General features: G+C 38.0%; 1 protein-coding gene across 2 annotated transcripts; it reads right to left on the bottom strand.

The window, feature by feature from the left end:
* Window positions 1–13046: 13046 nt before the first annotated feature.
* RANBP3L (RAN binding protein 3 like) lies at window positions 13047–84828 on the bottom strand. 2 transcript variants are annotated; one of them, XM_020995926.2, is made up of 16 exons: window positions 84484–84828; window positions 84172–84388; window positions 61618–61676; window positions 60974–61010; window positions 60368–60439; window positions 59813–59887; window positions 53030–53101; window positions 52301–52446; window positions 49892–49995; window positions 48492–48576; window positions 46551–46653; window positions 45976–46100; window positions 44633–44753; window positions 31314–31456; window positions 23700–23889; window positions 13047–20470 (listed from the first exon to the last, which is right to left on the bottom strand). In XM_020995926.2, the coding sequence occupies exons 2-16, from the start codon at window positions 84302–84304 to the stop codon at window positions 20427–20429; spliced, it is 1509 nt and encodes a 502-aa protein (XP_020851585.1). In that variant the 5' UTR covers window positions 84305–84388; window positions 84484–84828; the 3' UTR covers window positions 13047–20426. The 2 variants fall into 2 exon arrangements, with proteins under 2 accessions (XP_020851585.1, XP_020851589.1); XM_020995930.2 differs by lacking the exon at window positions 59813–59887.
* Window positions 84829–134226: the final 49398 nt, after the last annotated feature.

Below are 134226 nucleotides of genomic sequence, written 5' to 3'. Positions count from 1 at the left end.
TAGTACAATGAAAAGAGCAATGACTTCGGAGGCAGAGGGCCTAGGTTCAAATTCTGGTTCTGCTATTTATTGCCAGTGAGCCTTGGGCAAGGCATATAACCTCTCTGGGTGTGAGTCCACCTGTTGTTAAGGAGGAGTGAAAAGCAGACTTCCTCAGGCTAGAGCACACCCCAGGCAGTGCTGAGGCGGCACACTGGCGTCTTCCCGGAAAATGAGGCTCAATGCCTAAAGGCTTATTGCTTTGGGATGATGCAGAAAATCCTGGGGATCCCTTGATCCTCTACTCAGTGTGTGCTAAAGGGAGGAGGGGAACGAGAAGATACTGCTTCAAAGCCACTTACTTACTAGACCAATAAGCCAGGAGTGACCCACTCAGTGGACTTTAAAGGTAGTGACTGTACTTTGGCTCTCTCTCTATCCTGCCCATGTCAACCTACTTCAGTATTTGGAAGGATTTGAGTTGAATCTTATATTTTAAAAATCTTACTCAACTTATTCACCCTTCCCGCTATTCCTCAAGGATTAAGAAAGGGCCATTTCAAATAATCATCTTTGTGCAAGCCGTAGGATCCCTTCCAGCTCATCTGATTTCATGAACTCACAGATATAAGACATACACCCTCATAGGTAGATACAACTAAGACTGTTTGGAGGAGTCCCCTTGGGGATTAGATGTTACAAGCTTAGTGTAAAGTACCGACTGGTAGGGAGTTTAAAAGTCCTGTCTAAAGGACAAGTTTCAGATTAGCTGGACCCAGCCTTGAAAGAAATACATATTCCAAAGTGATTGGTCTGAAATAATGGATTGAAATAAAGCATAGTTTGAAGAGACAGAATTGTTACATTAATAATTAAGAAAAATTTACTGGTTCTAAATGGAATGATTAGATTAGCTAAAGTTTGAGTTGGAAGGGACCTCAAAAGTCATCTAGTTTAACCTGTACCTGAGCCAGAATACAAGAAGGGATCATTCAGCTTTTGCTTGAAGATTACAATGGTGTGTGAATAATTTGGACTGAAGTAAAGTAATTACTTCATTAGCTTCTACAGTAACCTTTAGAACTGTTAATATTAAAATTTTTTAATATATCCTTTTACTTTAGTCATTTGCTTTACATTATTTGACATTGGCTTCACAAGATTTTGACATATTAAGTTTTCATTATGAAACTACCCATCACATCCAATATCAAGTATACCTTTGACAAACTGTCCATTTTTCCAAGGTTATATGGGTTTTCAATATGGCTTAATTCAGGCAAGTTCTTAGGCCATTGAATAAAGCATATTTATTTCCATTCCTTGAATATATTTCTTAGGCTTTTGTGACGTCTCATAGTTGAAGACAAATTCCACATCTACATTTGAACATTTCTGCAATTCATGAATAATTCTGCTTCTCAGTCTATCAAGATTTTTTCTGAGGTCACATTTACTTAATAGAGTCAAAACTTCCGGCCCACAACACATTGTGAGTGAGGAGGAAGAGGATGTAGATCTTTTATAGTCTAATGAAGACATCTAGATATTACAAGCTTACCTGGACTTCTTTTGACTATGGTTTTGGTATAGCCTTCAGTTTTAAAAAGTGACTTTCATCAATGGAGTTGCATGAGTAAAAATTACCATTTTCCAGTCTTTAGTACTCTAACTTTTGTGGGGGTTTTGCCCATGCCAAGGCGTTTTTTTTCCCTTTCATCACAACAGTTAGCAGCTATTTTTAATTGTTCCTCTCGCTGTTCTTCCAACTTCAGGGTGCATATGTCGTATGAGAGAGGAATCAGCAATCCCTCTTCCTTAACCCCTCCTCCAGCTGCCAAGCCTTCTGAATATCTTTTTAAATTTTTTTTTCTTGAGGATTAATTGTTTTTAATAGCACCAATTTGTGAGCTCTTTTTCATTTTTGACTCAACTTTCCTTTGAGCGTCAGTGTGACTGATCTTGATTCCTTGTGGGTTCAAATGATACTTGAAACTCTTGATTTCCCCACACTGACAATTACTGAAGCATCATCTTTAAACACTAAAACTTTTGTGCATTTCCATGCAGTAATATGCTTCCTTTGATACCCTAGAATTAAAAACAACAAATGGGAGCAAGACTACATGTGCATGGAACAAAATCTAGCACTCAACTAAAGATGTGAAAATCAAGTCATTTTGATTTCATTTGGTCTATTTTAGACATTCTGAATCAGTCTAGTGTAAGAAGTGGATATATGCAAACATTGCTGTTAAAAAATTAAACCATATTGTTTCCCCAAATATTTTGCAAACAATTGTACCAACACAGCCCATGGCACTTTTTAATGACTCTAATTGTTAGTAGGTTTTTCCTGTCATTAAACCTAAATTTTCCTCATTATTCTTAGTTCTGTGCTCTGAGGCCAACAAGAACCAGGATGACTCCTATACCAGGGGACAACCCTTCAAATACTCAAAGGTGGTTGTCATATCCTTCCTAAATCTCTTCTCCAGATTAAGCATCTCTAGTTCTTTTGGCTGATAATTGTATTGTATAACCTCAAGGCTTTTTATCATCCTGATCGTACTCTTTGGACGTTCCCCAGCTTAGCAATATCATATACAAATCCTTAGACCTTTTTCAGAATTGCTTCTAAGCCCAAATCTCCTCCATTTTGTATTTGTGAAGTACAAAACTTTACATTTATCTCTATCTTCTTAGTTTGGGCCTAGTGTTCTCATCTGATTTTTCATCTACTTGCTATCATTCCTAGGGGCAGCTAAGGGGAATAGTGCATAGAGTGCAGGGCCTGGAATTAGGAAGATTCATCTTCCTGAGGTCAAATCTGGCCTTAAACACTTAGCTGTGTGACCCTGGGCTAGTCACTTAACCCTCTTTACCTCAGTTCCTCATCTGTAAAATGAGCTGGAGAAGGAAATGGCAAAACATTATCTTTGCCAAGAAAACCCCAAATGGGGTTACAAAGTATGAGACATGACTGAAAACAACTGAACACCATCTTTCCCAGCTCTATGCCATCTGCAAATTTGAAAACCCTGCTGTGTATGCCTTTATCATAGTCATTGATAAAAATGTCAGCCATAATAGGGTCAAACCCAGATCCCTATGACACTGTAGTAGAAAGCATTAATGACTATTCTTTGGGTCTTACCATTCAACCAAGAATATCATGAAAGATTTTGTCAGATGTAATCCTGATATACAGGTAAAATATCATCTGCTGCATTTCCCTAATCTAAAGAGTTTAACAATCTTATATAAATGAATAAAAGGTTAGGTTGGCACAAACTCAATGAAGCCAACATCCATGACATTCTCAATGTCAAACTAAAGGGAAATTCCCCTTTGCCACATAAATTCCTTTGTATATCTTTTATATTTATTTTGTGTATATTTTATGTGCTGTTTTCCTCCTTTCCCCACCCCCACCCCCAAATAGAATGTGACATCTTTGACTACTAGGACTGTTATGGTTTTTTATCTCTATATTCCAGGCACCAGGCACAGTGCCTGGCACATAACTGGCACTCAACAAATAACTGTTAAATGAAAGCATAAATCCCAGCTTTGCCATTTCTAGTTTTGTGACTTTAGGCGAGTCATTTAAACTCTCTGAGCCTCGTTTTCTTCATCTGTAAAATTAGGGGGCTGAGCTAGATGGCTTCTAAGATCCCTTCCAGCTTGAAATCTGTGATCCAATAATTTCTTTGTGTATACCTCATGCTTAGTCTTAATTCTGTTTCTTGAATATGCCACAATTTATTTAACTATCTCCCTGTTGTTGGACATTAGTTTATTTCCAGGTTGTTGTGGTTTTACAGAGTTTTGTTTTCTTTATAATTACATAATGCTATGATGAAAATCTTTGCACAAATAATGCTTTCTAATAACACATTCTGGGTTGATTACCAACAGTGAAATTATTGGGTCCAGAATAATAACAAACAAACAGGCTATGGCTACTAGGTAATACGGAGAATTGCAATAGGCTTAGAAACTGAGCTAAAACAATACAAGGGTCTTCTGTGTGTCGAAGTGGAAATTGGTGGTGACAAAGCATTGTAGGGGATGGGGAAGGGCTGTGTTATAATGAAATCCCAGATCCTCTGGGTCAGGACAGTGAGTCAGGAATGTGAAGAAGCTCTCAAAATGTACCCAAGCCATTTGTGTTATGCTGTAGCTTATGACATAAAGGTTACATACTAGACTCCACAGATTCAATGATTGCTTATATAGACAATATATAAGAAAAAAAACAGTAACAAAATTAGGGAATTCTCAGTACCTAAATGATCATTCTATAATTGGCTTGCGATGTTATTCAGGGACCTGTAAAATGACTATGGACACAGTAACAAAATCTATTTTGTCCTCTAATATCTCTTGCAGGATAGACTGGATTATAATATTATACTGACTTTCTCTTAATTTCTATGATTCAATTTCTGAAATGATGTTAGGTCTCTCTGTACTTACATTAATCAAATAGAATATTCTTTTTTCTTGAGCAGTGTTGGAACATACTTTTACTTTGGTTCTTCTCTTTTTGAACTCTATGTGGAACATCACCCTTCTGTTGTGACCTTACCTCAGTTATATTTCAATTAAATTTATTTCACTTCATTTATAATTTATCAAGTTTTATTGACATCACAGTGGAATAGATAATTTGCGCATCATGCGACTTTCCCATCTCTTTCAATCCCATTTCTTTGATGATGTGCTTCATACTTCTCCGTGGTTTGTGAAATAGGTTGCAGGCCGCTCATGTACTGTGGGTCTCTTTACTATTTTTTTCATAATCATCAGCTTAGAGGAAGTTCCTTAGTATGTTAGCTGTAGCCCCTCTGCTGAACTTATAGGGGAACATAGGCAGCAGCTGAACAAGGGAGAGAGGCATAGATGGGTGATGATATGCATTGGTGTAGGGAGCATAGTGATAGGTCCACAAGAGTACTGGAATAAAGTTATAATTTAGTTCCTTATTAGCTTCAACTTTAGAGGATCTCAAAATTCAGGAAATATATTTTCTTTGGATCCTGAAATTCTCCCTACATATTGACTACATATTTAACATATAGTAATATAGAACCCCAGTTGCAATAGCAATGACAAAAATGACAGCTTACAAGGGGATTTGTTCTATGAAGTTTGGGATTCAAAGGGCTGCACTTGAGCACCTAGAGGGCCACATGTGACCTCGAGGCACTGGTTCCCCACCCCTGGTGTAGCCTCTGTAGTAGAACAATGATGATGCATATCAGAATTTGCCACAGAATCAAATATCCTGTAAGACTAAAGATGAACTCACTTTGCCCCAATTTCATGCCCACCAAGCAAGCTTTTTTTCTTTTTTCTTTTTTTCTTTTAATTAATTTACTCTGATTTATCAGCAATCACTTCCATAAGCTTTTGAGTTTTAAATTTTCCTCCCTCTCCCTCCCCACCTCCTTCCCCAAGATGGCCCACAATCTGATATAGGCTATACATATACATTCCTATCAAACATATTTTTTCGCATTAGTGATGTTATAAGTAAGAATTAGAACCAATAGGAGGAACCACCAGAAAGAGGAAACAAAACTCAACAGAAGAAAAAAAAATATCAAATTTTTCCATCAAATGCTTCCATCTGCATTCAAACTCCATAGTTCTTTCTTTGGATGTGGATAGCCTTTGGAGGCCTTTGGAGATGTCTTAGATCCTTGTATTGCTGAGAAGGGTTAACTTTATCAGTATTAGTCATCACACAACGTGGCTGTTATCATGTACAACGTTCTCCTGGTTCTGCTCACTTCACTCGGCATCAGACCATACAAGTTTTTCCAGGTTTTTCTAAAGCTGCCTGTTAATCATTTCTTATAGCACAATAGCATTCCATTACATTCATATGCCATAAACTTGTTCAGCCATTCCCCAATTCATGGGCATCCTCTCAGTTTCCAATTCTTTGCCACCACAAAAAGAGCTGCTATGAATATTTTTGTACATGTGGGTCTGAGCTGGTGCTTGGGTGCTTATGCTTGCGTATTTATCTTTGGGTGCTTGTACTTGGACCCCAATTTCTCCCTAGCCTCAGAAACACTGTCCCTGACAGTTTCTCCCCAGCCCAAGGACCCTGTGCTTAGCAATTACTCATGAGTGGGCCCCAGCAAGACCGTTATCTCTTTCCCTGGTGCAGTTACAAACAGCACCTGAAGGATTTATTAGTTTAAACTGGCTTTGCACTGGGTCATAAAGACATTCTTACCCACTACTATACTATCCTACCGCCCTACCTCGTTATCTCCATCCTGGGCTCCTCATTAACTGTGTTCTAGACTTAAGACATATGTATACTCCCTACATCTATCTTGTCAAACAAGACATTGATTGGTGGCAGACTGGACAACTCTGTTACCCTGAACTCTGGTTGACTTAGTGACATAGCAGGCCTAAAACCACACCTTCATGTGGCCCCCCTTGTGGGCTTTTCCTAATGAACTCTGGGTAAAACGCCTGTGCAGTAGGTACAAGAAGTGCATGTTCCTTTAAGAACTGACCACTCCTTAACCACTCCCTAATCCCACCCTGAATCCCCTAGTTAGCATATTTAGCCCATGTTTTATTGTATTTTATCCTATATAAACTTTAACTGTACCTCTCTAAGGTTTCAGGAATCCTTAAGAATCCTTGCCCGCTGAAAAGCGTAACAATAAACTTTGCCACCTTGACTTAAAGAATGCTGGAGTCTGTGAGTTCATTCCAGATGACCCATATACTTCAGTCTTTGAGGGGTCACAACCTGTCAACCTCTCAGACCGCAACAGGTCCTTTTCCCATTTGTATGATCTCTTTGGGATATAGACCTAGAAGTGCTATTGCTGGGTCAAAGGGTATACACATTTTTATAGCCCTTTGGGCATAGTTCCAAATTGCTCTCCAAAATGGTTGGATCATTTCACAACTCTACCAACAATTAAGCAAGCTTTTTGTTACTAATTCTGTTTCCCCAGTACCTACAGTTGGGAAGAAGTTGTTTGTCCTTCATTTTTTCAAAGAAAGCCAGTGACATAATGGGTGATATCTTGACTTGTGTGTGAATTGGATTTAAGTGAGTTGTCAGCCTCACTCTCTCTTCCAAAGCCGTCAAAGTTCAGTAGCAGAACAAAAGTCAAGACCACTGGCAATGGCCCAGGATGTAGGGGATGACCTTGAAGAAGTTACCTTGGATAAGAAACACTAGCTCAGTCACTAAAAAGGAATATCACCTATTAAAAATTAAGGTAGTCTTTTGATTTCCAAGCCAGGCTCTTATGCATAAGTCCCCCAGAGGTAGTTCACTCTGGGATGAAGTAATGAAACTGAAGTCCTTAGGTTGCAAAATGGAACCTTCATTTAAAGTGCAGAATTTATCAAGTTTTGCCATTTTATAAGGCCTTACTTACCTAAGCAACCAGCTACCTGACCTCTCTCTTACATACTACTTTACTGTCAGCCCTTAGCCCTAAAGACTGAATAGCATTTGGGAAAGATTTGCATCCTATTCCCTTTTCTGTTCGTTCTACCCCAAATGGGAAAAAGAATTGAAGAGCTGTCCATCTTTTGCTATGCAAACAGTAGCTGTTTTTAATGCCTCAATTATCTTTCTTAGTAGCCATCCCAGAATCCTTTTTTATTATTGTAAGCTTAACAGGCCCCATCAAATACTAACAAAGCTATTGCACAATGCTTTGCAAATATTGTAACTGATTGAGGGGAAAAAACCAATTCCTGCTTCACATTAATATGGTTCTAAGTATAACAATCTTAGAGATGCAGGTTATCTATTTAGTTGGTTACACTCAATCACATTTTCATTGTCAATTGCCTTCTTGTCACCATCATCAAGAATATTCCCAACTCATGTGTCCTCACCATTCAGGCATCCTGTGCTTAGATTTGGATTTTAATTCCAGATTAAGTAAAGCATAATTAGAAAGGTAAATGTGTTGGAGAGGGGAAAGTGCTGTTATGTCACATATATGAAGGTCAAAATAGGTGATGTTTTGGAGTGGGTGAGCTAGTAATCCAAAGCTCATGCACTAACCAAAGTCTTCTTTATCCCCAGCCCCTCACTCATAGTCTTACAGTTTTTTATTATACAGCTCTGAACAAGTTTGCTTATTTGTCTCACAGCTCACAGCAAGCCAGAAACAACCCACTAGAAGAGGAGGGAGGAGTAGGTCTATTAGAGGCAGGCACAATGACAGACAGAAAAGTGACACCTGACAGCTGATAGTTTGACATGGAGGGTGGAGGCAGGACAGTGTTAAAGCTGAGAGCTTTATTTCTCCATAGGACAATAATCTTGAGTCATCATGAAAAGGATGAGTTCTGTTCAGTATCCCCTATAATGCATTTTATAAAACTTTCCATTAAAAAGAAAAAGTTTGACATCTGAAAGAGTAAGATTCCACCTCTAATCCTATAATCCAGGTCGCTGGAAAATTCACTTTTATAAAACACTCCATTTCTTTTAAGGTGATTGCACAGTGCTTTGTATATAGGAAGTGCTCCAAAGTATTTGCTGAGTTTAATTTAGAGTGCCAGACAAGTGAAACATTACTGTAACACATCCCAGAAGTGGGTAATTTTCCATTGTTTGTTCTGCTTTGGTTGTTCCATTTTTGTGCTCCAGGCACCCTTTTCAGCCACCCAAAACTCTACAGAGCTTGCTTTGCCCTTACCTGTTCATCCTTCCGCCACTCTAGCCACACAGTAGGGCTGCCTGAAGCCCTAAGACAACTCCACCCAAGGCCAAACCCCTGTTCATGATAAACTAACTGAACTCCTTCCTCAATGATTAACCTACTTCCACCCCATCACACTCATCTTATCCTATTGATTCTGAACTCTGGGTTTCTATTGTTCAGTTTTCTCTATTCCCCACTGACTGTTACCTTATTCCTATACTCTTAACTTCCCACTCTAGAGTCACCCACCACTTCCACTGTACTCTCTGGAATGCCTGCTCCATAAGTAAAAACCCAGATTTTATCTTAAACCTTTCCCTTTCTCAATCACACCATCTTCTTGTACTCCCTACTGATGACACAGTTTCCCTGGATCCCCTTTCCAAAGCTGCTCACACTTTTACTAATATCTTGATTTGTTACTGGTCATAGTGGGATTAGAACCCAAAGGTGGGGTTATTCCTTGCTCTTCATTGCCACTTTTAGGCTCTCTTTCTACCACCACGACTCAGTAATCTCTTCTCCTTTGAGGATCATTCAATACATATCTCTCACCCAATCCAAATTCTGATAGCTGTTGTCCATAGACCTCTAAGACATCCTCCTTCCTTCCTCAATGAATACCTGGTTCATCATTCTCTGTGTCTGTCTGTTTCTCTGTCTCTGTCTCTCTCTCTCTGTCTCTCTCTCTCCCTTCCTACTTCTCTCTCTATACACATGTATGTACATACATATACACATACACATACATAAATATGTGTATATACATTATATGTGTGTATACTCTCTCAAACACTCTAAACTCCTAATTCTTCAACTTACTCTTTTCTCATTATCTACTCCTCTACCCCACAACAGTTGCACATAGAGATTTACCATGACCTGTAAGTGTCCTACATCTAAATCCATGAATTCTGAAATTCCTTTATCTGATCATGATTCTACCTTTACCTCTATCATAACTTGTCTGATCATAATTCTGCCTCTCTCTCTGACTTACAACTTCAAACCCTCTTCTTCATCATCACTATGCCTCTAAATCCTTTATCTCTCAGTTCTTTCACCCATTTCATGGCTACATTCTCTTCCCTTCTTTATCTTGACTCCTTGGTGAAATAGTTCAACTTTTCACTATCTTCTTGAGTTCTTTGTCCCTTTGTCCTATCAAGATTTAGACCTGCCAAACCCAGCGTCAGAATAGCCTTAGATTATTCTCGCAGTCCACTGTCTTTGCTTCTTATATACTTTTGAAAGAAGCTAGGGATCAGAAAATTGTGTCGACTGGATCCACCATAAATTTATTTTAGATGATATGAAAGGGGCCCTCAAAACTACAAGATAATCCTTTTACATGTCCCTAATTGCACTATCTTACTCACCAAAATTTCCAGATTTGGCTTTTCCAAATCTTTTCATCCTCCTCAAGCCTCCCATAAAGTTCACAACTTTATCATCCTAGATTCTGAGCTCTCACCCCATATGTCAAATCAGTTGTCACATCTGTAATCTCTACCTTTGTCATACATTTTATGTACATCCTCTTCTCTCTTTTGACACCAAAATGACCTTGGTGCAGACCCCCTCCTCCCACTTTCACAGCTAAGAGCCTTGCTTCATATTTCACTGAAAAAAAACTGAGGCCATTTGCCTCTTCTTTCCTGTTCCTCATGTCACATCCTTCAGAGATCTTTTGCCACTATCTCCTCCTTCACACCTGTATCACAGGAAGAGATGGCCTTTCTCCTTGCCAAGATAAACCCCTGTACATACATAATGGATTGCATTTCATCCCATGTTTTCCAGCAGAATACCCTCTCTATTATTTCTATTCTCAATCTTCAGTCCCTTGGCTTCTTCCCTATTACTCACAAATACAACCGTGTCTCCCCCATCCTCAAAAAATCCACCCATCCCAGCTAGCTATCATCATAAACTGTATCTCTCCCACCATTTTTGGTTAACTCTTCATCATCTATAATAGGTGCCTTAATTTCCTTTCCTTTCACTCTTTTACCTTTTTGCAGTCTGGCTTCTAACCTTATCACTCAACTAAAATTTCTTTCTCCAAAATTGGTAATGATCTTTTAATCATCAAATCTAATGGCCATTTCTCAGTTCTCATCTTATTAATCTCTCTGAAGCCCTGGACATTGTCACTAACCCTATTCTCTTTGAAACTTTGTTTTCTCTAGGTTTTTGTGACATTGTTCTCCACTGGTTCTTCTCCTACTTGTCTGACTACTCCTCCTCTATCTCTTTTGCTGACTCATCATCCACATTAACCAAGCTCACAACTTAATCATCCTCAACTTCTCACTGTCTCTTACCCCCTATATAAAATAAGTTGTCAAGTCCTGTAATCTCTACCTTTGCAATATTTCTTGTATACACTCTCTTCTTGCCTCTGACACTAAAACAACCTTGGTGCAGATCGTCATTATTTTATACCTGGATTGAGAGGATGGAAGTGCCTTTTACAATATTAGGGAAGTTTGAAAGAGGGGAGGATTTGGAGGAAAAAGTAATGAGCTCACTTTTGGACATGTTAAGTTTAAAATGTCAACAGGACATTCAGTTTCCTATGTCTAATAGGCATTTGGAGGTGGGATACTGAAGTAAGGAAAAGGAGTAGGGCTAGATAAAGAGATCTGAGAATCATCTACATAGAGATAATTGAATCCATGTGAGTTTGATGCAGTCTAAACACTGCCGCCACATCCAATATCTCAGCTTCCTCATCTGCCTCACTAGAAGAGCAGGCATGTCCATGAACTCATGCCTCATTAGAACAGTAGGTGTGTCAACCACATCCATCTAGTTTTAGACAAGATTACAACAGCCAGCCCGTCCATCAGTCTTAAACAGGACCATAATAGCAGAAAGCAGCACCAACAGGACATAGAGCAGGATGTTTGACCACTAAATCACAGCCTAAGTGGACACCTGCACAATAATAGCAAAGAACTGTCCTAAGGTGAACTTATGATGTAAAGAGGCTTATTATAATATCATTATCATACATTAATGCTCCCCAATGGGCTATTCTGTATGCATTCAGGGTAACTGTATATGCAATTCCACCAAGGCTAGGACCCCTCCCCATATCAATAAACCCCTTCTATATTTTAATATTCATATATTCTGTAATGATGTAGTTGCATCTTTTTCTCTAAAAAAAAATCCCTGTCTTGCTCTGCTAGGCTGCTGGTTCCTTCTTGGAGCCTAGCCTGCTTTCTGATAGGTGAAATTCTCGATAAATCCCTTTTCTTGGGTTGGAGATGGTCTGAGTCTGTGAATTCTTTTGAGATGACCCCACAACACACCAAGAAACCTCAACAAGTTCATGAGGTCTCCAAGTGAAGTAGTATAAAGGAAGAAAAGAAATGGGTCCAGGGCATAGCCATATGGGACATCCACAATTAGTGGCACAACCAGGATGAAGATCAGACAAAAGAGATTGAGAAAGGGATATTGAGGAGTGACTTGATCTCCATAAGTTAGACAAATCACTTCACCCTGCTGAGCTTTCATTTTCTTTAAAGGTTATTTACATAATAGTTTCCCATTTATTTCATTTTACTCTTGACTTTACCCCTCTATTAAGTCAAACTTAATCTGATATATTGGTGGAAATGGGGAGGCTTGTGTTGACCCACATGCATATGCACACACTCAAAACATCGATAGGGCTATTGTGAACAAAGAAATTATGGTGAAAAACTGGGCCAATTTGAGTTAACCTTGCCCCCAGGTGGATAAATCTGAGGCCCAGCTGTGGGACTCTGGCAAAGGGCTTTGAACCCCCATGCCTGCTGGCTTTTATTTTCCAGTGACTGTTTTTTGTTTTGTTTTGTTTTGTTTTAACTTTTTGTGGGATTGCTTCTACCTGGAGGTATTTTTATATGTTTTTTATTACAAAGATTGTTTATTTGAACCCCCAGGCACTGAGTGATCTATTACATTAAATATAGAACCGTGACTGGGACACGTGGTTAAAAATGAAACAAAACAAAATTTATCATAGATCTAAAATTTTTTTTAAAACTTGGGAGATTATCATTGGTGGTCCACCATTCATAAACTCAGGCAAGCTTAAATTTTGCTGATCTAATCCTCCACAAATAGAAGCCAGGAGCTGACTGACACTGAATAGATTTTGACCAAGTATCCAACTAATAGGACTCTCACCAATGTCTCACCCTCCCCTGATGCTTTCAGACCCATTGTAGCCTAAGAATGAGTAACTGCTTTCAAGGATACCAAGGATACCATGTTCCAGGATATACTTAAGCTTTTCAAGTTTGTGTTCTCAAAGTAAAATGTACATTTCTAACTTTCAAGGAATCATATTATTTTTTAAATTTATTTATCTTTAGTTTTCAATATTCACTTTTCCAAGATTTCAAGTTCTAAATTTTCCCCTCTCCTTCCTTTCCCCACTCCCCAAAACAGCATGCAATCTGATATAAGTTATACATGTACAATCATATTAAATGCATTTCCACATTAGTAATGTTGCAAAGAAGAATCAGAACCAAAAGGAAAAACTACAAAAAACAAAAAAAATTTTTAAAAAGAAGAAAATGGTATGTTTTGATCTGCACTCAGACTCCAATATTCTTTCTCTGGATGTGGATAGCATTTTCCATCATGAGTCTTTTGGAGTTGTTTTAGATCCTTGCATTGCTGAGAAGAGCTAAGTCTATCAAAGTTAATCATCCCCCAATGTGGCTGTTACTGTGTACAATGTTCTCCTGGTTCAGCTCACTTCACTCAGCATCAGTCCATGCAAGTCTTTCCAGGTTTTTCTGAAGTCCATCTGTTCATCATTTCTTATGGAACAATAGTATTGCATGACATTAATATACCACAACTTGTTCAGTCTTTCCCCAATTAATGGGCATCCCCTCAATTTCCAATTCTTCGCCACCACAAAAAGAGCTGCTATAAATATTTTTGTACATGTGGGTCCTTTTCCTGTTTTTGTGATCTCTTTGGAATACAGACTAGAAGTGGTATTGCTGGATCAAAGGGTATGTATGCAGTTTTATAGCCCTTTGGGCATAGTTCCAAATTGTTCTCCAGAATGGTTGGATCGGTTCACAACTCCACCAACAATGCATTAGTGTTCCAGTTTTCCCACATCTTCTCCAACATTTGTCATTTTTGAGGAATTATTCTAATGTTTGGACCAATACAGAAAATAACAATACAGGGCAGCTAAGTGGTACAATGGATAGAGTGCCAGGCCTGGAATAAGGGAGACTCATCTTCCTAAATTAAAATCTGGCCACTTACTAGATGTGACCCTGGGCAATTCACTTAGCCCTGTTTGCCTCAGTTTCCTCATCTATAAAATGAACTGGTGAAGGAAATGGCAAACCACTCCAGTATCTTTGTCAAGAAAACCCCACGTGGTAGCACAACTGAAACTGACTGAACAACAAAGAATATCCATGGCTCCCAGTGTTGATCCCAGGGACCATATTAATGTGAACTGGCAAGGTCTATGTTAATTATTTGATTGCCACCATTTCATAGCTTTGCATGATATGCTTTACCTTGGATTTCCACTTTTATGCCACATTAGTACTGGATTCCTTCCATGAGCTTTGGTTAAGATTTGATGTTCACCTACAAGGTAATGCTCCATCACCTGCTGTGATCGACTCATAATGCTTATGACACAAAAGGCTCTCATCAATCATTCTCTGAGTGTTCCACCCTGGGGTCATGGGTTCCATGTTAAGGCATTTCTTGGTTCATGAAGCCTCTAATAATACCCCTAACACTGCATGTATCTTAGGTTTAGGAGATACTGGGACCCCTGAGCAGATAAGAAATTACATTTTTTCCCTGTAGGTATCCTTTGCTCAATAAAACATTCAATTTGAACTATTAGCGAATCAGTCAGTAAGCATTTATTAAGTGTTTACTATGTGCTAGGCACGGTGCTTAGCAGGGGGGATACAATGAAAGGCAAAAAACCCAATCCTTGCTCTTGGGGAGCTTACATTCTAATAGAGAAAATAGATGAAGAACTAGGTACACCTAAAGTATTATAGAGTAGATAGAAGACAATCTTGTGGCATGTTCCTTGGCTTAATTCCAAACATAAGAGAACTTGCCTATTATTTCAATGGATAAACTGATGCTTTCAGACTAATGTATTATTCTCTCCACCCCCACATACCCATTTCTTTGCACACTTAACTTCCTTGGAAAACATCCTAATGCAATCATTGATAACTTCCTGTAATCTTACTATATTTACAATCCTCAAAGATGTCACTTGATATTAAATGATAAACATAGTAATAAAGATAATGGACTTGTGATCTAAATACCATATTTATGAAATAATGGGTTGAAAATATTGACTCGGTTTCACAGAAATAATTTTCACCTCCACCTTCAACATCCATACTCTGCATCACATCACAAAAGCTTTCTGTCATACACAGAGTACATCTGAAATGGTTAAAATTTTCATGCTTCTGCTGTTAACACCCACCAGAATTTGGAACACTTATGGTTTTATGCAATAAAAGTGCAAAGACATTATCTTGTAAGGAGTTTTTTAGGTCAGATTTTTTCCCTTCCACAATGACCCTTTTCTGTTCTAATGATGTTTCCATCCTAAAAAGTAAGTCTTACTCCTCTTTTTGTTGTATGCAGCAAAGATTCAAGAAAATAATGGAAGCAAAAGATGGATTCGATGGTATTCTGTTTTGGGACACATAGGAAGTTATTGTCTCATTTTTTCCTGGTGCTTCTTATAGTGAAGAAATGATTAGAGGGACAAAAATTAATATGCCAGAAAAATAAGATTATTATTTTAAAAAACAACACTTTCATTTCAAAAGTAATCAAAATGAAAGTGCCGCCAATATTACCTTAAAAGCATTTGTGCAAACCTGACACCTAAAATCCCACAGCTATAAAAAAATCATTCTTTTACTGCTCTGTCAATATGTTTCTCAGTTTATGGTTCTTACATTTTCTTGTATTTCTTTTCTTTTGTCTTCTACAACTCTCTTTCCCCACTTTTCTCTTTTCTTCTCTTTCTTCTTGTGTTCATTTCATTTCTAGCGGTTAGTGTTCCCCTCCCCTCATCACTGTGTATTATTGGTAGGTAGCCTGTATTTATCTATCAATATATCTGTTTTACTGCTCTAACCTCCAAGTCAAAAGGTAAACTCCTTTAGGTAGAGACTGTGTTACTGTTGTACTTGTATTCCTGGAATTTAGCATAGTGTTTGGCACATAGCAGGTGCTTAATAAATGCTTACTGATTGATTGTGAGTTCCTTAGAAACAAAGGACAGCCTTTCCTGTGATTCTCTCAAAATAAGCTTCATGGCCTCTTAGTGACTTAAAGAGTGACTCCATGATCAATTCAGTCATGCAGTCAGATAGGAATGAACATTGAATTTAGATTTAGAAGCCCTAAATTCAAATCCCTAATCTAAGATTTATTAGCAGACCATGGGCAAGATACCTCAACTCTCTGTGTTCCAGTTTCCTTAACTGTACAACAGATACTAGTAACTCTTCAGTTAGGATCACTAAGGGCAAATTCTACCTATGAATAATATTACAATGAGTCATCTTGGGGTTATGAATATAATACTTGGTTTGCTAACAATAGCTGTTTAATTAGCCACTTAAAATCTAAACTTCCTTTTCTCCTTCTGTGAAATGGCACCTATAAAATCTACCTCATCAGATTTTTGTGACTCCCAAGTAAGAAACTCTGAAAGTCTTAAGAACTCTGATCAATGCAATGACAAATCATGATTCCAGAGGACTGATGACCAAGCTTCTCAACTCCTAACCAAGAGGTGACAGATTCAAGTTGTAGAATGAAACGAAAATTTTGGGACATGGCCAATGTGGGAATTTTTTTTGTTTGACTATGCATATTTATTACAAGAGGTTTTTTTTAAATGGGACAGAGTAGGATGGAAAGAAAGTAAATATTAATTCAAAAATTAAATTAAATTAAAAACAAAAGGAAAACATATGCAAAAATACTTTGCAAATAGTAAAGTCCTATTTGTGTAAGGAGGTTTGTTAGGTGTTGAAGGGAACATAAACTTGAATTTTAAAAGAGCTCCTATTGTCTATAGTAGAGGAGACATGTACACCAAATAATTATAACCAAGGTAGACTATGGTAAATATATGAGGTAAAAACAAAATGCTACAAGAGATCAGAGGTGGGAGAAATTGTTTCTACCTAGGAAGACTCAGGACAAACTTTATGGGGGGTAAGGTTGCATTTAAATGATCAAAGGATCAGTAGGATTTCAACAGGAAAGCGGACAAAATGGCATTTCAGGAACATGGACCAGCATAAGATAGGACATAGCTATGGGAAAGCAAAACATAGGACTAAAAGAGTGGCAACTGTTGCAATTTGAAAGGTGGATATGAAGAGGTCTAGGGGTTTTGGGGTGCTGGGACCCCAAGATCGCAGTACCGGGCCCTGCCTGAAAGAATTCAACTCAAATCTTCTTCAGCCAGAGGAAAAGTTTATTGGTGGTAAAACATATAGGCCAGGTGACGCCAGTAAGGACGAGCAGGCATGAGAGGTTCTCAGCCTTTAGAGCGTGAGATTCTCAGCATCTGAATGAGGGCCAAGGTGGATCTTAAATACTAAAGTAACTTTGGGTGGCAAGAGAAGGGGGTTGGGTAAAGGGTGTAGGCAACAATTCTAATTGGGGAGGTCGGGAGAGATTGAATAGACAATGGGAATAGATAATGGAGGAACAGGAAGGCAGAAGTTTGAAAGGCATCTGCACAAAATCAAGGTGGGGCTAGGACTTTCAAAAGGAGATAAAGGAAGGCCTTTCTGGGGCCTATAGACAAGAGGGAGCCTAAGGCTTTTAGGGAGCATCTGAATAAGATTAAAAGGTAAAGCTAAGGCTTTCAAAGGGAGATGAGGGTCTGGGGCCTGTGAGTCAGATTCCCTTTGAGGCAAAGGGTGAAGATCTTGGCTTGGGCCCCCGCCCTTATCAGATATATAACAGAGAAGAATGGAAGATAAACCCAGGATAGAAAATAAGGCTAGAATGGACCACCCTAAATACCTATATCTAAGAATTATTGAAGTGTAGGAGAGAATAAAGACCTTTGAACCAGTAACTTGCTAAATCAGGCTACCATAGTTTCAGTAACTTCTAAAAATGCTTTGTTCCCAGAGAAAAACTGAAGAATTTGACTCATTAAATGCATGTAATGTAATACAAAGTCAGCCTATAGTTGGGATTCCTTTGATAGTTCGCTGTGTGAAAAATGATTTCTCTTGGTAATCTGTCTTGGAGACTCAGAGCACCACCCTGCCAGCCTTCTGCTTCAAAGTTCTTCAAAAGGACATCACTGATAATGAGATTGCATTGAATCTTCCTACCCTGGTGAAACCTGACCCAACCCTGAATTAATTTTATCCTACTCAGGCTTGGGTAGAAACAGATACTGCTGCCCAGATCAGCAGAGGCTGGGAGTGGTCTGGAATGATGACAGGTTGATATGAGCCCCTGTTGAAAGGGTATATAATGCTGTATCCCAAAATCCTTCTTGAGCCAGTGCTGAAATGGCCTCCTTAGGGGGGCCCAGTTTTGGACCGAACTCCCATGCAATGCATGTCAAGCCAGCTTGAGAGAAATTAACCTGTGGACACATCTACCCTAATTTTTTTTGTTTCTTTCTTAGATAATAAATTGGAGTTCTTGGGGTTCTTGGGGTTTGGGGTTCACAGGTACAACTTATGGATCCCTTCTCAGAATAATGGTTTAAATGTACAAAATAAATACATAGGATAAGGAAGCCAAAGATTAGTAAAAAGATATATGTATGTATGTGTGTGTGTGTGTGTGTGTGTGTGTGTGTGTGTGTGTGTGTGTGTGTGTATGTATTTTCCATCCAAGGTCACAGATCCCCAGAAACCTATACATGAGAGACCAAGGAACCCAGATTAAAATCCCCTGGCCTATATGATAATGTGACTATATTTAAAATACAAAAATAACACATCATCTATACAAGTAAGTGCCCTGCCACCCAAAGTAATGAATCTGCAACACTATACAACAATCATTACAATGCTACTTTGGCTCAAAACTTTTTTTAACTCTTGTTTTCAGAGCTATTCTTTTTATGTATTTTTAATAGTAGCAAAACTATCCTTTGAGAGTAGAGGTAATTTTTAGAAACTTCAAAAAGTTACCCAAATCAAATCTGATATTTAAACTGAGCAATTTAGTTTTACGTTTGTTGTTTTTGTTTGTGTTTTTTAAATTATAACTACAAAGTAATAAAACTGCTGTCTTGGTTAGCTCATAAATCAATTCCTTAGTTAATTCCAAAATAGTTAAAAACAAAACAAAAATCTTAGGCAAATAGTAGCATTACTGGGATAAATCCCAAGATGAGGACTTTGAAGGATAAGCCTCATTTGGATAAGTTCTTTTAGGTATTAAAATAAAAGTATTATAATTTTATGATTATACCTTAAATGATGCTAAGGCAAATAATTTAACTTTATTGAAATAACTTAGAGAATAACAACTGAAAAGCAGTTAACATTTTTGAGACTTTGATACTATTATGATATATATTTAAATATTTTTGTTTAAAAAGCTCATTGTTACTGTGAACACACAAGTTTAATATTTTATTAATTCATATATCTAAGTGGAAAATAAAGAGCAAGGTAAAAATTGTTTTATGACTTGGATGAGACTTACGATAGCATTTTTAAAGGAACAATCCTTGAAGTCTATGAAATATTTATTTCATGGATAGATAATTCTTCTGCTGCTCGATTGTCATCCATTTGTACTCCAGTGTACTGTGGGGAATTCCATAAATACTCTGAGCTTTGGAAACACTCATTTTTCCACTCTTAACCACCAAGATTGCTTCCTCCAGTATTTCACTGTTGTACTGTCTATATCTCCCTCTTTTCTTCTGAGGCTGCTTGGAGCCGGGGTCTCCTTCTTGATCCTACGTGGGATATGGCTGTCCAGAGGTAGACTGCTCAGCATCTGAGCCCCGAGAATCCAGTCCAGCATCCAGTATACTTCTTCTATTTTGTTTTCGAAGAATAGCCCTTAACTTTTTATTAAGCGCACTCTCCGTTTGTGAACCCATGACTAAAGAACCATAGCTATACTGGTCACCAGTGCGGGACTCCCATGAAAGGTCCATGCCTCGAACTTGTGGTATCTTTAAATCTACAGGAGATGAATGGCTCACGTTCTTTTTTCCATCTTGTTTAGTCCGAAGTGCCATTTTTTGAAAGACAGAATTTTCTGTAATATAAGGAAGGTCACTGATGGAGAAAAAAATGTTTGAATTAGACATTTATTAAATCTAATAATTCATAGCTTTAATTGTTCTATCCATCAATGTGATGAATAATTCTCATCAGTTATATTCTGAAATAACGCCTCTGGAAATGATGCGTTTGAAGCCTGTGAGATACTTCATAAATTCTGGTAATTTTTCTTCAGATTAGTCCAAATATAAAGCAGTAGGAATATGATTATTAAAATCCATAAGTGGGAAAGTTTGAAGCAGACCAAATTCTAATGCTCTTGAAAACTAATTTCCTTAAACCTTTTCAATGAATATATAGGATTTTCCTCACTAGAAGGTGAGTTGGGATGGTTGAGGATTTTCAATGGTCTTTCTGTAGCTGTAATCAGGACCAAAGGTAGCTGTCATGAGCAGGCAACTGGTGATCTGTGGTTCCATCTGGAAGGATCTGAAGTATAATTATAAAATATGTGGTTATTACAACATAAACAATATTTTCTTTTTTTTTTCCTTTTTTTTAGGCAATTGGGGTTAAGTGACTTGCCCAGAGTCACACAGCTATTAAGTGTGTGGTCAGAGGCCGAATTTGAACTCAGGTCCTCCTGACTTCAGAGCCGGTGCTCTATCCCCTGTGCCACCTAGCTGCCCCTAATGGAGCATTAGCGCAGTTGAATTTGAATCTAAAAAATGTTCACGGGTAAAAAAAAAAGTAACCTTTTTGCTTACAGATAATAAAAATAATTCCACATATGAAAGTATCTCAGAAGTAAAATGGTTGTAGAAAACTGGACCAAATTTCTTGAAAACAGGTAGTGACAGAATTTATTTTTTTTTTTGGTTGGTGAAGCAGAATCTGGACCTGTGATTTCACCATTATGAGGAACTCTATAATAAACCAAGTCAGTAATTCTTTGGTAATTTTTAGTTATGAAAAGCTGTCTAGGGTACTGAGATGTTAGGTGGCTTATCCAGGGTCACACAACAGCTATGCGCTAGAGACTGAAATCGAACCCAGGGTTTCTTGCTGTCTCTCATCCATCTCTCAGTCCACTATGCCACACTGTCTCTGGCTAGTGGCAGATTTTGTAAAAAGTGGATACAAAAACAGATTAAAATGAATAAGCTATCAATCTTAATTCCATAGAAAGATATATCTCAATTGCAGCAGCTAGATGGCACAATGGATAGAGTGCCAGGTATGGAGCCTGGAAGACTCATCTTCCTGAGTTCAATCCTGCCTCAGACACTTACTAGCTGTGTGACCCTGGGCAAGTTACTTAACCCTCTCTGCCTCAGTTTCCTCATCTGTAAAATGACCTGGAGAAGGAAATGGCAAACCACTCCAGTTTCTTTACCAAGAAAAACCCCAAATGGGGTCACGAAGAGTCAGACATGACTGAAAATGACAGAACAACAACATAGTAAGAGAAAACCTGAGAATGGAACTGTAAAATAAGCATCTGTATACAGGATGTTCCCAAAACCTTGGTACAGTTTAAAGCTACTAAAAAATGCCCAGTATAATACCTTATGGTAACCATTACATTTTTTTCAGTAGTTCATAAAATAGTCACTTTCTTCTTCACCAACCATGACTTGAAAAAGATGCTGAGAACATTAACAGTTTGTTTTAGAGAAAATAATTAATTACCAAAGAAATATTGGAGTTTGTTTCACCTATCTCAGGTTTTTCTTTTCTCATATTTTCTTTTACTATGTAGCTAGATTCATTATTGAGAAATATCATTTTTTTTGGAATTGATTGATAACTTATTAACCCTAACACACTTTTACACTACTTTTATACTACTTTTAAAAATTAATGTCTGTGTATGTGCCATTACCTCCCTACAACTACTCATTATAGAAAGGAATTTAATTCAAGCTGGGTTCGTTTTTTAAGCCACCATAGCTTAAAAGTGCACCAAGACTTTCGGGACACTGTATCATGCCTTCTGGAAATGTTGAACTAGGATATAAAATACCCTTTTTGTCAAGATGGGATGTTTACTGGATTTTTTTCTCTTTGTTTTTTACACAACTTTATCTAAATATATTTTGAACTTTCCTAACCTGAAAATTCCTTAAAATAGATCACTACTCTTGATATAAATTAAATTGTATGTAGATGTAAAATGAATTCAACAAATGTTTATTGAACTGAATTGAATTGAATGCAGTTTTCATAAACATATAAACAATTTGATGAGAAATATCACCCACTAGTTCTTTGGTTAAAACAAGTAAGTTATAGTCTGAGTTCATATACTTTTTTCTTTTGCCCCTAGGGTTTTTAAAATAATATTAATAGAAGGCATGGCACCCTAAAAGTATAATAAAGAGAAGATATAATTTCAACTTTACTTCTCAAAGTCATGCTGTCTGCACTCATGCTCTATGCTAAGTTCTTGAATTATATATAGTTAAAATAAAATTCTGATCCAAAATGACAGAATTGAAACCTGAACACTCATTAGTACATGTGGCAGGAGAGAGAGATGATAGGTAGATAGCCAGAGGGCTCTCCTGGCACTCTCACAATGAAGGAAGGAAGGGAGTAAATATTTTCAGCAGACTTTGGTACCTAGAGAAGAGCTACCTGGGATGGGCAGGCACGGATGGGTTTGCAGTCTGAATCACTGGAGGGAACTGTTGAATCAAGGAGATCACTATTTGAATATTTGAGAAGATAATTACACAATCCCTAAATAGCACCAAAGTTGGTTGTTACAAAAAATTGGATCTGTCTGAAGTGTTTACTATTAGAAATGCCAGAAAGTCCTCCTAACAGTTTCACCTATGGGATACTATTCTATAAATTGTTATTGAACTGTTCATTTCACCCTTCAAAGTGATAGCTATTGCTTTTAATTTCACACTCCTAAACTCAACACTTAAGAGTATTTATATTATTTCACCTAAAAGTCTATTAGTTATTTACTTATTTTCAGTATTGATATATTCTTCAGTCCCTAGAAATAAACAGGGCAGCTAGGTGGTACAGTGGACAGAGTGCTGGGCCAGGAGTCAGGAAGATTCCTCTTCCTGAGTTCAAATCTCAACTTAGATGCTTTCTAGCTGTGTGACCCTGGGCAAGTCACTTAACCCTGTTTGCTTCAGTTCCTCATTTGTAAAATGAACTGGAGAAGGAAACAGCAAACCACTCCAGTATCTTTGCCAAGAAAACTCCAAAAGGGGTCACAAAGAGTGTTTACTTTCATGATTGAAAAATAACTAAACAACAAGAAGAAATGAATAGTGATTTCTGCTTTTAAGTACAGGTGTTCCTCATTGTGATTGCATCTAGGTTTATGTACCACAAATCTTATAAACAAAGTTAGGTTGAGGTTTTTTTTTTTTAAGGAAACAAATAGGATTTTCATAGATACAGGCCAGTCTTAAATAGTGGCCCCATCCATTCCCTCTGCCATATATACACACATATACTGCGCTGTGTGTGTGTGTGTGTGTGTGTGTGTGTGTGTATGAAATAAGGTGGAAAAATAAAGAAATAAACTTTTGGCAATGTAAAGTTTAAAATGGAAAATTACCTGAAAATAGAAACTATAATCTATAATTCATGTATCAATAATATCTATGTCAAGATATGATTAGCCTTTGGAAAAATCCTAGCAGTTACTGTATTTTAGGGTACAGGGGAGTGAAAATCAACTGACCTGATCGATCTGTGGTGACTTTAAGCATATCATCATCTTCATCACAACTATCACAGCTTAATAATTGGATGACTGTTTCTGACTCAGTTTCAATTTCATTTACATCCAGTTCCTGTTTATAAAAGGTTCTTAGTGCAACAAGACGGTGATGTATTGCTGCGTAAAGACATCCAACATCTTTGGCACTTGCCTGCACAAAAAAAAAAAATGAAATTGTTAAGAAGGCTAGTACTTTTAAACATATCTCATATGTCTAAGAGTTCCTTTTTAAATAATTTTCCATCCTCCTTAATAATATGATTACTTGGCTTGGGTTCCCTGAAGGAAAAGTGCCTATGTAACATAAATCTAGTAGAGTATGCAGATAATAATCACATCCCCCGCTCCAAACGTTGAAAAACAACCCACATTGAATTAAATTCCATTCTATTGTAGTTGTAAGGAGGTAATGGCACATGCATATACAATAACATAGAGAAAGCAAAGTTGAGTGATTTTAAAGACATTTTATTTGAATTTAGAATTAGCTGTATAGAATTTAGTTTTATAGATGGCTGTAGGACTTTTTTCGTGGAGGAAAAGAAAGTTATTTCTTGACTGTATAAACACACTTACTGTCACTGTCAATTGCCACCATAAAGGTAAAAAGAATATTTTTTAAAAGGATGGGAAAGCAAACAAATTAATAAAAACATTTTAAAATAGAATATTTGTTAAATCAATTTTAAAACATAATCTTTTGGTGACTAATGAGAGTACTAGTTTCTAGGTCATGATGAGTTAGAGAAAAAATTTTCCAACGTCCTCACCCATTGGAGGGGAGCTGAGCTCTTCCACTTTGTCAGGAATCAACTAAAATTTTTCTTTGGCCATTTTAAAACATCTCAGATTCCAATACGCAGGGCATCAAATCAAGTTCAATAATTCCAATACTCTAACCACTTGATTGGAAAACAGATTACTCGGGGAGCAGGTCATGTAGACAAAGGGCATAGCAATGCTTCCTGTGTTTTCACAGGACTCTGCTTGGACATCCTAGAATCCCCTCAAAACACTGCCTTTTTCTAAAACAAAACCTGACTACTGGCATTCCCACAGATTTCTATGTCCTTTTCCATTACAGGAACAATACAGAAACACTATCCTGTATTGTTTTTAAATTAGTATGATAATCACTTTATATTTGTATAATATTTTATGGTTTTCAAAGCATTTTCCTATACGTTATTTCAGAGGAAATCAAGTTTGTTTTCCCCCATGGTGGGCCCGATGATCAGAAATTCATATGCGTAGACCATAATTTTTATATATTTAATAACATTAATAATTAATATGATATTAATAACACTGCATTAATAATTAATATTCATAATGATCAATAATCTATTAATACCTGTTAGTATGATACCAGATAGGAGGCAGTAATACAATGGCAACTGCAGGCATGTGGTTAGGCTCTGTGGTTCTACTCTCATGTTAATTAGCTATATTAAGCAAAATTTTGCTTTTTCCCTAAACATCTCAAACAGACTACTCTCTGGAATCAGGGTAGCATATGGCCATGGGCCAATTGACAAAAACCTAGGCATTATCTCATTCTATCATCATAATATGGGCATGGCAGATATTACACTCATTTTGAAGATGAGGAAACTATCAGATTACATACTAAATGGCAGAAATTGGACTAGAATCTAGATTTAAAAATGTATAATTCAATTCTTTTGCCACAGTTTGATACTGTATTTTTTTAATCTTTCTAAAGATCTTTTATTTCATCAGAGTTAGTAATCATTGATGTAAATCAGAACATCTCTAAGCCTTAGAAGCCTATCTTAATTAAATTTAATTAGATAAATATTTATGTTTCCTATTCTGTGGAATGAACCTGGATTAGGTACTATGGATATGAAGCTGTCAAAATGACATGACTGATTAGCATGCACACAAAAAATTATAATATGAATCAGAATATGATAGGTTCTTTGGAGAAGTCAAAGCAAAAGGGAAAAGAGATTAGGAATGGGTAAATTCTAGCTTGGAGAATCTGTGAAAGTTTCATACAAAAGAAGTGGCACCTCATGAGGATCTTAATAGAAGAGGATTCCAAAAGGCAGAGATACAGAACAGTTCCACTTATGAGCCTACCTGCATAAAGAAAGGATAGTATGAGATCAGGAAAGGGCTAAATGTTGGAGATGACTGGATTAGAGTGTACAAAGTTTAGTTTAAAACAAATCTGGAAAGATAGGTTGAAGCCAGATCTTAGAGGGCTCTGTATTCCATTATAAATTTTATTCTATGTTGCTTGTTTGTAATGCTAGACAATAAGAAGCTGTTGATGGTCATTGGGCAGGGTGGTGACATACTCTGACCTGACAACTGGGAAGATTACTTTGGCACTAATGTGAAGGATAGATTGGAGAGGACCGAACTAGAGGAAGGGAAACCATTTAGGAGATTTTCAAAATAGTGCAGGCAAAAGGTAATGGATATGAAATGTTACCTTTGACCCAGCTATATCATTTCTAGGTCTGTGTCCCAAAGAGATCAAAGAAAAGGGGGAAAGACCTATTTTGTACAAAAATATTTATAGTAGCTCTTTTTGTAATGGCAAAGAATTGGAAACTGAAGGCATGCCCATCAATTGGGGAATGGTTTAACAAATTGTGGTATATAATTGTGATGGAATATTATTGTGCTATAAGAAATGAAGAAGGGGATTATTTCAGAAAAACCTGGAAAGACTTATATGAACTAATGCAAAGTCAAGTGAACAGAACCAGGAGAATATTGCACACAGTAATAGTAATATTGTAAGAATGATCAGTTGTGAAAGATTTATTACTCTGATTAAGATAATGATCCAAGACAATTCAGGACTTATGATGAAAAATGCTATCTGCCTCCAGAGAAAGAAATTATGAACTCTAAGTGCAGACTGAAGCATACTTTTTTCTTTACTTAATTTTTCTTGTTTTTGTCAGTTTTTTCTTTTGCAGCATGACTAACAGGAAAATATATTTTGCATAACTTCACACATACAATCAATATCAAATTGCTTGCTTTCTCAAGGAGGGGAGAGGGGCACTTAATCAATGCACATTGTTTGACTTTCAAAGTTTTCAGTGCCATCAACAGAGAAAGACATTAGAAGAAGAACACTTCAGAGGGAGGAAAAGGTCAGTTTTGATAGTGTTGTGTTTGAAATGCTACAGGATAACCAGTTAGCAATGTCAGTTGTCAAATTTCTAACTTCACAGTATCTCTCTCATATGTCCTCTTCTCTCCATTTATCTACCACTTTAGCTCAGGTCCTCATCACCTGTTGTTTGTACTACTGCAATTACCTTCCAATTGATGTCTCTACCTCAGCTCTCTCCCCATTTTAAACCACTGTCGATACAGCTGCCAAAATGATTTTCCTGGAGCAAAGTCAAGATGGCAGAATTGAATGGAAGCATTTATGCCTAGTTTGCCCAGCACACTTCCTCCACAATGATCTAGAAAATGTGCCAGACCAAATTCTGATTGGGAAAGTTAAAAAAAAAGTTACAGTGAGTCATTTTTCCAGCCTAGGGTAGCTTGGGGAAACCAACAGAAAAGTTTGCAGTCATGGCCAATGGTGGCAGTAGTGGAGAGAATTCCAGTGCTTAAAGATAGAAATGGGGCTGAGACAGAGCACCAGAGCAGAAAGAGATTCCGGGGATCCCTGAACTAGGACTGGGCCAAAATGGGTTCCATGTGGTAGTTCTGTCACCTACTACCCAGTTCATTTACCCTCAAAGAAAAATTCAAGTTGAACACAAGCCCAAACAAGAATTTTAGAAGCATTTTTTAAATGATTTTAAAAAGAGCAAAAAAAAAATTTAAAACCAAATGAGAATTGTAGAGGAAAAATGGGAAAAGAAATGAGGGCTATGGAAGGAAGACATGAAAAAGGAATCAACAGCTTGGTAGAAAGAAGCACAAAACTTTACTTAAGAAAATAACTCTTTGAAAATTAGAATTGGCTAAGTGGAAAATAATGATTCCATGAGACATGAAAAAATAATAAACAAAAAGACTGAAAAAATGGAATAAAATGTGAAATATCTCATAGCAAAAACAACTGACCTGGAAAACAGATTGAGGAGAGATAATTTAAGAATCATCATATTACCTAAAAGCCATGAACAAAAAAAAAAACACAAAAGAGCCTAGATATTATATTTTAAAAACCTTGAAAGAAAACTTCCAAGATATCTTAGAACCAGAGAGCAAAGTAAAAATTGAAAGGATCCAGTAGTTATCATCTGAACAAACCCCAAAATGAAAACTTCCAGGAAAATCATGGCCAAATTCCAGAGCTCCCAGGTAAGGGAAAATACTGTAAGTAGCCAGAAGGAAAGAATTCAAGCACATGGAGCCACAGTAAGGATCATGGAAGATTTAGCAGCTACCACTATAATGGGACAGAATATTCTAGAAGGCAAGGGGTCTAGGAATTACAACCAAGAAAAACCTACCCACCAAAACTGAGTATAAACCTACAGAGGAAAACATGCACCTTGAATGAAATAAGAGAACTTTTTAGCATTATTAATGAAAAGACCAGAGCCGAGTAGAAAATTTTTCATTAGAACACGAGTCTCAAGAGAAGCATTAAAAATGAGTGATAAATCATAAGTGACTAGTGAAGGTCAAACTGTCCACATTCATTCTTATATGGGGAGATGATGCATGTAACTCTTTAAAACTTTATCATAAGAGGACAACATGGAACATGGAAGAAATTGTCTGTTGGATCTATGGATAGGGAAAGAGTTCATGACATGAACTCGATGCTCATGATGAAGAGTTCTATCTCTAAAGAGATAGAGAAGTTCACAGAAAGTAAAATGGATAATTTTGATTACATAAAATTAATGTTTTTGTACAAATAAGACCAATGCAGCTAAAATGAGAAGAAAAGCAGAAAAGTGGGGGTGGGGTGAAAGGGACAGAGAGGAATCTTTGCAGCAAGTTTCTTTTCTCATAACGGACTCCTTTCTTTCTTTCTTTCTTTCTTTCTTTCTTTCTTTCTTTCTTTCTTTCTTTCTTTCTTTCTTTCTTTCTTTCTTTCTTTCTTTCAGCCAATTGGGGTTAAGTGACCTGCCCAGGGTCCCACAGCTAGTTAATGTCAAGTGTCTGAGGCCACATTTGAACTCAGGTCTTCCTGACTCCAGGGCTGGTGCTCTATCCACTATGCCACCTAGCTGCCCTGATTATATATGGGTCTTCTCAGGAAGATTCATCTTCCTAAGTTCAAATCCAGCCTCAGACACTTACTAGCTGCGTCACCCTGGGCAAGTCACTTAACCCTGTTTGCCTCAGTTTCCTCATCTGTAAAATGAGCTGGAAAAGGAAATGGCAAACCACTCTGGTATCTTTGCTAAGAAAAATCCAAATGAAGTCATGAAGGTGTTGTGGAAGTGTAGGCAGCAAGTACAGACAAATTAAAACATATATTTGCAATGAAGAGTAAAGAGAATAACAGTTTGAGAGGCTAGAAGGCCAAAGGAAAGTTTTTGTAAGATTGATACAACTTGAGCATGTTAGAGGAAGAAGCCTCTAGAGGGGGAGAAATTGAAGGAACAGGAAAAAGAGGGGATGGTTGATAGAGCAAAATCACAAGGAATACAGGATGGCACAAAAATTAGGGTGTGTGTGTGTGTGTGTGTGTGTATGTGTGTGTGTGTGTGAGAGACTGAGAGAGAGAGAGAGAAAGAGAGAGAGAGAGAGAGAGAGAGAGAATGACAATGTTAACTATGGCAGAGCTGTTCCTTTGAGATTGAATGGAAGGAGGGGAGAAAGGATAAGGACATGAAGAGCAGTGGAGGAATGAAGGGGAAATGTTGATTCTCCTTCAATAAATATATAACATGGAAATGTGTTTTGCATTACTACATATGTGTAACATATGTTACATTGCTTGCCTTCTCAATGGGGGGAATTTGGAACTCAAAATTTTAAAAAAGAATATTAAAATTGTTTTTGCATGTAATTAGGGGGGAAATAAAATATTAATTTTTTAAAAATAAGTATGTAACAGTGATTTTTGGATGGACTCATAGTACCCTTAATTCTTTCAGTTAAGGTGTAAGTACACTGCTAAGGTATGAGTTAGAATCGACCTTAGAGCACTCACTTAGTGTAACTCCCATTTTCTTCAAATGCAGAAAATGAATCAGATATTAAATGATCTGACCAAAATGTGACACTGGTAACTTGGCATGGCCAGGTTTGGAATCCAAATCTCCTGACCTGGTCCTGACCTGGTCCAGATCCAAGTCCATGGTCCTCCTCACTATGCCAGTGATGCCAATAACAACAAATAAAACATTTGGGGGAAAAGTGGCCGAAACTAAAATATCAATAATGCTCTCCTACCAATACTAAATACTGAATAATATCAATAATATCAAAACCAATACTTAAAATGTATGTGAGAAGATCTTGATAGGTTTTCACGAGGCAAGATTTTGAACAAGTAGCCTGCTTTTTTTTTTCTTAAATTCGTGTGTTGTGTGTTGGCGGGAGGGGAGAGGATGTGTATTTAAGAAATTGAGATTGGTTCAGCTGCTGACTTCATTAGTCAAATAACTTGACAAGAATGTGAAAGATCTAAATATTAATTCCTCAATAGTTACCAATATCCTAGGCAAAGAGTGCTAGCAAATGATTGACAGCTGTAATATTATAATAAATTCCATGTCAGTGTTTGGACAGCACAGATCTATCGTGTATTTTAAAAATATAAAGAGTGATCTGAAATTTTAGTAATAGCTTTGGGGCTGGGGCTGGAGCAGAGATACCAGAACTATGATTTCACTGATACACAGGAATGAGTGTGAAAAGATTCCTTTTATCAAAGCAGGTGGGCACCTTATTCTGAATTTTAAAGTCTTAGAGTAGATTAAGGCTACTGAGTAGTCATGATGATCTCAGTGTCACACAATGGTCAAAAGCAGGTCTTGAACCCAGGTCTTCCTTCCTGACTCTAAAGCCAGTTTATTCTTTCACTCTGGCCATTTCTGCCCTACCATTTACTGCTGTTCTACCTTCCAAAGTGCACCTGGCAGAGATCATGCCTGACATAGGCTAAGCCACTTAACCCTGTAAGGTGAAGACTTTTCTTCACCCTTGCTATTTTTCCATCGCCCTCTGCCTTCCAACTTTTTGCTCTGAAAACTATAACAAAATCAACACAACCTTGAACAACCCCCTTGAACAACATGTCAATCCACTGCATTAATGTTCACCTCACCATTTTGGAGACTTTTCAGACCATAACTCCATACCTTGCCTCCACTTCCCTAAAATGGATTATTTCCCATTAGAATGTCAGCTCTTTGAATTCAAGGGCTAATTTTTGTACTTCTATATTCCCAGTGTTTAGCATATAGTGAACATGATAAATAACTGATTTCATTCATTCATTTATTCTCTCTCCTACGCTAATGCTATAATGCTGACTCTCATACAGTTACTGTAAAAAAAAAATCAAGTCACTTGCTCACTCCAGTGGGCTAGATATATACCATAAGATAATTACATTTCTTAAGACAAACAAAAAACCCTCAAATGTCTTACCTGAATTAAAAATATTTTGATGGACCAGTCATCTAAATCTGTGGCAGTGATGCGTAGATTTTTGAGACTTGCTCTTTGTATCTCCATTTGTGCCCAGAGTTTGCTGTTGAGGATCAGCCTTAGACTGCCTTGATTTCGCATAACTAAAACAGGAACGTGTATGTGTTAAGGGCTATAGAAAAAAATTAATCAATTTTCCTAGGATTTGCTATTATTTGAAGAATAGCAAGCTGAAAAAAGAATTTTTCTTTTCAGACTGTGTGCCCAATATAAATTTTTTGATTGGGATTAAAGCCTTGTTTTCAAATTAGATTAGGAGTTCATTTTATTGTAAGCTTAAAAAAAAGAATTCAATGCCACCAGCTTAATATAAAAGGGAAGGTAAGTACTGGAAGGGAGCCACAAAATTCATAAGATCTGCAGCAATGACAACAGTCTGAAGAATCCTGCCTTACTCTGGGAAGAACCATGGGCCTGCTAGTCTTTTTCTGTCCCCAAACCTTCTTAAAGACAAAAATCCCCCACCTTAGAACCAGTGGGCAAACCTTGGTTATAACGATTTACTTGCTTGGCCTCAATTCCATTCCCTATCTTTTTCTTTGTATGAGGCTGAACCATTCTTCTGTACTTGAGTCCCTGTGACCTCCTGCTTGTCTGCATCCTCTAGATAGCTCTAATCATGCTTTTCTCCATGTTTTCCTGAATGGCCCAGGCCTCTGGGTTTAATAATCTCTCTAGGCCTCTGCTTCACTGCACCTTGCATAGATCTCTTAAAATTGACCCTGGACCACCTACCTAATCCTTTTTTTTTTTTTTAGGCAATTGGGGTTAAGTGACTTGCCCAGGGCCACACAGCTAGTAAGTATCAAGTGTTTGGTCTGAGCCACATTTGAACTCATGTCCTCCTGACTTCAGGGCCGGTGTTCTATCCACTGTGCCACTTAGCTGCCCCCACTTGATTTTAAATGTTTGTTTGTCTGTTCTGTTTGGGCAAGTGTTCTGAATTATTTAGGTCAGGGGTGGGGAACCTGCCACCTTGAGAGTGGAGTTAAGAAAACCTGAGTTCAAGTTTGACCTCAGACACTTACTAGCCATGGAATGGTACCCTGAGCAAGTCACTTTACTTCTGTTTGCCTCAGTTTCCTCAACTGAGGAATGGGGATATTAACAGCATCTCCTTCACAGGATTGTTGTGAAATCAAATAAGATAACTTTTATAAAGCACTTAGCACAGTCCCTGGCACATAATAGGTGCTATACAAATGCTACTTCCATTTCATTTGCTTCTCACTAGAGCTAACTCACTGTATCACCGCCTGCTGTATGTTCAGGGGTAGTTTTATAATTATTATAATCATAACTAGGGATTCAAGTACCTGGGCGAAATCACTTTGGGGGAGAAGTTTAAGGTATGACCACTCCTGTGCTTGGCTGGGGAAGACTGCAGACAGAAGTCAGAGCTGTTGAGAAGATTCAGGACCTGTAAGGTCAGGGTGTTAGAAGGGGCAGAAGTTGGGGTGGAGAAAAAGATTACGAGAGTTGGAGTTACTGAAGAAGAAGGAGAGACGTTTCACAGATGATAACAACATAAATCCAAACAGGATAGAGTGAATTTTAGAAGTGGAGAGGAGGTGGTTGACGAGTAATGGTGGCTCAGGCAGGGTCTAAAATCCCAGTAGGAAGCAAGTGGTGTTACAGCTCCTCCTCCTGGCGTTTTCTGAAAGAGAGAGAGAGAGAGAAAGAGACAGACAGAGAGGCAGACAGAGAGAAACAGAGAGACAGAGAGACAGAGATGGAGAGACAGAGACAGACAGAGAGGCAGACACAGAGAGAGAGACAGAGACAGACAGAGACAGAGATAGAGAGAGGCAGACAGAGAGACAGAGAGAAAGAGAGACAGAGAGAGAGACAGAGTTGGAGAGAGAGGAAGATAAAGACAGACAGACAGAGACAGAGAGACAGAGAAAGACAGAGACAGAGAGAGGCAGAGAGAACGAGAGAGACAGAGAGAGGAAGACAGAGAGACAGAGAGAGACAGACAGAGACAGAGAGAAAAGCAGGAAGCTTTGAGATGGTGCCAATAGATGAGGTGTCTTAAGAAAAAAGCTGATTTCACTGAGCATCAGAATTTGGGAGGAAGGTGATAGAAAAAGATTTAGGGGGACGAAGAGTTGAATAACAACAGAGAAGAGTTTCAGAGGGGATAGTGGAAATGGAGGTACAGGAAAACAACACAAAAAGATTTCAGAGTTCTAATTAATGCACTGATCAATCATAACTTCAGAGGACTGACAGTGAAGTATGCCAAGAGGCTGTCTGACCCTTTCCATAGGGTAAGAAAGAAGAGTTGATATAGTCTTTCCAACAATAAAACATTTAAAATGAAAAATAAGGGAAGGAAAAATAGAGAAGGCTAGAACTCAAGAGGACTAGTCTTGAACTTATCATGAGAGGAAAAGGGGGCATCTAAAACATGCTGCCTTTGTTACTGCTGTACCTTCTCCTTCCAGGTGATCCTGGGTATCCTGTGTCACTCAGGACACACGTCTCCAAGCCAGGTAGCAAGTCAGGGGAGATCTACCGTAGGGGGGAGGTGAGTCCTAGGGAGAGGCAAAATGACAGTGGGATCCTAGTGAGGTGGGCTGACTGCTCTGTTGTAGGAGAGGACAAAGACCTGGATGTCCTGTGCCAGCTCTGGCTCTGGAAATTGGTGTGATGTCAAGAGTACAAAACTGGGATTAGATAGGCACAGAGCAATTTGTGAGGAAGGAGGAGGAGGATGGAGAAAAATAACAACAACCAGAACATGAAGAAACAGAAGAAGAATATGAGGAAGAAGAACAGTGACAACAACAAAAGAATAGTAGCAGGCAGAAGAGGAAAAGGAAGAAGTAGAAAGATAGAAGCTACATTTTTAATCATTTTCCTTTCCTTTTCTAAAATATTAGAACTTGAAGACTGCTAGATTTTTGAAAGCTTTGCTTTTAGGTTCTACTTTGAAAAAAAGGTCATAAAGTCACTGATCTAGAGCTGAAGGGGACTTCCGAGACCATTTGGTCCAACCCTTTATCTTCAGAGATGAAGACCAAGGCCCAGGGAGGTTAAGGGACTTGTCCCAGGTCACACAGGTAGTAAACATCAAAGGCGATGGCTTGAACCCAGGTGCTCTGATTCCTGAGCCAGTGTTCTTTCCATTGTACCACAGATAAAGTGATTTTTTTTTAGTCTAATAAATCTTATCCATCCCTTAACACTCAACATAAGTTTTACTTCATACGATCATGGATTTAGAGAGGGAAGGGAACTCAGAGGCTGTTCATTTTACAGCTAAGAAAGCTGAGGCAGAGAGGTCAAGTGAATTGCTTGACATCATTGCTTGACAGAGACTAATAAGTCTCTGAGGCAGGATTTGATTCCAGGTCTTTCTGGCTTGAAGGCACATCCCCTATGCCCTCATCTTACACTGTTGTTTAAAGTTATTTAATTCTGTTCCCTAATTGATAAATGGTCAAAGGATACAAACAAACAGTTTTCAGAAGAAAATATTCAACCTATTGATAACCATATTTAAAAATGCCTTAAGTCACTAACAATTAGAGAAATGTCAATTAAGACAACTTTGAGGTTCCATCTCATACCCATCAGATTGGCAAAGTTGACAAAAAAAGAGTGACAAATGCTGTGGGAAAACAGGTACATTAATGCACTGCTGGTTGAGTTGTGGACTAGGAAGCGAGTTGGAATTAAGCCCCCAAAAGCTATTAAATCATGCATACATACTCTTTGACCCAGTGATGTCAACATTAGGTCTATATGCCAAGCAGATCAAAGAAAGGGGAAAAGGATTCATATATACAACAATATTTATAATAACTCTTTTTGTGGTAGCACAGAAGTGGAAACTGAGGTGGTGTGCATTAATTGGTAAAGGGCTAAATGAGTTATGATATACATAAATGATAGATTGTGTTGTAAGAAATGATGAAAAGGGTTGGTTTCAAAGAAACCTTAAATGACTCATATAAACTGATGCAGAGTCAGGTAAACCAGAGCTATGACAATTTATACAACAATAACATAAAGCAATAATATAAATAACAGCAATAATATAAACACAAACAACTTTGAAAGATTAAGGAACTCTAATTAGCACAATGACTAATGACAATTTCATGATACTCAAGACTAAACACTTGCCTCTTGATAGAGAAGTGATTAATTCAGAGTACACACTCTCTCTCTCTCTCCCCCTCCCTCCCTCCATATGTATGTATGTATGTATGTAAACACACAAATATCTGGACATGGTCAATATAGGAAATTGTCTTGTACATTTTTGTAACAGAGGTATTGTTTTATCTTGCATTCTCAGCTGAGGGAAGAGGTGAGAGGAAGAGAATTTGGATCAGAAAATATTAATTTAAAAATAAAGCTATTTAACCATGCCTGTGTAGGTCCTGTTTCTTTTTCATAAATGTACCTGACAGTAAGTACTGTGACTTCTCTTTCTTTGCCTTTACAACACAAGGTGCTAAGCATGTATAAAGGACTGAAGGCCACTAAGTAAATATTTCTGAATGTGTGGCTATCACAAACAAACAAACAAACAAACAGTGACGTTTTGAATTCAGAATCAGTATTGTGAAATCTTATCTCTGGTTCCGCCTTAATTTGCAGCTATGTTAACCACCGTGGAATTTTGCTTCTCTTTTCTCTGTTCCCTCTTGTGCTGCTCTGGAATTACAGGAAGCAAAGGAATTCTAACAGTCGCCTTGAAGGATCCTTGCTCTGGAAAAACTGAGTCAACAAAACATGCCCTGGCAATATAAACAAAGCGGCTCAATGTAGCTGTAATTTCTCTGAAGGCTTCTGCCTGTGACCAAAATTGTAGTGTTTCGGATATGTTGTTGTTTCAGGGTCAAGCCTGAGGAGGTCATAGTAAGGGTCAAATTTCCCCTAGGAGTTCATTTATTCTTCAGCACAGTTGAACTGAATGTTGAGAACACGCTAGGGAAAATACTTAATTGCTGGCAGGAGGCTTCCCTCTCCACCCCAGCCTTAAAAAAAACAAAAAAACCCTGACAAACCAACTTATCTTTGCCTTTACGGTAAACTCCAAATGCAATGAAGTTGTACACAATTACATCTTCTTCCACAAATATTTTTCATGGTAGAATATGAACTTTTCCACAAAGGCCTATGCTGCTGCTTCTTGGTGCAGATATGATCCCTGGTTTTAGAAGTTTAAGCCATTGTGGCAGAAGCTCTGGCTGTTTCTCCAAAGGAAGCTATCCAGTAGCTCCCGGCAATGGCCCAGAAACTTTATGTGTTTGTAATCAAAGAGTTTACCTAGCTCAGTATGGAGAAGCTTATCACCAGAAAGCTATCCACTAGATGTCTAATATTTTGGCTCTGGTAAGCCATGAAACAGATATAGAACAGGATTCAGTCCACTGATGTCTCTTTCTCTTTTTGCCCTGAGAAGTCGAGGAAAATGGAGGGGGTGGGGTAGGGAGAGGATGCTAACTCTTCGACTATCTACAAATACTAACTTAATTCTTGGTCCTCTTTATATATTGATCTTCATTCAATGACCAATGAGCTGATACTTTTTGAAGGAACTAAATCACATTCACATTTATATTCTCAATATAAATGAAAGCAAAAGTAATAAATAAGACTTATGGATTCACATTGACATAGTTCTTACTCTCTCTGAATACCAGGACATCTGAAGGTCCAGCTCACTCTGCTGAACAGGTGCTTTCTTCCCTCTTCTTTTGCGGAGAATAGTTTGGGCTCAAAACATTGGTCAGACATCATACTGGTTAGGGCTCTCTCTTCTTTTCTCCACAAATGCTATTATGACTGTGTGGAAGGAGGGCCCCAGAACCTACAGCCTACACTCCCCACTTCCAGCTCACCCTCCCAGCTGCTCCAACTCCACAATGGCTGCCTGGCTGCCAGGAGCCTTGGGGATGACTACACCTTGAGGCCAACTTAGTGACTGGTGAGTCAGTACTTGGAACCTTGATATCATGAGAAAGCTCAGAAAGCTATCTCCTTTGTATTTTATCTTCTTCTATTAGAATGTAAGCTTCCTGAGAGTAGGAATTGGTTTGTTCTCTCTCTCTTTTTTTTAATCCCCAGGATTTAGAACAGTGCCTAGTACAAAGAAAGCATTTAATAAACATATTCACATTTCCTCCCTCCCTCCCTCTCTCCCTCTCCCTTCCTCTCCCTCTCCTCTCCCTGTCTCTCTCTCTCTCTCTCTCTCTCTCTCTCTCTCTCTCTCTCTCTCTCTCTCTCTCTCTCTCTCTCTCTCTCACTATCTATTACCATTTAAAGTTTAAACCAGGGGTACGGAACCTGCGGCCTCAAGGCCACATGTGGCCGTCTAGGTCCTCAAGTGCAGCCCTTTGACATAATCCAAACTTCACAGAACAAATCCCTTTAATATAAGGATTTGTTCTGTAAAACTTGGACTCACTCAAAAGGCTGCACCCAAGGACCTAGAAGGCCATGGGTTCCCCACCCCTGGTTTCAAGGATCAAAGTACCAATAGACTGTGCTTGCTTTTGCCAATCTAAATACCATTCATTCAATACTCCGAAGAATTCAAGTGAAAGTCACCTACTCTGAACCACCGAGTTTCACAGCAGCCATACCCTGATTCTCAATTTTATTTACAACTTCATAGGATCATAGATTTAAAGCTAGAAGGGACCTTCCATGCCTCACATGAATGTATTTGCAGTCACGCTGTTATATACGCTCTCACCCTCTGACACAACACCTGTAAATCTCAGCACCAAATCAATCATTCAGACAAACTGCTAATTTTGCCCATGTCCCATTCTGCCCACCCACACTCCGCTTTGTCACAAGCCCCCAGGGGTCAGATTTTGCACTACCATGATAAACACACCTAACTGACATCAATGAATTCTTGTTCTTTAAGCAGCAAGAGAAATTAATAGTGCTATCTAACAACTGTAGGCCTAGCTCTGTCTGCATTATAATTTGAATAGCCCTAGAGTCTAATAATAAAAAATGTGCAGTTAAATAAAACATCTTATAGGCTCTTCTCAAATAGGAAAATAAAGGACTTGGTAACACTGTCATGCCTATTATGTGCCCAGATGCATCAACAACTATTACTTCAAAGGCTATTTTGTCATCCATTTTGTAATGCTTTTAGTGGGTATAAGCAAAAAGGCCATAACAAAAGTATTTTCAGCTTAAATGCCATCATCAATGCCAAACAATATCACAAAAATAAAAATAGCCAACAAGAAGGAAATTATTTCTTACCACTATAGAAGTCATTTCAGAATCAGTATTCTACATATAGCAAAATAATCAACTAGAGAAATTGTCAAAATTAATATGAAATTAGATGAGAAGTTGATATTGTATGCAAAAAATGGGAGATGAACAAAAGAATCTGACTCTATAATCATTTCATAGAGATGTTTAACTGAAGCAAAACAGTTAACACTAAGAAGAGGCCAAAAGAACGCAGAAACCAGCTCAGACAGCAAACATTTAATCTGCTTGGTAAGCAGAGAAACATCGGAATATAAATTAATTTGCCAAACATTATAGAGGAAGACAAAACATGATTATAAGAGTTATCCCCTCATAGAATAGTGAAAAGCATTTGAGGGGAAAAATGAGCCAACAAGAAAATTTGAAGATGCAGTTAAACCAGATTGTCTGAAAGGCATTTGAGGCTGAAACTACAAGTAGATAACTAATAGGGAACAAATAGAATGATACATTAACAGGTAAATTGACAGTTTAAAAATTATCCTTTTAGCAAACCACTATGACAATAATGGAACCACCGTGTTTGGCCACTACCAACAGAGTATCTTTTCTGCACTGTTAGGAGGTGTCAGTGGCATTTAAATATAGAAAGATGGGGAAGAGGAGCTAAACTTTACAAAATTATGCAGAAAGAGTCCATGCTGGAGACATTATTCTAAAGGCATTAGTGACCAATTTTCAAGATATCTTAAAGAGGGGATGATTCTAAAAGAATGGGAAAAATTACGAACAGCATTTACACCCTCCGCCCCCAAAAAAGTGACTAAGAAGAGAGCAGAATTGGCAGATATCTTTCTTATATCTGTAAGAATCTTTGTGAGAATGATCTGTGGAAATACAGAGTATACCTGCTAGATAGGGAAAAGGAACAAGAAGGTTTTAACCAATTTTCTACAGCAGACCATGTCTTCATAGTCAAAACTGACTGAGAGCTATAGAGAACATATGATTCCAGTGTATCTATTCTTGGTTAATTTCAAGAAAGCGTGACTCAGAAAAAAATATAGCCAGTCTTAATGTAGCACATATCACACAATGAACCTCAGATGACTTTGGGCATCTAATTGCTCTGTACCAATATCAAAATGAGTCACGAAAAAGGGAGGTAAGTGCTCATCTAAAGTATTTACTGGAGTGAAAAAGGATAGAAGAGGGAATCTTCATGATGGCAAAGTTCTCCAAATGTTCCTATTTACTGATGATGTTGTATGAATTTGAATGAAGCCCTAGTATATGCTACACAAAGCCTCCTTGGTAAAAATCTATAATTATTGAAGACATTGTTCTAAATAATCAACTAACAACACTAGAAAAATCAGAGCACATGAAAAATGTGTAATGCCAAGATTGTGAAATGTAGCTGGATGTGATCTCCTTTATTAGGATGTAAGCTCCTTGAGGGCAAGGACCATGTTTTTGTCTTTCTTTGTTTCCCCAGTGCTTGGCACATAGTAAATGCTTAACATATGCTTACTGTTTGCCTAACTGACCGGATGGGCAGCCCACTGAACTAGTCCGGTGGTCCATATGTAGTGGACAAGAGCTAGAGATGGATAATGTTCTGGGCCCAGAACTAGAGGAAATTAAGCTGAACTGCATTTGGGAAATTGTGCCATCTTTTCAATAATTCTAAGTTGCTGATTGCTACAGGAGTCCATATTTTCTTTTTTAACACCAATGTTTTCCTGGTGATGACCCATTGTTCCTAATCATGGATCACCAGGGCGTCAGGAAGACAAAAACTATAAAATATTCCAAAGGGCAAATGAAAGCTGTGTAATGGGCTAAAGTACATTACCTATAATGACTTGAACCAGTGTTAGTAAGGACATAGATACTGGAGGTTGGTAACGTAGGGTCCTTGGTAATCCCAGGATGAATGCTAAACTGACCCTAAAGAAACACTGAAGCAATTAGAGGAAAACTTCTAGAACACTGGGTGAATGCCTCTCAGAGAATAAAGGACAAGATCACACAGGACAGAAATAGCTAGAGGGAAAAATCACAAGTTCATCAAGTCAGTCAAGTAAGGAACACTAAGTATCATGTGGCAACTGTTACTGTTGTTCTTCAGTTGTGTCCCACTCTCTGTGACCCCTTTTGGGGTTTTCTTGGCAAAGATACTAGAGTGGTTCACTATTTCCCTCTCCAGCTTATTTTACAGGTGAGAAAACTGAGGTAAACAGGGTTAAGTGACTTGCCCAGGGTCACGCAGCTAATGAGCGTCTGAGGCCAGATTTGAACTCAGGAAGATGAGTCGTTCTGACTTCATGCCCGGCACTCTATCCACAGTGCCGCCTTGCTGCCTCTATCAAGTGGCAGCCATGCCTTTAAATATTCCACAGCTATCAATGTACTCACTAACTCTCCTACTGTTTTTTGAAGAAATAAAAATGCCCTATCATTCATTGTCATTGTTTCCATTTTATAGAAGTGATTGAGACAAAGGCTAAACAAATTTGCCCTACACTAGTTTCAGTATCTTGTTACTCTTAATTAGCTCTACAGTGCCTGAGCTACCCCCTTAAGACAATGAATTTATTCTATTTCTCTTTGGGGATAAGTTGATACAGTAATGCAAACTTGCAAAGAATGCTCTGTGTCCCCTGTGGCAGTTTATAAGAAAGGGGAAGTGACATCTTTCTTCTGCTTGGGCAGGTCCAAGCCAGGCACAAGTTGAAATTTAGTGCCCAAATAAAAGAAAGCCCAAAATAGCGAATAGCTAGAGTACTGATGGAGGAAGATGGCAGTGAATGTGGCTTTAGGCAGCTGCTTATCAATGCTCCCTCTGCAAAGAAACCCAGAAGTGTGTGAGCACAGCCAACATGCCTTAGAAATATTGAGGGAACATTTTTAAATTATCCTAGTCTGAAGCATTTGGACTAATCTGAAAGAGAAACCCTTAACAATCTTTCTTTAACCATCAGTTCTGAAACAATGCTCTACTCCTTTCTTTCCAAAACAGCTACAGGAAGGACTCCTTCCCTGAAGTCATTAGGGCAGTGATGAGATGGAGACAAGGCCTAGAGATCCTTGAATAGTTTACCAAAAGGAATTAGAATAATGACGCACCTAAAGGCAGCACTAGGGCAACTAGGTGGCACCATAGTGCATACAGTGCCGGGCCTGGAGTCTGGAAAACAGAGTTCAAATCTGGCACTTCCTAGCTGTGTGACCCTGGGAAAATCACTTCACCCTATTTGTCTCAGTTTCCTCAGCTGTAAAATGAGCTGGAGAAGGAAATGGCAAATAACTCCAGTATCTTTGCCAAGAAAACCCCAAATGGTGTCAGGAAGAGTCAGACATGACAAAAATGATTGAAGCTGAACTGAAGGGCAATATTTTTCCTCATTTCACAAAGGAGTTGGAGTCCTGACCAGAAGTGAAAGGACCTTTGATTATTACAGATAACCTATTATTAGTTAGATGGGGGTTGGGGGTGGGGTATGAGCCCTTGAGGCAAAAGGTCAAAGAATAATTTGGTGATTTTATGAGGAAGATTCTCCTGGGACTTCTGAAAAAATTAAGTGAATATTGTTCTGTTGAATGTTAGACCTAAACTGTGTAACATGTTTTGTCATATTGTGAAATGTGCTTTGTTCAAGATTCCTATAAATGTTATTTCAAGATGCCCTGTCTCAGAGACATGTCAGAAAGTAGGAAAGGATTCTGTCAGTTTAGAGTGACATTTCTCTCTGCGGCAGGACAATGATTGAATTTAAATTAATAAAAAATGTTTAAATAATCAAATTATAAAAACTATAGTCATATTATTATTATTTTTTGGGTTAGGCATTGGGGTTAAGTGACTTGCCTAACATCACACAGCTAGTTAGTGTTATATGTCTGAGGTCAGATTTGAACTCAGGTCCTCCTGAATCCAGGGCCGGTGCTCTATCCACTGTGCCACCTAGCTGCCCCTATAGTCATATTATTAAAGCAGTAATATTATGATAGTTAAAAATATTAATTATAACAAAAAGATTTGTGCTTGAAGCGCAGAGCATGCTATTAATTTTTTTCTTCTACAAAAGTGAGAGTGAAGATTGAAAATTGTAGTTTCCTCTCAACATTAAAGAAAGGGTGTGTGTGTGTGTGTGTGTGTGTGTGTGTGTGTGTGTGTGTGTTGTGTGTGTGTCAACGAAGTCCCAGTAGAGAGCTACAGGCATAGCTAACTTTAAGTAAGCATACACATCTACATTTCAATCAAACATTTATTGAGTACAATCTGACCCTGAAGTACCTTTCCAGGCTTGCCATGGGTAATTTTCCTCCGTAGACTCTACAATTCAGCTAAACAGGCCTTTTTGCTATTCCTAATATAAGACATCTCTGTGTCCTTGCACTGACTGTCCTACATCAATCAATCAACATTTATTAAGCACCTTTAACGTGCTAGGCACTGTGCCAAGCGCTAGTGATGCAAAAAGAGGTAAAGGAAATCCCTGTTCTTAAGAAGCATATATTCTAATGTGTGTGGGGGAGAAGACCTCAGCAAACACACACACACACACACACACACACACACACACACACACGCAGAGACACACACACACCCACCCACCAGCAAGTTATATACTGGATGAACAGATATAATTAACAGAGGGAAGGCATTAGAATTAAGAGGGGTTAGGGAAAGCTTCCAGTAAAACAAAGTATCTTAATTGGAAGCTAGGAAGGTCAATAGGTTTGGTGAACGAGGGATTTCACTCCAGGCATGGGAGATGGCCAGACAGAAAGCTTAGAGCTGAGAGATGGAGCACTTTGTGCATGGAACAACCAGGAGGCCAGAGTCACTGGATAGAAGAATATGCAGTGAGGAACAAGGTGTAAGGAGACTGGAAAGGTGGTAGTACTGGCCAGAGGAGGCAGGAGCTAGGTTATAAAGGGCTTTGAATGTCAAACAAAGCATTCCTATAGGCAATAGGGAGCCATTGGAGGTGTGTGTGTGTGTGTGTGTGTGTGTGTGTGTGTGTGTGTGTGTGTGTATACACGCATGCTTGCTCTCTCGAGCTTGTTGGCATGGTGGGACTAATGCTTTAGGAAAATCACTTTAGTATCTGGAGGATAGATTGGAGCAGGGAGAGATTATATACCTGAAATGCTTTCCTCACCCCTTCACTAGCTTGCTGACTCCTGGCCCCCAATTCATAGAAGCCATAGTTTTCTTTAAAACGTAAGTGAAGTTCAGCCATCAACACAAAACCTTTGCTGATCCCCAAAACTACTAGTATCCTCCCATCCCAAATTACCATGTGTTTATTTTGTATGTACTTAAATAGATACACATCATATTTCCTATAAAAGAATGAAGACTCCTTGTGATCACGGACTGTTTCATTTTCTCTTTGTATCTCTGACACTAAGTACAATGCCAGACACATAGTTAGCAGTTAACAAACGTTAGCACTGAAGATAAATTGAGTTGGGGAAAAATTTTTTTTTAATAAAAACTGAGGTTCACAATGGGATCTCTCTAAATAACAAATTTCTCTAATATATTAGGGAATATTTTGTCAACTAGGTGGCAAAGTAGTTAGAGTGCTGGGTCTGGGGCCAGAAGGAACTAAAGTCAAATCCAGCTTCTGACATTTCCTGGCTATGCAAACCTGAGCAAGTCACTTGACTCTTGTTTGCTTCAGTCTCCTCACCTGTAAAATGGGAATAATAATAATAATAATAAGACCTACCTCCCAGGGCTGCTGTGGGAATCAAATGAAATAATATTTGTAAAACACTCTGTAAATCTTCAAGTGCTTATATAAATGATAGCTATTATTGCTGTTATTATTAAAATATACTATTCACACAAATTCTATTCATGCAAACCTTTCAGAAATACTTCTCACATAAAGTGAGATCTACATATATTAAAATTTGGATCCCTAAGAAATGTATCAGCCTCTATTTCTGAGTCGTATATGTCTGAAATCCTATTTACCCAGAGAAACATGATTTAGTTAACAAATAAAATTAGTTTTCCTTACTCAGCCTTGACTGAAGCATCCCAGAGTTATTATTTGCTGTGTCATTAAGTCTCAAAGTTCCTCTGCCCCTTTCAGTCCAAGATTGTGTTGTCTTTTTAAATACAAAGAGTTTGCAGTTGATCTAAATGAAAAATAAAAACAAAGACAACTTGTTATATGGGTAAATTTGTTCTGAATCAAGTATCTTCTGTAGGTCCATTTTCAGATGATCTCAATGTTATGAAGGATGGGGATCTATGACAATCAGAAAAGAAATTTAAGATGTCCTATAATAATGAGCGTATGATATAGCTTAAGAGTAGCCCAACCACTCCAATCTACTGTTTGAACTAAATGTCACAAGGTCATGGAGAAGGAAGAAGAGAAGGGAAAGAAGGGAGTCCTGAGAGAAGCAGACTCTGGGGTTTGAAAACATTTGCATGATTGCTTTAAATTTTATTTCCTATCATTGGATTGAGAGTCATTAAACTTGTCATGCAAATCTGCATAAACAATATACAAATTAAAGCACTCTACATGGCTCAGTATATGAACATAAGGGAAATTTTGATTTGGACAAAATGTCAAACAAACTCACTTAGCTGAAAGAACTTTGACAAAGTAAAAAAACAAAACAAAACAAAAACCAACAGTGAAGAAAGTGCCAGGAGTCAGATCTCAGGCATTTACTCGATGTTTAACCTTTGACAAGTCACTTAGACTCTGTTTGTCTCAGTTTCCTCATCTATAAAATTAGGATAATTAATGGCATCTACCTTCCAAGGTTGTGGTGAGTAACAAATGAGGTAATAATTGTAAAGTGCTCAGCACGGTGCCTAGCACATAGTAAGGGTTACATAAATGTATATTATTATTATATTAATAATTACTATAATTATCAATACTATTGTAATATTGTTATAATATTATTATTGATTCCTATATTCCTTATCTTGGATGTAGGTCATCTTTTCAATACAGCATTTCATAAATATTGTGAGATAGATATATTTCTTTCAGAACTGTTTAATTATAGCATTGATTATAAAAAACAGTTACCACTGGGTTTTTTGTTTTGTTTTTTGGCCCTAAATCTTAGGTCAATCAAATCACTGATACAACTGAGTATGTGAGAGGTAGGACCTATTGTAATATAGCCTACTAGGGTATCTTTTTTCAACAGAAACTAATTATGAACAGGTCCTTTTCACATAAGAGGCAAAAATCCAAGTAAAATAGTGGTTCAGTCTAGTTCAAAGTTAATATTAATTTACAAGCTTTTTCCAGGAAAGATATTACTGTCCTTCATCTTCAAAGATGACCCTCCTGATGGTTATCAGTCATAGGAATGTTGACAAACTCACCTTTAACACATTATGTTCTTCTTCCTCTCCTGTTATAACTTCAATTTTCTCCAGTATACATTTTGGTGATGACTTGGAGGAAAATGCAGCTGCTGATTCCTTCAGAGTTGTATTTTTACAAGAGCCTATTCCCAAAAGAAAATGAAATTAAGCAATCTTCACACTGTGGTTATTTGCCATTCTTGGAAGATGTTCTTTGTTGATATAAATTAACATAAGCATTGTTTTGGCCATCAATAACCTTCTGTTTCCAAAACAATCTTACTGCTACTAATTAAGCTCAAAGACTAGTTGAGTTTCTAAATAAAATCTTATATGACAATTCAAATGAAGTTCAAATTATATGGCATTTAACAATCCAAAAGGGTTAAATATTAATTTTATTTATTTATTTGCATATGTACATTATTTTAAAATACTTTTAAATCATATATATGTATTAGCAGTACATTAAGTATATCTAATTTCACTCTAAAATATGAGCTATTCTTAACAATACTCATGCATACGTGATCTCACCACAGACAAAACGTAGAGAGAAGAGAAGAAGAAAAGCAGAGAAGAGGAATCCTTACTTGTCCATGAAAAGTGGAGAGGAAAAGACACAGAGGAAGTGAATGGCTTTTCTTTATTGTATGGATCCTTTTCTTGGTGAAGCTCAGTGAATTTTTGTGGACTCTGAAAAACAAGATGCATTCTTTAATACTGTCCTTCATATACACTAACTCAAAAGTTTCTGTTCTTTTACACACACACACAGACACACACACGTGTGTGTGCACGCACGAGCGAAGCAATTTCTTTTTAATCAAATTAGCTTTTTCCTGATCAGTACCAGATAATGAAATAGTTATATGAATACCATTCCTGGTTAGTGAACATTTATTAAACATTTTGTACCCTTGATCCCATCTCCTACAGTCTCCTCTGGGAGCTCTCCCCTATAACCATTCCTCATTTCTCTCATTTACCACCTCCTCTCATTTACTTGCTCTTTCCTCAATACCTACAAATATGTGCAGGACTTCTCCATCTTTCATAAAACAAAAACTGCTCCACTTGACCCTGCCACCCTCTTAAAATTCCATTCTTTATCTTTTCTCCCTTTACCAAACAAAATCTTTGCAAGCTTCACCTACACTCTTGTGTTGCTTTCCTACCCTCTTCCTCACTTGTCAACTCCTTTCAGTGACTGCCAACTTCTCCCCTGAAACCACTTTTTCTAAAGTTATCAACAATCACTTAACCTCTGTCCCATTTCAATATTTTTGATCTTCATCCCAGGAATGGATTCTTTCCTCCTTTTCTATCTTTAAAAGTTCCTCTCTTCCTTTCCAGGACCAACTAGGAAGCTTCCTCTGAGTTCATGCCTAGGTGAAAGCTATCTTTTTTTTTAACTTAAATTTCCTTCGTATCTTGAACCTCATACCTCTGTACTTGTTTTTACTTTTCCTTGTGTGGTTGTATCCACATCTGCCTTGTTGCTTCACAGTATCTTATACTCAATATATCAAGGATCTGTGGCTTCATAGGTGCCAAGAGCCCCTCCACCTTGTTCTTGTTGTTGTTCAGTCATTCAGTCATGTCCAACTCTTCATGATCCCATAGATGATAGCTTGCCAATACTGTCCATGGGGTTTTCTTGGCAAAGACATGGAGTGGTTTGCCATCCCTTTGCCAGGTCCCTCCACCTACCCAATATGAAACTTGCAACTTATTTTTTGAAAGTTGCTGAAGGCTTAAACAGGTTAAGTGACTTGTCCCTAGTCCCTCAGCTAAGGTCAGGTCTTGCACATAGGTGGTGTTTAATAAATGCTTGTAAAATTTAATTTGAAATCTTAAACCTTAATAGATTAAACATTGACTTAGTTATCAGAGCTTCATGAATTCCAGCACAGTACCTTGTTCAAGTGGGTGCTTAATAAAATTTGAACTAGCAATCACTAATTCAATTTTTTTGAGTTTATGCCCCAGGAGTAAGTCATTCAAAAGTACCGCACCTATGTTTTCTATCCCCTAACATTTCAATGGTAATTGTAATGGTTTTCATCGCTGTACTTCAACAGAACATTGTTTTGTGAGGATGCATTAACAAATGATTAAAAAGCAGTTTGCTGATGTTCAGTGCCATTGAAATATGCTAAATAACAATTCTATTACCAATTGAGCATATCTAAGTGTCTTTAGTACTGCTGAGATTTACCTCCCCCCACCAAAATTGTGCCTTGATTAACATATGCCAAAGCACTTATATAACAGTATTACAAATGTAATATACTGTAATTATGCAGCTCCTTTCCTCTGAGGTTTCCAAGCTATTATCCTAATAACTAGAACATGCTTCCCATGAGGTTCCTTTTGTTCAAAGGGGAAAAAAGCATATCATTTCATCAAAGAGAGCTGAAGAAAAGTATATTAGAATTTAACTACTGTTTTGATGATGTTGCTATTAGAAGCACTAAAATGAATTTTTTCTTATAAGTGATAATTGAATTCTTTGATAATTGAAATCTTACCAAAACTCTCTCATTCATGTTTTCTCCAAAAATGAAATTGGAACTATGGCTTTGTAAAGAATGTCTGTCTTCATTTAGTTGACTTCTGAGGAAAGAAAGAATTTTTAAAGTATTATTTTTCAAAATGTGATGATTATCAGCCATTCCATATACATATACATATATATATTTTTTTAAAAGATGAAAAGACTGGATGACAATATAAATTGAAACTGAAAACAATCTATGTTACAAATTCAAAACACTATAGTTAATATTGGATGATAGCTGATAATGGAAAGGTGACAAAAAGCAAAACTGTTGTAGATATTTTGAAGCCTCTCACCTCTTTAGTCTCTCTTCCCTATTTAAGCTCTTTCTCCATTTCCACCCCCAGGAAGCCAGCACTGTTTCCTACAAAGTCTCCCTAAATCTAAAGCAAAGAGCTCTGATAAGTCAATAATGCTCCACAGAAAATTTGCCTAATATCTTACCCCTAGGAGGAATATTAAAAAAAAAAACCCACTTGCAGAGATAGGGAGCTAAAAGGATTACATTTCTGAAAGTAGAATTTCAGCACCTGGGTCAATGGAAATTTTTGAGTTGGGGTGAGTGAAGGGAAGGAAAGATATTCCCAGCCTCTTCAAACCATACCTGTAGATACTAGCAATAATCCACATTCATATAGCAGAAGGTTTTCTTAACAACATTATGAAGCAGACAGCACAAGTATCATCCCCATTTTATAGATGAGGAAACACAGTGACTTGCCCATGGTCACATAAGTACAATAATGGTACTCATAATAGCTCAGGTTTATACAACACTTGAAGGTTTGCAGAGCACTTTACACATAATATCTCATTTGGTTCTAATAACCAGTGAGATGTGTGATTAAAATATGATCCTATCTTATAAATGAGAAATCTCAGAGACGTTAAGTGACTTGCCCCTGATCACACAGCTAGATCTAGGTCTCCTATCATAGCATACCTATACTTCAATGAAATATCTAGCTTGATTTGCTCTGCCTTGACGTCAAACATTTCATCAGATAATACAAATAAAAACTACTCTGCTTTCTTTCCCATCTTCTTTCCTTTGTCAGAGTCTTGTGGAAGTAAAGCAATAACAAGGAAGTAGGAAAGAAAAAGAGAGTTCAATAACCTGGATAATCCACTCCAATATATATCAAGGTGTTATTATTTTTTTTGGTAGCTCAAAGTCCAAAGTCCATCAAGAATCATTTCAGAAGCATGTGAAATACACATGCATACACATAGATATAATATAGTAATCTTAACAATCTATCTTTGTAATCTCAATTCTTTTTTCATGAAAAGTTAAAAAAAATAAGGGAAATTAGAGCAAAAACACCAGAAATTACTATTTAAATTGCTCTCCCCCCTTTATTAACTCACCTTATTGGGGTAGGACTTAAAAGGTATGAGCTAGTACATGATTTGAGTAAGGGGTGAGTACTTGCTGAATTTTCACTCTGCATATGAGGATTCTCTTCAGAAAGCTGAAAGAAAAAAATGCTATCATAAAAAAAGATTATGTTAACTCTGCTTCTCAGAAAATAGATACTAACAAGAATTTTACTGTTTTTAAACCTTTTAACTGGTCAGTTTTTGCCTGCTTTATGATTAAGTGTGACCCAAAATTTTCATGTACCTTAGTCAATTAGCTGGGGAAATGATTGAAAGTTAAAGGAACCTCTTTGACTTTTAATTTTTAAACTAGTTAGCAGAAGTCAATTCCTATGCCTGGATCAGTGATGCCACATCTCTAGACTGTAAGGCCAACACCATTATTTCACTGAAAAAAAGCATGAATGAATGAATCCATGAAAAAAAAAGCTTTTATTAAGCACTTACTATGTATAAAGTACACTGCTAAGTGTTGAGGATACAAATAGACAAGCAAGAGAGTTTTTGCTTTCAGAGAGCTTACAATCTAACGGGGGTGACAGCACATTTAAGAGGCTTTAACTGTGTGAGATAAAGAGGCCCCGTGTTTTAAGGGTGCAAAGCAGATTGTAAAGTATCTTCTTTAGCGTCATTTCTACTGATAAAATGCACTGGTTTTTCCATGTTGAACTATCTGATGGTGCCAAGGACTGGTGGTTAGAGCTTCTTTTCTGAGTCTTAGGAGGTGTGGGTAGATTTCATCTCCACATCTTCCTGAGATTGCTTCCCAGCATGAGGGCTGTGGGTGTGGGACCTGTGGTCTGGGGGGTGTTCCACTCCCAGGGCTCTTGGTTTTACGTATCCATTGATGGAAGTTGGTCACAAGTTTGTGTTGTTGAGGAAGGTAGGTCCTCCACAGTGATTGCTCCCTTCAGTGATGAGTGCAGGACCTGGGCTGGGGGTAGAACTGGTAGTCAGGGGGGTAAGTCTAATCCCAAAGCTCTTGGGTGGAGGTCCTGGGCTGTCTTTATTGGGGTCTGAGGTGGTTGTTTTAGTAGCGGTGGTGGTTTAACCAGTGTGTCATGTGCAGCCTCTTGTATTTCCCTCAGCTTCCCTTCCTGCTTTGGCTAAGTTGACTTGCCTGCCCGACAGCGACAACATTGGCAGTACCATTATCTTTCTCTAAATTGGTCAGAAACCCATCTTCAGCTTTACTAGAAACCTTTTTACTCTTTTAACTAGTTAATCCTAATGTGTAAATATACATATGTAGATATATTTATATATTATCATTAAAATTTGAGCTGAAAGGCTCCGTAAGTCACCACCCACCCCCTCCTTCCCTCATTTCTCAAAGAACCTGAAGTCCAGATGGATCAGGTGATTTGCCCACAGTCCAAAGCTGGCACTATGTCAGAACCAGGATTAACACCGAGTTAACTAAATTTTCATTGAGTAAATAAAACGGACTTGTTTTGTTTTGGTGCTAACACCTTCGTAGTGTTGCTCTCCTTGAATGAATGAAAACTCGATTAGTAAGTGCTTATTATATGTATAGCACTGTTACAATGAGGTGTGAGAGGGAAATAAACCAATCCTCAACAGTTAAATGGAAATAGACTTCTTGGCTAGAGTCAAACTTCCAATAGGGCCCTTTCCTACCTTTTTAGTTTATTTACACCTCATTACATTTCTAGAATTCTGAGATCTAGCACAGATCACTCTTGTCTCCCAGCTGTGCATTTCCCCTCATCGTTCCCCCAGGCTTAGAATGCTGTCCCTTATCACCTCTGCCTCTTAGTGCTTCGAGTCCCAGCTAAAATTTCATCTTTTACAAGATGCCTTCACTTGAATGCTAGTATTTCCCTGTGAGATTATTTGCAATTTTCCCGTATATATTTTGTTTGTACATAGTTATTTCCATATTGTTTTCCCTTTAGACTGTGAGTTTTTAAAAACTAAGACTGTCTTTTGCCTTTCTTTGTATCCCAGAACTTAGCACAGTACCTGGGACATAGTAAGTAACAGATGCTTGTAGATTCAATGTGGGCTCAGAGAGCCCAAAGGCAAAACTTAAGGTAAGTAGAATTATCTTCCAAAGCCCATTCCCAGGAGCATATTGTCTCCACTTTCCTAAGGTTTAACCCATCCCAGCTGTGACATTTCATCCCTGGAACTCCTTGCTTTGATATTCCCTTACTTCATTCCATCATCCATTCAAAGCTCTCCCTGGGTGATAATAAGTGGGGAAGGGACAAACTAAACCTTCCTATCATACAAACTAGCTAATGTAGTTCCAATAGAAACAGATAACATTATTTGGACACAATTAAGATATCCACAAAAAGACCCCTGTAGTGATTCAATGTAATTCCACTTGACATACATTTATTATGTCACAGAGGCTATTTTTCTTACCTCATTTTTTGATTTTTCACTGGTCTTGTAAAATTCCTTGGCCTTGGCATGCTCAAATGCATTTCTTCCTACACATTTCTGAGATTGAGGTGGTTGCAAAATGGCAGGTCTTAGAATGGGACATCGTTGACTACGCTCCCAAGGGCCTTAATAATACAGAACAGAAGGATAAGTATAGTTTTGAAACAAAATGTGTCCACCAATTTGGGGGCCAGTAAAAGGCAAGATTTCTTCAGGAAAGAAAGGGTTGAGACAACCACATTTAATCCTGATTCACTCCTTTCTTCATCCTATCTAGAAGTCAAAACAAAACAAAACAAAAAATACCCCCAGTATGATGGGTTAGCAATTTACTCCGTGACGAGTACACTGTACTCGTCTAACACCTGACAAGAGGGGAAGGATCTGAATCAGCAAGAATTGTCTTTGACTCTGGTTCACTAAAATATGTATAGTCAATAAAAACCTTCAAAGCACATTAAGCTGTAATGGTGACTACACAAAAAGGGTTGGGGGGGAGGTAGGGTACATAACTTAAACGTCCCACTTCTGACCCACACTATCAGGGTGACCAAGGCAAAGTCATGTACCCTTTCAGTTCCCCAGATGACTCTCTAAAACTGCAAGTTATAGTCTTCCAGGAATAAAGATATCTGACACAAGAGAGTTCTTCTATGTTGACAAACATCTAAACCCCAACCAAATAATAAAACCAAAGTGACTACATACCTTTTTCTGTCCTGGCAATGTCAACATTCCATTGTGAAGCAGTTGTGGTCATAAAAACATTATTTTTCTTAACTGTAAAATAAATATTTAAAGCACTTTTAAATTTCTTTGATGACTTAAAAAAAACCAAAGAAATATAATCTATTACACATATAACCTTTAACCATGTGTTGTTCAGTTATTTTTTCAGTTGTGTTTGACTCTCATTTGGGGTTTTCTTGGTAAAGATATTGGGGTGCTTTGCCATTTCCTTCTCCAGCTCATTTTACAGATCAGGAAACTGAGACAAATGGGGTTAAATGACTTGCCCAGGGTCACACAGCTAGTAAATGTCTGAGGCCAGATTTTAACTCATGAAGATGAATCTTCCTGACTCCAAGGCCAGGACTCTATCCACTTCACCATCTAGCTGCCCTAACCTTTAACCACACCATCACCCCAATAAACACACATTCACAGCTACTTATATTTTTTAGCCCCAGGGGTAAAAACGCTGGATTTGGAGTCAGAAGATGGGTTGGAAACAGCTCTGCCGCTGATGAGCTGTGTGTCATTTCCCTTTTCTAAACCTCATTTCCTCAGCTATGAGGCAAGGAATGAGATTGGACTATGATCTCTAAGGAGGCCTCTAGGTCTAGAACTGTAAGTAAGACTATGACCTGAAAATGAATTTCCGCATGCAATATATTGGGCAGGTTAGTGTGGTGGAAAGAGCGCTAGACCTGGACTCAGTGGATATCAAGCTTTGAATCTGCCTCTGAAACTTAACTGGGTAACTATTTAAATTCTCTGAAATTCAGCTTCTTCATCTGTAATATAAAGTGACTGGTAATAATAGATACCACTCATACAGAGCTTTAAAGTTTGCAAAGCTTCAAATGTCATCTCATTTCATCCTCACAACAACCCTTGGAGGTAGGTACAATTATTATGCACATTATACAGATGAAGAAACTGAGACAGGAATATTTAAATAACTTTTCCACTGCTACACAAGGAGTATCTGAGGCCAGATCCAATACTCCACCCATGTCACTACCTATTGCTTCTAATGCTTTTAAGTATCCACCATAAATTGGAGGAACAAAAGAGAGTATGTATGTAAAACACTCTATAAACCTCCATGTATTATATTGTTGTTGTTCAGTCAAGTTTCAGTTGAATTTGACTCTAGGTAACCCCATTTGGGGTTTTCTTGGCAAAGATATTGGAGTGGTTTGCCATTTCCTTCTCCAGCTCATTTTACAGATGAGGAAACTGAAGCAACCAGGGTTAAGTGACTTTCCCAGGGTAACACAGCTAGTAAAGTATCTGAAGCCAGATTTGACTCAGGAAGAAGAGTTTTCCTAACTCCAGGCAGGCACTGTCTACTATACCACCTAGCTGCCTCAATGTGATATATCTATATCTATCTGTATATACACATATGTGTGTTATATCATATATGTACATATATGTTTATATGCATATATTATATATGTATAATTAGCCACTTTCTTTGTAACCCTTTTAGATTTCCATTTATTTTATGTCCTCTTCCCCTTAGAAGATAAACTACTTAAGAGCAGATTGTTTCTTTTTGGTTCGATTATTTTTATATTTTTATCACTTAGCAAAGTGCTTATTGATCTCCATCTTTTTTCTTTCTAGCTAACAGTAGTCATTGTAGATACTGTTTCTGCTTGCTTTTCTTCACGTTATTTTATATAAGTCTTCATAAAAGTATCCATATTCCATTATTTTAATGGCATCATAACATTCTCTAACATCGATTATTTAAAACATTTTTTATCTGTGAAAATATGATTTGCTTGCTAGTTTCTACACTCTGGGGAGGGTTTAGCTGTCCTGTGGTAAACTTACCACTAGATGTCGCTATTGGCATTGAAAGAACAAATAGGCGGGCTGACTTTGCTTAGGTTAGTTTCTGTCACTTTGTTACCATGTGAGATAAAGCTAGAAAGTTGGTGGATAATTGCGAATACAGGCTCTTCTAGGGGAGAGGAGAGAGAAGAAATAGTATGCTAAGGAAAATCCTTGATTATGAGGGGTGTCTGGTGTGAATGGACAACTAAGTCTCTAACATTGTAAACAGCAAGACCATTTATGCTGCACTGTTAAGTGAATGATGAATTAATCCACACGAATTGATGTTTCTTTTTATGTTATCATATACTGGCAATTCTTCAGGCCTGGAATACTCTCCCTTCTCTCTGCCTCCTGTCTTCTTCCCCAGTTTCCTTCAAGTCTCAGTCAAAATCCTACCTTCTATAAGAAATCTTTCCTGATCCCTTCCAATATCAGTGCCTTCCCCTGACTGATTATCCATTTTATCCTACATATAGCTTGTTTATACATTGGTGTTTCATAATGTCTCCTCTATTGGACAGTGAGCTCCTTAAGATCAGGGACTGTCTTTTTTCTTTCTTAGTATCCAGAGAGCCAGGCTCATAGTAGGTACTTAATACATGCTAATTGATTGACTGACAATACTTTGATGAATCTACAATCTCATTGATAACAAATAGAACTCATGTTATGTGGAACATGGATTAGAGAGGGGAAAAAACACGAGTCACAGAAACCAATTAGAAGGCTATTTCAGTAGTCTGGATGAGGTAATAATGGATTAGGGTGGGTGACTGGGTAGAGAAAAGGGGACAGATGGGAAAGATGTAGGGGTTTGTCAACTGGTTAGGTATGTAGGGTGAAGAAGAATGAGGAGCTGATGATGACTCTGAGGTTGTGAATCTGGGTAACTAAAAGAATGGTTGCACCCTCAACCAAAATAAGAAAATTAGGAAGAGGGGTGAGGTTGTTTTTTTTGGGGGGGGAGAATACTGAGTTTTGAATCCCTACTTTTCCTCTAAAATTCAGTTCAAATACAACCTCCTACATTAGGCCTGTCCTGAGTCCTTTCACTTGTTAGTGCAGCCACCTCCCTTAAAAATCATTTTGTATATATTCTGTACACACACATATATACAGTTTCTCCAAATGAATGTAAGCTCCTTGAGGGCAGGGATTAAATTTGATTTTAGTCTTTGTATTTCCACCACCAAGCATAGTACCTTGCACATAACAGGTAAATATTTATTTGTTTGCTTAATAGTAACAATAACTGTCATTTACATAATATTTTTAAGATTTACAAAGTGCTTTGCACATATTATCTCACTGGATCTCCACAATAACTCTGTGATGTACATGCAAGTATGATCCCTATTTTACAGATAAGGAATTGAGAAACTGAAGATTGAACAGGTTAAATGACTTATTCCTGTTCACACAGCTGCTAAGTGTCAGAGACTCAGTTTGGGACCAGATTTCCCAACTCCAAGACTAGTGGTGATATCTACTATATCAGGTGGTTTTAAGAGATGTTAAAAGATGGACTCTTTCCACTAGTGCAAAATGCATGCAGACCTTCTCATGTTTTTCAGTTCTTGGTGGTACAGTAGAATGCTGGAGTCAGAAGACTCAAGTTTAAATCCCACTTTAGACTCTTACTAGTTGTGAGACCTTGGGTAAGTCACTCAATCTCTGTTTACCTTAATTTCCTCAACTATAAAACGGGCATAACATTAGCACCTACCTCCCAGGGTTGTTTTGTTTTGTTTTTAGGCAATCAAGGTTATATGACTTGCCCAGGGTCACATAGCTAGTATGTGTTTAAGGCTGGATTTGAACTCAGGTCCTCCTGACTCTGACACTAGTGCTCTATTAATTGCACCACCTAGCTGGCCCTCAGGGTTATTGTGAGGAACAAATGAGATTATATTTATAAAGTGCTTAACATAGTGTCTGGCCCATAGTAGGCACTATATAGATGCTTGTACTCTCCCTCTCCTTCTTTCCTTCCATAAATCTGCTACAGAGGATCTAGCACTCCAGAGGCTTTCAGATTCTGTTACTACACTTTAAAAATATTAGAACCCTTTAATTATTCAAAAATATATAAGGTGGGTTGTTTCTGTTATTTTCAATAGAGCTCCACATGTGAAACATGCAAGCAATATCAAGCACCCTGTAGGCCAGTGGTTCTTAAAGTTGTGACCTCAGGACTTCATTAAGTACTTAAAAATTTGTGAGGACCCCAAAGAACTTCTGTTTATGTGGGTTATATCTAGTGATACCATATTAGAAATTAAAATTGATAAAAGTTTTAAAATATTTATTAATTCATTTAAAATAACAATAAGCTTATTATGTGTTAGCATAAATAACATATTTTAATGAAAAATAAGTGAGAAGAGTAGCTTTTACATATTTTCGCAAATCTGTTTAATGTCTGGCTTAATAGAAGACAACATTCTCCTATCTCCTTCTGGATTTAATTTGTTTAGATATGTTGTTTTGGTTGAAGTATATAAAGAAAATCCATCCTCACGTAGACATGGAGTTGGAAGAGGGAGGAGGATTTTAATAGTCAAATAATATTCAATATTATGAGAATAATTTTGATCTAGATGACCCACTGAAAGGGTCTACTGACCACACCTTGAGTATTCCTGCTGTAGGCATTTCACAAATAGTAATGGAAAAACATGGAATTGATTTGAATTATGGAAGAAAATATGAACCGAGTCCTCTAAGCTTAAGCAAGCTTACTTAAATGGAGGGTGGGAAGAGAATTGTTTATCAGTTTGCTTTGACAGTATTAGTTCCTCCAATTTAAGGTTTAGATAAATGGCTCTTATTACCAAGTCTATATAGATATGAGCATACCCACTTTCTGTTGTTCATTCCTCCCAAGAGCTTAAAAATTCTCTTAGTACAACAACAACAACAAAAACTATTACTAGTGCTAGTACCATTACCAGTAATACTAGTACTAGTACTATGACGACTACTAGTTGTATCCTTTTCTAATGTTTGTACCTTGCCAATCACATAGTAGGCAGTACAGGGTTGTAGAGGGTATATGACCTGGAATGAAGAAAAACCTGTTACATAAATCTTCATTCTAATATTTACTTACTAGATATGAGTCTGGGCAAATCATTTACGCTCTTTGAGCTTCAGTGTCCCTGTATGTAAAACGGAAATAATATTTGTACTACTTACATTACAGTGTTGTTACAAGGATGAAAGGAGATGACGTGAATTACTTTGTAAACTTTGAGTTATTACTTAGATTAATATCACTTTAGGTAGGCAAAATTCTGTCTCATTGGTACCTAGTATATTATTCGTGATCAGTAGCACCAATAGGGTCACGAAGAATAGGGATTTTCATTTGTTTTACTACATTTATAGTTCCTAGTGTTGATTCATTCATATTTTTAAAACAGGGCACATGCTTTTTCTTATTTGGTAAGGCTGGTTTTTGTAGTGTGTATCATATACAGCAGACTATATTTTAATTAGGGAAGCTAGGTGGTACAGTGGTGAATAAAGTGCTGGTCCTGGTGTCAAGAAAACTCATCTTCGTGAGTTCAAATCTGGCCTCAGACTCTTTAGCTATGTGACCCTGGGTAAGTCACTTAACCCTGTTTGCCTCAGTTTCTTCATCTGCAAAATGAGCTGGAGAAGGAAACAGCAAGCCATTCTAGTATCTTTGCCAAGAAAACCCCAAATGGCATCACAAAGAGTCAGATGCCACCAAAAAATGACTAAACATAAAAAAAATCTTATAAGTAATACAGTTGCTATTACTATTTGACAGTAATAAAATCTTAGGATCCTGACTCTCAGATCATAGATTTGGACCTAGAAGGGACCTTAGAGGCTTAGTCCAACTCTCTCATTTTACAGATGAGAAAACTGAGGCCTTGGAGGTTAAGTAACTTGCCCAAGGTCCCTAAATAAAATACTAGATCTTAGGAAAACACCAGACCTGGAATTTGAATCCATTTCCTCAGAGGCCAGAGTCTACATGTAATAATTTAAATACAATCAGTGACATCTCAATAGTATAAATGATGTATTTTAAATATTTTTAGCCATCTAGTATATACAAGGTACTATGCTAGTCCCTGGAGACATGAAGTAGAAAATGAAATGGTCCCTACACTCAAAGGGCTAATATTTTACTGGTGGGGGGAGAGAGGGATGGATGTTTCAAATAGTCTGCTTCAGTTTGGTGCTGGCTCAATTAAAAAGTCGTTTATTAAGTGTCTGTTATCCTCAGGAACAGATGTGGATACAAAAACAAAAGGATGAGTAAATTCAAGGTAATTGAAAGTAGGATGAGAATGTTTAACACTTGGGGTACCAGGAAAAGTATCTGGGCCTGAACCATGAAGGAAGTTAGGGATCTCTATAGGTGATGGTTAAAAGGAGAAAGCATTCCAGGCTTGACAGAAACTCTGTGTGAAAGGATATGGAACACAGATAAACTATTTTAATGAAACAATTCAACATTGATTCAGAATAAATGGAAGAGTGCTGTTTGAGTAAGTGAAAAATCCCAGACTGAAGTATACTATATAAGTAATTACATAAGTTTAATTATTGTTGGGTAGTGCACACATTATCAATTAACAAGTGGGTACTAATAAGTAAAATACATTTAAAGTACATAAAACTGCAGCATAAATACAAAAATCCTTAACAAATTGTAGATTTTTGTTGAAAATGGTATAATTTGTTTAAATTAGTACAGTCTGGATTCACAAAGCTCTACTGTGTATGACATTTGACTTCTACTTAATTTGACAAGTAAAGTCACAAAAATATTTAAAATACATTACTAGGTGAAAATGAAGACGCGAGAGACATTTTTTAACAATGCTTGCTATTCAGTTAGACTCTTGGGCTAGAAACTTCAAAAGCTATTACCTGGCTGGGAGGGGGGAAATGTAGGAAGGATAGTGAAGGAAGATGATCTCATTCGTTTTTGGGAGGGTGCTGACTCTGAAAAGATATTTCAAAATAAATTAATTGGCATATTGTGAGGTTTTTTTAGGGGAAAAATATATTTCAAGCAGTTAAGAAAATATAGCAAGAAAATCAACATACTTCTTTTGAAGTTATTGACAGCTCAGTAGCTAATAAAATTCTTAGAATAAAATGTCAGTTACTAAATGGTCAACTTTAAATGAAGTTATTCTAACTGGAAGTTTTCTATCTTTTTCTCATTTAATGTGAACTGGAAGAGGTGGGGGACAATCAGTGTGGAACACTGCATATGCTGTGAGACTCAGTTGATATACTGGTTAATTTTACTGAACAGCTATTTTCTCTTTTTTGTGCTTGATTGTGAAGCAAGGCTTCCTGAGAAAGGGAGGCAGAGGGATGAGTTTATAAGGAAACGTGACATAAAAAGAAAAGATAGCAATTAGAACCAAAACACTGTTTGGAAAGAAAGTGCACTAGTAGAAGTAAAGACCCTACCTTGCTTGGTATCTGCTGTGTGGAAAGTGAAAGATGAAGATCGGGCACGCTTTCTTGAAGAGCCAGGGAGTCCTGGGACAAATGCAATGTGAAGAAGTAAACTCAGTGAAATCTTTCTTTATAAAATTATGGATTAGATACCAAGCATCATCTGTTTTATAAACATAGTTCAACAGTACTGTTGCTCAAGATATTTGAGGTATAATTTTAAGCAGTGTAACATTGATGTCAACAGCTGGGACATTATAAACTACAGGCACATCAAGTATAGCTACAGAATATTCATTGTGAAATAGTTTCAGCTTCATCAAAAAACAACATGATGAATCTGAGGGGAATGGGGACAGACATCTCTGCAGGCAGTGCATTCACAAGGCAGTATGGGAGTAGCATTATAAAGTTGCCAGTCTCACATCCACCATCTTTTCATGTACAAATGCACAGGGAAAATAATATATCAACTTTAAACACAAATGACAGTACCAGAGATGCATAATTCATAAATAGGAAACAATTTGTTATTAATATAATAGAGGTACACCAACATATTAAATTTGTTCCTTTTATATTGAGATTATTTTAGAAGTTCAGGAAATAACTTATTACCATGTTCTACTTTGTCAATAGTGTCTTCAGCTGGTCTCTGGAAAGAAACAAAGATGCCTGTAAGGTCTGGATTTTGCTTTTTCTGCTTCAGATGTGAATCTTTTCACTACATAGGAGAATCCCCCCAAACAGGTACATACAGTTTAAAGTAAACGATTAAGACAAAGCAGCTCTTTTCTCTCTTCCTCCCCCCTCCCCCCACCCCAGTTACCTGAGTGACAGTCTACAAGGTTAGGAGTTTGTGTCCAGGTTTCATGCCTCCCAGATTAATTATCCAAAGAAGGACCTCCCCTCCCCCCCAAAGAACAACCAAACAACAATAGCAAAATAGGATCATTCCTTGTTAATAATAGTGTTTCTCAAAGTAGATGATATGAATGTGATATTCAGAAAGATGATAACATTAAGCACCATTTGAAATCACTGAGATGTATCTAAGGATCTGTTATTTCAGTTTAAAGGACAGTACTGGAGATGTGAAGAACAAATCTAGAAGTAAGTAGTACCTCTTAGCAAGAGTTTCTTAAGCAGATTTCTTTGGTAGGGAAATACACCAGCAGAGAAGGAAGGGGGAAGTTGAAAGAGAAGAAAAAGAAGGAGAGAGAAGAGGGAGAAAGAAGGAAAATATTTTATCAAGAATTTACCTTAAAAGCCTGATCTCTGTTTTCAAAAACAAATACTGGCTGAGCAATAACATTTTTTTCTGGAAAATAAAAAGAATATTTTAAAAATTATGCAAAGTCCAAACTCCTCTTAACTGAAAACATTTAAAGAAATATTTGCATAGAAATCTATTTTCTCTCCTCTCGAAAAAGACCTCCAGAATTGTGTAATGTTAGAGCAGAAGATGAGTAAAACTAAGGTTTAGAGAGATACAATGACTTGCCTTGTCATCTGTGTAATTAGTGACAGAGTCAGCAATGGAACCCAAGTGTTTGCTCCCTGTTTTGCTAATGATCATAAAGCTACTTGTGTAATCAAGTCACATAGGACCTCTTAGCCTCCATTTCCACAAGTGTAAAAGGGGCTACTAATAATATTTGTACTATCCTCCTCCTCACAGTGTGGTAAAAGGTCCAAAGTGGGGGTAAAATATAAAAAGAGGATCTATTACTATTCCTTCACAATTTTATTGACAAGGCAACATGCTGTGTACAAAGTCTCAGACCTTCTCTACATCCCACTCCCCATTAATTGACAATACATTTTTTCATTTGATTGCTTTTATATATTAGACAGTTTCCCCTCATGTATTATTTGGGAAGCCACTCCTGATCAAACCTAGTCACTCCTGGGACAGTTAATGGGAATTTCATTTAAATGCATCTGGGAAATGTGAACCCCAGGGGCCGGCTGGAGTTTCAGGGGATTTGTAGAAGCTGAGAGTGTGTTCATGATCCTGTCCTCCAGCCAGGCAGGAAAAAGGAGGGATCTGGAGGAGGGAGTGCATGCCCAAGCTGGAGCTAAAGCAAGAACCCAGCAGGAGGGGTGGTGGCACAGGAGCTTCTAGTTCCAGCCTGGAGGCACCAGTTTGGCATAACCCCAAGGGCCCTGGGCAAGGCAGCCCTGCCCAAGCTGACCAGACAGGGGAAAAGACAGTCACCCCGTTCTCCTGGACTGGATGGAACCAGGCAAGTTCAGCCTCAGGCAGAGCTGCACAAGATGAGGTGTTGGCTGAAGTGGAACTGAGTGACTACTCCTGCAGAGGTACCCTTGTTGCCAAATGGGTCACCTCTAATTGCTGCCAGGACTGGAATAATCTGCACTGGCTATAGGCCTGGCATTTTCTCCTCCCTCCATTTCCTCCCCACAATGTCTCATTTCTCTGCCTTTGTTTCTCTTCTTTCTTCAATCTTCTTTCCTTTTCCTTATGTCTCATTTTTTCTTTCAGCATAGATTTAGAACTATAAGGGAGGAGGTTATCCAGGAAACTAAGTCCCAGAGAAGGTAAATAATTTGCTCAAGATTGCACACACAGTAAGTGACACAGCCTGAATCAGAGCCTGGGTCCACTGGTTCTAAATATTCTACTGGTTCTCCTTCACCCTTCTAGTGCACAGGTTCTTAACCTGGGAGGAGATCTCTCTAAATTTTTTTTTTATATTTTGATAACTTTCCACATAAGTGGTTTCCTTTGTAATCCTGGGTATTTTATTTTATGCATTTAAAAACATTATTCTGAAGAGTCCATAGGATTCACTAGACTACCAAAGGGGTCCATGAAAGAAAAAAACAAGGTAAGAACCCCTGCTGTAGTGTTTAACACTCTATCCCCTTTTATTTTCCTGGGTGGAGGTAGCCAGTAGAAAACTAAAAACTGTGGCTGAGAATGCTTTGGGGTGGGGTAATGTCATAGTCCCTCAAGATTTTCTCCTCTTTCTTCTTGTTTTTCTTTTTCTTGTTCTTGGCTCCATTTTCCTTTCTTTTTTGTCTTACACTATTTCCATCTTTCTTTCTCACCACCACATGTCTTTTTTCTTTGCAAATATTGGAAAACTCTCAGTCTGGTGATCACCCAGCTATGTGCTGGATGTTTCCAGAGTTTGTTAAAGACCAGTGTACTCTAATGGTGATCATCACTGTTTTGGGAGACACGTTTTAGAGAGAGGATAGTGGAGATCACATTGGGGCCTATCAATAGCTTCTTAACTTTGATAGCCTAGACTAGTTGGGAAACATAAAGGATGTTCCAAAATGGTCAAAGAGTCAATAAGAAATTAATGAATGCTTCAAACAGATCAAATAGCATGGCTGGAATTAATACAGAGTTAAGTCAAAGACCACAATGAAAACTTTGAAAGAAATGTCTACTTATAATATCAAAAATATTGATTTTACAGCAAATAGGAGGATTTTTTTCCTAAGGCTGTTGATAATTTCCTCTCTCATGTAATAAATCAATTTTATATTTCAGTGTCATATTTAAAATCTAATTTATAATTGTGGGTAGGTTTTTGGTTGGGTTTTTTTTTGCTTGTAGGAAGAAACTTTTGAAAACATAACAGCTTGAGGGCCTTTAAATATTAGGAACAGAGCTCATCTTATACTTCTCTGAAGTAACTATAATATTTATTTCTAGCAAAAACCTAGTCTGAGAGGAGGATTATGTCAAGTGAATTTGTCATGGCTCCATGATCAGCTAATAGGGATTTAGAACATGAACCTTCTTGTCTTTGTACATGAGTATATGTACACATGCTGAGTGAAATTATTATTTTGAGCCAATAGATGACTCCCATATAATTTCTGGCATTCCAATATCAGGCAACTCCTTAAGGGAGTTCTACTATCAGATGTTCTCACTTGTTCAGTAAAACCATGGAAGAGATGATTGTTTTAGAGAAGCAAAGGGATAAACTACTTCTGGGGTCCTTCATAGTGAAAGAAGGGGATGCTTAAGGGAGTTTGGTGTTAAAGCCTGCCTGTGGCCCCATTGAGGTGCTACATCCTTAGGTAGCAAAGGAGTAAATATACCCCAGAAAGTATAATCTTTAACTTAGTCTATATGTTGAATACCAATTCTCATCACCATCTGAAACTATTTAGTGGTCTTTTAGAGTGATCAAAAGAAATCAATTCAGAAGTAAATATCTAAGCTCCTTTATTTCTCAGACTTCCTTCCCCCTCCCCTTCTTTATGAGGAAAGATGAGAAGGGACTAATATAATTCCATATATGGAAGACACTGGGGCTCTTGTAAGACATGATGACAGGAAATGGAAGCTCCTGGCTTCTCAATTTGGGGCATATACAGGCATTCTCTAACTGGTTCTGGTCTGTTATCCACATGGTAAGGCAACAAACTATTGATCGGGGTACGTGCAAAAAGCACTAGTTAACTAGGATCTTCCCCTCAGTTGGTCTCTGTCCTGGCCAGCTGCAGTTTGGTTGAGAGAGCAATTATGTAAGGGGATAGGCTCTGGGCACTTTCCATCTGAGGCTGACATACACCCCACGAAATAGGCCTGTTTGCTCTTTCGCTCTTTGTGTTTGTTCAATCTTGTTTTAGGTGAAGGAGATTGGAGACGGCTATGACTTCATGAGCTACCAGAGTCTGGAAGCTAGAGCCCCAAGTGACTTGCTTGACCTAGCCCCAAAGTAGCACAAAAGCAGAATCATTCATCCTTTGGACATGCTGCATTTGGAAGTGAACTTGAGGGGGGGCAGCGAGAGGCTGTGCAATGCAGAAACTGGGCTAACTCTGAGCCCACTTTCCCCAGGGACTAAAGCAGTATAGAGGAGAGTGTACCCTGGGGACCGAGTTTGGGTCAAAAGGCTACACCCAAGGACCTAGAAGGCCACATGTGGCCTTGAAGCCGCAGGTTCCCCACCCCTGGCCTAGCCTTTTTTATGCCTAATCAAGAATCCAAAATCAGGAATTCAACTAGGTCCATAGTGTTAAAACTAAACGTAAGTCACAGCAAAAGTAGGTGTGGCCATGGCCATTGGATAAGGCCAGGAGCTGGATTAAACTAAGTTTGTATTAGTTAAAAAATCTGTCCAAGGGGTTTCTCAAATCCCACCTCTTCCTAGAAGACCTTTTAGGACCATTTCGGTCTGACAAGACTAAATTAACCTTCATTTATCTGCTGTCTTCTGGTCACTACGGCTTATTGTTGTTTCTCCTTGTTCTCAGAGGACTATGACATCAGGAAGGTGTTCATGTAAACTTCCTGAGGGCATCTCTCTTTCATTGTCTTTCATCTCCAGACAATGTGGTGAGTTTAAGACTAAACGTTCAATAATTACTTATTCATTGATTGACTCTGAACCATTTAGAACAGGGGGATAAGAGCTCCTTGTTCTAAAGGCATTGGCCAGACACTAAGGGGTCTGGGCTTAACCAGAACAAGGTGGGGTACATCCCAATCTCCCCATGATAGTCAATAATAAGGCTTGTCTCCAACACAACTTCTGCATCAAATAGAAATCTTCTGTTGGCATTCAAAGCTCTTTGCAATCTGGTCCCTCCTACCTCTTTAGTTTTCTTATACTTAACTCTTCTTTTTCTCCTGTACGGTCTGGGACCCAAAGACCCTGATTTCCTCACTATTTCTCACACAGGACACCTCCCCACTTTGCGTGTTCACTGACTGTCACCCATGCCTAGAATACTCTTCCTCCTACCCTCTGTCTCCTGGCGTCCTTCAACTATCAGCTAAAATCCCACTTTCTACAAGAAACTTTTCCTGACCTCTTTCATACTAGTATCTTCCCTCTAGAGATTATCTTCTTATCCTTTATCTTTTCTGTTCACAGTTGTTTACCTGTTGTTTTTCCCATTAGGCTATGAGCTTATTGAAAGCAAGGACTGTCTTTTGCTTCTCTTTATGACTTTAGTGCTTAGCACAGTGCCTGGCACATAGTAGGTGCTTAACAAATCCAAATTCCCTGGCTAAAAACCACACCTTCCCTTCTTGGGCACCATTCCTGGTATTGAGCTGCTTCTTTCACCATGCAAGGTCCCAACTTTTTGAGCCAGTCATCTAATTCTCAGGCAGTCATAATCTAACCTATATAGGGCCCATTAGCAGTATCTATACAGTTTTCATTGGGGAAAATCTTCCTATCACAAATCTCATTACATTATCTTTCTCCACTTCCCTTTTTAAAAAAATGCTTAGATCAGTGCCTGGCACATAATGGGTGTTACATAATTGCTAGCAGCTGCTGCTGCTGCTACTGTTACTATGGTTGAGGGTATCACCATTCTTCTAGTCACCCAGGTTCATAATCTCATTATCATTCTCAGCTTTCACTGTCTCTTATTTCACATATTCAATTAGTTGCCAAAAACTTGTCATCTTTAGCTCTGTAATATCTCTAGTATCTCCCCTTCTGTGTTCACACAATCCCCACTCTAGTGTTCAAATCTCTGGCCTAGACTATTAAAAAAAGCCTCCTTATTGGTCTTCCTGACTCATGGGTCTTCTTTTTCCAATCCATCCTCCATATAGTTGCTGAAACGATTTTCCTAAGTTGCAAGTCAGACTATGTCCCTCCCTTACACAAATAACTCCAGTGGCTCTCTTTTCCAATTTTGCCCCTCACCCATATTGGCTGTGTGACCCTGGGCAAGTCATTTAAACTTATAGTCCTCTAGGCAACTTGCTAAGACTATAAATTGCAGAGAAAATACCTATCTGCATTGGTAAAAGGAACTCTCTGACCTGGAATTATCTTCTATGAATGAAATCTCAAGATCTATCTCCTTTATCTTTTCCTTTTAAAATGTCTATTTTAAGTTTTTATATAATGTACAAAATTATTAGTGAAGCAATACATAATAGTAAGAGCCAACATGCATGTAGCACTTGAAAGTTTGCAAAATGCTTTACAAAAATTATCTTATTTTATCCTTATAACCTGGGGAGGTGGGTGCTATTAGTGTCATCCTCATTTTACTGATGAGGAAACTGAGGCAGACAGAAATTAAGAAACTTCCCTAGGGTGATGCAGTTTGTAAGTGTCTGAGGTTGTATTTGAACTCAGGTCATCCAAACTCTAGGTCCAGCACTCTGTCATTGTGCAATCTAATTGCCATCAAACCCTCCCCATACCTTTAAGGGAAATAAATTCTTTGAGATCAGGAAGCCCATGTCATAGTGCCAGTCTCACTCTCACACACTCACACACACACACACACACACACACACACACACACACTCTTTCTCACACTCTCCCTCTCTCCTCTCTCTCTCCATATATATATATAATTCATATGTATGTATATATATAATTGGCACTCTATACATGCTTGCTGAATTGAACCTTTGATTTTTATTTCTTCAATTCAATTATAATCTTCCATCCTTTTCTTGATTTCTTACATATATGTACATAGAAAAATACATACACACATATACATATATATACACACATATATATATATACATATATATAATACAAATATATACACACATATGAGAAGACTTTTGAGAGTCCCTTGGATAGCAAGGTGATCAAATCAGTCAATACTTAAAGAAATTAATTCAGATTATTTACTGGAAGGTGAAATACTGAAGCTGAAGCTTAAATACTTTGGTCACATAATGAGAAGATGGGACTTATTGGAAAAGATTGAAGGCAAAAGGACAAGGACAACAGAGATGAGATGGATGGATAGTGTCATGGAAACAAAAAACACAAACTTGGACAGGCTTCAAGAGATGGTGGAGGATAGAAGGGCCTCGTGTGCTGTGGTCCATGGAGTTATGCAGAGTTGGACAGTATTAAATGACTGAACAACAAAACAGCAAAAATGTATACATATGTGCATATAAAAATATATATACTTATATATTTCATATTTACATATTTTAAATATATTATACTTACATTTATATAATAGGTATATATTATGCAATAACATGTAAATAATATATATGTATGTACATATATACATATATTTCCTTTCATTTGGTTTGAGGAAGAAAAAAAGGAAAGAGTACAAGGCACAACAAGAAGAGATAATGTGAGATAACCCAGGTATTCTTAGGGTTTGTTCTAAAAGGCAGTAAAAGCTAGGGACATCTTAAAGGGAGGCATGGGGTACAATAAATCTTGTCTGGTAAGAATCTACTTTTAATCCACTTCGCTATTCACTAGAATACATGAGCTTTGGCTAGAATTAACAGTGCCACAAGGAGTAATGATTGTATCATCATCTGGTAGGGGTAAGAAAGGACACTAAAGCAGTAGCCTCATAACAGAAGGGGTCAGAATTGAAGGAACAGAAGAAGCACATCTCCCATGGTGGGGTGGTGAGAAGACAGAGCCTGATTTTTGGTCTATGAGGGAGCTAATGGCCTTGCTGTTCAAGTGTATTACTCACATACGCAGAGCAGGCAGCCACTTTGGAAATCAAGGAAACAGATGATATAAAAGGCAACACGATAAGGATCAAGCTTTCCCAAACATCTTGCTTTCTTGATTTCCTTTAATTTCATGATTTTAGCTTAAAAAAGAGAAAGAGTGGGTACATATAAATCTCATTGTACCTTTTTTTTTAAGACAAACTTCTTATAACTTCTTCCAAAATGACCTATCCCTTTGAATCTGGAAAGTTGCCTCTTCGGGCAAACTAAAAGAAACATAGTAGTTTATATAAAAACCATTTCATGAGCTTGGAATATGAAGCTGGAAAATGTGAAACTATAAACGTCTATTTTATTTGAAGAGTTTCTAAAGCAATAAAAAAAAAGTCCTTATCCTGGGTATAAGGGACTATGGAACTCACACCATGCTTTTTTTTCACTATGGTGCCAAACATATTAAAAGACTGGACAAAACACCTTATACTCTTTAAAAAAAAAAGAAATTAAAATCTGCACATCAAACTTTCAAGCATATATTTCCAGAAAGAACAAGTTGTAATACTTAGGGGTGGGAGAAGGACTCTCTATACCGAGTTCATGAAGTAACCACAAGCATGAGGTATTCTCCACCTCAAGTTCTTAACCACATATGGAGGAGCTATGGAAATGTGCAAATAGGATGGCATAAGTCACAAATTAGCAACCAGCCTATAAAATATTGCCATATAGAAATAGCTCACAGTAAGTCCCACAGAGTAACATTCTTTAAGGTAACATGACACTCTTGGTTTATGTTTTTATGCAAGCCCGTATACTAGCTTAAAGACATCATTCCTAAAAGACCCCACACAACCAGAAGGCCAGTAGTAAAGAGGCCATTTGTTGAGAGCAGTTTACAGGGGTGGTTTCCAGGCCAACTCATAAAGGGACTATAAAGCAACTTCAGACCCAGGAGCTAGGGGATCTGAGGGACTTATTCCAATGACCTGGGAGGTATGTACTACACTTATTTTCCTGCCTCAGATGTACTATTGGGTGCACTATTCAATTAAACAAACATCTATCAGACGTCTACCATATGCAACATGATTAGCAGTGTGGCAAGCTGTCGTTGGAATGGAGGCCAAATCTACCGACTGTACAGCCCTGGACAAGTCACAACGTCTCAGCACTGCCAAATAAATTTCACAGACTATACACTGCAGGAAAGTGGCCCCTCTGTATGGGCAGAGGGGGTTGTCCTCACCAGGAACTCCCTACAGCAGTCACAGGACCAAAAAAAAAAACTGCCTCAGATATTGTGTTACACACAGAGGACACAAGCTGAAAAATGACAAAGCCTTTCCCTTTAAGAGACTTACAATTTAATAGGACAATATAATACATGCATTAAAAAAGTGAAAGGTAGAATGGGTTAAGGCAAAAGAGAAATCCCTCAAAAGTTCAATAAGGAAATTTAAGGAACAGGATCTTTCAGGGGTAAGTCAGGAGAGTGAGTACAGGAAGAACTTTGTGAAGTCAGCACCAAAACTGAGCCTTAAAAAAAGACAAGAATGTAAGACAACTCCAAAATACTCATGATGGAAAATGCTATCCACAAAACCCAAAATCTTATGGAAGTGAATGTTGAAAACTAAAAATAAATAAATAAATAGTTTAATTTAAAAAAATAAAAAAGTATTTGGAGTCATAAGGCCTAGATTAAAATTCTGCCTTTAACGGTATGATCTGGGTAACTCACAATGCCTGGCACATGATTCACAGCTTAATAAAGCTTATTGATTTGACAATCAAAAAAAAAAAAAGAAGAGAAGAATTTCAACTGGCAGAGATGAGGAAGGAGGGCATACCAGTCATGAGAGATAGCCTGGATGACGGTGGGAGAATTCAGGATGAGATCTGGAACAGCTAGGAGTTGGTCTCATATGGAATGTAGAGTACTGAAAGGGAATAGTATGTAATAGGCTGGAAAGGAAGGTGGTTGTGAGAATGTAGAAGCCTTCTTCTTACCTCCTCTTCTTGGAGCCCCCAGATCCCCTCAAAGCATAGCTCAAGTATTTTCTCCTGCCAGATGCCTTTCCAGATTCTCCCAGTTGTTAGTGCCCTAACCCCAATCCATCCCCTGTAGCTATCCCATATCTCTCCTCCCTTTCATGACTAAACTCCTTGAGAAAGCAGTCTATAATCAATGACTCCACTTCCTTTTTTCTCATGTTGTTCTTGGCCCTGTAGTTTAGTTTCCAACCTCAGCATTCAAATGAAATGGCTCCAAGGTTACCTATGATCTCTTAACTGCCAGATCTAATGACCTTCTTCTCAATCATCACACTCTTTGACCTCTCTGTAGCCTTTGACAGAGTTATCTCTCCTCTTCTCGATTTTCTCTTCTCTCTAGGTTTTTGTGATACTGTTGTCTGCCGATTCCCTTATTATCTATCTGGTCATTTCTTCTCAATCTTCTTAGTTGATTCTTCAGCCAAATTATCTCTGCTTGGGCAAGACTTTGTCTTTGGTAGTCTTCTTTTATCATTCTACAGTATTTCATTTGGTGGTCTCATCGGATCCCATGGATTATCATTTCTATGTCAATGATTTTTTGGATCTGCTTATTCAGTCCTACCTCTTTCCTAACCTCCAGTTTCCCATCTCCAATTGTTGACTGGACATCTCAAAGTGGATGTCCCATAGATATCTTCAATTAACTATTAAATTAACTATGCCTAAAACTGACATCATAATCTTTCTTCTGAATCCCTGCTCCCCTCTTAATTTCCTTGTTACTGTCAAGGGTACTGCCAATCTATCAGTCACCTAGGCTATAGGTGTCATCCTCAATTCCTCACTCTCTCTCACCCACCATATCCAATCAGTTGTTAAATTCTATTGTTTCTACCTTACTAGCATCTCTGTTATATGCCACTTTTTTTTTTAAGGCAATTGGGGTTAAGTGACTTGCCCAGGATCACACAGCTAATGTCACATTTGAACTCGGGTCCTCCAGACTTCAGGGCTGGTGCTCTATCCACTGTCCCACCTAGCGGCCCCCAACTTTTCTTTCTTATGGCACTTGATGGAAGTCCTCGTCACCCTCAGCCTGGACTATAGCAGTGGCCTGCTGGTTGATCTCAATTCTCTTCCCATTCCAGTCAGCTATCAAAATTTCCAAAGGTACATTTCTGACCATGTTACACTTACCACTAAGTAACTTACTGCCCCCATCCAATAAAATTTCTGTTACTACCAGCATCAAAAATAAAATAATGTTTGGCTTTTAAAGCCTTTACTAACCTGGCCCCCTCCTCCCTTTCCAGTTTTCTTATACTTTACTCTTCTGCAAGTACTCTACTGTTCTACTACTGTACTACACAAGACATTCCATTTTCCAGCTCTGTGCTTTTTTACTGGCTATCCCTCATGCCTGGAATGGTCTTCTTCCGTGACTCTGCCTCCTGGCTTCCTTCAAATCTCAGCTAAAATTCCCTTGCAAGTCAAGACATCACCCTCCTGATGTCATTGGTCCTCTTTGAGAACAAAGGACAAACAGCAACAACAAAATCCCACCTTTTGGAAGAAGTTTTTCTCAGTCCATCTTAATACTAGTGCCTTCCTTCTGAGATTATCTCCAACTGATCCTGTAACTGCATTACTTGCACACAGTTGTTCGCATGCCGTCTCCCTCATTACATTACATTGTGATTCCTTGAGAGCAGAGGCTGTTTTTGTCTTTCTTTGTCTTCCCAGTACTTAGCATGGCATGTAGTAGTTCTTAATAAAGGCTTGTTAACTTGGCTAACCACCTTCTTGAAATAATATATGGATATTTATAGATGCTTATAGCTCATGATCATATGAAATAATGTATATAAATTGCTTTGCAGACCTTAAATCAGCATGCAAATGTGGCCTATCATTTGTTATTCTGGCTTCATATTACTTACACTGTCAGTCATCAAAGCAAATTTTAAAAATCTCTCTATAGGTCTTCTCTAGGACTTTACATCACTTACAATTGATAGGCACTGAAATATGTCCAATTTTCTCCTGTTTCAGAGCATCTCGGGAAAAGCTGATTGAGCTATTATCATAAAATCTAATTTCTTTTCCCTTTACACATGCCTGCCTGTCTGCAAATACTGCATGGCTTCATCCATTTATTTTCCTTTTTCAGATTGTATTACACTTTCATATTCTGACCTTGCAGAAGGCTTGCTCAAAGTATGTCCACTGGGCAAACCGTGAGGAGTCTCAGTGATTTAACATCCTGATACTCTGCCTTTTCAGTTTGAGAATGTACATACACACCTCAGCATTTCAGAAGAATACATTGCTCTCTCAAGAGCTTAGTCATCATTTTTCCTGATGTCCAAATGTTATTTTGTCTATAAACAAGAAATTGAAAGTCTTTTGTATATAGTTACTTGGAATATTTGGCTACCTGAGGATGCTGACTGAGCAAGATGCTTCTGATGTGGTAGAAAACCAGCAGGTGGAAGATATCTAGATCAAAAATGCTCAAAAGAAACCCTTGAGCTTTCTTTATCAGAGCCCTCATTTAGAATGTGTATGTATACGTATACGTATATGTATATAGACAAAAATAAGTTAAAACTCTTACTTTTCAAAAAGAAGCATAGTTTTTTCAATCAGGTTCTCTTTTCCTTCCAATTCTCAAAATTTTAAATTAGTTCTATACTGAAACTTTTAAATAGGTAGGTGCAACATAGTCCTCCTCATTTCCCAATTCTACTGGGATAAATGAATGGTACTGTCAATGAGAATAAGTCCTCTGACATCAAGTAACTTGCTACCTGTGTGGCCTTGAGCAAGTAACTTCACCTCTATGGACCTCAGTTTCTTGTGCTATAAAATTAGGAGGTTCAAATAGATGACCTTAAAGGTCCCTTCTAGCTCTAAGCCAGAAGTTGTTTTTTTTTTGGGGGGGGGTTAGGCAATGGGGTTAAGTGACTTGCCCAGGGTCACACAGCTAGTAAGAGTCAAGTGTCTGAAGCTGGATTTAAACTCAGGTTCTCCTGACCCCAGGGCCCATGTTCTACCCACTGCAACACCTACCTGCCCCTAAGCTAGGAGTTCTTAACTTACGTTTCTGTGAACTAGTTTTTTTTTTAAAAATTTTTTATATCTTTTTCAATATAATTGGTTTCTTTTGTAATGCTCAGCATTGTATCTTATGCATTCAAAATTATTATTCTCAGAAGGGGTCCACACGCTATGATGTCTATTTAGTCAGAAGGAAACAAACTAGATCAAAAGATAACTGGAAGAAATTCATAACAAAGAAGATGTACAGTCCTCTCTAGAGTAAAAAAAATAATCTTATTCTTCTATTTGAAAGTACTTCTCATCATTTGGGATCAGGAACTGAAATCATATGATACTACAGATATTTCCCAAATCTTCCAATCTTACATTTTTTAAAGAATCATTTTGAGGGAAGAATAACTCTAGGGATGTGTGTATGAGTGTGTGCACACACATACAAACTTACACATTTTATTCATCATCCTAAAAATACCACAATCCAAATTCTATTCCAATTTTCCAAGGATCTTTTTTATTTTTTGGGAGGGGAGCAGAATTCTTGGGAAAACTTGAAGTATTTCTTTCCTGTCTCCACTCCCCAAATCCTTTTTTCCCTTTTTTCTTCCTTCTACTTCTTTACTTCTCTTTTTATTAACTTATAAAGTAAAAAGGCAGGCCTAAGCAAAAAAATAATTGGAGGTTCAATAATTGTAGGGGATAGGCTTCTGTAGTCGATCTTTTCTATTCTCTCATCTTCCCTCTGTTCCCTCTCTCTTCTACTCTGTACCTGCTCCTCCCACTATATCCCCAAGCTTGCCTCTTCTCTACTTGCATACAACAGTCATCGTCGTCGTCGTCGTCGTCGTCGTCGTCGTCGTCGTCGTCGTCGTCGTCGTCGTCGTCGTCGTCGTCGTCTTCTCTTCTTCTTCTTCTTCTTCTTCTTCTTCTTCTTCTTCTTCTTCTTCTTCTTCTTCTTCTTCTTCTTCTTTTTATCTTGGTCTGTTTCTTACTTATGTATGTGTTATATCTGTGTTTAAGATCAAACTGTGCTCTTCCCTACTAACTACATAATTAGGAGAGAAACACAAAATTATACTTATTTCTTAATGTTGTGTTATTTGTTATGACAAATGCTTCCACATAATTCCTAGCACAGTGTTTATCATCTGAAGCACTGCTTTGAGGAAGCTCAGTTTCCTCATCTGTAAAATGAGGGGGACAGGTAGTGTCAAACTCAAATAGAAAAAAGGGCCACGAAACTCTTAGTAAGGATTGCTGCTACCACATAGTGACTTAGAGAACCACATATTAATCAACACTTTCTGTTTTTTTATATTATTATTTATTTTGCTAAATATTTTCCAACTACCTTATAATCTAATTGTGTACACTTCAGAATGTTCCCATCAACCATCGAGCTCCATATTTGACACATGAAGCCTCAGATTCATAGATTATTAGAGCTGGAAGGAACCTTAGAAATCATCTACTACCAGCCCCTAATTTTACAGATGAGGAAACTGAGGCACAGCAATGTTTTGTTAGTTGCCCAAGCTCACACAAGTGTTAAATAGCAGAACTGGGATTTAGACTCAATACTACCTCCAAATCTTGCACTCTTTCAAGAGACCATGATCCTCATAATTCAAGGATCTAAGATTTCATCAGTACAAGCACTCCTCGTACAAGCACAGACTGCAAACCCTTCATGACTTATTAAATGGTCTTTAGTGAAGAATTCGCTTTTCTCTGACCATCTTGAAGAGGACCCTATCTAAACTTAGGCTGGCCGAGGGACAACAGACAGAGTCAATGTTACTGGGCATGCCTTTCCATCCTGGTAAGGACTTCACTGGCTTAGTCTTAGTGATCCCAGGGTCACTGCCACAACCCCATGAGGTATATGTTTGTGACTTGATTGGAGTTCATGATATGACTGAAGAAAGTTTTGATCATGATGGAACTCAGATTTATGAATCTAAGACTTAAGAACACCTGGAAAATGATCAAGAGGCATAGACAGCTAACTCCGAAGTCAGGAAGAGCTAGATTCTAATCCTGCTACTGACACATATTAGCTGTATGACCCTGGGCAAATCACAAGCTTTCAGTTACCCAGGCAACTCTCTAAGATGATAAATTGCAAAGGAGCCATCAATCTCCATTGGCGCAAGGATTTTCCTTATTAGAGGTTCCCTATACCAATGAAATCACACATCCAGAAAAAAAAAAGTTGGGGGTGGGGTGGGAATGGAGTTGCTTAGAGAGGTAAAAAACCATTTAGGATCTATAATCTAACAGACTACCTTTTTATTTGCATGTTTCCAGATTTGTAGACTAGGATTTCCTTTCTCTACAACATCTTTTAAATCAGGGATTCTTAACCTTTTTTTCTGTCATGGACTCCCTTGGTAGTCAGGTGAAACCTGTAGATTCTCTCAGAGTCATGTTTTTAAATGCAAAAAAAAAAAATAAAATTTGTAGAAATATAAAGGGAACCAATTACATTGAAATACAATTATCTATCGATCCATCCATGCAACTGGGAACTTCACAGACCCCATGTTAAGAACTCCTCTATATAAACCACTTCCTTGTTTCATCTCCCCATCAAAACTCTTACTCCCAGGATCTACATTCAGGCAAATGGGAACTTTTTTTCCCAAGAGCAATTTTGTTTTTCTTTAATAGCAAAAATAAAAGGATATTTCAACTAACAAATTCCTTGGCAATGAAAGCTCCTTTATGACAAAACTGGCTGCGTTATTAAACAGTTTTCATCAATCATATGAACATGAGTTGGCAACCACTATCTGGCTCAACTGAAACATTGCTATTGAGATGCAGCAAAAATATCTCCCTACTTTTTCTATTTGGAAACTGTTGGTGGCTAACAGGGTGACATTTAGGTAAAATAGTGGAATGAAGATTAGCTCTTTGAGGTTCCCAGATTCCCATTTCTGTGATCTTCTAAATTGTATCCTCTCTGTTCCCTTCTCCTCCTAAATCATATGTCTTCCTGACTGCATTTCATGGTCTCAGTGCTCTGTTGTTTTCTAACAAAATTGTCCTTACCATCAAAACAGGAAAGGTTCTGACTTCAGTCACTGAGACTGGTCATACAGGTGGATCAGAGGTCTTTTCCCTGCTAGGTGGCCCTCGGTTCTTCTGCGGAGGTAAGGGTAGAGCTGGCCCAGACGCAACCCCTGCTTGGGGATGAGTGAGGAGCCTAGGTCCTACCAGAACTGCCTGCCTCTTCCAGGATCTAGAGCTCTCCCTGTTCTTACCATAGCAAGCTCTCCTGACTCTGTTCCTGGTTCCTACTGAAAAGAGGTAAAGACCCTTTCTAAGTCAACAAGCATTTATTAGGCAACCATTATTTGCCAAGTATTGCACTAAGTTCTGGGCATACAAGGCAAAAGAACAAAACAACCTTCCCTGTCCCCCCAAATAACAAATAGTTTTTGCTCTCAAGGAACTCGTAGTGTAATAGGAGAAACAATATGCAAACAACTATATTCCAGATATATACAGGACAAATTGAGGATAATCTCAGAGGAAAGGCACTGAAGACTGGGAAAGGCTTTTTGCAAAAGACAGCACTTTAGCTGACTCCTGAAGGAAGCCAGAAGGCAGAAGATAAGGAGAGAGTGTAATAGGCACAGGAGGCACCAGAGAAAATGTCCAGAAAACCCTCAACTCCAATCTTATTCTTCCCTTCTCTCAATTTTGTGGCATAGACCCCTCTGCCAGTCTGGGGAAACCTTGTGAACCCCTTCTTGGAATAATGGTCTTAAATACACAGAAAAGGCATATGGTTACAATGGAAATTGATTATATTCAAATACAATTATCAAAATGTAAAAATTAAATCCAGACCTCAGGTTAAGAATCACTGACCTTGCTCAAGATGCCCAGATTTGTGTTTTTCAGCACACTATACACCATTTTAGTTAGTATTTAATGAGATTTTTAGTCTTCCTCCACCCCTCCTCCTTCTGGAAGGACCCTTAAATGATTTCAATCCCAATAGGGAAGTTTCTAACAAAGAAATATTATATTGAAACACATCCATTTCATTAATAGGGATACCATAGTGCTGCATTTTGGCTTTGTTTGGATATCGTGTTAGATTTAATGACGACTTCATGGAGTAACAACTCAAGTGTGAAACTTCACTTGTTGAAATGTTGAATTAAAATTGCATATAATTGTTAATGATTTACAGTAATAGCTAACACACAAACTAAAGCCCCCTAGTGCAACTAACCCAAAGAGAATCATAATTTAAAAAATTTTATCCACTAATAGTTTTGGACACTCTTCCATCCTCTGCCAGAAAAATTGAATTGCTATAGACCATTCTCCCTTCTGAAGCCATAGCCAGCTCCGAGGTCATGAGTAATTCCAATGAGCTGCTATTTTTTGCATTCCACTTCTACTTACCTTTAACTGGAACAGCCTTCTTCAATTAAGATAATATTGCTGACTCAGACTCAGCAGGACATGAATTCTGAGTTATCTTCCAGTGGTGATTATAGAAGAAATGGATGTGTTTCAATATAATATTTCTGTTCATGAATATTCTCTTGCCCATTCCCTCTTGGGATGAAGGGTATGCATTTGCAAGGTAGGTTTGTAGCCTGTAGCTATGAGGCAGATCAAAGCTAACTATCCCACATGGGTGACAATTCCGTGACTTTTACCTTACAATGTGAGTGAGGACCAGGTGAGCCACAGAAAAAAGTGCTGTATGCTACTAGGTCAATAGATTTATCATTCCATTAATTAAGAGATATTTGTTGGGCATCTATTACGTGCTTAGCATTTTATTATAGCTAATACAACATATGACAGGATCCTTGCCCTTAAGGAGTTTACAATAACATTGAGAGTAGGAAGGATGCTTAGATATATGATGATGGAACTAGATTAGAAGATCCAGTTTGTATCTATTTAGGTATTTGTGATGGGGATGAAGTGGGGATGATGCGGTGTGTGTGTGTGTGAGAGAGACATAAGATGACATGTTTAAAGTTTCAAAGGCCCTCTGAGGTCACCTAGTCCAATTCCCTCATTTTACAGATGAGGAAATTGAGAACTGGGAGGTTTTATGACTTGCCAATGTCATGCAAGTCATAAGCATGCAACAAATGAAATTCAGATGGTCATTCACCTTATTTTTATTTCAAGATTTTACTTCATAATTCCCAACCCTTCGCCTTCAAATAAGATCATGTTTGTTTTTTAAAAAGCACTCAGTAAAATAGCTGGCACACAGTAGGTGCTATATAAATGCTTGTTCCCTTCCCTCCTCTACTTTTCTGAGTAAAAACCAGATAGTTAAAAAATCACACTCATACTACTTTCATCGGAAGATAATCCATCACCTAAAGAGTATCACAGTCAACCAATAAACATTTATTAGAGGGTGGTAGGCCCTCTGTTAGGCCCTAGTAGCTAACATTCTATAGGGGAAGACAAACAGAACAGATACAAAGTAATTTTGTGGGAGAAGCATTAACAAGTAGTGGTGGTGGTGGTGGTGGTAGGAACAGGAAAGGGCATATGTAGAAGCATCAATCATCCAAATGTTATGCTGCACATACTATTATTTCAATTTTAGAATCCACATCAAGACACAAGAATACTACAATGTCCTGTGAAAGTGGTAAGCTATTAGAATCTACTTTGAGGATCACAAACCATATAAAATTTCTTGTAAGTTCCATATAAAAATATGTATTATTTACTTGTCCAAAACCTCTTGGATTCAAATGCTGCTCCTGGACAGATCTTTCTGCATTCCCTAATACTTAAGTTCTTTAGCTGTCTTAAATAAATTTCACTCATGTGGCTGGCAACATTACTGCCCCAAATTACTGAAACCTTGTGGAAAAATATAAGAGAAATAGCAGTATCTGTTCTTGAGACAGTAAAAATGTATTTGTGTTCTATCGCTTAACTTCTAAATGAATTTAACAGCAGTATGGGCATGCACTAAGGTTTCAGCCTCCTAACCTATTTATATTTATAATGTAAGAGTCTAGCTTAGGACCTGCCAAAGCCTGAATGTGACCGAAACCAGAGCTTAGATGAGGAATGCAGGGAAAGCCAGAGAGAATAACTTTGATCAGAGAATAGAATGGTCTTTCTTTGTTTCACATTTTTGTCTTAGTACCTGATGTCAAATTTCTCAAGAGGCAGCATTATACAATGGAAAAGTGAGCTAGATTTGGAGTCAGAAGAATAGAGTTCAAATCCAGTTCTACTACTTGTTATATGTGCCACCTTTACCTTTTTGGGCCTCAGTTTCCTCAAATATAAAATGAGGAGGTTGCACTAGACAATCTCTGAGATCTCTTAAGCTATGATCCAACAGTCAACAAATCAGGGTGGGAAAGTCCTTTGGAGCAGGAGGATGAATTTGGCTCTGTTGGCCTTGTGGGTAACCATCTGGACATAAAGAGCAAAATTAGAACAGGAATTGGATCACCAAAGGAAATTAGGTGGGAATACACAAATTGCTGTGAGCTTGGCTTTTGAGTCTGTTCAAAACATCAGCAATCATGACACTGGTGAGCAGAGCCAAGTGCTCAGCACATGGTGGGGTAAGAGGTTGCTTTTATTTTTACAAAGTCCAAAGCTGTAGTCATGGGACCTATGGAAGAGCAACCAGAGACTATTTTAATACCTGCAGAGAAGTACATATGAGAAGCTAAAAGTTAGCAACAGGGACTTGAATGGGCATCTTATATGGTTTCTGTCTCTAAGGTACGTTCCCCCCCCAGTCTAAAACACTTATTAAGCACCTGCTGTATTAAGTGTAAGGTACTGTTCTATGAATTCAAAGACAAAAACAGTCTTCTCAAGAAGCTTACATTCTAGGGGTAGAGGTGTGAACCATAATCGTGTAAGTAAATACCAGTTAGTTTGAGGAGGGAGACAGGCTTAACTTGGTCATAGGGGTAGCTTCTCAAAGGGAATGATATCCAAGCCAAACCTGAAGGAAAAAAAAAAGATTTCGAGAGGTGGAAATGAGTAGTGAATTCACTTCAATCATGAGGGAGGGGTTTCTATGGTCTCTATTACTAAAAGTGTGGTGTGGTGGAAAATGCTGGATTTAGAGCCAAAAAGACCTGGGTTTGAATCCCAACACTGCTATTTGTCCCTGTGAGAATTTGTTTCCTCAGTAAAAGGGAGGCATTGAATTAGATGATCTCTAAAAAAAATTTTTTTAAAAATCTCATCTGACTCTAAATCTGTGATTTATGTTACACAGCCAAACAGTCTAAAAATACATGTGGGGGAATAGAGAAGCATAACCATGTCATTTATCTAAAGCAATTTGCCACGTTGCATGGAATGGCAAGGAAAAAATATGTATATATATGTATGTATGTATGTATGTATGTATGTATGTATGTATTATGCATATATGGTTGTTCCAGACAGGTTCTTTGAGAAGTGAAGATCAATGAAATTATAGCCTCTATGCTAGCTAAAGAAGAGAAATTTAATTTAAGTAGGGCAGGCCAGACACCATTCCCCCCATTTTGTGAAGACCTGCTGAACTTTGCAGAGTAGCAACGTAAAATTCCAGCCTTAAGGAAAAATCAAAGCTATGGTGGGAGGTGATCCCCCCTATGAACTTTAGGTCAGGGACTGGAATGTAACTTATCAGCATAACAAATGGTTTACTCAATGTCACTGGTCATTCCATTCTTCCAAGTGATACCCCTGCCTCTTATGGTTGGTCTGCAATACACTCTGGAATTCTGGGTGTGATGTTTTTTTCTGCTTATTTTGTTGTACCTGAGACTTCGAGGGATTATGGTTGAAAAGGGCAGGTATTCTGAGGCTCAGTTGCAGAAGTTAGTGGTGGTTGTCATAAGATTCTAGTAAAGACCACAGAAAAGAAAACATATTTCTTCCAAATGACTGAGTCTTGTGGATATTTTGAGAAGTGGGTCACCATAAGTTTGGCTCCAGTCTATAATGGTCATGGCCAGCATTGGGTTTAGGAGTGGCCATTAGGTCACTCTAAAACTACCAAATTAATTTTACAGGAGGAGGCTTTTACAGTGATGGATTTTTCTTGCTGAAATTATAGTACATATCAGGACATATTCTGGTATAGCTGGTTTAAAGTCACTTTAATTTCTTCAAACAGTTTGGTGCTGTTGATATTGTAAAGTATTAAATTTTTACTTTTATTTATATATATTAGATTAGCACCCACAGTGACAGTTTGGTAATACAAAAAATAACAACAGCTATCATTTTTATGGTACTTTATGGTTTCCAAAGTACTTCATATAGCTCGTTTGATCCTTACAACAATCTTGTGAGATAAATGCTACTATTATGCCCATTATGTAGACAGGGAAACCGAGGCTGAGAGAAGTGAAGTGACTTGCCCAGGGTCACCCAGCTAGTAAGGGTCCAAGGCAGGATTTGAACTCAGGTCATCCTGACTTCAAATCTAGCATGTTATGCCACCTGGCTGCACATCATGGTACTGGCCCTCTGTGCCTGCGCCTGTGGGTCAGGCAAAGGGGCCTGATAAACATAACATAAATAGCATGGATGTCAACATGCAGTCCTTCTGGTAATTGAAACAATTCCACTCTCGAGCCTGTTCTGCTCAACGTTTGCCAAAAACTAAAGATGACACCATCCCCCCTCCCCTCAAAGTGCAGAAAGATGCAATTCAGGAAGACAAGGAAGTAAATAAAAAAAGAGAAAATGAAAGAAAGCCTGTAGCACAGTTAACCTATGCTTCCTATATCCATTTGCAAATAATAAGAATAATTAAGGGGAATTTAGGAATATTTGAAGCACAACCCTAACTTTTGGGAGATGATTTCATCCTCGTAAAATGTTCTTTGGTACTTAATTTTAAGCCCCTCTAAACAAATCCAGCTTTTATATAGCTATTACACTAGTCATCCTTATGCACAGATCTGGATATATCTTTCCATAGTTCAAAAAACTTCAGTATTTCCCTATTGCTAACCCAGTCAAGTTCCAACTTCTTTGCCTAACAATCAAGTCCCTTCGCCATTTGGAAACATCCTTTCTATTCTGATATCATTCTATCCCTGCCATGCGTTCTATGCTTCAGTTAAATCATTCACCCCCAGAATACACCCTACTTTTTCTCACCTGTATGTCTTTTCTCACTTTATTCTCTATGCCTGCAGAATGTCTTCTTTCCCCAACTCTTAACCTGTTTTAATCTTACCCACCCATTACCACCCAAGCCAAATGTTTCCTCTACCAGGAAGCCTTCTGTCATCTCTCAGTCCTGGATTTTCACCAGCTTTGATCTCACAAAATACTTAACAGTTCTCTAAAGCCCATATGTATTATTTTGTGTCACATATTATGTTATGTCATGTCATGTAATATTTTGTATCATATACATATGTAGCACATTTTCCTACCACACAATTAAGCTCTGTGAAGGCAGGGAAATTGTACTATAGAATTTTATGTGTCACCGAGTGCCTAGCACAGTACTCTGCACTTGGTAATTACTTGACAAACATTTGTTGAATTGAATCTATTCATTTCAGCCACTTTATGGTGCCGTGGATGAAGTGTGGGGTTTTGAGTCAGAAGACCTATGCTTGAAGACTCAGGCTATGACAACCTGTATGCCATTTAGACAACTTATGAAGCTTTCTGGGGATCAGTTTCCTCATCTTTACACTGCTGTCCATTGGGTCTATACCAGACCATCTTGTACTTTCCTGTTTCTGCTTGCTCTTACACCATAAAAAAAGAAACTGTAAAAAAACCATATTTGTTTCCTCATGTAATGAATAAAACAGGCAGCAAGCCTAAAGCTCAGATTATACCCTAAGTAGTAGGTCATGGCTGCCAGTCACTAACTGGCATGACATGCTTGATGTGGAGCTAATCTGACCCACAGTGATCCCAATAGTCAAATTTTAGCCCATGAAATTTTTAGAATTACACCAACTATGTTATTTCCCTGCTTCTCACCCCTCCACCCAGATAACTGACATTGGTTGTCATTTCAAGTACAGAAATTTCAATTTGTTGAGGAATTTAAGAACAAAAACTGCAACCACAAGGAGTTTGAGTTCTTAATGATCTTTCACTTGGCCTCTTAAAAAGTGAGCATTTAATGCACATTAGTCCTCCTTGATGCCCTATCACCCTTCACATTTTCATAGTTCAAAACTTAGGCATATTTAAAAGACAAGAGCTTCCCCTCCTCTCATGATATTCCCCTTATGCTGCCCTGGGATTGCCAGAGGCTGGTAAGTCACCATAAAACCAATACTGATATTCTGTCTCCAAAACTTACCTTGATAGTGGCCTGCCTTCCTTTTCAAGTCACACTCACAGGAACCGCCCAACTGGGCGTTGTTGCTTTTTCCATGCAAAGCACAAGTGGTATTGACCATTTGGCTTATAGTTTGAGGCATTTCCTGGGACATCTCCTTTCCTAGCACAGTCACCAATAAATATTCTGTTCTTCGCCAGAAGTACAGAGCGAAGACTGATATTAACACATGGCGAACCTGCATATGCAGAAAATATTTACTCTCTCAGCAGAAAGTTTCCCGTTTCTTAATTTTTTTAAAAATCAACCGTTATACATATATATTCCACCTACCTATGGAAAAAAAAACACAAAAAACAACAGTTCACTTTAGCTCTTTGGAGCACAGAGACTCATTTTTTCAATCTAAAACAAGCCGAAGTTTCATTTCTGTAGTTTAAAATCTCCCAGAGAACCTGTTTCCACCTGTACACGAAATCTGCCCTTTTTCTCTGGCTTTCTCCTGCTCCAGTGGGCATATACTTGAGAAAACCAAAGCAAACCGCTATGAAAAAGTAACGCTAACTTAAACAAACGAATCGACAGCACTAAGCAGCTAGCTTCACAAAATCCGGAGACAGCCCCTCTGAGCTCAGTCAAGCGATTTCTAAGCACAGCTTGGAGCTGCCGGCTGTGACAGCTGAAAAAGATCCAGTTTAACAGAGGCTAGAGGTGGGCGGGGCTCAAGTAAACTGCGGGTGATTAACGCAAGGGGCAGCCAATAAATGACGGAGTCATTTGAAAAGCCGGGACCAAAGCAGACATCTGGGAAACTGCGTAGTCTTTTAATTGTAGAATCCTCAGATTTATTCTGGGCCCCTTCGTTCAGGGCAAGATCCAATGGCAGGAGATCAAATCAGTGATGTGTATCAGGCGTGTGAGTGTGTAGGTGGGGGTGCTTTGAATAAAGACCATCTTTGGCTACTGCTGTTTCTCCTCTTCCCCACCCCCATCCCCTCCCCCCAGATAGTTGTGCTCCTGAAACTTTCAATTTCTGAAAACACTGTGGGGAGACCCGCCAGGCTTCAGGAGAGGGGACGTCCGGTCTCGTTCACGATCGCTTGCTTTTCAAGGTTTCTAGTTCCAGTTCTGTCTTTAGAAAAGTAAACACCTCCGCTTTTGACCTGTTCCCCCAATTATATACGCGAAGGAAATTATCTCCCCAGCCCGCAATGCTTAGATCTTGGTTCCCTAAGTACTTCTTAAGTTTCTCTTGGTTCTTTGAGTACTTTAACCTCTGAAATTCCTCCTATAACTTTCCTTGCTAGGTCTTTTGTTGCGGATTGAAAGCACAACTCTTCTAACACAAGATGTTTTAATATCTTTGGGCTTCACTTTCTTTCTGTCAAATGGGAAAGTTGAATTGGGTGGCCCCGGGGGCCCTTCCAACTCTCAATCTGTGGTCTTATCCTTTGACCCTAAGGTAGAGAAGTTGCACCTCAGACCTGGAGAGGACACACCTATGCTGTGAATAAATAAAGGTTGCTACTCGGTGACAGTTGTTAAAAGCAAAAGAGTTTAGTGTAGTGGACCCTTTTATTGGGGGCAGGGAGGGGGAAGTCAAGTCAAGAAGGTTTAAAAACGCTTACTATGCGCCAGGCACTGTGCAAAGCGCAGGGGGCAGGGGGATGCTAAAAAAAGGGAGGGGTTCAGAGAGAAGATTGTTCAGCCATGGCTTTTAAGGGAGCCACGTTACTATACACAGGTGGAAGTCCTAGGTTACTTACTCTTTTTATCTATCTATCTATCTATCTATCTATCTATCTATCTATCTATCTATCTATCTATCTATCTATCTGTCTATCTATCTATCTATTACAGGCAAGTGCTTATGCTTCCCAGACTATGCACAGGTTGAGAGAGTCTGGAAAGTTCTCCCTTTTCGTTTTCTGCCAGAAGTAATTTTACTTATCCTTTAAAATACCCAATTCAAACACCAGAAAGCCTTTCTCGACCATCTCCATCTCTCCAGACTTAGTATTGGATTTTGTTCTCACCTAGCACTTTATTATTATTATTATTATTTTGCTTAGACAGTTGGGGTTAAGTGACTTGCCCAGGGTCACACAGCTAGCAAGTATCAAGTGTTTGGTCTGAGGGTAGATTTGAACTCAGGTCCTCCTGACTTCAGGGCCAGTGCTCTATCCACTGCGCCACCTAGCTGTCCCTACACGTCATTATTTTTTTAAACTCACCCACATAATTTATTTAATTTTTTATGCCACTTACTGTCACTTTCCAGTCAACACTGCTGCCCTCCCTACCCCCCCATTCCTCATCTTTTTTCTTGGGGTGGGTAGGGGAGGGGAGGAGAGAAGTTCAGACCCCTGGTTTTATCAGTGTTGAAGATCTCTAGTGTGGACACTACCTCCACCCATGCAGACTAGCAATGGCTCCATAACTTCTAGTCTTCCAGAGTTGCATGGGGCTACTTGCTCATGGTCGCACAGCTAGTATGTGTCAGGACCAGCACCTACATCTAAATCCTCTATTCCTTATGTATCTCAGGACCCTATTTTAACTAAGAAAAACAGCAAATCAAAACCAGCCGACCCAGAGATCCCACCTAACAATGCATTTACGTTTTGCCTATTATCTCTCTGCTGAGAGAAGAGAAATGTGTTTCAAGGAAGACATAAATTTAGAGCTGGAAGGGATCTTCAAGGTCATCTAGTCCAATCATTTAATTTCACAGATGAGGAAACTGAGGCTCAGAGAGGTTATGTTATTTGCCCAAGGTCATACAGGTAGTATAAATGGCAGAATCAAGACTTGAATCCAAGTCTTCTGACTTCAAACACTGTACTATATTTACATCATCTCTCCTCTCAAATCAAGATTCCTCATATTTCATCTTATTTCTGATTTCTTTTAATGTTGTTTTATACTATTGTAGATGTGTATATTGCTCTGTTCTCTTCCTTCTGCATCAGTTCATGCAAGTTTTTTCATGTTTCTCTGAGTTCTTCATTTTTCTGACTTTTTAAAATGAAAGAATACTATTCCATTACATACATGTACACACACACATTTCATCATACTCCAATTGACAGACATTGTTTCTAGTTTTGTACCATGCTATGCATTTGTGTAATGTTGAATAATTTATTATAGTTATGCTTAATACTTATGCCACTACCAGAGTGTAAGCTCCTTAATTTATTAAATGGAAGTGCTAATACTTGTCCTACTTCAAAAAGATTCTTGGGACCAAATGGAATAGTGAAAGTGAAAGTGCTTTCAAAAGAATAATAAATATAGAGGCACTCTTACCAATTACTGATAATCAAAGGTCAAGATACACCAAGGTAGGAAGAAGCAGAAGAGCATTTTATTCTTCTTTTAAAAAATCCACCGATAGGGCAGCTAGGTGGTGCAGTGGATAGAACACCTGCCCTGAAGTCAGGAGGACCTGAGTTCAAATCCAGCCTCAGACAGTAACACTAGCTGTGTGACCCAGGGCAAGTCACTTAATCCCATTGCCTAGCCCCCTTTCCAAAAAAAAAAAGATAAAATAAATCACTGATCTCTCTTTTGTTTTTATCTTATCTTCACTTCATTCCCAAATTTATTCCTTTCCTTCCCAGACAGTCATCTCTTATAACAAAGAAAAGAAATTAATTCAGTAAAACTAACCAATACTTTAACACTCAGTCTGATACTGTATTCAACAGTCCATACCCATAGTACTCTACCTCTCCAAAGGACGATAAAAGTATACCCTTTGGGGTAGCCAAGCTTTATCATTATATTACATAATTTTTTAAAAAATGTTTTCCATTTACATTGTTGTAATCATTCAGTATGTTGTTTTCCTGGATTTGCTTACTTCACTTTGCATCTGTTCATATGTCTTTCCATGCTTCTCTGTATTCCAGAAGTAGAACTTTCACAGAGTAGAATATTAGAATTTTATACCTGGAGAGGATCTAAGAGATCACATTACATCAAAGGATATGAACAGGTAGTTTTCAGATGACAATATCAAAGGTATCTGTAGTCACATGAAAAAATGCTCTAAATAACTATTGATTAGAGAAAGGCAAATTATTAAAACAACTCTGAGGTACATTCTCATACTTATCAGATCAATTAATATGACAGAAAAGAAAAATGACAAATATTGGAGGGAATGTGGGAAAATTGGGATACCAATGCATTGTTGGTGGAATTGTGAACTGATTCAACCATTCAGGAGAACAATTTGGAACTATGCCCAAAGGGTTATAAAACTGTACATACCCTCTGACCTAGCAATAAGATCTATATCCCAAAGAGATAAAAAAAAAAAGGAAAAGGACATATATGTACAAAAATATTTAGAACAGTTCTTTTTGTGCTGGCAAAGAAGTGGAAATTGAGGGGAAGCCTGTCAATTGGGGAATGACTGAATTAGTTGGGGTATATGATTGTGGTGAAATACTATTATGCTATAAGAAAGCAGGATGCTTTTAGAAAAACCAGAAAGACTTACATGAATTGACGAAAAGTGAAGTGAGCAGAACCAGGAGAACATCGTAAACAGTAACCACAATATTCTAACGAAGATCAACTATAAATGACTTAGCTATTTTCAGCAATACAATGATCTAAGACAATTCTGACGGACTTATGATGAAAAATGCTACCCATTTCCAGAGATAGAACTGATGGAGTCTGAATGCAGATTGAAGCATATTTTTTAAATTATGAAATTTATTTTTAGTTTTCAACGTTCACTTCTATAATATTTTGAGTTTTAAATTCCCCCCCTCCCTTTCCTCTCCCCTCCCCAAGAAGGCATGCAATCTGATATAGGCTCTACATATACATTCCTATTAAACATATTTTCAAATTAGTCATGTTGTAAAGAAGAATTAGAACCAATGGGAGGAACGACAAGAAAGAAGAAACAAAACAAAATGAGAGAGAGAGAGAGAGAGCAAATAGTATATGAAGTATATTTAAAAATTTTTTTGTTTTGTATTTTCTTTCACTGAATAACTAATATGGAAATATGTTTTGTAAGACTGTACATGTATAACCTATATTATATTGCTTGCCTTCTCATTGAGGGGGGAAAGGAGGGAGAGAGAATTTGAAATTAAAAAATTTTAAAAGTTAGAATTGTTTTTACATGTAATTGGAAAGAAATACAATATTTTGGGAAAAAAAAGAGATCACCCTAATAATTTACCCAACGTCACCCAGCTAGTCAGTTGTTACTTCTAGTCTAGAATCCACTTCTCCCTAATTTCCAATTCTATGTTCTTTTTATAAAATCATTTTCTTCTAGGGGAATCCTATAGAGAGAAGGAAATATAAATTGAAATTATAATTTGTGAATAGGAGGCATTTGAGAGTGCTTTTAAAATTCTGGAACAAGCAAGCTTGAACTTGCATACCCTGAAACTTTCTAGATTGCTCTACTGATCTATTTAATCCACTAATGTTCATTGGGATGGGGGGGGCAGAAATCAACACTAAAGGATACAGAGCAGTGACCTACAACAATGGATCATCAAACATTTTTGCTTACATGCCCTTCCTGTGAGCCCTCCAACATGTAAAGCCATAGCAATAAGCATATCACTCATCCAGCCATTGTGGACCTGTTCCTCATTAGGTCCCTTTATCTGAGTTTCACTAAGTGGAGCCTTGGCATACTGACATCTGTTCAGGTTAATTAAATGTCAGTCAAATCATGGGCTCTTTTGCTTCTTGTCAGACCAACGTTTCAGCCTAAGAAGGAGCTGATATTTTCATGTATTGCTTCCCACTCTCTGCGAAGCCCGAGGCTACTGCAGCCATGCCATGCAGATGTGAAAGACATCAAGGCCAGCTCCAGGTGGATTTAGATCTGCTGATCGTCTCTTTTCAAGCGCACCTCCAAAAGATGCTACTTGCAATTGTGCCTTATTTGCCTACACATTAAAATGGGAAGTACTGTGGTGCAGGGGTTTAGAAAGCTGGTCCAAAAGCAGTTTCCTATGAAAAATTACAGATACCTTTGACACTTTGCCATGTGATATGATGAATTAGAGGGGTTGATATGATCATTTCAATCCCACAAATGCCACAACAAAAATAGGAAGCAACTAAGGAAGAACAACTCACATTTCTACTGTTTTAAGGGTTGTAAAGTGCTTTTTAAAATGTTAATTTCTTTCAATTAACAAGAATTAATTTTTTTCTCCCATCACCCCTTCAGTGAAAAAGTAAAACAAAATTCTTGTGACAAATATGTAGAATTAGGGAAAACAAATTCCCTCAGTTGCCATGTCCAAGAAAAATGTATGTTTCATTCTGCCTCTTGAATACAATCATCTCATTGTTAGGAGGTAGATAGCCTCTTTCAATAAGACAGCTAGGTGGGGAAGTGGACAGAGTATGGGGCCTGGAGTCAAAAAGACCTGTTTTTCTGAGTTCAAGTCATGGCCTCAGATACTTATTAGTTGTGTAATCCTAGACAAGTCACTTAGTTCTGCCTCAGTTTCCTCATCTGTAAAATAAGCTGGAGAAGGAAATGGCAAACCACTCCAGTATCTTTGCCAAGAAAACCCCAAATAAGATCACAACAAGTCAGATGCAACTGAACAAGAACAGAGCCTATTTCATCACTGAGCACTCTGGAATTGTTTTTAATTGTTGCATTGACCAGAGTTCTTAAGTCTTTAAAATATGTTTGTCTATACAATGCTGTTATTGCTGTATAAAAATTTCTTTTGAGTCTACTCAATTTATTCTGCTTCAGTTTATATGTGGCTTCCCAGGTTTCTTTGAAACTATCAATTTCACAATTTTTATAGCATGATATTCCATTACATTCATACACTTAATTTGTTCAGCTATTACACAATTGATAAGCATCCTTTAGTTTCCAGTTCTTTGTCACTACAAAAAGAGCTGCTATAAACATTTTTGTATATATTGCACCTTTCCTTCTTTTTAAAAATTTGAGAGTATAGACTTAATAATGGTATCACTGGATGAAAGGAAATGCAAAGTTTAGTCATTTAGGGAATCTAATTTCAAATTGTTTTCCCGAATGCATCAATTCACAGCTTCACTAACAAATTATTGATATACCTGTTTACCCACAGCCCCTCTAACATTTGTTATTTTACTTTTTTCTGGTCAACTTTGCCACTCTGATGGATATAAGGTGGCACCTCAGAATTACTTTGATTGACATTTGGGATATGGAGCATCTTTCCCCCCCATATGGGTATAAGGTAGCTTGTTTTTTGTTTTTCCTTGAGAACTGCCTGCTCAAATTCTTTGTCCATTTATCAATTAGGGAATGGATCTTATTCTTATAAATTTGAAATGATTCCTTACATATTTCAGAAATGAGACAAAAGCTAAATTTTCCAGTTTCTCTTCAGGCACACCCTTGCAAGGAAATGAATCTGAGCTGCTTGTGATGTCTTAATAGTAAGCCATAATGTTACTTATGTTGTTATTCAGTTGTTTTAGCTGTGTCTGACCCTTTGTGACTCCAGTTGGGTTTTCTTGGCCACGATACTGGAATGGTTTGCTATTTCCTTCTCCAGTTCATTTTATAGATGAGAAAACTAAGGCAAACAGGGTTAAATGACTTGCCCAAGGTCACATAGCGAATAAGTATCTGAGGCCACATTTGAACTCAGGTCTTCCTGACTCCAGGCCAGGTCTGCGTTTTGTAGCTATCAGGAGAAATGTAAGTAGAAATTATCCATAGTTTCCCAGATAATATATTTGGTTGGAACTCCCTCAAATGCTATCATTATATATACTCATTCAATTCCAACAATTTTCTCAGCGAAGAACATAATTATTAAGAGCCTTAGGGGAATGATTTTGGATTTCAGTGAGATGAACATTATTAATGATGGCTTCCTTTTGAACGGCACTGATCAATTTATTTACAGTTAGCAGGCTTTTAAAATCTCTTTCATTTTTCTTTAATCTATTGAACCTATAGTAGTTGGGTCCAGATCCTTAGAAAAATTATTGAGTGTGTATTCAAGGCAGAGCAGGGCCTCGCATCAATGACGCCAGATTTAAATGGCATAGGCTGCCCCCTGGAGGCTCAAGAAATCTTAGCTCATTGCAGTAATAGGCCTCCAGCAAAATGCGAATCCACTTCTTTGGGGTTTCAGCTAGCATAAACAGAATTTTGGTCAGGCATTTGGGGATCTGTAAAGTGATTATGTGTTTATGTGAAGTTGAACATAACTTTTAAAATAATTATGTGGCCTGAACTTTGATAAATGCAAAATTCTAGTGTGTTTTGTTGTTCAGTTGTTTCAGACCTTTCATGACTCCATTTGTTTTGGTTTTTTTTGGCCAAGATACTGAAGTAGTTTGCCATTTCCTTCTCCAGCTCATTTTACAGATGAGGAAACCAAGACAAACAAGGTTAAATGACTTGCCCAGTGTCACCCAGCTAGTAAGTGTCTGAGGTCACATTTGAACTCAGGAAGATCCTGACTCCAGGCCCAGCACTCTAGCCATTGTGCCACCAGAGAGAATTGTGATATAAAGGAAAGAGCACTAAGAATTAAAAGTCTCCGGCTTTAGTCCTGGTTCTTGTCATTGGGAAAATCTCTTTACCTTTTTGGGCCCTGGTTCCTCATCTGCAAAATGAGGTGTTTGTACTAGTTGATTTCTAAGGTTCTTTGTACCATGGTGAGTCTATTTAATGTGTACTACTAAGGGGCTTCCATCTGCATCAGGAGAGAATGGGTATCCAATGAAGTCACAGATCATTCAGATATTTTCACTGAGGTGTTTCAGTCAAGAAAAGAACAATAAGTCTAATAAACCCTAATCTTCAAGGACACTCCAAATACAATAGTAAAAAGGACAACCACAGATAATCTCGTTCCATAAGGTCTACCACTTGAATGGGAACGGACAATCGTACAGACTTTATAGGCCAAGCAAAAGTTTTGTCAAAGTTTTGGAAAGGAACTTTGGAAAGGCCCTAGTCACTGCCTCCTGAGGATGTCCACTGCTGATGTTAACTATGTTCAAAGTAAATAGCACAGCTGATGGGGTTATTTCTAAAGTAAAGTAATTTGTAACAGATTAAACTTTCATTATCTCACTTGACTATTCATAGACAATTGTTATTGCTGAGTTGTTTTAGTTGTGTCCCACTCTTCATGATCCCGTTTAGGATTTTCTTAGCCAAGATACTGGAGTGGTTTGCTATTTCCTTCTCCAGCTCATTTTATAGATGAGGAAACTGAGGCAAACAGGGTTAAATGATTTGCCCAGGGTGGTACAGTCAGTAAATGTCTGAGGTTGGATTTGAACTCAGAGATTCCTGACTCCAGGCCTGGCCTCTAGCCACCATGCCAATCTAATCAAATGAATTTCCACCTTTGTACTTTTTTTTTGTCAAGGGTTTATGAATAAATACAATTTTGATTTATTAGCAACACAGTAATATTCGATGTGTCTACATGAAAGAATCTATTGAGAACTTTACATTTATCCCTATTTAATTTGAATTTATTAGATCTGGCCCATCATTCTAGCTTGTCAAGACCCATTTAGATATTGACATCAGCTGATATGTGAGCTATTCCTACCAGACTTGAGTCTTCTGCAAGTCTAATGAACATTATGTGTGCGTACACATACATCCACCCAAGGAATTAATAAAAATGTTAAGTAGTAAGGGGTAGATGAACAGAGAACCCTAGGGCACTTCTCTAGGGACTTGCTTTCAAGTTACCATCAACCTACAATGAACTCCTTGGATCTGGGCATTCAATCAGATTTAAGCCTATATATCTCTGTTTTGTTCACAAAGATAGCACAAGAGACTTTGTCGAATGTTTCTGAAATTTAAGTTTATAATGCTTATAGTATTTGCTAGATCTGTCTTCTGATGGAGTATACTATCAAAAAAGAGAAAGAGGATAGTTTCACAATTTGTTTTTGATGAAGCCACATGGATTCTTTGTGGTCATTGCTTCTCTTTTGAAATGCTCACAAGCCATCCTTTTAATAATGCTTCCTAAATTTTTCCCAGAAGTCAAATTAACTGGCTTATAATTTGTAGATCTTCTACCCTTAAAAAAAACCCAACAAGAAACAGGACATTTTGGTTTCTTTCAAATTTCCAGTCAATGACAGAGAGGTAGGGGAGTAAAAAAATGTACTGTGATTCTCAAATATTATTTCCCTTAGGATAATTTATTTATAGTTTAATTTTTATCTTCTTTTGTAACCTTTGTACTTAGCGCACTGCCTGGCATATACCAAGTACTAGGTAAATGCTTGCTGTTGGACTGTTTATTTCATTGGATAAATTTAAATGTGAAAACTAATATTTTCATGTAATGTGTATAATTTTTTCATCATGTCTGTACACTTGACTTACTATAAGGTTGATTGACATCATAGTTGAGAAGGGATTTTAGTGTTTCCCCCTAATTTTAATGCATGTTTGGCTAAAATAGATTACTATTGAAATATAACATGATGTTAATTAATGACAAATACGTTTAAGGGGACACTCTAAAGTAGGGATTCTTGAGCTGTTTTCTGTGTACTTGCTTTTTAAAATATCTTGACAAGTTTATTTCAATATGACTGATTTCTTTTTTATTTCACGTATTTAAAAATACTATTCTGAAAGAGGTCCATAAGCTTTGCCAGACTATCAAAGGGGCCCACTACCAAAAAGGTTAAAAACCCTTATCCTAAGCCATGCTAATCAATAATCATTTTCTAAAAGTAATAGTTTATATATTTTCAATCTTTGGTCTAAAAAGCTAAGTAAAAATCAGATAATTTATTCATACCTTGAGTCAAATTTTTAGTGAGAAGTTGTTGAATACAAACTGCAACAAAAGAGATCTAAATGTTAGCATATTTCATTTTAAAATTTAGCTTTAGCTCTAGAAGTAGCTAAAAATATGCTGGTAATAAGATAATCTGCCATTTATATAACAATGACTATAATTAATTTATCATGGAATATCATTTAGCCTTACACTGAGTTGAAAATATTCCAATGACTTAAATTCTCCTAAAATTGATATTTTTATAATCTGTGCTTAGAAAATTCTAGAATTTCTACACTTATTATGGAGACCAAAACTCAAATAATTTTTAAAAGTATGTCTTTTTATACACTTTGCTATAATCATTCATGAAATGAATATAACTGGTAAAATCAAGTTAATTTTGTGGTTTAAAAAATTAAAATAATTAACTTTGCTTGCCTCTATTCTGCTAACTGTTCTTATTTTCCACAGTCTTTCAAAGAGTGCGGACAGCATCTCAGCTATCATATCTTCCAGATCTTCCATTATCCTGTAATTTATCCAGGCACGTTATGTTCAACTCATTGAGAGCAGCTAAGTGCTCTCTTAGGACCTTCTCATTTATTTTGGATTTCAATTCCTTGCTTAGCTGTTTTTTTTTTGTTTTGTTTTATACTTGTCTATCACAAGATCATCCTCCTTAGAGGAAATAACAGAAGTAATATGAGTAGATTGGTTCTGCCTTTTCTTTGTGGTCCATTGTCAATACCCCATCCAGCCCAAGGAACAATCCTGCTCATTTTTTGATAGTCATTTTACCTCTAATAGAGAAACCAAATAAAACAAAAAACCTCTTTTATTCCTTAGTGTTCACTGTGGCCTTACTCATTATGAGTAAGCTCTCCTAATCCCACTCTTATAGAAGCAGGCCAAACTGCTCTTTTCACCTTTTATTACATGCTCTTGCTTCCTTCTTCTCTACATGCCAGTACTTCTGTGTATCCATGTTATCAGCTATGTGGTTACCCTGGTTGCAACCCACTCGTGCCTTACCATCTGTGCAACTCTTGTGCATATCCTCCCACAGACCCTCCAAAGGAGACCTACCCTTACTCTCTAGGACCTTGAGTCTAGGCCTCTTAGCATTACATAGGTACCAGCATTTGAACTGTCAATCCATTTTTCTTTACCCTCACACTGAGTGGCACCTTTCTTTTCTGATTATGTACCTACTAGACAGTAACTTTTATCCCTTTATTTAATACACTCTATTGTTAATAATATGCTATAGCCTATTTTTGCCAACCATTTATCTCTCCATTGCTCTATGGGTTGCCTGCCATTTTGACTCTTTGGACACTGTGGTATTTCATGATCCATAATCATATAGCATCTGTAGAAGAATATTGATATGAGAAGATTGATTGGGTTTCAGGAAGCAGCTTGGGATCATAATAAATTCTATATAATTTTCCAAATACAACCCCACCCATTTTTAGTCCCTTACTCTCTTTGGGCCTCAGTTTCTTATGTGTAAAATGAGGACATTAGATTAGATGTCCTCTTAGACTGTTTCCAAGTTTCTGTTGCGTTGTCATCTATTGGTAACCCCCCGCCTCCCAAAATCTGGCCTGTTCTCTTCAGGTCCTTTACTGCTCTCTGTTGCCATGTGCTGGTCTATATATTCCCCCCAACCCCCTCAAAGAAGGTTCTTTTAGCTTTTTTTTTTTTTAAACTCATAGCCCCAGCCTTTTGTGATTCTGAACCAGGACTACACATTAAATTTCTTTTTGAACTTCTTTGATTTTGCCTTCACTTTCCTTCCCTGACCTCCACCTGATATTTGACTCAGGGTACTAAAATTCCTTTCAACTCCTTTCCATTCCAGTTATACTAATCATGGTCCATATAAATCATTCCTCGGAAGCAGGACAGAAATGGGCTACCTTCATTCTAAGTTCTAGTAATGCCAATGAATCTGTCCCTTTCCCACTACTACCACAGAATTTCGGAAGGAACCATAGAGGCAATAGAATTCAACATAAATTTGTCCACATGTTATCCTTTACAGCACCACTGACAAGTTATCATCTTGCCTTAGCTTGAAAGCGTCTAATGAGAGCGGACCCTCAAATTCCCATTGCTGCCCATCACTTTTATGTAGCTCGCTTGCCAGGAAATTTCTCCTTATGTTGATTTTAAGACCCATCTCTCTGGAACCTGCACCTATTACTTTTAGTGTGGCCTAATGGGACAAGGAAGAACTAGTCTGGTCCCTTTGCCATATGATAATCCTTAAAAGACTGCTTTTTGTTTTGGTATCCCCAGAAGTTAACACAGTGCCTAGCACACAGTATGCACTGAATAAATTTGTTGATTGACTTGACTGACTCAAAGGCAGCTATCATTCTTCCATTCTACCTCCCTGCACCTTCCCCAACCTCCACAAGCTTTTTTTTTTTCTCAGGTTATGTAGTTAAAAGAAAGATAAAATTTTTGGTGGTATTGTTTTAAATGACTATATGTTTGGCTAATTCCGTATAATGTCTTTCCCAGTTAGGCTGTCTGATCTAATGCATAGAAGGTTGACCTTAGTATCAGGAAGACCTAGGGTCAACCGATTTCTTTTTCTTCTTCCTTCTTCTTTCTTCTTCTTCCTCCTCCTTCTTCTTCCTCCTCCTCCTTCTTCCTCCTCCTCCTTCTTCCTCCTCCTCTTCTTCTTCCTCCTCCTCCTTCTCCTCCTCCTCCACCTTTTCTTCTTCTTCTTCTTCTTCTTCTTCTTCTTCTTCTTCTTCTTCTTCTTTTTCTTCTTCTTCCTTCTTTTTTTCTTCTTCTTCTTCTTTTTCTTCTTTTCCTTCTTCTTCTTCCTTCTTTTTTCCTTCTTCTTGTTCTTCTTCTTTTCCTTCTTCTTGTTCTTCTTCTTCTTGTTCTTTTGTTGTTGTTGTTGTTGTTGTTGTTGTTGTTGTTGTCTTCTTCTTCTTCTTCTTCTTCTTCTTCTTCTTCTTCTTCTTCTTCTTCTTCTTCTTCTTCGTCTTCTACTGCTATCAGGATTAAGTGACTTGCACAAACTTGCAGCTAGTAAGTGTCTGAGGCTGGATTTTAATTCAAATCCTTCTGACTCCAGGGCCAGTGCTGTAGTCACTGAGCCACCTAACTGCCCCAAAGTCCTGCTTCTGATGCATACTGGCAGTAGGACCCTTCTGTATATCAGTTAACTTTCTAAGACTGTAAGTTAGAGATTGAGTTGCCTATCAACATCAATGGAAAGAGTTTTCACACTGGAAATTCCCTAACACCAATGAAACCATATATCCAGACTAAAAACAATGCATAGATTCATATCATGCCAATTTATAAATTTGTTGTTTATTGTTTAGTTTTGTCTTTGTGACCCTATCTGGGGTTTTCTTGGCCAAGATACTGCAGTAGTTTGCCATTTCCTTCTCCAGCTCATTTTACAGAGAAGGAAACTGAGGCCAAGAGGGTTAAGTGACTTACCCAGGGTCACACACTTAGTGTCTGATGCCAAATTTGAACCCTGGTCTTCCTGACTCTAGGCCCAGTACTCTATTCATTGTACCACCTAGCTGCACAATTTGTAAATCTACAGTATTTATTTCTTTTAAAAAAATCTTTGAAAAGCCAAAGATGCTAAACTAATTAGAATTAGTACAAAAGGGCATGTCAGCATTATGTGTTAAATGTTTCACACTGTTTTAGAAATGTTTTGAGTTCAGCAAAACCCTAAAGGCATTGTTGCCAAGTATGTCTCCTCTCATAATTTTTAAGCCTTTGTTTTGAGAGAAATATTATCTGGTTTATTTACATCAGTTCCTCAAGATCTTGTTTAGTTAGTGCTGTTTGATGTCCAGGGAGCCATTCAAAGAGCGTTTTGTCTCTTTTTTTCTCCTTTTGAAACCACAAGATTAGCTTTAGTAGTTAACTTGGCAAACCTTATTTTCTTATTTTCACTGCAGGCCATCATCTCCTAGGTTATCATAATTCAGTATGCTAGAGATCTCTCACTTTTGAAAATGGGTATGAGTCCTAGGTATGCTGCTTGATTTTAGAGCTCAGATTTATACTTTGAAAATCGTAGTAGTTTCATAAGATACTAAAAATTAAAATGTTCCCTAGACAAACAATTATTCTCTCTCACCTCCCTTTTTCGAGATTGGGTCTCTGGCACAGTGGATAGAGTGCTGGACCTGGAGTCTGGAAGACTCTTCATGAGTTCAAATCTGGCCTCAGACACATTAATTGTGTGACCCTCTGTAAGTCATCTAATCCTATTTGCCTCAGTTTTTTCTTCTGTCAAATTAGCTGGAGAAGGAAATGGCAAATGACCCCAGTATCTTTGCCAAGAAGACCCCAAAAGGGATCTCAAATAGTTGGACATGACTAAAAAATGACTGAATGACAGCTCCCAATCTAGACAGTACAGCAGCCACTCATGGGCTTGATCCCAATTCTGATTGGTACTGAAGCTTGAGTCTGCTCCTCCTTACATGGCGTGGTCACCCTCCACTCCCTGGGTTGATGGTACTAGATTTAGTGTGGACATTCCATCAGCTTTAGCCCTGTTGCAGACAAGAACTCCTGAATTCATGCCATCCACTGGCCTTAGCCTCCCAAACAAACTATAGACATTCACCACGACACTCAACTTTATCCTTTGAAGTTCACAGAAGTCAAACATATCTTGGAAAGGATTGATGATAAATCTGAAGATCAGAATCAAAATGACCTTGATCAACTTGAAATCAGGTGAGAAATGGCCTGAAATTTAGAAACAAATACAGGTTGGTATATCTTCATTATAATCATGTGATGATGAAAATTTTCAGTTGTGTTTGATTCTTCATGACCCCTTTTGAGATTTTCTTGGCAAAGATATGGAAATAGTCTGCCATTTCCTTCTCAAGCTCATTTTACAGATGAGTAAACTGAGGCAAACAGGGTTAAGTGAATCGCCCAAGATCACATAGCTAGCAAATGTCTGAGGCTGGATTTGAACTCAGGAAGAAGAGTTTTCTTAACTCCAGACAGGCATTCTATCCATTGTGCCACCTATCTGCCCCTTGTATTCACAAGTATATCTCTCTTAACATAAGTATCCAAAGCTGACCTCAATATCTCTCTAAAGCTTGTTTTCCTATTAATTTTACCATACCTGTTCAGGGCAGCAGCATCTTCCCAGTAGCTCATGCTCCAAATCTCAGAATCCATTTTTTTCTCTTGCCTTTCCCTTAGATCTCATCTGCTGCATCTTTTTACGTGATGAGTTTAGATCATGTCCCAGCAGGACTGATTGGAAGAGCTGTGCATGTTTCATCTGGCAAAGAGAAGGTTTGAAGGAGGAGTGGGGGGGAAATGATAGCAGTTTTAAAATATATGAAGGCTTATCATATGGAAGAGGGACTAGGATTCATTCTTCTCCTTGGTTCTGGAAGGTAGAACTAGCAGCAATTGGTCAATATCATACAAAGACAAATCTCAGCTTCAATTTAGGAAAAACTTTCTAATGATCAGAGCTGTCTAGATTTCCCTTCGCTAAAGGATTTCAGGCAGAAGCTGAATTACCACTTCTTTGGGAGGGCATAGAGGACATTCTTGTTCAGGTTTGGGATCATAGAATCATAGGACAACAGATTTAGAATTGGGATAGCTGGTTCAACCTCCTCATTTTATAGGTATGGATTAGATTGATTAGACTGACTCCGAGGTTCCTCCTAACCATGAGGTTCTGGCTTCTGAGATCCCTCCTAATCATGAGGTTCTGGATTCTGTCATTCCTGGTGATTTTCAGCTCAAGTTATCAGATGGATCGGTGACCTCAGCAATTCTGAAAATCCCTTTGATGATGTAGATTGAAACCCATCTAGAAGTCTGAATGCAGATCGAAGCATACTTAAAATTTTTCCCCCTTATTTTTTATTTGTGTTTTCTTTTGCATGATTGCACATGTATAATCTATACCCACTTGCTCTCTCAGGGAAGGGGAGAAGGAGAGAATTTGGAACTCAAAATGTTAAAAAGTGAAAGTTAAAGTTGTTTTTACAAGTAATTAAAAAAAATTTTCATACACATATAAAGAAACTCATCCATACCTGCCTACCCCATGCAACTCTCATCCATGCTATCCCAAAAGTTCACCGAAGGGAGTCCACCCAATTGTGCTATCATAGGATTTGAGCAAAAGTATGAAATAGGTGTATAGGGAAAGCAATATGCTGGAGGTCTTCTTCTTTTCCTCTACCTGCAATATCTCTCGCATTTATCCCTACCTTTCCACTCCCACAGCAATCACTGTATTTCAGATTGTCACCATCTCATACCTGGTTTGCTTTAATAACCTCTTAGGTTGTCTTTCTACTTCTAGACTCTTCCTCTGTCCTTGTCTTATTAAAATTCCTAATGTATCACTGAACATACCATTCCTCTACTCAAAAATCTTCAGGGTTCATTATTGCCTGCCAAATACAGTGTAAACTCCAAACCTAGCATTCAAGGCCTTCTACCTTTTCAGCCTTATAATACATATCTTTCATAGATCCCATGTTCCAGCCAAACCGAAATAGTCATAGTTTCCTGTTCTTGTTCTTAACTCTCTGATCTCTGTGCTCTTGCCTATACCATCCCCGATGCTTGGAACAAATTCTTCTACCTCCTTCTATATCTATTGATATCCTTCTTTTAAGGTTAACTTGTACCTTCCTTATCCCCCTCCAGCTCAAAGTGAGATCTTCCACCTCCATTTCTCAAAGCCCTTTGTTTAGCTCTCTCCTTTAAATTCTTCATTTTACTAACCAGTCAGTTTTACAATTATTTCTTTACATGGTTAGTCCCCATTTTTATAGTGTGACTTCTTAGAAGGCAGGGAATGTTTTGGTTTTCATCTTTGCACCTATCATACTGTCTGGCATGTTTGCTGTTGCTGTTTTGTTGATTAGTTGTGTCTGGTTCTTTGTGACCGCATTTGGGATTTTCTTGGCCGAGGCACTGGAGTGGTTTGCTATTTCCTTCTCTAGCTCATTTTAAAGATGAAACTCAGGCCAACAGGGCTAAGTGACTTGCCCAGGGTAATACAGTTAGTGTCTGACACATAGCAACCACATAATCATTGCTTTTCGCATTAGATTTTATTTGATTTAAACCTAAGTGATTAGATACTGACTGGTTAGTAACAATTCACAATGTGAACCAAACTTGAAGTATACAAGGGAAAGGAGTAAGTCTCTGTTGAACTATGAGAGGAAGAATATCTGAATAAGTGGGTGTGTGTGGAAAAACCCCACAACCAACAGTAACAACTAGAAGTCACTGTGGATCCTAAGCTAAACAGGATTTTAAAAACATTTTTACATCACTTTCATTTCTGAATAACTTAATAGTGAACTATCCCTTGTAATAACGAATTAAAAAGAGAGGGGGAAAGCAATGTATTAAACAAACCAACACATCAATGGGGTCTGATGACGTATATGATGTATCACACCTATAATCCCTATTTCTGAGAAAAGGGAAGAAGTGCAGCGAGAGTAGTAGTTTTAAAAAGTGGTCACAATGCTGTTTTGCAAAAAAAGAAGAGCAGATATTATGGGAGATGGGAGTTCATCCTCTCCTTCTAGATCAGGCTGTTACTTAGGGCACTACATCATGTTCTGGATTGTGCTATTCGACATCAATATCAAGAATGACCTAGAGAGAGTTTAAAGGGGCAATCATAAAAGTGATTAAAAAAAAATTGGTCCTTGCCAAAAGGGTTAAAGAACAGGAGTTTACTTTTCCTGCAGAAGAAAGGACTGAAAGGACATTTAATCAGGAGAGTATAGGAAAAAGCTTAAGCTACAGAATGAGGGATTTAGCCTGGATTTAAGGAAGAATTTACTAATAGTAATGGCTGTTAAACACTGAAATGGAACAATGTGGAATGTTTTGGGTCTTTTTGAGTAAAGCATTGATTCTCTTTATTTTGAATAGTTCAGATTTTTTTTTCTTGAAGGGATAGATTCTTGGAGTTCTCTCTAACTCCATCCAAATCCGTACCACCCAAACCCAACAACTCCCACACTTGTTCTCTGACTTATCAAATCCCTCCTTCCATTTCTCTTTTTTAAAATTTTGGGCAATTGGGGTTAAGTGACTTGCCCAGGGTCACATAGCTAGTAAGTGTGAAGTGTTTTGTTTGAGGCCGGATTTGAACTCAGGTCCTCTTGACTTCAGGGCCATTGCTTTATCCACTGCACCACCTAGCTGCCCCTCCTCCTTCCATTTCCCTGCCTGACATAAAATTCCTCTAGAAAATTTGGGGATTGTAGTGCCTAAATAGACGCCAGGATTTCAAAGAGGATTGACCCGAAGCAGACAACTCTCATTTAAAAAAATTTATTCATGCCTTTGATTCTATTCACAACTATCTACACGCAAAATTACTTCACACTACATTTACAAGCCATACATCAATAGTAGGGTTGATACAGATATAGCTTGCTTTGGGTAATAGATGTGTCCTTGCAAGCATGTTTTAAATCCAAATTAGAAACTTGAATTATAAAAATATTAGAGGAACCAGAATTCTAGAGAAATCCTGTAGTGAGACTTGTTGTAAGTAGAAAGAAAAATCCATCTATTGGGCAAATAATCAACTCAATTTATCTTTTATGTGAAGCTAAGGAAGTCACATATTGAAGTTGGCTAGTGACAAAACCGACTTCCATGTGAGATTCTTCAAATTAGCACCTTTGTTGAGACAAAATACTCCCTTCACCTTCTAAGGATTGCTACATGCAAAGCAAAATGAACAAAATAGAACACAATCCTTGAACAAAGTAGATGTAGGTGCTCGATGCATATTTATTGAATGAATGAAAATGAATTTCTCATTCCTATGTCTAGTAAATTGCTTAGAGTACCATTGACTTTAGAACCATTTCCTTCCCTACAATTGCTTAGAGAATCACAGACTTCAGAGCTTTTTGTCTTCCCTGGTGTTAGACAAGGAGGTCTAGCTTTTCTGGGTCTCAGGGTGGACAAAGGGCTTCAGGTCTTCTTTGTGGGGAGAAGGGTGTCTTCTTTCATCAGAGTAAAGCCTTAAACACATGGTCTTTGGGGTGCTGAGATAAGTAGTGCCAGCACACCAGTGGCCTACTCCCTCCACTCTGTTGACACGAATCCATGAGTATGTAAGTGACTCTGCTGTTGCTTCTGTCCTTGTGAGGTCTATCCTTTCTATGCCTTAGATAAAGGTTTATTGGATATGGAGCAGATTAGAATACTACCTTGTGAGCTTCAAAATGGTGAGTGAGCTATCAGAAGTGTGGAGCTGGAATGCATGCTAGAATTTAGAAACAGCCAAGCCTCAATTCACTGGCACAGCCCAAAGGATCAACTGAGGCACAAGCCCAGCAGTGGATTGACCCTACAAACAAGGGATCCACTATGTCCATTGGCTATCTTGAATTTAGACATAATCTTAGTGGGATAAATGTTTCTTAGCAACTACTTTAAGTTGGAGCCTATGTTCCCCAGGGATCAGGTTGGTATAGGGAAGAATATGTCCCTAGGTATTGAACAGAATGGCTTGTACTTCTGTTCTTGCTAAATCTTCTCACTACACATCCCTTTGTAAATTTTTTTAAAGAGACCTTCGAGATTATCTAGTTAACTCTGTAACTTTACGGGTAAGGGAATTGTAGTCCGGAGGGGCTATAATAATCACCCAGCGGAACTGAGACTAAAACTAAGTCATGACTCCTCTAATCCTCATTTTTAACAACAACTTCCTTGTTGTTGTCCAGGGCATCAGCGTTTTTCTAAGCACCAAGGTTTGTGACCTTTTAGTCAGAGTCATTCCTGACTGTTCACTCATCCACACTATCCATATCTAATAAGTGTCTAAGCCTTGTTAAATCCCATCTTCACAGAAATCTCTTGAATCCATCCCCTTCATCAAGGCATCCTGAGGGAAAGACGGAAGACGGCATGTACCATGTAAGTCACACCACTACTATCACTACCTTCATCACCATCTTCCTCTTAGATTTTGATGGAGACAGCCCAGGACTCTGACCCAAAGAACCTTGGGGATAGCAATTCCCCAAACCACCAGACCCGCTTCCATCCCAGCCCCTCCAACTATCTCTGAGGGGAGAAGCCATTGTGGAAATGGAGCTCACTTTCCTCATCACCGCCACCAGCAGGCAGATAGGCTTAGGAGCCCTAGAAGTGGAAGCATTCCCCACCCTAGACCACTGGTCCTGCTTCCAACCCAGCCCTCACAGGCATCATCTGGGAAAATGCTTCTGTGAAGAGGCCAGTCATCGCCACAAACTGCCAATCAATTCCTGCATACAGAGTTAGCAAACTATTCCAGCTGAAGCAACAGAACACCCCAAGGGAAAGAGAAATAGCATATCCTAGTTAAGTTAAACTATACCACCACGACCACAACCATCACCAACACCACCACTACTTTGACTGCAATTTCCCATAAATACTGATAGAGATAGCTTACGACCTGGAGCCTAAGAGCCTTGGGAATGGAAATGCTTCCATCGTGGTGCCCTGAACCATCATCCTGGGAAAAAAATTCTATGGAGATATAACCTGGCCGTTGCTCCTGCAGGTGCTATAGCCACAGCTGCTAAAGACCCAGAAAAGAAAGTTCTTGATACCAAAGTACTTAGCATTGTCATATAGTTCAACAGAAACTGATATGATTTATTAATAGAAATTCAGCCTGTCAATAAATATTTATTAAGCCCTATTTATATGTCAGGAACTGTGCTAAGCACTGGGAATACAAAAAGAGGTAAGAGATGTCCCTGCCCTCGAGGAGCTCACAATCTAATGTCAGAGACAACAAGCCAACAAATACGTATGAACCATCTATATACAGGATAAATAGGAAATCATTAAAAGAGGGAAGGTAATAGAATTAAAAGGAAATTTACAAGATAGTTTTGTTATACATTTGAAAGGAATAGTAAGCTGTGCATAGTAGATTTGTAGTTTCATGTACAGTCATCTTTTTATTGTACTATGTTATGGAAATGCTTGTTTTAGTCCATAAATTAAAAAGAAAAGGAAAAAAAGAAATACGTAAATGTTATAATAAACAGAAAAAGGGGGTTTGGGAAAGGCTCTCTGTAGATGATGGGAATTTAGTTAAAAGGAAGACAGGGGAGGCAGTAGGTAGAGATGAGGAGGGAGAGTATTCCAGGTTTGGAGAATAGCTAGAAAAAATACTCAGAGCCAAGCGATGGAATGAATGAGTGAATCATGTCTACGAAGACATTTTTGAAAGCATTGATTTTTGTGGTAGAATTGAGAGTAACCTTGTGTGACAGGAAGCAGGAAGGAAAGAATAACTTTTTAGAATAACTGCAAAGCCCTGAGGTGCTGTATCAGTCAGCAGGCATATACTTCTATAGGATATATGCATGCTTTCTTCTTTAAATCCATAGAGGTCCATTTGAATAGCCTTCATATTTTTGCCAGATATTTGGTCTTTATTCAGCACCACCTTGATTCATTAGGTTTTATCTTTGTATCTCCAGGGTCCAGTATAATACCAGTGGACACAGTAGGAGTTTAATAAATGCTTATTGGATTTAATTGAATAAAGTATACTAGATATAACTTAGTAATATAGTTACTAGTTTCAGGGAGTATGGTGAAGCAGATCCAGCAGCAACTTGCTAAGGAAATTGAAAATGATACAGTGTTTATTATTAATAAGTGACACATTTTTATTGTACTATGTTACGGAAACGTTTGCTTTGTTCCATAAATTAATAATAAAAAAAGAGATGAGTGGCACAGTGGAAACAGTGCTAACCCTGGGATCAAGAGATATGGGTTTTAATTCTGACTCTGACCTTTTCGAATTGTGTGACCCTGGGTAAGTCACTTCACATTTCTGAACCTGAGTCTCCTAATCAGTAAAAGGGTACAATAATACGTGTACTACCTACTCCACTTTTTTTTTCTGAAAGTGCTTTGTCAATCTTAAAATGACACAGAAATATACTTCATGGTCAATACCAGTGGTATTCACAAAGGAGTGAGACTTGAACTTCCAAAAGAGATGTCACATGCCTTGATGTTGGCAGACTAAATACGGGAGTAATGACCTATTAATGAAACATGACTTGGGATCTGCTGATGGCACCTTCCACATAATACTCTGTGATTGTGGCACTAGGCAAGAAGGCTACAAGGATCTCTTTGCCCTACAAAGCCCTTGGCTCCCTCTGGTGTTCTTTTACTCAGGCCCTTTGCCAATATCCTAGGGTTTTTGTTTGTTTGTTTTTTGCTCTTGTTGCCCAGACCCTTGGACTAGGTTCTTCCCCTTGTTGACCAGCCCCTCTATCTAGTCCCTAACCCTCTGTTTCCCAGTCTCCTAGGGTCCTGATCCCTGCATTTCCAGGTTCCAAACCTTTGCCTGACTGTCTGTATTCATTAAAAACTGTTAGCACTTCTCTGCCTTTGCTGACTTCTCTGGAAGTGGTCAGTTGGTACAGCCAGGTTCTGGAGCCTGTCCACCCCACTCATGTCTAGCTAGTCTCAAGCTCCTGGGCCTTTCTGGCTTGCCTTGATCTGTTGCTACCTAAGTCCCAGTTTGGTACAGGGCAATTAGTTAGGAGACCTTTGCATCAGTTTAAATGTGTGGTAATGAGGAGCTTGACAAGGGCGATGGCAGTGAGAGATGGAAAGGAAAGGATGAATGGTAGAACCATCTTGAAGGAAGGCCTAACAGTATTCTGTGATTGAATATTGGCAAAGTGAACATTTCTTTCTCTTCCATAAGCCAGATGGTGATGGGAATTAAATTAGATGTGGGTTAAAGGAATTCAACATAGTATGCCATCTAAAGACAAAAGAAATGGCTATGATTACAAAACTTTTTAGAATCTGCCTTTAACTACAATCTTCTTCAGTTCTTCAAAAGATGACTCATTTTATCAGCGTGTGCTCCTTCTATCACAGCCCATAGATCTTCTATTCTCAGTAGGTTAATCAATCAGTTAACAACATTTATTAAGTGTCAAGGAGTGGATAGAGATCTGATCTTGGAGTTATAAAGCTCTGAGTTCATGTGTTGTCTCTGATACATTCTGACTATGAACATGTTACTTAACCCCTTAATGCTTCAGACAAGTTAAAAAAAAGGTACCATCTATACTGACAGGGAGCTTCTCAATGGGATTCTGTAATACTGAAGAAATAGCAGGTCTGATAGATGAAAAAAGGGGGTGAGGTACTAGGTATACAAAGACCAAAAAAAAATCGAATAGTCCCTTACCTCCAGAGACTTACTTTCTTCTCATAGAGACAACATGTACATATGCCAGTATATACATAATAAATAGAAATTAATTTATAGGAAGAAGCAGCAGCTTCTTAGACTAAGGTCCTTGGTGTCTTAGGATAGATTTGATGGAGATCTCTAAACTTGAGCAGGAAAAAAATCTCTACTTTCACTAACCTCCAGATGAAGGTTAATTTTTCCTTCAAATATTTAAAAACATTATTCTAAGAAGGGAGCCATAGGCTTCAAAAGACTGCCAGAGGAATCTATGACACAAAAAGGTGATGAGTCCCTGGTCTAGGGAGATCAGAAAAGGCTCTCTATAGATGAGGGTACTTGAGTTGAGGTTTGAAGGAAATTAGGCAGCTCAGTGGTGAGGTGGATAGAACACTAGGATGACTCATCTTCCTGAGTTCAAATCTGGCCTCAGACATTTATTAACTGTGTGAGCCTGGGCAAGTCACTTAACCCTGTTTGTCTCAGTCTCAGTTTCCTCATCTGTAAAATGAGCTGGAGAAGGAAATGGCAAACCACTCCAGTATCTTTGCCAACAAAGCTCCAAATGGGGTCATGAAGAGTTGGACACAACTAAAATGACTGAACAGCAACAAAAGGATTTTAAGAGCCTGAGGTGAGGAGAGGGTGCATTGTAGGCATGGGCACAACCAGTGGAAAGGCATGGGGTTGGGAGATGGACTTTCTTTTGTCTAGGAGAAGGACAGTTTGGCTAAAGAGCCATAATGTACAATAAAGTCAGGAACCAGTTTGAAAAGGCTTTTAAATGTGAAACAGAGGACTTTGTACTTGATCCTACAGGTAACAGGGAGCCATTGGCTGCTAGGTGGCCCAGTGGTTAGAGAACTGGGCCTGGAGTTAGGAAGATCTGAGTTCAAATCTGGCCTTGGACACTATCTGTATGACCATGGGCCAGTCACTTAAACTCTGTTTGCTTCATTTCCTTCAATTGTAAAATGGGGATAATAATAGCACCTACCTCCCAGCATTGTTGAGATCGTATTTCTGAAGTGCTTAGCACAGTGCCTGGCATGGAGTAAACACTTAAAAAAATGCTTTTTTACTTCCTTAGTTTCATTGGAGTTTATTGAGTAGGGGTGTAATGTAATCAGACCTGTGCTTTTGCAAAGTCCCTTTGGCACTGTGTAGAGAGATCACATGGGGAAAGATTTATGACAAGGTGACCAATAATCTTTATGAACGACTGTGTCCTGAAAAGAATCTAATTCTGGGTGATTAACCTAGAGATGGGTGTCTCCCCACATAGCTAGCTCATCTTTAGACAACAGACTGTCATTGGACCTGTCTTTGACCCCTTGGAGAATCTGCTAGAGGTTGTGTTCTCTTGGCAGAACCTCTGAGGACCAGGATCATCTCTGAGCCATCATGTGGCATGGGAGTCAGCTTTTAATGAAGAGGCACCTTTAATATATTAAAAAGAAATGTGTGAGCAAATCACTTCCCTATGCTGAAGTATTACATTAATTTGCAGGATGTTAAGGGGATTGTGTTAAGCCCCGATCAATATAGCGCTTGTACTGAAAAATTAAGAATTTGCTCTAACAGTCTCCAGTTGAGGGTCTGAAGAAGGGTCAGTGAATTAAGCTGACATCGCCTGGGCCTGGTGCCACCCCCTGCAGCTGCCTTTCCTTCCAGTACACAGAGTGGGAAACAGAGGGTTCCTCAGGGCTTTGGGAGCAGCACTTAGCTCGCCAGTACCAGCAAGCCATTTGTTCAGCTCAGTTCCTTTCCTCTCTCCTCCCCACTTCCTCCTTTAACAATAAACAAAGAGCTGCTGCCATAGGAGTTTGTGGGCCACTAGGAACTTGTCCAATCCTCCTCCTAAGTTACGGTAACTGGCAAAAGTAGCATCTTAGGGTCTTTTAGTTTTTGATACAACTGAACCAACTAGGTCCACTGCAGGTTTGCATTTTCTAAGTTTACCTGAGCCTCACTGATTGTGAGGCAGTGCAATGTAGTGGGTGGAGTTCTGGACCTGGGTTCAAATCCTGTTGCTAACAAGAAGGATGATACTTTCATTCACCCACCAATATTCACATACATTGCCAATTCCTTATTAAATGCCAGACACAGTGCTAAAGTTCTGGGAATTGTTGTTCAGTCATTTTCAGTCTTGTCTGAATCTTCATGACCCCATTTGGGGTTTTCTTGTCAAAGAGACAGGAGCAGTTTGCCATTTCCTTCTCCAGTTCATTTTACAGATGAGGAAATTGAGGCAAACACGGTCAAGTGACTTCCCCAGAGTCCCACAGCTAGTAAGTATTTGAGGCCAGATTTGAACTTAGGAAGATGAGACTTCCTGACTCCAGGCCTGACACTCTATCCACTGCACCACCCAGCTGCCTTGGTTCTGGGAATACAAAGACATAAATGAAACAGTCCTTGCTCTCATGGAGCTTACATTCTATAGTACTCTATAGTAAACACTTCCATTAAAGGTGAAGATTTATCACTGTTGAAAGTATTTCAAAGTGTGTTCCTTTGAATGTGGAACAGAATGCCACTAACATCTTTTCCAATCCTCAAGTTCATGATGCTGTGTACTGTAGGATTGCAATGTCTCTTTCAAAGAGGAGTCTCTGAAATGTCCTAGGCAAAGATAAATATCTTTGAATCTGTGTTTGAATAAGTAGATGGTCACTTGGGTGACTACTTGAAAGGGGAAAATGCTCACTCATTTCTATTAAATCAGTGAATTGACTTCATAGTTACATCTCATATAATGAATTTGGACTAGTAATCTGCAGAGGTCCCAGAAATAACTCATATTAATATGTAATTTGGAAATATATTGCTGTTGAGATTCAAGTGTCTCATCAAGAAAACTCAACAACCCAAGATGTAACTTGTGAAGGTTGGGTTCTAGTTTTGGAAATTGCTTTATGTCCCTTATGAGGTAATCCAATCCCAGAAGCTTTGAAAAAGGGGGAAGCAAAGGATAATTTTTTTTATTGTTTCTTTGACTGTATCTAGTGGACAGGGTCCTAACTGGATGAGAGACTAAATCAGGAGGTATTCACAGGGATGTTTATGTCACACAGGTGCATTCTTGTTTAGAAGATGAGGAAAAGTGTATCAGGCAATTCCAACTTACCGAAGTTATTCCTTAAGACTACCGAAGTCCTTGTATTCTGACATCATATTCACTAATCAGTCTTTTGGTTTTCATTTAGTTTCTCAGCTAGAAAGAGAATAGGCTGATTAATTGATATGAGTGTTTTTGGTTGACTTAGTGATTTTATTTATCATAAATTAATTGATTAAAATTCTGGATAATAAATAAGTTCCCTATGAGTTTGCCTAAGGTGAATTAACTCCCCAGAACCTGGGCATCTCTGGATGTGTTTATAAAATTGAATTTCTGACTCTAAAAAGCAAAGGGGCTGTCATTGGACTGTGGTGTCCCCAGGAAAACGTACCCATGGTTAAATAAGCCCTGGTGTCCTAACATATTACTATCTAGCCAGGCATCTACGAAATAGTAATTTTCAAAGCAGTCTTTGGAGAACTGCTTAATTCTGAAATATAATCTGGTTCTTCTTGATTTCCCTTAAGCACAGATATGACCATGTGACTCCTACTCAGTTAACCCCAATGGTTTCCTATTAGTTCAAGGATAAAAGATAAACTCTTGTGTTTAGCCTTTAAAGTCTTGTGCAACCTAGCCACAAACTCTTTTTTCCCAGCTTCAGTGGGTATTGCTCTCCCTCCCACACTACAATCAGGTCATACTGGCCTATTTTCTCTCCTTACCTCCACTTCATAGAGTCCTTCTCTCCTTTAAGAGACAGCTGAGATATAATCTTCTGCATAAAGCCTTTCTTGACTTCCCCCAGTTGCTAGTGTCCTCCCTCCCAAACTCCTTGTATTGAACAACTGTACACACACACACACACACACACACACACACACACACATACATGTATGTATGTGTGTTTGTATATATATAATATACATGCACACATATATATCTATATTTATTCACTCATAATCATAGTTGATACATTTTTATATGTACTTGTTATCCCCCCTTTTAGAATGGAAGTTGTTTCTGAGTAGAGATTGTTTCATTATTTGTTGTTGAATACCCAGCACTTAGCATAGCGCTTGGCACACAGTAAGTACTTAACTTTTTGGTTGACTGATTTCCTTTCTCCCTCTTTCTTTCCCTGCTCTAAGGAAATCGTGTTAGCTCGGGTACTGAGGGGACAGCCAACCTATACATTATGAGGAATTTTCAAGTTGGGAAGGAATGTTGCCTTTCCAAATCACGTTAGAAATTAAACAAAGAATTGTAGTCCTTCGGTATTTTGAAAAGCCAATTATTAGCCATAGTTGACACTTACATGGTGCTTTGTATTACATCTCCTTTGTTATCTTTTTTTGGATAAACAACAGCCCTTTGAGGTAAGTAGTACATATACTATTGTCTCCACTTTGCAGATAGGGAAACCGAGGGTCAGAGAGGCTTAAACCAGAGTCATATAACTGATAGATGGTAGAGTCAAGATTCAAACTCAAGTCCTTTGATTTCAGATCCAAGGTTCTTTCACTTCTACCACTGCTTTCTTCTGGATTAGTTGGATTCTCCACCAAAATTTTTTGGGCTTTATATTTGCCTATTGGATTTCTTTTCAAATTAGGCTACAAATTTCATGTTTGAAATAATGTCTGTTTTATATGTTAAAGAAAATACGTAAATTACAAATTAGACATAATAACTATAGAGATGAACAATTTTGTAGTGACATTTTGTTGCACTTTTGGCATTATCATCATTAATGATGATTATATTAATTAGTATTTTTGCCTAGTATGATTATTAATCTAAGAACTTTATGGTAGGATAATTCTAAATCTAGGAGCTCTAAACTAGAGTTTTCTTGAAAAAGAAATACTGAGCTATGAAAATAATTTCATATTTGTGATGATGTGCTTTTCTATTTTTATCTTAGATGAAGTCTTACAAAGGAGACCTTAATAATCACACTAAGGACTGGGTATTCAGTGAATACTGTGTGCTAGTGATAAATAACTCAATGCACAGGAGTAAAGGGAGAAAATGTGTATGGTAGCTTTCTATCACACCAGCAGCTGGCCTGACACCAAACAGAAGAATTCAGTGACAATATTGAGAAATAGCCATGCTTGTTATGACAGATACCATTTTTGTTAAGGGATTTGGGATTGTGAAACAGAGTTTAGTAATTAAGTGGGAAAGTATCCTTATTGAGTAATTTTTTTTCTTTCTTTTAATTCAACAAATGTTTCTTAAGTGCTGCTGTGTACAGAACATTGTGCTACTTTCTGTAATAGATATAAAACTGACATAAGACACCATCCCTGCCCTCATGAAATTTATAATCTACTTGGGGGATTTGACACATTCATAAATAACTATAATATAAAACAGAACAGAATGGGTATATAAAAGAGATGCAAACAAAGTGATATATTAGAACTGAAAGAGTAAGGGGAAGGTCATTACCGGATTGTGGGGATAAAAGAAAGTCTCATCTACATAAAAGTAATAGTTGAAGCTTTGGGAGTGTTTCAACTTTCTATGCAAATGACTCCTAGATTTTTACAGTGTATGAAGTCCAAGTCTCTCTCTGGGATTCTAGTCCCACATTACCAGTGTTCTGGTATTGGACATCTACAGTTGAATGTTCCACAGTAGAGGCATCTAGAACCCAGCAAGTCCAACGACAGAATTCAGAAAGGTTTCTGGAGGAGGTTGGATTTGATTTGGCCTTTCAATGATGGGTAGGAATTCAAGAGTTAGAGAACCGGGCGTTCCAGGTGGAAGGAACATAATAAGCAAAGGTTGGAGGTGGGAAAGTACAAGATATTTGTTAGGAATGTCATGTAGCCCAATTTAGAATGTAAGTTTCTTGAGGCCAGGGACTGTTTAATTTTTGTCTTTGTACCCCAATGCCTAACACCATACCTGATACATAAGAGACATTTAGGAAATGTATCTTGACTAAAACACTTACTGATGGAATTGAATTGCCGGGACTCCAGAATGTGTTCGTGGGAGGAGTATGAGAGGTCTAGAAAGGCAAAGTGTTGTGTGGAGTCTTGAATGTCAAGGAAAGAAGTGTGAACCTTTCTTGGTAAGAAAGGGGAGTCATTGAAGGGTTTGATCAATAGAGTGACATTATTAAATATTTGCACAAGGCAGATATGTCTGAAAGCAATGTGATAGATGGTTTGGAATAGGTATGAGGTATACTAAGAATACCTGCTAGGAAGCTCACAGTAAAAAGTTCAAGTGGGTAGTAATGAGGGCCTCTCTTAGGGTGGCTGTAGTAGAAAAAAAGAAACATGTGAGACATTGTAGATGTAGAATTGGCAGTACTTTATAACAGTTTGAATATAAGAGGTAAGAGAGAGAGAACAGTTGGTGATAACATTCAAGTTCCAACATGGGAGAGTTGCTAAGTGATGAGATCATCACCAGAAAAAATGAAGTTAGAAGAAGAAACAGATTTTTGAAGAAGGAAAGAAAGCTCAGTTTTTAAAATTTTGAGTTTGAGGTACTGCTGTTACATCCAGACAAAGAAATCCTATGAGTTTATGGAGATATGGATCTAGAGCTTGGGAGAAAGGTCAGGGCTGGAAGTATTCATCTACATAGAAGTAATAGTTGAAATCATGGAAATGTTTCAACTTTCTATGCAGATGACTCCTAGGTTTCTACAATGTATAAAGTCCGAGTCTCTCTCTGGGACACTAATCCTGTATTACCAGTGTCCTGGTATTGGACATCTCCAATGGACAATCTCCAATTACCCCACAGTAAAGGTGTCTAGAACCCAATTCTTCTTTTCAACATCTCTCTTTCTGTCAAGGCCACCACCATTCTTTTAGTCACCCAGATTTGCAAGCCTGGAGCCATCCTGTACTCCTCACTTTCCCTGACCCCACAAATCTAACTACATGTCGAATTGTGCCCATTCCACTTCCACAATATACCTTGCATCTCTTCCCTTCTCTATACTCACACAGTCAGTACCTTAGTTTAAGCCATTATCACTTTGTCTGGACTATTACCATAGCCTCTGAATCAGGGGCTTTGCACTTAATCCCTTCCACATAACTGGCAAATTGATGCTTCTGAAACACAAGTGTAAGAAGCTCCAGTGGCTTCCTCTTGGCTCTAGGATAAGAATCGAACTTAACTGTTTGGCTTTTAAAGTCCTTCACAGTCTGGTTCTAGCTTGCCTTTTTAAGCTTATTACATTGTACCTCCATGAATGCTACTTTCTAATCAAATCGGCCCACTTGCTGTTCCCCATAAACTTCATTCCACCTCTCTTTTCCACGTTTTTGTATATACCATTCCTCGTCCTTCCGATGTACTTCCTCCTCACTTCTGCCTCATGATATTCATGGTTCCCTTCAAGACTCAGCTAACATGTCTCAGCCCACCTATATGCAGCAGCCTATTCTGATAGGTCCCTGAGTTGCTCATACCCTCCTTTCAGAAATTCTTTTGTTATTTATTTTACATATATAATGGGGGGACCGGCCAATGAAGGCCCAGTCCTTAAAGCATTTTCAGTATACTTTACCTGGTCTCAAAGTACATGGAAGCTTGGGAAATCCATCCTTTTCTACATCAGAGTGTGCCCAAGGATTCTAGAACTGTTTCTTGTAGGCTTCCTGCCTACAAGTGGCCTTTAACCGGTCATTGAACCAGAACCAACAGCACATCAGAGAAGAGAGAGTTCTGTTCATTTGGGTTTTAAGGACTGGGTCCTCAATGGTCAGTTCTCCTCCCCCTTTCCCTGCCCCCATTACATATCCATATAATGGTGATCAGGAGGATTGTGTATGAGGGCCCAGTCTTCTTAAAGCTCAAATGAACATTATCTATATCAATGTCTATGTCTAGGTCTAAGTCTATGTCTATGTCTATAATCTATAGTGATAGCTCTATCTATCTATCTATCCATGTGTGAGTGTGTGTGTGTGAGGGTGTGCATGCGTGTGCGTGCATGTGCCTGCGTGTGCACTGGCACGTCCATTGTAGCTAGATGGCTCAGAAAATAGAATGCTGGGCCTGGAGTCAGGAAGGCCTGAGTTCAAATCCAGCCTCAGATACTTATTAGCTGTGACCTGGGCAAATCATTTGACTTCTGTTGGCCTCAATGCCCTGCAGAAAGAAATGGTAAACCATTCCAGGATATTTGCCTAGAAAACCCCATGGACAGAATGGTCCACAGAGTCATGAAGAGTTGTACACGACTGAATGACTATACAAACACATACAATATGTACATATACATACATATACGTGAGTATGTGCATATATTTATGTATATACATATGCATGCATATATACATATATGTATTACACATATGAATATATGTTCATATATTTATAATTTATAATATTTAATGTTCTATATACATGTTGTTTTCTTCCAATAGAATGTAAGCTTTTTGAGGATGGGGATTTTTTTTTTTGCCTTTATATTGCCAGAGTTCAGTGTATTGCCTGGGGCACATAATAGTTATTTAATATATACTTATTGAATGAATGGAATTTCCAATGGGTAGAGTTTAAAAATAGAGGAGGAGAAAAGGACCTAGTATTTTTCCCTTCTGCTGGTATGATACAACATGTACACAGATATATAAATACAAACTATATAATAGTGAACACTAGCAGTTATTATATAGTATGCACTATATATCTTACTAGCTATTTATAAACATATAACATTTTAAGGTTTGCAAAGCACTTCACATATATCTGATTTGATTCTCCAAAATCCTTGTGAGGTAGGTGCTATTTTTATCACTATTTCATAGATAAGAAAACTGAGGCAGATGGTGGTTAAATTACTCTACAAGGATCATCCAGCTAGTAAGTGTCTGAGCTTGGATTTGAATTCAAGTCTTCTGGCACTCTATGCACTATGCCATCTAGCTGCCTATATAAGTTGTTGTTCAGTCATTGTTCAGTCCTGTCCAACTCTTTTTTACCCTACTTGAGGTTTTCTTGACAAAGATACTGGAGTAGCTTGCCATTTCCTTCTCCAGCTCATTTTCTGGATGAGGAAACTGAGGCAATCAGGGTTAAGTGACTTGCCCAAGTGATCATCACATAGCTAGTAAGTGTCTGAGGCAGGATTTAAACTCAGGAAGATAAATCTTTCTGATTCCAAGTCCAGTGCTCTATCCACTGCACCACCTGGCTCCCTTCCCCCCACCCCTGCCCCATGTAACATAATACAAAGGGATTTAGAGGAGAGGGCACCAACAACTCAGGAAGCAGGGAAAACCTTTTGTAGACTTGGCGCTGCAGCTGTATTTTGAAGGAAGTGAGAGTTTCTACAAATGAGGATGAGAGAGAGAGAACATCCCAGATCTGGGGGGCCTTGGGGGCAGGAGATGGAATGTTATGTAGGTCAAACAGTTAGCAGACCAGTTTGACTAGAATAGAAATGTGAAGACAAGTCATATGCACCAAGAATGGAAAGGTAGGTGGGAGCTGGACTGTGAAGGGTTTAATGCAAGGTTGAAGACTTTATATTTGATCCTAGCAGCAAAAGAGAGCGACTGAACACTTGTGAGTTTGAGAGTGACAGCCAGATCTGTGTTTTAGGACCTTACCATTGGCAGCTGAATGAAGGATGTCTTGGCAAGGGGAAAGATTGGAAACAGGGAGACCAGTTAAGAAGTTGTTGAAGGAGGCCCAATGAGAAAGGTGACAAGGGCCTATCCTGTCTTCTCTCTATCTTTAAGCATACATGCCATAGTTTAATTTTGCCCATGCATCAGTTATCTTTCCAAAACAAATACTGATTTTAAAACTATTTTTAGAACTTTGCATTTGAAGACTGTCCTAAACTGAAAAGTTTAATCAGAACAATGTGGGAAAACCTTGTCCCAAGGTAACAAGTCTGACAGGATCTAGGGGGCTATATATGTTAAAAGCAACTGGTAGTTTTAGTCAAAAAGCTATTTCTGCTTGCAGCCTTGCAAAATAATGTTTAAGGACACTCCCAGAAAGTTGAATAAAACGAAAAAAGGAAGGTGGGGATAGAAAGAGGCTCTCTTGATGCTTTGGCTATGTCCCCTACAGGCAAAATGGAAAAAAAAAAGATTTGAGCCATTAGGGTGTTGAGACAAAAACTATATAAAAAACAAAGACCTTATGTAGTAAGTAACTAGTTTTTATGGTAAGTTCTTCAGGGAAACTGTTCAGTTAGATTTTGAACTATTCTTCCCAGATGAGTACAGAAATTGAATCTTGGACCACTGAAGAGAGCCTATGTTAAAATGAATTCCATTTTAACAGGAATAGTACATGAAGCTAAGCTTAAAAAATATACAAATAACTTTCCAACTGGGAGCCTCAGATAAAGGTTTGTGTTGTTTTTTTTCTTTTGCCCTCTTTGATTCGATTTTCACCCTCCCATTTCCTTAGTTGCCAGCTCTAGAGTGATACAGGTGATAGTCTGTCATCAGTGGATAGAATGGAATGGATTTCCGAATGTCCCAATTCAAACCATAATGCGTATGATGAAAGCAATGTATGCAAGTCTATGGAGATCAAGTTTCTTTAACGGAAAAGCCATGAGTATTGTGATTATTATGGAAAGAATTCTGGTGTTAGAATCAGCTTACCTGAGTTCAAATCTGATCTCCTTCATTTATTACTTATGTGACCTGAGGCAAGTCGTTTAACCTCTTTGGCTACTCATCTGTAAAATGAGGGGATTGGATTGATGGATCTGTCAGGACCTTTCTAGCTGTTTACCTATGAGCCTGTGATCCAATTATCATTACAAAATGAATCCACACATAATGAATGAATATTTTCTGTTATAAGGCAACAGTAACCCCCAGCCTTGCTCCAATGTAACATAAACTACAATGTTGGAAGCTGTACCAAATCATAAGTTAATTAGTTCAATTCTGTTTGATTCAATTAACTGAGCATTTATTAAGCATTTACTCTGTGCCAGGAACTGTACTTGCTACCGGTTATATAAACAAATAAGAATGTCTGTGCCTTAATGAGCCTACATTCTGCAACCAGAAACAGCATGTGTACAGATAATATACATACAAAACATACACAAAATATATACAGAATAAACACCAATATGCCAAATACATGCAAAGTAAGGGATAGAGATGGGACCTGTCATTTAATTGGCCTAGGTAAGGAACTGCCAGGTAAGGAAACTCCCTCTACAAATGCAGGTTGGTACCTTCTCTCCACCTTCTAGTCTTAGAGAGTTGACCAGAACACTGAAAAGTTAGGAGATTTGCCCAGGCAGAGTGATACAGCCTAGTATATATTGGAGGTGGGGCAGGTTTCAAGGCCAGTCATTTTTCTACTTCACCAGGGATCCTTAACCTTTTTTGTGTGTCATGTTTTTAAATACATAAAATAAAATATGTATGATTATGAAGGAAACCAATTATATTCAAATTCAGTACAAATTATTAAAAAAAACCCCACAAGCTCAAGAACTCCAGTTAAGAACCCCATACACTGTGTCAAAGCTGCCTTTCTACCTCAAGTAAACACAAAACAATTTGGTCCTGATTGGGGGTGGGGGTAGAATAGGGAAGTGCTAACAATTTGGAGGAGCATGAAAGGCCTTGTATAGGACCTGATGCTTGGGTTGAGCCTTCAATGGAGCTAAGGATTCCAAGAGGCAGTCAAAGAGAAAGTGGATTCCCTCCACTATATGGGGAACAGCCTGTACAAGGAAAGAAGGAAGACACAGGATGTGTCTGAAGACTGGCAAGTCGGTCAGTCTGGGCTGATACTTACTGTTGTACAATTGACTCAGTATTCTGCTTCTTTCTTGATTAGCTAAAGTAATTGTAATCACTTGCAGCCACAAGAGAGACAGCTCTTCAATACAGAGATAGGTACTAAACATTCTTTGTAGGAAAATATAAAATGAAGATGTACAGAATAAGGAACAGTAAAGAGCAGCTAGGTGGCCTGCCTCGGACACTAGCTGTGTGACCCTGGGCAAGCCACTTAACCCTGTTTACCTCAGTTTTCTCATCTGTAAAATGAATTAGAGAAGAAAATGACAAACAACTCCAGCATCTTTGCCAAGAAAACCCCAAATGGGGTCATGAAGAGTTGGATATGACTGAAATGACTGAGTAACAACAATGAAGAGTAAACAGCAGACTCCCTTGGGTACTCTGTGCCCTGTCCCAGGAAGCTTGACTTAACATTGAAGCGCTGAATGCTTTGGGATAATGCAGCAAACTCTAGGTAGTTCCTTGGTCTCTACCCTCTCGCTATTGCCCTGTGAAAGGTGTGGAGGGAGCATCGGAGAGGATTGGCCACTGAACTAGGAGTGGTCCACTTAAAAGACATAAAGGAAATGACTTCCCCCCTATGCTGCTCTCTCTCCCCATCTGCAGATCAGGTCAGAACTCTTTGAGCTTTTCCCTAGAGGAAATGGAGAAGGGAAGTTATGTTGAACTGCTCACACATGGCAGCCAGAACAAGTACTGGTCTAGATGAGCTTGAGATGGGACCTTGAAGCCTTAGCTTTTTTTCCTGCTTGTTTTTCTTCTCAGCTTAGGTGACTGAGCAGCAGTGATCATGAGACGGACTTCCCTAGTCCTGGAGGTAATATTATGAATTTGACAGTTTGGGAACTCTTGGGTTCTTAATTGATGCTGGATGACCTTTAAGAGGAAGCCTCAGCAACTACTATAGTTCTTGGAACATGAGCATATTCCCTTTCCTGACTTGGCAATAGTGTGGAGGTGAAGGTAAAATTCGGACTCAGCAATGCCATAAATTGCTTTGTGTTTTAAGTCTCAACAGTAGTTATTCATGACTGCTTATTCATTTTTTTTATATCAGTGTACATGTCAGTCTTTTGTAAATTAAGCATTTTTTTTGTGTGTGGAAGAAATAAATAGCTGTCCTGTACCTGATTTACACTGTATACTTCCTACCCCACCATTTTGCAGACCCAGTCTAGATATGAGACAAATCTAACTAAACTTCAGTGATTCTGCACAACGGCTCTAAAGTGGAAAGAAAGCCAGAGAGGCTGAGAAAAGGAGCTGACTCTTTTCTGTAGGAGGCAGGCTTCCCTAGGACTTTGCCTGATTTTCATGTATCTTCACCCTGCAGAACCCCCAGCTTCTTTCAAATTTTAGCCAAGCACCATGACTCCTTCCTGCTGCTAGTAGCCTCCCCATTACCTTGTATTTACTTTGCATATATTTTGTATTTGCTTCTTTGTGTGCATTTCCCCTGCTAGACTGTAAGCTCCATGAAGGTAGGGACCCTTTCCTTTTTGTCTTTGAATCCCCAACCCTTGGCACAGTGCCTGACTCATAATAGAAGCTTTATAAATGTTTGCTGACTGGTAGTTTGGAGGAATAGCTAGTAGAATGTTTGGCTGTTACATAGCGTGCGTAAAGTGCGGTTATATGAAATAAGTCTGGAAAGGTAGGTTGGAGGCAGATTTAAGGCAATGCCTTAAATTCCAGACTCTGAAGTTTGGATTTTCTCTTAGGGGCAATGGGGAACTGCTGAAGATTTTTTGAGCAGGTGTGACATGGTCAAACCTATGCCTTAGAAAGATGAATTTGGCAGCTATATGGTTGAGCTCCATGTGTATTGAGGTCATCCTCAGTGAAAATATGAGAAGACAACAGGCAGATTTTTACTAAAAGCTCTTTAAATCAGACTACAACTTTTCCATAATATAATTGGCCAAAAGGCATACGTCTCCTCTCTATTACTCATTAATTAGAAAAAAATTTTTTAAAAGCATTTGAGTTGGTAGTGTAAAATGCAGCATCAAAAGCTCTCTGATAAGAACTCTCAAGTATATGTTAAAATCATAGGAAATTTCTTGACAAATGCAACCACAGAACAACTATTCAATAGCCCTCTGATTATTGAAGGCAAAGAATAATTGTCAAAGTAGTTCTCTACTTTCAGGGAAGGTATTCTGATAAACATCCTTCCAAATAGAATTAGGCTTCCCTATAGATGGTGAACTCTTCCCAATTCTCCCTTTTGTGGATAATATTGTGCTGATTGGATTAAGTGCTAGACCAGGGGTCAGCCAACTATGGCCTGTAAGTCAAATCTGACCCTGCCTGTTTTCATATGGCCCATGAGCTAAGAATGGTTTTTGCATTTTAAAATACAATTTATTTAAAATTGTATGATTTTTAAGTTGTAAAAGTACAATTTATTTAAAATATAAATACGATTTACTTCTAAAGCATAAAAACCATTCTTAGCTTGCAGAATATATAAAAACAAGTGGGGGACCAGATTTAGATCATGGGCTGTGGTTTGCTGATCACTATTCTAGACCTTGATATTAAGATTTATGATTATTTAAAGGAGAGCAACCTAATAATTCATATTATAGGGTCCTGTAAATGAGATCCATGATTATTTAAAGAGAATCAATTTAATAATTCATTTGAAAAAAATTAAATGGACAAAAATGCCTATTGTTCAGGTTATGACATGAGGTTGGATGGTCAGTCCATTGAGTTAATATATCAGCATGCGTATTTGAGATAGGCGCTGCAGATCTATACCTTAGAGGGTAGAATGGATTTGTGACACTGTGCAGTGCTTTTAATGATCTCAAGCTTCTTATTGCTGCAAAAGTCCACCTTTTCAATACAAACATTCTCCTGGAATGCTTTATGGTACAAATCTTGGAACAGCACAGACTCTGAGGAATTAAAGTTTGGGATGACCCAATGGGCAATGGGAAGATGCACTGGGGGTGAAAGTAAGCTGTAACTTGCTTCTACTAGTGACCTATTCTTTGGAAGTGGCACAAGAAATATCATTAAGGTCATTTATTATTGGAAAAGGAAGATCAGGCATGTTATATGAGCAAGGAATAAGATAGATAGTACAAGTGCTCCATGGGTAGCCTCAACATGTAAAGTATAAAAAGATCAAGAGGAAGACATCTTATACATTGAGTAGATCTTCTATAACATAAAGGGGAAATTGTACAGGTTAGGAAGATTTAGATGGGTTCTGAGCTGTAGTAATAAAGCACCTGTCATACATGAATTCTAATGTCTAAATTGATAAGCACATAAATCTATTGAAATATTAAAGCTTAAATTCTCAACATTAAAAAACTCACTGTTGCTATTTTATTATATTTTTTAGTATTTTGAAATTAAACACCAAATAAGATGAACATTTCCATATATATTGTAGAACAAAAGGGAAGGATTATACATGAAACTGTAAATTTCTTCTTTTTTTAGCCAAAGACAGGATTTACTAAAGATCTGCCATATTTCACAATGCTCCATCAACAATGCATTAGTATTCCAATTTTCCCACATCTTCTCCAACATCTATTATTTTCATGTTTTGTTATGTTGGCCAATCTGATAGGTGTGATGTGGTACCTCAGAGTTGTTTTGATTTGCATTTCTTTAGTCAATAGTGATTTAGAGCATTATTTCATATGACTATAGATGGCTTTAATTTCTTTATCTGAAAACTGTCTGTTCATATCCTTTGACCATTTATCAATTGGCGAATAACCTGTATTCTTTTAAATTTGCATTCTTATAAATTAATAAATTTTAGATAATTAATATAACTATAATATAATGATTAATTTAATTAATAAAACAAAATTGTATTCTTATAAATTAATTCTCTTTATATTTTAGAAATGAGGCCCTTATCAGAGACACTGATTGTAAAAATTCTTTCCCAGTTTTCTACTTTCCTCCTATTCTTGGTTGCCTTGGCTTTGTGCAAAACCTTTTTCAATTTAGTGTAATCAAAGGTATCCATTTTGCATTTCTCTATTTCCTGTTTGGTCATGAATTCTTCTGTCCTCCATAAATCTGACAGGTAAACTATTCCTTGCTCTCCCATTTTGCTTATAGTATCAGCCTTTTCATCTAAATCATGAACTCATTTTAACTTAATTTTGGTATATGGTGTAAGATTTTGGTCTATGCCTAGTTTCTGCCATACCCTTTTCCAGTTTTCCCAGCAGTTTTTGTCAAATAGTGAGTTCTTATCCCAGAAGCTAGAGTCTTTGGGTTTGTCAAATAGCAGATTACTATAGTCATTGTCTTGCACACCTAACCCATAGGTTATAAAAGGGCTTTAAAATGTGCATACCCTTTGACCCAGCAATAGTACTTGTAGGGTTGTATCCCAAAGAGATCACAAAAATGGTTAAAGGACCCACATGTACAAAAATATGTACAGTAGCTCTTTTTGTGGTGGCAAAGAATTAGAAATTGAGGGGATGCCCAGGGGAAGAGCTGAAAAAGTTGTGGTATATGAATGTAATGGAATACTATTGTGCTGTAGAAATGACGAGCAGGCAGGCTTCAGAAAAACCTGGAAAGACTTGTATAGACTGATGTTGAGTGAAGTGAGCAGAACCAGGAGAACGTTGTATACATTAATGGCCACGTTGTGCAATGCAATGCAAGGATAGAAGGCATCTCCAAAGGTCTCATGATGAAAAATGTATACACATCCAAAGAAAGAACTATGGAGGTTGAATGCAGATCGAAGCATACTATTTGCTATTTTTTTTCTCTGTTTTGCTTTGATAACTCTTTCTAGTGGTTCCTCCTATTGGTTCTAATTCTTCCTTACAACATTACTAATGTGAAACTATGTTTAATGGGAATGTATATGTATAGCCTATATTGGATTGCATGCCATCTTGGGAAGGGATGGGGGAGGGAGAGGGAGAAAAATTTAACTCAAAAGCTTATGGAAATGATTGTTGATATGTGAAAATAAAATAATAATAATAATAATAATAATAATAATAATAAAAGATTCCTCCAGACTCCTAAGGAATCTGAACATTTGTGAGCTATTGGCTAGATTATAAGAATCTGAGCCTTGGCTAGACTTTAAGAATCTCAGCCATTGGCTAGATTTTAAGAATATGAGCCTGTAAATTTCAATTATGCAGAGCCTTTTTATTTCAGTAATTAATAAATTCAATATGTAACCTTCAAAGCTGCCCTGGTTGGCTGTGATTTCTTCTGAACTTCCTCTGTTCTCTTCTCATTTGGTGGTGGTGATGGTTGTGGGGAACCCTATTCCTAGCTGCTGTCTCCTTCCCACCACCAACTGAAAACAAAAGAAAAACAAAAGCCTTGTAACAAATATGCATGATAACAAATATAGCACTGAAGCAAAATAAATCCCCATGTTGGCCATGTCCCAAAATAAGACTTAATTTGCATCTTGAGTCCTTTACTTCTGGAGGAGGTATATAGAATGCTTTATTATTGATACTTTAAAATTGTGGTGAGTCACTTCTTTTAAAACATCTGTTTGTTAAAATTAATAAGCTTTTATTTTCTCTCTCATTCCTCACCCATTAAAGAAAAAAAGAAAGGAAAACAAAACCCTTGTGAAAAATATGCGTGCTCCAATGAAACAAATTCTCACACTGGATATGTAAAAATGTACATCTCATCTTGCATCTTAAGCTCATCCTCTCTCTGTCAAGAAGTGGAGAACTTTCTTCATCATGAATCCTCTGGAACCATGGTTGGTCATTACATTGATCCTCTGAGTCCTTAAGTCTTTCAAAGCTGTTTACTTTACAACATCGCTGTTATGCTATGAATTGTTCCCTTGGTTGAGCTTTACATCAGTTAACATTTATGTATATAAATAAATTTAATAAATAAATACATGTGTATATATATATATATATATATATATATATACATATATATACACACATACATAAAGCCTTATATAAACTTTACATTTTTATCTATATATTTTACGTTAACTACATCAGTTCACATAAGACTTTCTAGGTTTCTCTGAAATATTTGCTTATTATGGCATAGTAGTGTTCCATTACATATATATATTATAATTTGTTCAGCTGTTCCCCAGGTCTTTGTCACTATGAAAAGTCACTTACTATAATTAATTTTGTAGGTATTGGCTCTTTTCCTCTTTATTTTCTTTTTGGTCTAGTAATGTTACCGCTATGTCAAAGGGGTGCGTAGAATCTAGTAACTTTTGGGGCATAGTTCAAATTGCTTTCCAGAATGGCACCACCAATTCACAATTCTACCAAAGTGTACTAGTCAACCTGTTTTTCTGAAGCCCCTCCAATACTTGCCATTTTCTTTTTTTGATCATTGTGGTCAATCTGATGGGTGTAAGTAAGGTGGTATCTCAGAGTTGTTTCAATTTAAGTTTCTCCAGTTACCAGTGGTGATGTAAAGCACCTTTTCATGTAGTTGTTGATAGATTATATTTCTTCCTTTGGAAACTGCCTGTTCATATCCTTTGACTATTTATCTATGGGGGAAGTAACAGTTACTATTTTCAGTGACTTTTTTTTCTTTCTCATAAGTCAAGAGTTTCATTTGGTGAAAGGGCAGGATGTTCTTAGTTTAAACTGAAAACAAAGTAATTCATTGTTGTTCATGATGATCAATGAGTTATTTTCGTACAGGTGGCTTAAAAGGCCATGCAATATTGCTAGTCTTGAAGTTTCAGTTGGTTTTAGATTTATTAAGTTGATTTTATCCAGGCATGGAAGGTCCTTATGGATGCTTTGAGCCGCATTTAGAGGATAGTCCATAACAAATGTTTTGGAATAATGAATTACTTCATGGAAGTGATAATCAATATACAACTCAGTCAAGCCGGAATATGTTTCAGGTATAACATGCTAGATGGACACTGTAAGTGTAGAAAACATCAACTGGGCCTCTGTATCTTACTGCACACCATGATGCCAAAGTGAACCAAGAGTGAGGGCCAGGGGGAGTCCCAATGACCTTCCATGTCTTTCATGTGCCAGGATAGGAGAAACACAGAGTTGTGGGACAGTAGAATATATGCTTTCATTCCTTATGTAGCTATTCATAAGGGACCTTAGGACCTGGCACAGTGCTGTACATACATTAGGTGCTTAATAAATGCTTGTTGAATGAAGTCTTTGATATATCGGATCTTGCCAGAATTGTGCTTTGATGCATCATTTAAGCCTAAATGCCAATGTAAGTAGGGACCCTATTTGGTGTATATGCTACTTAAAAAGCTGAACTTGAATGTATTTGATCACAGTTCAAAACTAACTTTCTTCAGGAAAAAGAAAATAAAAGTCACAATAGATACTTATGAAGGAGAAGCAGTAGTCTACAGTGAGAGTCTTGGAAGTGGTCTTTTTGTTTGTTTTTTAGGGAGGGGGTTAGAATATTTTTCAGAAAAAAAACATTAAGGCAGAATTATAACCAGTAATTTTCATGTCTGGGACAAGCAGAACAAAATATGCCCTCAAATTAAATTAGTAATATATTTAATTTATTATAAATGTGAAATAATTTATTATAAATGTAAATATGAAAATGAAACAATTAAGAAACAATTAAAACAAATTCAGTTAAGTGGGAGGGGGCATTTCTTATTGGAAGTAAGCATTTATAGTAGAGCCTAGTATGAGCCAAATATGGTGTGAAGTGCTTTACAAATATTACCTCATAATGCTAGGAGGTAGGTGCTATTATTATTTCCATTTTTGCAGTTGAGGAAATAGAAGCAGACAGAAGTTGAGTGACTTTCTGAGGGTAACATGGCTAGTAAGTGTCTGAGGTTGGATTTGAACTCAAGTCTTCTACCCACTTTGCCGCCTATTTACCTTGTTACAGTGGCATCCATGTTGCTAGAGTGCAATTTCTAAATTTTTATGCTCTTTAAATTTCAGTTCCCCTTTCAAAGCCCTCATAATCTCACCTTGGTTATGGCTTTGCTTTAAACTTTCTTTTCTATTTGGGGTCATATTCTGATTGGGGGCAAAATACTCTCATTGATCAGAATGGAAAGTATACCCTGACACATTATTTGGTGAATTGTGGCCAAATTCTGGAGACACTAAAAAGAAATGGAAATAAAGCAACTTTTAGATTGCTAGCAAAGACAAGAGGAAAAAAAATCACTAATGGTAGAGAATCTACAGGAAAGAAAATACATGTTTTCTTAGGCTGGATCTTTAACATTACAGATATGTTTTCCTCTTAAAGTTACTAGCTAAAATTAGACAACTGGACAATTGTCTTTAATGCCTTTATAGTAAAATATTATTTTACCCAATATTTTCCCTACTGCTTTAAATATATAGTATTAGTCTTATAATTTTTAAAAATCAGTTCAGTTATATATTTCTTTCAGTCACATGCCAGTTGCTGATTTTGAGCTAACAGCCAAACTCAACAATGTTGGAACTTAAGCCACAATGTCTGAAGGACTATAAACCACAGCCCTGAAATTTACACAGCTTTACTACTATTGCCTTCTACTCGGGTTAGCCCACAAATACCAAGGAACAAACTTGTTCTCAAATATTTCCTCTCTAGCCGCCAGCCAGGTCCACAAAGTGCAGGGATGCATGAAGACAAAAAGTGATGTCTGGTGGTGAGCTAAGGAGGGTGGGTAGCTTGTAGACCTTAAAAAATGTTGTCAGTTCTCATTTCATCTGAACAGTTTCTCCCACACCAGCCTAGTGAGGACTTTAGATGTTGATGAACTAAATTATGAATTCACTTCCAAGCTGAGGCATTTGAATGATTCCTCTCTTTCCTGCTTTTGTCATTTGGTACTTATTGTGTGGAGAAAACTCATGTTGGCCCTTTTCTAGCCATCTTAGGCATTCAAATAAATTACTTTGGCAATTCCATTTATCTAACCTAATTTCCCCATATATTTTTGTGTAACTGTTTAGCTAAGTACTTTCACTAGACAGCATGAAGGAGGAATAAATCCAGCTGAAGATACTGTTCACTTTGGATATTAGGAACTACTATTTTTCCAGCTGTCCTCTTAGAACTTTCTGCATGTTGCTTAGAACAACATTTTCCCCTCAGGCTATTAGATTCCCAAATCCTGGGCTTTCTGAAAACATAAAGATGATATTAAAGAGACATTTGGATAAGTGTTTTGTATCTTTTGCTTCAATTTTCTGACTGCTTCTATAAGGAGTTTTCCTCTAAAGAGAAGATGCAGTCACGTTGTTTCTGAGTTGGTAGGCTAAGTTTTGAATGAGAACCTGGCAAGCAACTACCATGCAAATCATTATAGAATCAACAGTGGTGGTATAGAAATTAAAGCTAATGAAAGAGGAAGGAAAACGGAGAACAGGAAATGTTGTTTATAATTAAGGCTGAAGATTAAACTTGTGCTCATATCCCAAAATAAATGACAAGAATTAGCCAATTAATCAACTCCTATATGTATTTTGGCCCTTTCTGGAAGATACAGAAGATCTAGGGATGGCTAGAAGAAGAAATATGAATATTCGTGCATTGGGATGAAAGGCAATAAAATATTTTTATTGTGCAATGATAAGTGAAAAACACAAATATGCCACTAGCAACACTAGAACTTAAGTACTGAAATCCCATGTGAACATTTGATTTGTTAGCTCAGTTCTTGTTTTAAAGCTATCTGGGTCCCTCTGATTCAGCCTTCTTATTCCCATTGCAATTGCTTCCTATATGTATATATTTACTTGGTACTAATCCCTAGCTTAAGTTTTTTGGATCTCTCTTGTTGACTTTGAATCTGGCTCCCCACCTCTATTCCGAAACAAAACGCACACTCATCTTAGGACACAATTTCCAGTTGACTTGTCTCTAGGTAATATGGTAGATAGAGTAGTGGTTCTGGAGTCATTAAGACCTGAGTTCAAATACAGCCTCAGACACTTGGCTAGCAATGTGACCTGGGGGGAGAAGTTTCCTTATCAGGTCTAGAAATTGGTGAGAGTTTGAGTTAGTAATCAGAGACTCCAGGAATAGGTGTTGGCTTCTAGTAGCTGAAACCCAATCAGAAGTCATGATCATTTATGGGCTTAACACAGGGTCAGGTGTGAGGACAGTGGAAAAGTGTATTAATTCTTATGTGTAGAACCACTTAACCTAAGTGACTCTATAATAGAGTCTTATCATTTCATATTATAACATTAAACAATATATTTACAAAATCACAGTTATCACAGTGTCAGAATTGAGAATTGAGTTTCCTCTTCCAGGCATGTTCAATGGCTTTCCATTGGCTTAAAATGTTTTCCCTTCTCATCTTCACCTCAATTTAGTTGTGTCTGACTCTTCATGACCCCATTTGGGGTTTTCTTGGTGAAGATACTCAAGTGGTTTGCCATTTCCTTCTTCAGCTTATTTTGTAGATGAGGAAACTGAGGCCAACAGTGTCAAGTAACTTGCCCAGAGTCACACATCCAGTAAGTGTCTGAGGTCACATTTGGACTCAAGTCTTCCTGATTCCAGGCCTAGCACACTATACACTGAGCCACCTAGCTACCCTATTATAAATAATCCAAATAACTACACACGGTCTAATATGAGGCAGCTGGCCAGAGCCTATAAATGACACTTCAAGTATCAGAAATAAAAAAGTATATAAGAGAATTATCTTTATTGAGTAGCCCTCAAATGTTATTTCATTTACATTTATACCTGTTCCTACCTTCCAGAAGAGAATTGGATATAGTCATTACTCAGTATTTGGTTTATTTATAGTTTGGTCAGGTTAAATCCATAGAAAGCACCCTGACCTGAGTCTATTCCTCATGACTCCCACCTGTTTTTCTTCTTTCAAAGAGGATGACTCGTCTGCTGCCACAAGAACATTGTTATTTCCTATAGGTAAACAGTAGTACTGCCAGGGAGCTGTCCATAGTTAAAGCTCATTCAGAATATGGGGTTGGGGGTGGGGCAGGGCACTTGCCCAGATGTTAAGATCCAAAAGGATACCAATGCAGTCACTGTTGGGAGAATCAGACTGGAAACAGAAACTGGTTCTTAGGAGCTCAAACCTGTATAGACATGCAGCTTATTGGACTCTTACCTGGTCTTGGAATGTCTTTGCCTGTTTGGCTCTTTAAGTCAAGTCAACAAGCATCTACTAAGCACCTGTTATGTGCCAGACCCTTTGCCAGTCCAGAGGCTGCTACACTGCTGAGCTGTATTTCTGGACATCTTGAACATGTCGTCCCCCCCCCCATTCAATAAACACCAGTGGCTCCCAATTGCCTTCAGAATTATATATAAAATGTTCTGTTCAGCATTTAAAGCCCTTTCCAGCCTGGGTCCTTCCTATCTTTTCAGTCTTCTTATATTTTACTTCCTTCAGTGGACTATATAATCCAGAAAAACTGGCCTTGCATGTAACACTCCATCTCCTTTTCAATGGCTGTCCCTAATACTTGGAATTCTTTCTTTCCTCACCTCAACCTATTGGCTTCCTAAGCTTCCCACAAGATTCAATTCAAATCCTACCTTATACAGGAGGCCTTTCCAGCTCCCATGCTCTATACTTTTAGTGTCTTCCTCTTGAGATTACCTTCTATCTATTCTGCATGTGTTACACACACACACACACACACACACACACACACACACACACAAATACATAGAAGCTTCTATATGTCCATAGAAGTTTGCATATTGACTCCTCGTATTAGGATGTGAGCTCCCCTGGGGGGCAAAGACTGTGTTTTGTTTTTCCTTGTTTTCCCAATCATTAGTACATTGCCTGGCATATATTAGGCACTTAATAAATGTTTGTTGATTGACACTATCTGATAACATGGCATAATGGGTATTGGAGCTTGCTGAAAACCTATGTTCAAATCCTGCTTCTGACATTAACTGTATGACCATGGGTAAGTAACTCACTTATGTCTTTGAGCCTCAGCTTCCCTGTCTGTAAAAAAGGGATGATAATATTTGTAGAACCTACCTCACAAGGACATCGTAAACCTTAAATGAGATACTGTATGTAAAAACATTTATCAACTTTTAAGTGCCATGTAAATATTAGTTATTATCATATTATAATATTCAGACTTGGAAGGGATATGAGAGATCTGTTCAAATTCCTTATTCTTCCTATATCAAGCAACTTATTCCCCCAGTGGGCTAAATAATTTAAAATATATTAATTGCAATTTGGATCAGAACAATGTAGTCTGGCAGTACCAGGAGGTCTGAGCCTATCCTTGGGAAATGAATAGACCATAGCTAGGCTAATCCATTCATTGGCCATCATTAGAATCATTGTTAGAATCAGTTTGTTTAGCTGCTATGATTCTTTTCCTCCTACCAAGACCTCTTCAAATAGCAAAATATCTGTTATCCCTTAGGATTTGAGGGGCTTGCTTTGTCCTTCTTTTTCTTTCTTCTCTTCTTCTTCTTCTTCTTCTTCTTCTTCTCTTCTTCTTCTTCTTCTTTTTTTTCTTCTTCTTCTTCTTCTTCTTCTTCTTCTTCCTCCTCCTCCTCCTCCTACTTCTCCTTCTGTTTCTCCTTCTCTTCTTCTTCCTTTTTCAAATAGAAAAGCTTTCATTTCTCCTAATAGTTCATCCTTTCCTGGTAAGAAAGCATTTGGGTTAATGGGAAGGGGTCATATATTTGACATTTAAAGTCTACAGCCAATGGAAAGTCCACTCATATTATTTTCCAGACCAGTTTCTTCTATGGAAGGAAAAAAGGCTAAAAGTCACAGGATGTTTTGCCTCATAGTTCACATAAAACTTGACTGTGCTGAGTTTCCTTCAATTGCTCAAACAACAACAACAACAACAAATGATTTCAGTTGTTCCTCTGCAGCACAAGACAATGCACAGAATCCTCTCTTCCTTAAGAATTTAACACAATCTATTGTCATCAGTCTGTGTGTGAGCTTAATATACCACCTAGAGCTGACGACAAAGACCGTTTATTCATCTAGTAGAGACAGAAATGACTTTATCATTCCCTCAAGTCCAAACTCCAATCCTTAGCATCTAGTATGAGGGTTCCAAAGAGAAAAGGCCACTTCTTTTTGCACTGTGCCTTTTCCCATGTCTATTAGCTAAATCAGAGCTTCCCTTAAAACGAAAAGTAACAGCACAATCCTTAGACTTGCTTTTTCCTCGCAGGACTTTGTAATAATTGGCTTAAAAGGAAACTTGCATATTTCCATTGTGTAATCGCTATCATCCTAAAGCAAATAGGCTATTGGAATCAACAGAGGTGTCACCCATGGACATGGTGGAAAGCAGAGTGGCTTCTTCGAAAGCCATGGAGAAACTTCAGGTCTTAAAGTTGTCCTTTTGAAAAAAATGTTAAAGCCAGCTGGTGCTTCCTACTTTTGCTTATATTGTTGTTGTTGAATCATTCCAGTTGTGTCTATTTCTCCATGACCCCATTTGGGGTTTTCTTGACAAAGATACTGTAGTGGTTTACCATTTTATTTTATAGATGAGGAAACTAAGGCCAACAGGGTCAAGTGACTTGCCCAGGGTCACCCAGCTAGTAAGTATCTGAGCTCACATTTGAATTCAGGTCTTCCTGATTCCAGGGCCAGTGCTCTATTTATTATGCCACTTATCTGCCCACTTTTGCTTATAGCTAATAATAATAATGATGAGGATATAGCATGGTGAGTAGAGATCTGGCAATGGATTCAGAAAGACCTAAGTTCAAATCCTGCTATATGACCCTGGGTAAGTAACAACCTTTCAGAACCCCTGGTCACTCTCAAATACTATAAATTAAAGAACAATTAACCTATGTTGTTATTACAATCTGATCTGTACTGATAAAAGAAGCTTACTCCGTAGGAGTTCCACATACACAATGAATTTACATACCCTGATAATAATCATTATAATCATTATTTTAATCATTGTATTATAGAATGTTTTAAGGGAGAAGTTCTTAACCCAGGGTCTACAGATACCCAAGGGATCTGTGAATAGATTTTAGGTGGTTTGTGAACTTGAAAAGGAGAAAAACTATTTCAATATAGTTCATTTCCTTTGCAATCCTATGTATTTTATTTTAATAATTTAAAAACATTCTTCTAAAAGGTGTCCATAGACTTAACCAGACTGCCAG

This window comes from Phascolarctos cinereus, unplaced genomic scaffold (genome assembly GCF_003287225.1).
Source record: "Phascolarctos cinereus isolate Bilbo 61053 unplaced genomic scaffold, phaCin_HiC Scaffold_4;HRSCAF=312, whole genome shotgun sequence".
Taxonomy (NCBI): domain Eukaryota; kingdom Metazoa; phylum Chordata; class Mammalia; order Diprotodontia; family Phascolarctidae; genus Phascolarctos; species Phascolarctos cinereus.
Note: the sequence above shows the minus strand (reverse complement) of the source record. Positions and strands in the feature narration are given on the sequence as shown.

Bases quoted from the DNA above. Each gene is read 5' to 3' on its own strand.
- RANBP3L (XM_020995926.2), bottom strand. From the start codon at position 84,304: ATGTCCCAGGAAATGCCTCAAACTATAAGCCAAATGGTCAATACCACT. The intron at 52,447-53,029 runs GTATGTAGTCAC...TGTATTATTAAG, and splicing joins CATTGCCAGGACAGAAAAAG to GCCCTTGGGAGCGTAGTCAA. The intron at 48,577-49,891 runs GTGAGTTAATAA...TTCTTTCCTCAG, and splicing joins TTAAGTCCTACCCCAATAAG to AAGTCAACTAAATGAAGACA.